This window comes from Carcharodon carcharias, chromosome 6 (genome assembly GCF_017639515.1).
Source record: "Carcharodon carcharias isolate sCarCar2 chromosome 6, sCarCar2.pri, whole genome shotgun sequence".
Classification (NCBI taxonomy): Eukaryota; Metazoa; Chordata; class Chondrichthyes; order Lamniformes; family Lamnidae; genus Carcharodon; species Carcharodon carcharias.
The window spans coordinates 108,792,954-108,937,132 of record NC_054472.1 but is presented as its reverse complement, the minus strand read 5'-3'; the positions used below and the strand labels follow the sequence as shown (position 1 = coordinate 108,937,132).

The following is a 144,179-nucleotide window of genomic DNA, read 5'->3' as shown; positions in this document are numbered from 1 at the left end:
ACCACCAAACATATCTTCCTCCATTCTTCCCTTTCAGCATTTCAAAGGAATTGTCCTCTCTGTGATACCCTGCCCACTCCTCAGGAACCCCAACAACTCCTCTTTTTCCCCACAGCAACTTTCCACGCAAGCAGCAGGAGATGTAACACCTGCACTTTTATCTCCTCCATTCTCACCGTCTGAGACCCCGAACACTCCTTTCAGGTGAAACAGTGATTTATTTGTTTTTCTTTCAATTTAGTATACAGTATTTCATGCTTATAACGTAGTCTCCTCGACAGCAGCGAGACCAAATACAGACTGGGACACTTTGTGGGACACCGCTCAGTCCAAAAGCATGAAACCATTCATTTGTATTTAATCTCTCCTGCTCTCCACCCCATCACAGACCTCCTCTTTTGTTCTTCTTCTTACCCTCTCCCCTTTCACTTACTGAAAACCTATTACATTTCTAACATGTCTCAGTTCTGATGAATGGTTACAGTTCTCTCTCCACAGTTACTGCCAGTCCTGATGAATATTTCCATTGTTTTCTGTTTCCATTACAGAAGCAAGGGGTTGAAAGCAGTCGCTGCAGCTTGATTCTCACAGCTTCAGGCAGATACTAACAGTGCCACTGAATCAGGGATGGAACGATGAAGCTGGAAGGACCTGGGTCACATGGGAATGATGGACTAATTAGAGATAAGTAAGAGGATTAGATTTAATCAGTACAGTTGGGATAAAAATAATTACAACAGGAGAAGTATTACAGAATCACAGAATTTTTACAGGGCAGAAGGAGACCATTCAGCCCAACTATCCTCCTCACAGTTCACAATGCTTCCAAGTTCCTTATCATATGCAAGTTTTGAATTTGTGCGCTATACACCAAGGTCTAGGTCATTAATATACATCAGGAAGAGCAAGGGTCACAATGCTGACCTCTATGGAACTCCACCATAAACCTTCCTCCAGCCTGAAAAACATTCATTTTTGCTCACCAATTTTGTATCCATGTTGCTACTTTCTCTTTTATTCTGTGAGCTACAACTATGGCCTGAATTTTGCCTTTGGAGAGTACCCGTGATCAGCGGGCCTGAGAATTGTCGGGAAATGGACCCCCAACCGCTTTCGGCTCCCGACCATGGTATCACACTGGCTGCCTCAGGGAGCTGCAGACCTGAAAAAGCTAAAATAAAGGTTTAAAAAGCTGCAAAAAATTGTCTTTGCATCACAATCAATCACCTGAAAATATAGCCAATGAGAATGCCGTCCACAGATATTTATTTTAATTTTATTTCATAACGGAAATTTCATTTGATGAGGTTTGATGAAAAATGGAAAGGCCGCCTGGCCGACTCGCATGTCTGCCAACTGTAAGGTTGGACCGGCCACAAAAAATTGGTGACAGTTGGGCCGTTAATGGGGTTAGTTGCCCTCTTAATTGTCAGCGGGCACACTTTTGACTTTTGTGCATGCCACCAAGCGAAATATCGCATGAGTGTACGATGACATCGGGGTGCTTGCCCGGTGTCCTCTCGAGCAATTTTATGCCCGATCAGGTCGGGTGCTCGCCTGCCTGCAGGATGTAAAATTCTTCCCCGTGTTACGTGAAGTACTCTGCAATGGGCTTACTCACTTCTGTGAGTCACCTCAGCTACAAAGGCATTAAATAAAGCTTTGATTTCAAGAACAATTAACTTTTAACAAGATAAGAACTATATATATTAGAAAGGTATGGCACATTGATTCATTATCTTTACGCGCCTGCAGGCTAACCAGTTGACCTTGTAAGATATTCATTTTTCTGAAAGCAAGACTGCAGAATTCTGAGAATCCATAATAAGACTGCCTAATGGAAAAAGAACTCTAAATGTAACATGAGAAACAACCAAAGCATTGTTTGGAATGAGAGCATGGGATAGAAGAAAATAAGTGGCCGCATGGGAGACTAGCTCACTGACAGTCCTTCCCCCTCACTTGTAGTAAAAATGAGTGTGAATTGTTAATTTTTGGTTACTTAAATTGATTTATGCACATTTTTATGATCTATTAACTTTTGTTGCTGTTTAGGCCTTATTTACGCATGATATTTCTTACAAACATTTTCTTTCTAGAACTGTAATTTTGTTTGCCTTAATTAAAATCAGAAGTATTGGAATTCCTATGGTGATTCCAACATCATTTTTAAATTTGGAGGAACTGAACTTCTTGAAAGGACAAAAAAGCCGGTGTGATTGTAGCTTCCTCATTGCATACACACTCATTCTTACCCAATAACATGCATTTAGTAAGCCAAACAGTCCTTCCCGCATATATTATGTGCCACAAAGAGCTCTGTTATACAGCTATGCATTTTCCTGAATACCAAGTGAAGAAATTGCTCCCTCTGGAGAACAATGCATCCATGATTTTCTTGGTGAATCTGTACACAACTCCTTTGTTAAAATTACAGATGTCACCAGTAGTCAGCTGGAATGATCACAAAGCATAATGGTTGGTATCTGTGACTTTACTTGCCACGGACATTTGGCACAGGCATGGCATCATTGGGCATAAGTTGCTGACAGCCTCCTTTGGAAAGGAAAACCTCACCAGACTCTGTCCCTCAATTGAATATAGATAAGAACTTCCCTGCTTCTTTACACCGATTTCCGAGTACTGGCAGGCGGTGTAATGTCCCTGTGCTGTAACCTCATCAACCTAGTCTTCCTTCATTGCTACTGTTTTTTCTGTGCCCTGTCTAAATTAAATGAAGAGGAGATGAATGGAAATTCCTCATCAAATGTTATAATGGCAGATGGTAAAATAGATGAAAACGGAAACAAAAAGGAAACACAATAATAAAGTTTTAACATCACCTTGAAAGGTATTGCTTTAGACATATTTCCAATTCTAGATAATGCCCAGCAAACATTTGATGTATTTTATATTTATGTTCATATAATTCAGCAAAATAACAGAAGATGGGATGTATATCAAAATTAATCATACATTAATCATAACTTTTATTTATGTAGTGCTTTCACTGTAGTAAGAAAAGCAAGGCACTTCACATGAATGTTGTTGACAAAATTTGACACCAAACCACATAATAAGATGTTAGGTATCAACCTAGGCTCCAGAAACGACAACAGCAAACCCAGCCCTGTCAACCCTGCAAAGTCCTCCTTACTAACATCTGGGGGCCTGTGCCAAAATTGGGAGAGCAGTCTCACAGACTAGTTAAGCAACAGTCTGACATAGCCATCCTCATGGAATCACACCTTACAGATAATGCCCCAGACACCACCATCACCATCCCTGGGTATGTCCTGTCCCACTGGCAGGACAGACCCAACAGAGGTGGTGGCACAGTGGTATACAGTCAGGAGGGAGTTGCCCTGGGAGTCCACATCATTGACTCTGGAAACCCAGGAAGTCTCATGGCATCAGGTCAAACATGGGCAAGGAAACCTCCTGCTGATTCCACATGCCACCCCACTCAGCTGATGAATAAGTGCTCTTCCATGTTGAATGCTACTTGGAGGAAGCGCTGAGGGTGGCAAGGGTGCAGATTGTACTTTGAGTGGGGGACTTCAATGTCCACCACCAAGAGTGGCTCAGTAGCACCACCACAGGCTGAGCTGCCGAGTCCTAAAGGACATAGCTGCTAGACTGAGTCTGCGGCAGGTGGTGAGGGAAGCAATAAGAGGGAAAAACATACTTGACTTTATCCTCACCAACCTGTCTGCCACAGATACATCTATTCATGGCAGAATTGGTAGGAGTAACCACCACACAGTCCTTCTGGAGACGAAGTCCCACCTTCACATTGAACATACCCTCCATTGTGTTGTGCGGCACTACCACTGTGCTAAATGGGATAGATTTCAAACAGGTCGAGCAACTCGAGACTGGGCATTCATGAGGTGCTGTGGGCCATCAGCAGCAGCAGAATTGTACTCAACCACAATCTGTAACCTCATGGCCTGGCATATCCCCCACTCTACCATTACCGCCTAGCCAGGGTATCAACTCTGGTTTATTGAAGAGTGCAGAAGGACATACCTGGAGCAGTGACAGGCCCACTGAAAAATGATGTGTCAATCTGGTGAAGCTATAACACAGGGCTACTTGCTTGCCAAACATCTTAAGCAATAAGCAATAGACAGAGGTAAGCATTTCCACAACCGTCAGATCAGATCATAGCTCTGTAGTCCTGCCACATCTGGTCATGAATGGTGGTGGACACTTAAACAACTTACTGGAGGAGGAGGCTCCACAAATATCCCCAACCTCAATGATGGAGGAGCTCAGTACATCAGTGCAAAACATAAGACTTAAGCATTCGCAAAAGTCTTCAGCCAGAAGTGCCAAGTGGATGACCCACCTCAGCCTCCTCTGGAGGTCCCCAGCATCAAAGATGCCAGTTTTCAGCCAATCCGATTCACTCCATGTAATATCAATAAAAGACTGAAGGCACTGAATACTGCAAAAGCTATGAGCTCTGACAATTTTCCAGCAATAGTACTGAAGATTGGTTCTCCAGAACTGCCGTGCGAATAGCCAAGCTGCTCCAGTACAGCTACAATACTGGAATCTTCTTTCCAATGTGGAAAATTGCCGAAGTATGTCCTGTACACAAAAAGCAGGACAAATCCAAGCTGGCCAATTACCGGCCCATCAGTCTACTCTCCATCATCAGTAAAGTGATGGAAGATCATCAACAGTGCTATCAAGCAGCACTTGCTTAGCAATAACCTGCTCACTGGCGCTCAGTTTGGGTTCCACCAGGTTCACTCAGCTCCTGACCTCATTACAGACAAAAGAGCAAAATTCCAGAAATGAGGTGAGAGTGACTGCCCTTGACATCAAGGCAGCGTTAGACCGAGTGTGGCACCAAGGAGCCCTAGCAAAACTGGAGTCAATGGGAATCAGGGGGAAAACTCTCCACTGGTTGCAGTCATACCTAGCACAAAGGAAAATAGTTGTGGTTGTTGGAAGTCAATCAATCTCAGTTGCAGGACTTCACTGCAGGAGTTCCTCAGGGTAGTGTCCTAGGCCAAACTGTCTTCAACTGCTTCATCAATGACCTTCCTTCCATCATAAGGTCAGAAGTGGGGATGTTCACTGATGATTGCAGAATGTTAAATACCATTATCAACTCCTCAGATACTGAAGCAGTCCATGTTCAAATGCAGCAAGATCTGGACAATATCAAGGCTTGAGCTGACAAGCGGCAAGTCACATTTGCGCCACATGAAGGCCAGGCAATGACTATCTCCAACAAGAGAGAATCTAACTCTCACCCCTTGACGTTCAGTGGCATTACCATCGCTGAATCCCCCACTATCAACATCCTGGGGGTGACCATTGACCAGAAACTGAACGGGACTAGCCATATAAATACTGTGGCTACAAGTAACATTCACGCCACACAAGTGTCAGGCAATGACCATCTCCAACAAGAGAGAATCCATCCATCGCCCCTTGATGTTCAATGACATTACCATCACTTAACGCCCCACTTTCAACATCCTGCGGATTACCATTGACCAGAAACTGAACTGGACTAGCCATATAAATACTGTGGCTACAAGGGCAGGTCAGAGGCTAGGAATTGTGCAATGAGTTACTCATCTCCTGACTCCCCAAAGCCTTTCCATAAGTCAGGTGTGTGATGGAATACTCCCCACGTGCCTGGATGAGTGCAACTCCCACAATACTTAAGGAGCTTGACATTGTCCAGGACAAACAGCCTGCTTGATTCGCAGCACATCCACAAACATTCACTCCCTCCATCACTGATGCACAGTAGCAGCAGTGTGTACCATCTGCAAGATGCACTGCAAGAATTCACCAAGGCTCCTTCAACAGCACTTTCCAAACCCACGGCCACTACCATCTAGAAAGACAAGGGCAGCAGATTGGTGGGAACACCACCACTAGACGTTCCCCTCCAATTCACTCACCATCCTGACTTGGAAATACATTGCCGTTCCTTCACTGTCGCTGGGTCAAAATCCTGGAACTCCCTTCCTAACAGCACAGTGAGCGTACACACATGTACTGCAGTGGTTCAAGGAGGCAGCTCATCATCGCCTCCTCAAGGGCTACTAGGGATGGGCATAAATGCTGGCCCAGCCAGCAAAGCCCACATCCCATGAATGAATAAAAAAAGGAGGCCAGAGGCTAGGAATGCTGTGGCGAGTAATTCACCTCCTGACTCCTCAAAGCCTATATATCATCTACAAGGCACAAGTCAGGAGTGTGATGGAATGCTCTCCAGTTGGCTGGATGAGTGCATTTTCAACAATACTCAAGAAACTTGACACAATCCAGGTCAAAGCAGCCCAATTGATTGGCACCCCTTTCACCCCTCACCCACTCCCTCAACCACCAAGGCACAGTGGCAGTAATGTTTACCATCTACAAGATGCACTGCAGAAACTCACCAAGGCTCCTTAAACAGCACCTTCCAAACCCATGGATCACTACAACCTAGAAGGACAAGGGCAGCAGATAGATGGGAACACCATCACCTGGAAGTTCTTCTCCAAGCCACTCAATCTCCTGACTTGAAAATATATCACTGTTCCTTCACTGTCGCTGGGTCAAAATCCTGGAACTCCCTCCCAAACAATACTGTCAGTGTACCGACACCAAGTGGGCTGCAGCAGTTCAAGAAGGCAGCTCACCACCGCCTTCTCCATGGCAATTAGGAATGGGCAATAAATACTGGCCTAGCCAATGAGGCCCATATCCCGTAAGTGATTTAAAAAAGTGACCAAAAGCTTTGTCAATGATTAGTTTTTAAGGTGCACCTCCAAGGACGAAAGTGAGGTAGAAAGACACAAAGGATTTGGGAGCACATTCCAGAGCTTAATGCCTAGGCAGCTGTTGGCAGGCTGCAAATGGTGGAATGAGGATGCACAAGAGACCAGATTTGGAAGAGGGCAGAGATTTTGGAATGTGGGGCTGGGGGATGTTAGAGAAATAGGAGGGACAACACCATGGAGAGATTTGAATATGAGAGGGAGTACTTTAACATCAAGACATTGTGGACCCAGAACCACTGCCTTCTCAATGGCAATTGGGAATGGGCAATAAATACTGGCCTAGCCAATGAGGCCCATATCCCGTAAGTGATTTAAAAAAGTGACCAAAAGCTTTGTCGATGATTAGTTTTTAAGGTGGTGTGTCAGCGAGTTTCTAGATTACCTCATTGTTTTCATCAAACTAATCAATAATGAGAGGAAGGGCTGAGCATCTTTAGAGCAATGGAGTACTATATCCTTAGTCATCCAGTCATCCTCAATGCAGTGAGTGTCCATTTTCACTGTACACAGGTGACCCTTGAGTTTCTCTGAGAAAGATTCCTTCATAACTGCCAGTTTGAGCCTTAAGGCATTGAGATGCTTCTGGACCTTCATGCACTTGGGGCATCTAGGGGTGTAGATCTTAATGTTCCACCCTGAAATGATAAGATGATGGTCAATCCAGCGGTCAGAAGGCTTTTGTTACACACACATCCTGCCTGTCCCTCTGTCTGGTGATTACATATTCAATTAGATTCCAATGCATTGAACGAGAGTGCATCCAAGATATCTTGTTGCAACTGGAGAAACAGAAATATGTGTTGGTGATTAAGAACTCATGCTTAGCACACATCTTCAGCAAGAGGAGGCCATTGCTGTTACAACTGCCAACACCATTTTTTTCCAATGACCCCTTCCCATGCCTGATAATCAGTGCCACCTCTTGCATTGAAATCACCAAGAATGATTAGCTTATCTGGCTTGGTCACAGTAGCAATCAAGGCGTGGAGGTCACCATAGAATTTATTCTTGATTCATTAGGCTTGGTCATGACAGGGATGTACACACTAATGAGTGTTACTTGCTTGTTGCCATGCAGGGGGAGTTTATGCACCATCAGATAATCATTAACGCCCTGGGGGAGCAAGTCAACTTCCTTTGCTCATAACAGCAAAGCCTATGCCACCTTTCAGCTGTTTTTTTTCCTATGGCCACTCCAAAAGAATTTGTAACCTGCATTAACTTCCTTCAGCTGACCCTCCTCAGCTGGATGGGTCTTGCTGAGGCAGTGATCTGGATGTTGTACCAAGCCAGCTCCATATTGACAGGAACAGTTTTTCTCTCAAGTCTCTTGGCTATGGCGTTGTCCATGTGAGTGCACACCTTCAATGCACAAATGGTTTTGGCTTTGCTTTCATTTTTGAGATTGACTTATGCCTGAATTGATGTGATCCGTGCCAGCTGCGACCTGCTGGCCACAGCGGTGAAACACAATGTTTAGGGCACCTTTTCTAGCCCTTTCCTCACACTAGAGAGGTGAGTAGTGCAGCCCTGAAAAAGGGCTGTTCAGTCACTCAGGGAACTGCTGAGTGCCACTCCTGCTTCCTTCCAGTGAAAAATGATCCTATGTCCTGAGCTGCCCATGTGCAGGTTCACAGTGACAGCTCCCAGTGAATCTATACCTGCTGCTATGCCTCCCATCGCCATAGGACTTGTGATAGATAGATGATGGATGACAGATGATAGTTGATGAACATGATTTGCATGTGAATTGAATTTTAGTAAGAAAATACTGCAGGAGAAAGATCGCCTCTATAGGGTTTACCTCAATGACAAGTCATCACTATCCAAGCACGATGTCTTCCAAAGTATCTGCAGAATTGTCCAATGCAAGCTCAGAGAGATGCAAGACACTTCACTGAATCAGAAAGCAGACAAACTTCAGTCTTATGCAGACCACAAAGACTAAAAGAGATTCTATGATGCTCTGAAATCTATCTACGTCAAAAATCCTTGGTGCTCACAGGTCAACACTGCTCACAGAAAAAGTCCAAATTCTAGAAAGATGGGCAGAGCACTTTAACCATATCCTCAATTGGCCTTCATCCCTCAGTAAAGAAGCAATCAACATGCTTCCACAGTTTGCCACCAACTGCTGTCTTGATGACCTTCCCACACTGTTAGAAACAATGACCTCAATCAAACTCCAGTCTAACAGCAAAACTATGGGGGCTGATGCTATCTCAGCTGAGGTCTACAAGACTGGAGGTCAATGCCTGGTCAGGAAGCTCAGTGAACACTTTCAATCTATGTGGGAGCAAATAGTCATCTCACAGGAATACAAAAATGCATCCATTGTCCACCTGTAGAAGTGGAAAGGAACTTGCCAATCTTGTGACAATCATAGAGGAATCTCACTCCTTTCCCTTGCTGGCAAAATCTTTGCCAAAATCCTTCTGAACTGATAAGTGCAAGGTTTTGACCAGTATCTGCTGCTAGAGAGTCAGTGTGGTTTCAGAAAAGGTTGAGGAACCACCAATATGATGTTTGCAGTTAGACAGCTCCAGGAGAAATGCCAAGAACAGGACATAGACCTCTACACCACATTTTTTGACCTGACACAAGGACTTTTACTCCAAGAACTCCAAGAAGGCATTTGGAAGGTTTTGGAGAAATTTGGATAGCTTGAGAAATTCATCACAATGGTGTGTTTGACAGTTCCATGACAGCATGCTTGCAAATGTCCTGGTAATGGTGAGTCTTCAGACCCATTTGCTGTCACTAATGGAGTCAAACAGTGTTGTCTGCTGGCACCAACTCTTTTCAGCATGTTTTTCTTCTTCATGCTCTTAGATGCCGTCCATGCTGGTGCTCCTGGCATCAAAATTGCATGAATGGGAAGCTGTTCAATCTGAGCTGACTGCAGGCAAAGACCAAGGTCTTCAAGGACATACTTTGTGATTTTTTGTTTGTTAAAGATTGTACACAAGCTGCTAGTTCAGAGCTGGAGACGCAATGCAATATGGACTTGTTCTTCAATGCATGTAACAACTTTGGTCTTATGATCATAGGAACATGGAAACATAAAAGCAGGATTAGGCCATTCAACCCATCAAGCCTTCTCTGCCATTCAGTTAGATCATGGCTGATCATCTACCTCAATATTACTTTCCTGTATTATCCCCTTATCCCTTGATGTCATTAGTATCCAGAAATCTATCGATCTCTGTCTTGAACATGCTCTGCGGTGGAGAATTCCAAAGATTCACCACCTTATGAGTGAATAAATCTCTCCTAACTTGTTCTATGACTTTGTCCCCTGGTTCTAGACTCACTAACCAGGGGAAACATCCGATTCACATTTACCCTGTCACGTCCTGTAATAATTTTGTAAGTTTCAGTGAGGTCACATCCAAGAGCATGAAGAAGAAAAACATGCTGAAAAGAGTTGGTGCCAGCAGACAACACTGTTTGAAAGTCTAAAGAATACAGGCCCGGCTTCCTCAATGTCTCCTCATAAGACAATCCCACCATCCCAGGGATTAGTCTGGTAAACCTCTGTTGCACTCCCTCAATGGTAAGTATATCCTTCCTTAGATAAGGAGACCAAAACTGTACACAATACTCCAGATGAGGTCTCACCAAGGCTGTATACAATTGCAACAAGACATCTTCACTCCTGTACTAGTGATGAAGGTCAACATACCATTTGCCTTCCTAATTGCTTGCTACACCTTCATTCTAATGTTTAGTGACTCATGAACAAGGACACCCAAGACCCTTTGGACATTAACATTTTCCAACACCCTATAATTTAAGAAATACTCTGCCTTTCTGTTTTTTCTACTGAAGCGGATAACTTCACACTTATTCAAATTGTATTCCATCAGCCATGTTCTTGCCCATTCATTTAGTCTGTCCAAATACCCCTGAAGCCTTGTCACATTCTCCTCACAACTTACATTCCTATCTGGTTTTGTGTCATCAGCAAATTTGAAAAAAATTACTTTGGTCCCCACATCTAAATCATTAATATAGATTGTGAATAGTCGTGGTCCCAGCACTGATCCTTGCAGTATCCCATTTTCAACAGCCTGCCATCCTAAGAATGACGTGTTTATTCCTACTCTCTCTTTCCTGTCTGTTAATCAATTCTCAATCCATAGCAGTATATTATCCCCAATCCCATATGATCTAATTTTGTTTACTAACCTCCTGTGTGGGACATTTTCAAAAGCCTTCTGAAAATCTGAATACACCACATCCACTGGTTCTCCTTTATCTATGCTACAAGTGACAACCTCAAAAAACTCCAATTTGTTTGTTAAACATTATTTCCCTTTCATAAATCCATATTGACTCTGCCCAATCATATCATTATTTTCCAAGTATCTAGTTATCACATATTTTATAATTGATTCTAACATTCTTCCTACTGCTGACATAACTAACAGGTCTGCAGTTCTCCATTTTCACTCTCTCTCTTCTAAAATAGTGGGGTTACATTTGTTATGTTCCTGTCTGCAGGAACCTTTCCAAAATCCACAGAATTTTGGAAGATAACCAACAATGCATCCATTATCTCTATAGCCACCTCTTTCAATGTTCAAGGATGTACCTTTTCAGGTCCAGGGGATGCAATGCAATTAATTGTTTGAATGTTATCTCTTTGTTAATATTAGTTTATTTCAGTTCCTCATTTTTACAGACCCCTTGGTTCGCTAGTATTTCTAGAGATTTCTGTATCTTCCACCATGAAGACAGACACAAAGTAATTGTTTAGTTTCTATGACATTTCCCTTTATTCCATTATGTATTCTCCTGTCTCTACTTGTAATGGACCCACATTTGTTATTGCCAATCTTTTCCTTTTCACATACAGCTTTTATATTTCTTGCTAGCTTGCATTCATATTCTCTTTCCCTTTCTTTATCAGTTTCTTGGTCCTCCTCTGCTGGGTTTTAAATTGCTCCCAATCCTCAGGCAAAACACTTTTTCTGGCAACCTTATAAGCCATTTACTTCGATCTAATGCAACCTTTAACTTATTTCATTAGCCACAGTTGATTCACCTTTCCTGTTTGGTTTTGTGTCTTAGAGGAATGTATATTTGTTGTAGACCATGTCATACTTCTTTAAATGCTAACCAATGTCTGTCTACTGTCAATTTTTTTAGTGTATTTTCCCAATCCATCATAGCCAACTTTCCCCACATACCTTCATAATTTCCTTTGTTTAGATTTAAGATCCTAGTTTTATGATAACTATATCACTTTCAAATCATATCAATTCATCAGCAAGAGGCAAACTGAAGTAATGTACCAGCCTGCACCAGCAAAGCACCATCTTTCGCTCAAGGTTTCAGTCCATGACCAAAGCCTGCCAACAATGAATAAGTTTATCTCAGCACCACAATCTCACAAGTTGTCTACATTGACGATGAGATGCATGCAATTATTGCCAAAGCAAGTGTAGCCTTTGGCAGATTTGAACATCAGTCTGGGAATGAGCAGGAGGGGAAATCTGCCCACCAAACTGAAAGTCTAGAGAATAATAGTCCTGCCCACTCTGCCCCACACATGTGAGACTTGGACTGTGTACCAGCATCATGCCAAGAAACTTAACCAATTTCACTTGAGCTGCCTTTGGACGATTAGATGGGGAGACAAAGTACCAGACATTGAGGTGCTCACCTGAGCTGGCATGCCAAACATCCACACCATATTGAGACAGTCATAGCTGTGTTGCGGTGGTTGTGTAGCCAGAATTCCTGATGCTTGCCAAAGTGAATCTTCTATGGAGAGCTTGAGTCTCGATTGCAGAGTCATACGGACTCGAAACGTTAACTCTGTTTCTCTCTACACAGATGCTGCTAAAACTGTTGAGTTTTTCTAGCATTTTCTGTTTTTGTTTCAGATTTCCAGCATTCGCAGTATTTTGTTTTTATACAAGCAGAGGAAATCCGGATCCAGAATCTTGTCCAAAACTCAAACGCCTGCGATATTCTGTCCTATTTGCAGCAGAACTTTCTGGGCCTTAGTAGTCATTTACGTACCCAGTGGAACCCTATCAAACACCCCAGATGACGAACATGGTCATCTTCACGTCAAAAGAGGAACAAGAACACGTGTGAATAGGACTCAGTGTAAGTTAGCACACTAGACTGCAGAATTTTGGATGAGTTTAAGATGTGAGTTTTGAAGCCAGCCAAGAGAGCATTGTTGTAATAGTCCAGTTGTGAAAGGGCATGAGTGAGAATTACAGCAGCAGATGAACTGAGGTTGGGGAAGGGCCAAGTGATTTTATGGAGGTGGAAGCAGGGACTTGATACTTGAGAGGACATGGGTTGGAAAGCTCAGCTCAGGGCCAAACAGGATGCCGAGGCTGTGAATGATCTAGTTCAGCCTCAGACAGTGGTTGGGTCTGCTAGGTACACGAGGTTTACAGCTTTCCTCAAAATGCCGCTATTGGAAATGATAAGAAAATGGAGTGGTCACCCAGTATAAAATTAGTGAATGAAGAGTCATCAGGCTGAAGTGTTAACTCTGTCTCTCCCCACAGATGTTTCCTGACCTGCTGAGTGTTTCCAGCATTTTTTTCTTTTAGATTTCCAGTAAATTGCTTTTGTTACAGATTCCCAACTCATTTCCTCTTACTATAACTCCAACAAACTAGGTAGACACCTTTGCGCAAGCGTGAATAAATCGCCCATTTGCGAGTCATAATTGACATTAATTTAACAGCTTTGGGATCGATAATTTATGACACCTCATCTACATTATTGAAGCTTCACTTAAGACTGCAAAAAGTGCCCTTGTAAACATCAGCTGACCGGAGATTGCAGCGTGGCCAGTCACTTTGCATCAGATAAGCCTGATATGATCCGCACTCCACCCTCCTTGTTAGTCACACACTTTATTTGCGTATATTTTACATAGCAGAGCTGGTGTTTCCTCATAGGTTATTCTTATTGCGGGACTCTAGAGACATGGCCGGGAAACAGTGAAATCTAACAGTGAATTGAGTGGCGAAGCGAGGCAGCCTTTGACTAGACAAACTATTCAGGTTCCCAGCATTGATGTCGTTCCCTGGAGCTGAGACATTGATGAATCGGACTTCGCGTTCATTGGACTTTGTGGCTTGGCTGGAGTCCCGCATCCTGTTATTTCTGGTCTGAACTGGTTGCTTCTTCCGTGTGTTTCCAGCTGGCTGAAACTCAGCCCAGTTAACGTGCAACACTGCACAGTCCAATGCAGAGGCGGCTGAGCATCAGCTGCTATAAAAGCCAGCTGCACAATAAACGATTCAGTTTGTCTGTTGCTGGTGCAAAGGGAACTTTCTGCTCAAAGACGGCGCTGCAGTCACTGCTTCAGTGACTCCTTTTCTGTGTGTATCCCCCGACAAGTGTAAGCAGAAAACATTCTCATTTCAATCCTGAGCTTTGCTGCCATCTCTTTGTTTGAGCTGCCAGCAGTAGTTTTACGTTATGGTTTAGTGGTTGTTTGTAAACGGTTTTATGTTTTGATTGATGTTTTCAGGATCAGACCACTCGAATCGCTGGGTGAATCCTTCAGGCCCAGCTCTCATCCTTCTGTCGCCATGGCATCTGTTCCTTCAGCTGGCTGTTTGCTTGCAGCACGGAATCAGTATTATAGAAGTAAGTGTTTAGAACAGAAAGCAGCTCAACTCACTTTGCGAAATGGGCATATGGAATTACCAAATCTGGCCATTGATTTAATTAAAATCATTTTTTTCTGTAATTAATTTGCTTCTCATTGCCAGGTACTGTGCACCAAGTAGAGCTGAATGTTCGTTTTTCTTTTGGTATGAGAACTGTAACCAGGTTAGGTTTTAGATTTCTGAAAGAAAAAAGTCACCGAAAAGGAGTAAATACTTTTCTTTTTATACGTTTTCCTGATCGTTAAACGAAATTACTGTACTTACATTTTTAAAACGTATAAAACAGTGAAATTTCCTCTGTATTTTATTATCGCTGTTCAATTTTTTGAGAAAATCTAAATTGTAAATCGAACAAGTCATTTTTCCACTTCTGTGGAATTAATTACTTTGGATGTTTGTGAAGCTCTTCTCAGCTTCCTATGATGATCTAGACAGATTGCAACAAACTTGAAATAAAAACGAGACTTGCGTGTGAAGGAGGCACAACAGCCAATTTATGCACAGCAAGCTCCCACAAACATCAATGTGATAATCAGATAATCTGTTTTTTGTGATGTTGATTGAGGGATAAATATTGGACAGGACACGGGATAACTCTCTTGCTCTTCAAAATAGTACCATGGGATCATTTATATCCATCCGAGCAGGCAGATGGAGCTTTGGTTTAACGTCTCTTCAGAAAGGCATCTCATATTGTTTTGCTACAATTTTTCTTATTCTGTACCAGTAAAAGAGACTGCAGGCACAACCTCTGCCAAGAGCTGTTTTGGGTTTGGCAAAAGATGGCAACTCTTACCAGACCAGAATATTAAAATGGTATCCTTCAGTTCTGGGAGCTGAACAAGACTCTGAGCTTCCAAAACTGGAGGTATGATGCCAGTGTAATAAATAAGTACATATTTTCAGCTTCTATTTTCCTGATAATCAAATTAAAGTATTAAATGTGGTTCCCAGGTTTATCTTTATGCATCACAAAGTGGGGTCCTTGAAACCTGGGAGTTAATTATCCAGACTGATGGTGTTGATTTGATGTATTCCAGTGCTCTTCCTGCCACTGCATTTGCTCATCCTGTTACCAGTTAATTGATAGCTCTGGGGAGGCAGTGGCATAGCAGTATTGTCACTGGACTGGTAATCCAGAGACCCAGGGTAACACTGTGGAGACCCGCCACAGCAGATGAATTTAATAAATATCTGGAATTAAAAGTCTAAAGGTGACCATGAGCAGGATTTTTAGATCAGCGTGCCCTGGAGCAGCCGGGTAACGCACCGTTGACCCCCGGCCGCGATTTGGCCAGCCAGCATGAAGCATGCACTGCAATGCTCGGCATGAGCGGGAGGAGGGTGGGTGCAGGCGAGAGCTGAATGAAAGCCCCCTGAAGGCAAAGAGCTGCCTCAGGGAGCTGAAGACTTTAAAACCAATAAATAAAGTTTTTCAAATCAGGAAAAAAGTGTCCACGCATCAATCAGTCACCTGAACATATATATGATATAAATTCTGTCCATATCTTATTTTTTTTGATTTAATAATGGAAACCTCATCCTGCCCTTGGATGAGGTTTCATGAAAAATGCAAAGTCCGCCTGGCCGATTCACCTGTCCACCAAATAAATGTGAGGTTGGATGGAACATGGAAAATTGGAGACAGTTACAATTTTAATTGCATTAATTGGCCTCTTAATTTTTGGCGAGCCCGCTTCCAACTTTTGCGTGCACTTGCCGACTGAAATATCAGGTGAATGCGGGATGACATTGGGACACTCATCTGATATTATTTGGCATCCGATCAGCTCATGCGCGCGCCCGCAGGCTGACCTAAGAATCCTGCCCTATGAAACCATTGTCGATTGTCATAAAAACCACTTGGTTCACTAATGCCCTTTAGGGAAGGAAATCTGCTGTCCTCACCTGGTTTGGCCTACATGTGACTTCCGGATCTGCAGCAATGTGGTTGACTCTTAAATGCCCCTGAGGTGGCCTAGCAAGCCATTCAGTAATATCAAACCGCTATAAAGTCTCCCCTAGCCCAGCTGTTCCAGTACAATACAAGACCCGCATCTACCCGGCTATGTGGAAAATTGCCCAGGCATGTCTTCTACACAAAAAACAGGACAAATCCAACCCAGCCAATTACAGGCCCATCAGTCTAGTCTCGATCATCAGTAAAGTGATTGAAGGCATCATCAACAGTGCTATCAAATGGCACTTACTTAGCAATAACCTGATCACTAATGCATAGTTTGGGCTCCGCCAGGGTGACTCAGCTTCTGACGTCATGACAGCCTTGGTTCAAATAGGACAAAAGAGCTGAACTCCAGAAGTGAGGTGAGAGTGACTGCCCTTGACATCAAGGCCACATTCGACCAAGTGTGGCGTCAAGGGGCCCTAGCAAAACTGGAGTCAATTGGAATTGGGGGAAAACTTCGCTGGTTGGAGTCATACCTAGTACAAAGAAAGATGGCTGTGGTTGTTGGAGGTCATTCATCTCAGTGTCAGGACATCACTGCAGGAGTTCCCCAGGGTAGTATCCTAGCCCCAACCATCTTCAGCTGCTTCACTAATGACCTTCAATCATAAGGTTAGAAGTGGGATGTTTGCTAAAGTTCAGCACCATTCACGCCTCCTCAGATACTGAAACAGTCCATGTCCATAACCAGCAAGACTTCGACAATGAACTCTCATCAACACTCATGAACTCTCTCCTCCATCCCCACCCCTTTTTCCAATAATTTATATATATTTTTCTTTTCCCACCTATTTCCATTATTTTTAAATATATTTCCATGCATTGTTTTATCTCTACCTTTTAGCCTATTTCGATCCCATCCCCCCACCCCACCCCCACTAGGGCTATCTGAACCTTGCTCGTCATGCTTTCTACCCTTTAATGTCACCTATTAGCACATTCCTTAGCTAATATCACCGTCAACACCTCTTTGTCCTTTTGTCTATGACATCTTTTGGCAATCTCGACCTATCACTGGCCCTCTACCCAGCTTTACCTGTTCTCCCCCCCCCCCCCCCCCCCTTAAACCAGCTTATATTTCACCTCTTCTATTTTTCCTTAGTTCTGTTGATGAGTCATAAAGACTTCGACAATATCCAGGCTTGGGTTGAGAAGTGGCAATTAACATTTGTGCAGCACAAGTGCCAGGCAATGACCATCTCCAACAAGAGAAGATCTAACCATCGCCCCTTGAGAGTCAATGACAATACAATTGCTGAATCCTCTATTATCAACATCCTGGGGGTTACTGTTGACAAGAAACTGAACTAGACTAGCCATATAAATACTGTGGCTACCAGAGCAGGTCAGGGGCTAGGAATCCTGTGGTGAGTAACTCATCTCCCAACTCTCCAAAGCCTGTCCACCATGTACAAGACACAAAGTAGGAGTTTGATAGAATACTCCCCACTTGTCTGGATGAGTGCCGCTCCGACAACAATCACGAAGATCGACACCATCCAGGACAAAGCAGCCCACTTGATTGGCACCACATCCACAAACATTCACTCCCTCCAACACTGATGCACAGTAGCCGCAGTGTGTACCACCTACAAGATGAACTGTAGGAATTCACCAAGGCTCCTTAGCACCTTCCAAGCCCACAACCACTACCATCTAGAAGGACAAGGGCAGCAGATAGATGGGAGCACCACCACCTGGAAGTTCCCCTCCAAGTCACCCTCCATCCTGACTTGGAAATATATCACCGTTCCTTCACTGTCGCTGGGTCAATATTCTAGAACTCCCTCCCTAATAGCAGAGTGGATGTACCTCACAACAGGGTCTGTAGCATTTCAAGAAGGCAGCTCACCACCACCTTCTTAAAGACAATTAGGGATGGACAATAAAGGCTGGCCTAGGCAGCGATGCCCACATCCCATAAACGAGTAATTAAGAAAAGGTATATAATGCTGCTCTTAACTGGAGGCAATGAGAATTTTTTTCTCTCAGGGGTTGTTAGACTGGAATTCTCTTTCCCTGAGAGCAGTGGAGGCTGGGTCATTGCACATAGTTAGATAGATTTTTGATTTGCAAGGGAGTCAAGGGTTATGAGAGGCAGACAGGAAAGTAGAGTTCAGGCCACAATCAGATCAGCCATGATCTTATTGAATGGTAAAGCAGGTTCACGTGTCCAAATGGCCTATTTCTACTCATTATTGTGTTCATTGACCTAGTGGCCAGTGAATATTGGGATATATTGGCCCTCTGAAGAAGCAGTTTCAGAAACTGGGATAGCCCAAAGATGGCCAATAACATTCCTTCACCTAATATTTTAATCAGTGGTAGCATTGAAGTATATTTTAACATATGGGAGAAATTGAGAATGGGGGTTGTTTTGAGTAGGAGAGATCTGACAGATTTGGGTATAATGGATATAAGATTCTGTGAGTAAATATTGTTTCTAAAGTTGAAGTTTTATCATGTAATATTCTTGTTTCTTTTCAGCCCGTCATCCCCCGTCAGGTGTGGCCTCCAATGGTTCCTGCTGTTTGGAAAATGCCATGGAGCATGAAAAACCTCATCAAGGTAATAAAAAAAAGGCCTTTTAAAATGGAATTGTAAGCATTTCCTTCTGCTGTTTCCCAGCTTATCATTGTTTTCCTTTCTATGCTCAGGATTTCTTCTTACGCTGGAGAAATGTTTGTGGTTAAAGAACTTTCTGAACTGCGAGACTGCTCATCATCCTGTTAACACTGAGCTATCTGCAGGAAGGTAAGGAGTCCTCCATAGATTATGAAGAAACTCTTGAGGGTATTTTTGATTTTGGGTGATGGTGTAAAAGGTTACAGTTATACATCACTCCTGATTTATTTATATGAGCTGATGATATTGCCTGAAGTCATGCAGGTACAGATTTATCTCTTCAAAAGGTTTGTTTCAATACCTTTTCAAGAGAGCTAAGCCATCTGAGAATCTAAATAAATACAATATAACTAGATATAAACAAGGTATGAATTTTAATAGTGCAGGAACAGTTATAAGAACATTCACCCCCCTCTTAATTTCTTGCACCCTGAATATTTTCTCCTTGTTATTTTAGAATTATTCTATCACCGATTTAGTGATCATTCATAAGGGGTTGAGATTGTATTATTGACCACAACAAAATGAACACATTTTTGAAGTGAATTAACTGTTTCTTTTTTTTTTGACAGTGGTCATCGTTGAATAGGGATGTTTCTTGGACATTTGGTTTCATTGAATTAAATCTTAATCTACAATATTTGGTACTATGTTGCTATTGGCTCAGGGAATTGGCTGCAGTTTACAGGGAACAATCTTGAACTGCAATGAAATAACCTACGCCCATCTCGAGAAGCAAATGGTGTTTCCATCAACAGTGTTGCTACTTAATAATTCTTCAACTGACCAAGGTGATTTACCAATGAGCACATCAATAATCTCAAAAAATGTTTAGATTTGGAGAAGGGGAAGACTAATTTCAAAAACTGAAGGTGGTGTTTTGGATTAAATGAAATATGTTTTCAAAAATTGGCTCAATTCAGGATAATTCCTGTGTAATTGTAGAAACAAATGTTGATATGATTCAGGTATTGGGTGATGCCTCCACGTAGAAGTGTACTGGCAGTGTCTTTCACATTATTTGGATTTGATATTTATTCTTTTATTTTCTGTATACTATTCCTATATTAAGCATTAACTGTTCTTGAGTTGCCAAGTAATTGGCATGCTGCTGAATGAAGATGACCATGGCCCATCATGTTTTAGAAAACTCATATTTGTTTTACCATGCAGTGGAACCATAAAGCAGAGTGGAAATTGTTTGAAATAATGTAAAGTAATAATTATTGCAATATTTTTATGCCACAAGTCAGAGGGAGATACAATTCTGTTAATTTTAGTGAAAAAGTTGGCATGAATGCAAAGTGAGAAATTTTGTTTTGTACATTTTTTTTTTCAATGCGAATAATTTCAACCCTAAGATGTTTACTTTCTTGGATATTGGTAGACTAGATTTCAAAATTCAGAATGTAAAAGTCTGAGCAAAGTTCCTCTTTTTGTACATGCTTGAAGTTTAAATCTATGCACATCAGTTGTCCATTGGGGGTTACTTTAGTGGGGACAGAAAGCTAACGGTATTGGAATGGAAAATGGGGTGTATCATGGAGGGCTGATCTCGTACTGTTCGTGTTACACCCCCACTGAAATTGAATGTTACCCCATTGTCATTCTCAGAATACAAGAACGACAGTCTGTGTTGGGGATATATCTGTGGGGGGGAGAAAACTACAGCTTCGGGGCTCCCAATGAGGAGCATCACCCCAATTAATGGAAGGAAAATCTGTGGAAGTCAGTGCTGCTGAATTCTTGATACATACCCCAGTGCAGCAACCTCTTCTAAAGGAGCATTAAATCATGAAATTTACCTGCTTATGTGATTCTGTACTGAAATAATTGTGTAGCTATTTTTAATATCTTTTTAATAATAAATTAGAATTTTTTTTACCAACTTCTGTGACTCAAACATCTTATTGTTACTTAAGTGGGATCAATGATAGATTTAATTGAAGAGTCATAATTGGTACAGGTGCAGTGGACTGATTGGTCTCCTTTCCTGTAATTTCAGTGATTCTATTTCAAAGTCCTGGCATAGAATGCTATAACACAAACAGCCATTCAGCCCATCAAGTGGTATTTTCCTTAAGTCACTCCTCGTAACTTTCCAATATTTTTCCACTAACTTTCCAATTTTCACTTAAAAACATTGGACTCTGCTTCAGTTTATGTATTCACATGTATAGCTTTGGTTCAGTAGTTTTAGAATCAGCCATTTCTCCCTGTTTACTCTGTTACCTCTATCAAATCTCTCAACCTCCAAAGAAAACAGTCCCAACTTCTCTAATCTATCTATGTAACCGAAGTTTCTCATTCCTGGAACCATTCTCATGAATCTTTTCTGCACTCACTCATGCCTTCACATCTTTCTTAAAGTGTGATGCTCAGAACTTACGCAATATTCCAGTTATGACCAAACCAGTGTTTTATACAGGTTTAATATAACTTCCTTGCTTTTGTATTCTATGACGGTATTGATAAAGCTCAAGGTCTTGGCATATTTTATTAAGCGATCTCTCAACCTGTCCTGCCGCCTTCAATGATTTATGCATATTTACACCCATGTCCCTCTGCTTCTGCAGCCCCTTTAGAATTATAGTCTGCGTTATTTTGTCTCAAAACAAAATGAATCAATTCACACTTCTCTGCATTAGATTTCATCTGCCACTTGCCTGTCCATTCCACCAACCTCTTTTTAAAGTTTAACACTTTCCTGTTATGGCACAGAGGATGGTAAATGCTGAGCTGCTCAAATCCCAGAGGGAAATTTGAAACAGCTGCCACAGCTGTTTTGCAATATGTATTTTATTTCAAGATGTGTGCCTTGAATTTGGTAGTAAAAAGTCCACTGAATCTTAGAGGTTTTTTTACAAAACTAAATTAAACATTTATTAATAGAAGAAAATATTTTAAGTGCATATATAAGCCTACAAATTACTACTATAATAACTCCTAAATCCCTTGATTAATCTGACTCCCAATTACACCTCCATTAAGGCAACAGTAAAACAAATAGAATTAAACAGACCCAAGCAAAGCACACAATACTCTGGTCAGTGATATTCAAAGTGAGTTTTAGCTTTGGTTCCTATAGACAGAAACTTAATGCATAGAGACTGTGTAAGGGGAAAGCATTCTAAGATCTAACACACAACCTCATCTCCTTTATATATGTTTCTCCCTTTTTAATGTAAATTCCATTGTTCTAATATGTATTCCATTGTTCTAATATGTCTTTGCAACTTTTCTCAATATAAATCTTTCGTAGTACTCATTATTAGTAACCTTTGGGAAAAATAAACATGCTATTTGGCTCAGCTAGTGGAGGGTCTGGGTGAGTGCTGTGATGGGACTTCAGGGAGGGTGCCTCTAGATTCCTCTCCAGAAGGTTCTTCACGGCTTGATTGGAGGCCCTGGGTCATGGACTCCGTTGGCTGTTTCGCAAATATGCCTGTGAAGACAAGGGGAGATAATTAGTGCCTGGCAGTGGCCTGTGAAACAGCACACATCATTTCACGGCATGGTTGTCTGAAGGACGTTGCACTGCTGACCTCATCGTCATCACAGGACTGGTCCAGAGTGTCGCTGGCTAGCTAGGTGGCTCTGTGAGGACCTTGATTTCAGGCGTTCCTCCACCAGTCTGTGACCTCTCGTGTGCCAGCTTGCCCTGCATGGATAGAGATGGAGAGAGTGTAAGCAGGATGTGGGCCATGATAAGTATGCCTGGCCTGTGTGAGTGGTCCCATGGACAGGATGAGGACAATGAGGGTTTCTGTGAGAGTGAATGGTAATGAACTGGCAGTGAGTGAGGGCCTTGTGGATATGTGATGTGTTTGTGAGTGCATGAACTGAGAGTGATGAGAAGAGTGACTTACCCTGGTGGAACGGAGGAGGTTATTCATCCTTTTGTGGCACTGGGTGGCTGTCCTCTTTTGAAGGACGTTGGCACTGATCACTACTGCCACTGCCTCCCAAGCCTCTTTGGTCACACCACTGCCCACGCTGCGGCCAGAGTTGGGGTAGAGGACACCTGTGGGCCTCGACAGCATCCAACAGGCATTCCATTGACGCATCGCTAAACCTGGGGGCTGTAGTCTTTTTGCCTTTCATGGACATCTACCCTGCACTGAGATGTGTGTGTGTGGCTGGTAACCGGCGTGATGAAGTGGTGTGTTTCCTGGGAATGCATAAATATGTGGATAGGGCAATTTGGGATGAAATGGCATGAAAACCCGCCATCATGGCTGGCAGGTAAAATGTTGTTTTACCCGCTTGCTACCGCACTTAGTGCAAATCTTGGACGATTCCGCCCATAGTTCAAAGAGATAGGTTTTAAGGAGCGTCTTAAAGAAAGATGTTTGGTAAGGAACTTCCAAAGCTTACAGCCAAGGCAGCTCCACAAATTGTGAAGTTATTCAAGATCAGGAATATGTAAGAGACCTGAATTGGAGGAGCACAGATTTATCAGATTTGTAGGGCTCGAAGAGATTGTAGAGAGAGGGAGGGACAATTGACATAATAAATGAGAGTACAATAGTTTATTCAAAAGAGTTTAAGGAAGATGTTAGGTCAATGGCAAGTGTACCACCATTAAAAGAATAATGTTGGTCAGCAGGCCAGGTCCCACTTGTAATAAGCTGCAGTGCTTTCATCAGACAGTTCTGGTCACTGAGTTATAAGCAAGTCCTTGAAGTGCTGGTAGCAGCACAGAGGAAAGCCCTAAGGCTCATGGTTGGATAGGATTTTAGGTTGAACCAGGTGCATGTGTCATTAAAATAACCTGAGTGACTTACTGACGAAAAGCTGCCCAGATCCTATTATTTCTAGTTTTAATGGATATTCCTGTACAGGCAGTTTAGCCGCCTGATCAAATCCCAATTCAAATGTGTCAGCTTAGATTACACAAGATTATAAAACATAGTGAGCCACGTGGCTCCTCGAGCCTGCTCCACCATTCAATAAGATCATGGCTGAATTTCTACATCAACTCCATTTTTCTGCCCTATCCACAAATCCTTTGAGGATGATACACAACTTGGAAGCGTTGTGAATTGTGAGGAGGACAGTGTAGAACTTCAAAAGGACATAGACAAGTTGGTGGAGTGGACAGACAGGTGACAGGTGAGGGTCAATGCAGAGACATGTAAAGTGATACATTTTGGTTGGAATAACTCGAAGAGACAATATAAAATAAAGGGCACAACTCTAAAGAGGGTGCTGGAGCAGAGGGACCTCAGTGTATATGTGTGTAAATCATTGAAGGTGGCAGGACAGGCTGAAACAGCAGTTAATAAAGCATCATTCATTATTTTAGGCTTTATCAATAGAGGCACAGAGTACAAGAGCTAAGAAGTTATGTTGAACTTGTATAAGACACTAGTTCAGCCTCAGCTAAAATATTACGTCCTGTTCTGGGGTTCACACTTTGGGAACGATGGGAAGGCATTGGAAAAAGTTCAGCAAAGATTCATGAGAAGGAATGAAGAAGTACAGTTATGAAGATAAAATGGAGAAGTTGGATGTGTTTTCTTTGAAGAAGAGAAGGTTGAGAGGAGACTTGATGGAGACATTCAAAATCATGAGGCGTCTGGACAGAGTAGATAGGGGGAAACTGTTCCTACTCATGAAATGATCAAGAACGAGAAGGGATTCAAAATAATTGGCAAAAGAAGCAAAAGCGATATAAGAAAAATCTTTTTTACGTGGCGAGTGATGTGGGGGTGGCCCTCCTGTCGGACAATATGTGCACAATCAAGGACCTCACTGGCTACAACGGTCACCCCTGTAGGAAAATAACACAACCTTTAAACCAACACCCCTATCCCCCTGGCCAAGGCCTGCCTGAATAACCCCGACAAGGTCACCTACTAGCAATGTTCCGCATTGTTCCACCTCCCAGGTCTCCTGCAGTACCGGCAGTGGCCACCACTCTTAGTGGTGCTGCTGGTATTGGAGAGCTGCCAACTTTCAATTGGCTGGCAGCTCTTGATGGCAGGACATCATTCTGCAGGACCCAGGAACCCCAATGGCAACCAGCAGACTGCCTGATTGGGATTAAATCCCACTGAGGCTCCTGGGAATCACCATGATGTGATTGCCACCAGCTCTCCACCTGGTAAACAGTGCCAACGTCCTGGCTATTGAATCCAGCCGAACATTTCCAGCTGATGATCTTTCATCAGAACTTACTCTGGCACTCCAACCCCCGTGCAATAAAAGCTAAAATGCTATTTGCCTTCTTAATTGCTTGGTGCACCTGTATGTCAATGCTTTGTGATTTGTGCACAAGGACACACAAATCCTTCTGAATACCAATGTTCACTAGTATCTCACCTTTTAAAAATACTCTGCTTGTCCATTTTTCCTACCAGTGACAATTTCACGATTCCCCAAGACTCTGGAATCAAAATTGAACCTGCGACCTTTTGACTCCGAGGTAAAAGTTTGAAGTGGGGCTTTTGAGTCATATAGCAATTATGGGGTTAACATGATTCTCGAATGCTAAGCTTATTAAGTGGAAAAGCAACAAAGCAACTTAATTGCAGATGTGTGAGTCATACAGTTTGTTTCAACAATATCACAAACACATCCCCTGAGGACACCCTGCTGGATGATTGGTGTTTAGCACCCACTTTAATCCAGCAAATCTGTCCTGGAGCGAGCTGCTCAGAGTTGATGTTATGTCCACAACTGAAAACAATGGATCCTACCAAGATTGAGTTGTCCCTGGCTCCAAAGTTGATTTTATGTGAAAGATTTCTCTCCTTCCATGATAGGGGTGAATGGATGTTGTCTGGGGCCATTTGGTTGTGACAATGGCCTCCTCCATTTCTTAATTAGATTGCATAATGGTGGTTATCCTCTATCATTGTTGTGATGTCCTAAATCCCAGTCCTTCTTAATGGTATCAGTTCTGTTGTAGGCGACACTGTGATTGTATAGTATATAAACTGCTTGAAACTCTGTATTGTTGGAGAAGTCTCCTGGTTCACCAATAGAGATTGTCTGCTCACCGGTGTGTAAAAAATAAAGGCTGCTTGACATTTGAATGGAAGATATTGTGTTGAGTCAAAAACAGAAACAGAAATACCTGGAAAAACTCAGCAGGTCTGGCAGCATCGGCGAAGAAGAGCGCAGTTGACATTTCGAGTCCTCATGACCCTTCAACAGAACTGTGCTCTTCTCCGCCGATCCTGCCAGACCTGCTGATTTTTTCCAGGTATTTCTGTTTCTGTTTTTGTTTTGGATTTCCAGCTTCCGCAGTTCTTTGTTTTTATCTATATTGTGTTGAGTGTTGGTTTAAAATACTCCACAACAAATCGGCGACGAGAGTGGGATCCCACTAAGGACGGAGAAAACGGATGAGTGATGGCCAAGTCACCACATGGGCACCTTTTAAATTACTACGCATAGTTAGGGCAAAGCCAAAACCGCCCACGATCTGCTGCCCTGGGATCAAAAGAACTTAAAAGGGTCTGAGTCAAATCTCAACCAGTCGGTAAGGGTCTGGGTAAAATGTGTATAGTAAGATACTTGGTATTAGCTGCAAGTAACACGCTCACTTCCAGAGGAAGTAAAGAAGAGATGTACCGCTGACAACAAATAACCCAAACCAACAATGGCCATGGAAATGAAGTCAGAACTCAAGTGGTGTCCAGAGGGATCGTTAACTAGATATCTAGGAGAAAAGAATCAGGAACTCATAGCAAAAATGAGGAAGAAGGGGTGGAATCCAGATGACCCAATTGGGAAACAGCAGGCATGGTGGGGAAAAAAAGAAACAAAAGGAAGAAAAGGTCTTGTTAATAGCCAGGGCATACTGGGATCTGAACAAACGGTGCAGTAACACGTCTGTCATAGCTAACATTTACCCAGTATTACCAACAGCCCCACAATACGGGAACATAGGTCCAGATGATTGGGATATAAACAATGCAGTGTGTAATTATGAAAAAGACAAAGAAGGAAAGTATCTGCCTCCGTCATATGATGGTGCCGTTGGACTGGCACCAATTAAAGTAGAAGTTGTGCCCAGACCCCCAGATGCCCAAGGCCAACTGGGACTGGTCCGATTAAAAACAACATACGTCCCGTTTTCCCCGAGTGACAAAATCAAGTTGTTGCCAAAGCTGACCCCCAGTCAGAGCTCTTTTGGGACACATTGAGAGAAATGTGAATAACCCACCAATTACATAACTGGGACAGAGTTGGTCTAGGACGAGCTAAAATGCTTGAGACCAAATGGCAGGAACTAGGCGATGACTTTAGGGATGGCACCTGGTGTGCGCCGTCATACAGATCGCCCAAAAGTCTCAGACAGCATTTGATAATTTTAAAACAGCAGTGACTACCGCACTGGAAATGCTGCCAGTGAATTGGAGTCTGATAATGGGAGTAACACAGAATAAAGGGGAATCAGCACACAACTATGGGGAGTGAAAGTGGACATTCAGTATATAGTACATTCAGGCATAAGAGACCAAGCAAGGAATGATGCAGCATTCTTAAAAATGTTTAAAGATGGATTGAGCAAAGCACAACAAGATGTAATAAGGGCGGGACTAGACACGATGCAGGATTACGACTCCTTAGTTAGATGGACTACGGACATAGACAATAAACAGAAGGTTAAACTAGCCGCAGAAGAGCCAGTGGCAGCTGCAGCAAAAACAGGAGGAAAAGGTAAGGTTTGTTATAATTGCAATCATCCAGGACATAGGCGCAAAGAGTGCCATATGCCAAAAAAGGACAATAGGAGAAAGTGTAGGAACTGTAACAAGCCCAGCCATGAGGCCAAGGGCTGTTGGTTGGCTGGGGGAGGCAAAGCAGAACAGTGCCTCAAACAACAATCGGCCCCTCCAACTGTACAAACATCTAGTATGGAGGACATGAACAAAAATCAACTGATCGAGATAATCAAAACCGTGTGTCAGGAACAACAGGTGGCAGCATCCCCTGGAGAGGACCAAGACTCCCAAACATAGCGGCGTGATTAGGGGGCCAGCAGTATGAGGTGCTAATAGATATTGGGTGTTCTTGGTGTTCATAACAAATTTGAAACTTCCTCTCACCAAACATTCGATATTAATACAGGGAGTTGGGGGAAAATAGGTTAGGGCTTATAAAAGTGAGACACAATTATTGGAGATAGGGGGTATAATCCTCCCAGTACAATTGTGGATATGTGAGAACACTGAAGGGACAATCTTCAGATTAGATATACTGAGTGAACTAAACTTATTAATAGATGTTAAAGGCAAGAGAGTAATATGGAGGGACCTAGGGGAAAAGACCCAAAGTCCACACACCCACTACATGGCACAAATATCCAGCGCAAAACGCCTAAACTGGGATTGGAGCAAGGATGGTAAGTGGGGCCCACTGTGAGAGGTGATAGAAGGGGCTTGGACAGAATCTAAACAAGACTGCGGACTGGTAAGAACGGTACCGATTAAGATACTGGGGCTGGAACACCGAGCCCATAGATAGTACCCAATAAAACCAGAGGCAAGGGAACCTGTGCAGAATATAGTGGCAGATCTAGTAGAACAAGAGGTGTTGAGAGAAACCATATTGACCACTATATGGCCCGTAAAGAAACCGGACGGATCATATCGACTGACAGTCGACTATACTACCCTTAATAAAGTAACCCCACGAGAACACCCTATTGCGGTAAGTCCTTCCATGATATTTAATGGTTTAAAACCTGAACACAGAGAGTTCACAGTCTTGGACATTGCAAACAGGTTCTGGTCTATACTGTTGGATGGCGAGTCACAAGACAAATTCGCATGCACGGTGGAAGAGAAACAATGCGCTTGAAACCAGAGTCCAACAGGGATTCCATAATAGGCCTAATATATTCCATCGTGTCATGAGTCAAGCCCCGGAAAGACTGGGTTTGGCGAAGTACCAAAGTGCACGACTACAATATGTAGATGATATACTGACAGCCTCAGAGGATGAAAAGGGACACATGGGCGCTCGAATATGCACTTTGCAGGCCCTGAAGGAGGCAGGATTTAAAGTAAATCTGAAAAAGGCAAGAATGGGATGACCACAGGTTAAATACCTGGGACATGAAATTAACCAGGGTTGTAAGATACTCCCCCAAGAAAGAAAAACCACCATCAAAAACATGCCAAGAGCGATAACTGTCTGAGAAGTGAGGAAGGTGTTAGGACAATTTAATTACTGCAGAAACAATTTAATTACTGCAGAAACTTTATACTAGACTTCGCAGCAACTGCGGAGCCAATACAGCGATTAGTGAAGGGAGGAAGGCCAGCAACAGGAAAGGTAGAGTGGGGACCAGGACAGATTTTAGGCCCAAGCAGAGTTGAAGGCCGCCCTGAAATCAGTCCCATCCTTAGATTGCCCCATATATCCCGACCATTCCACACGCATTACAAAGTGGATAGAAACTTCTCCGATGCAGTAGTCTTACAGAGTATGGTGGAGACATGGGGTGAGTAGCTTATTATTCCACCCAATAGTCCCCGGTAGCCCAGGGTATGGCAAGATGCATAGCTGCATTAGACCATGCAGCATGGGCAGTGTGAGTCTGCAAGCTGATAGCCATGTCAGGACAGATAGTGTTACACATGAGACATACACTGGTAGACCTACTGAACACAGGGAAATTGAAAACTGTCTCGGACAGCAGAGGAGCTGCATGGTAAACATGGTAAACTAATATCTAAAGACAGACCAGCTCAGATAGTGAGGGATACTAGAGTAAACCTTACTGAAGACATATTAGCGGAATGGAAGACACATGAGTATCAGGCCACAATAGACGAAGAAACACAAGGGACAGTCTCAGACGAACCCCTGGAAAACCCCAACCACACCCTTTATGTGGACAAATCTTGACGATATATATACGGAGAGCCGCATACAGGTTGGGCAGTGGTAACAGGAGATGGTGAAGTAGTAGCCATAGGGAGGCTGGAGGGAAGTGCTTCAGCCCAGGTGGCCGAGCTGACTGACCTTACAGAAGCCTTGTAACTGGTGAAAAGATAAAGGGTTAACATCTATATAAATAGTCAATATGCTTTCGGGGCGGTACATGATTACATGATAGCTTGGAGTAGGTGAGGATACATCACCTCAGGAGGAGGACATATAAGTCACACAATGTGGTGAGAGGGTTAGTGGAGGCAGCACAAGAGGCGGCAGAGGCGGCCGTGATTAAAATAAGAGCCCACCGAAAAGTGGAAACTGAGGAACAGAGAAGAAGTATGCTAGCGAACGAGGCAGCCAGACAAGAGGCTGTGAAAGAAACATCAGTCCCAGTTGCCGCTGCAGCAATAGGACCATGTGAAATGAATATTACAAAGATAGAGGATGAAGCTAGTGTGGGGGAGCAAGAACGATGGGCTAAGAAAGGAGCAGTTGGAGGAGAAGATGGAGCATGGAGGAAAGATTCATCGGCAATAGCCCCAAATTGTATCCAAACAAACTTACTAGAAATCTATCATGGCCCTGACCACAGTGGGCAACAGGCAATGTATGATAGGCTAACAAATGATTGGTGGTGGAATGGAATGGGGAGAGTTGTGTCCAAACACAGTCAGCGATGCATAACATGCGGACGGTACAAACCCAGAAAGCCAATCAAATTTAAAATGGCCCACCAGCCAAGACCTAATGGCCCATGGGAAAATCTGCAAATAGGTTTTACCGGACCCCTCCCTGACAATAGGGGCAAGAAATACTGCTTAGTAATACTTGATCAATTTACCAGATGGGTAGAAGCATTTTCCACCTGAGACTGTAGCGCTAGGACGGTAGTCAAATACTGGTATGGGAAATAATTCCCCGCTGGAGAATTCCTTTACAAATAGACTCAGACTGAGGTACTCACTTTACAGGGAAGGTTATGAAGGAAGACTATAAATTGTTAGGAGCCCAATAGAGATTCCATGACCCATAAAACCCACAAAGCTCAGGTATGGTCGAGCGAATGAATAGAACTTTAAAAACTGCTCTGGCAAAAGCTATGCAGAAGCAGGACAAGGATGGATAGATGTCCTCCCCTGTATATTCATGTGCCTATGTGCAACACCCAAAAGGACAACTGGACTGACCCCATTTGAGCTAATGACGGGATGTGCCATGTGACTACCAGAAGGAATATCGACTGGTAGCAAGGAACTAGTACCAGTAAGGGACTGTATTAGGAACTATGTACAACAATTAGATAACCAACTACGTGAGTTGAGACAAGAGGTGAGAGCACAACAAGACACCCAAGATCAGGAAAGGAAGGATAAGGGCAGTAATGAACCAGTGCCCAAGGTAGGAGAAAGGGTATGCTTACGGGTGGCCCCCAACCGGGTAGGATTTGCCCCTAGGTGGATAGGCCCATACGAGGCAATGATGACCAGCAATACATGTGTTTGTGTAGATATGAAAGGGAAAAGGAGATGGAAACATTGGTCACAACTAAAACATTTTACTGATTCGCAGGACCAAGGAACCGTGGACCTGGAACGACCAAAGAAGAAGCCGTTTAGCCTATCATGTGCTCTTTACTTAAGGAACAGCGAAACTTGTTCGAGAACCAGTATCCAGGAGTATTATCAGATATAGGGTCCATTCCAAATCCCCCAAACTGTGTGCCTGATCACAGCAACCAAGTGTTGTGGGGCAGAGGACCCAGGACACCATAGGGTTAGATTGGTTTACTTGGTTAGGATAGCCAAGTACCAAAACCGAGGCCTGAAATGCGGCATTTGAGCCATACAGCAATTATGGGGTTAAAATGATTCTTGAACGCTAAGCTTATTAGGTGGAAAAGGAACAATGCAACTTAATTGCAGAGGTGTGAGTCACACAGTTTGTTTCAGTAAACAATATCACAAACACATCCCCTGAGGACATCCTGCTGGATGATTGGTGCTTAGCACCCACTTTAATCCAGCAAATCTGTCCTGGACTGGACAGACCTGTTCAGAGCTGATGTTATGTCCACAACTGAAAACAATGGATCCCACCAAGATGAGTTGTCCCTAACTCCAAAGTTGATCTTTATGTAAAAGATTTCTCTCCTTCCATGATAGAGGTGAATGGATGTTATCTGGGGCCATTTGGTTGTGACAATGGCCTCCTCCATTTCTTAATTAGATTGCATAATCGTGGTTATCCTCTATCATTGTTGTGATGTCCTGAATCCCAGTCCTTCTTAATGGTATCAGTTCTGTTGTAGGCAACACTGTGATTGTAACTCAATTAGAATAGTATATAAACTGCTAGAAACTCTGTATTGTTGGAGAAGTCTCCTGGTTTACCGGTACAGGTTCGCTCCCTACCGGCGTAAAAAAATAAATGCTGCTTGACATTTGAATGGAAGGCCTTGTGTTGAGCGTTGGTTTTTCATATTCCACAACAGGTTCTACCACTGAGCCAAAAATGGCACCTAAAAATCCTTCTTAAATAGGACCCTATGGTTGTCAGGGAAACCTTTTCCTGGCTTCATTTTGTTGCTGCATATTTCTGAAAATGAGCCAGATGCCTGAATAACTATCCAAGGAATAGGGAAAGGTGACCACCTTTTTGGAGAAAGCATCAGTGTTTTTCAGGGTTGTAAAGGTGGGTTGCTATTTTGTTACCATATTAAAGGTGTTATATAAATGTAAATTATTGCTGTTTTCACCCTGATGAATTGTAAACAGCAAACGCTCTGCTCCTCAGAAATATCCTTTTGTCTGTGGTGTGGATTTTGCCTACTTTGAACATGAAGATGCCCTCTCTACAACTTCTCTAAAATTAAAAAATGGTTCTTGCAGCCAGGCTGCCACTGCAGTGGGGTTGGGAGTGCTGGGGAGCCCCTGTACAGGGCCTCCATGGCTGTTTTCCAGGCAGGCAGGCAAAGGGGGCCTCTACAGGCCTGCCTGGACTGATGGCCACTCCCAGGGTGCTGTCAGGTGCCTGGGTCCTGGCATTGGATCTGCCCCCCGCTGGCAGAGTGACAAACTCTTACAAAATATAATAAAGGACACCAATGATGAGACTGGGGCGGGGTGGTGGGTGGGGTTCCTGGTGACCATGAGGGCGGGAGTGCATAACTAATGTGCCTGGTTTGCCAACAACCACAGAGCATATGCTCACAAAAAAAAACACAGGCAAAGGCAATAGGACCCCCAGGCTTGGGGCAGTTGGTCACCCTGCCCACTGCTAACTGCCAATAAGAGAGGTCATAATGAAACTAACTGGCCGCCCACCGCCTGGTGAGTAGCTCTGCAGGTCCCGATAATGATTCTTCCCGATGTTGGCATCGGGAAATGGCACACAGGCCATCACTGGCGTTTTTGGGTCTACAAACAAAATTGTGCGGTGTAATTAGTCCTAACCCACACATCGTTTTGTTCTGAATTCTGTCCACAGTATTCAGTTGGTACATTTCAGATGTCAATGTATTTGCTGATCTGCAGTCATATAAAATCATGTTCTGGACTGCAAGTATGTCACAGTTGTAAACATGTTCATACATATTATTTGCAAGTTAATTTTCAGGAGGGAAACTGGCCTATTTGAAAGAGAAATAAAAACAGAAAATGCTGGAAAAGCTCAGCAGGTCTGACAGCATCTATGGAGAGAGAAACAGAGGGTGGAATTGTTCCAGATTAGCACTAAGTGTGATAGCGGGTGGGAAAAATGAGGTTTTACCCGTCGGCTGCAATGGCGGCTTTTCACACCGTATCGTCCCAAACCCACCACAATCCCAGATACATTCCCAGATACACACTGTTTCGTTGGTGGGTGGGCTCTGATTCGCCTGCCACACCGTCACTCCACCGCTTCATCATGCTAGGCAACACATTTAAAGTACAGCGACGTTCAGTGCTTCCAGCCCAGGACTGCAGCAAACATGACCTGTTCTCGAAAGGCAAGAAGACTGCAGCCCTCGAGTGCCCTTTGGACACCATGGACGCCGACTGTGATGTCCTCTATTCCTGCTCTGGCTACAGGAGGGGCAGCAACATTACCACTCCGGCTTGATAGGTGATGGCAGTGGTGATAAGTGCCAATGCTGCACTGGAGAAGTTGGCCATCCAGTGCAGATAGAGGATGAATGATCTCATCTGTGTAGCCAGGGTATGGCAACCGTCTCATCACTCTAAACTCACATACTCAAGCCCATCACACATTCACTGGCATCTCATTCATTGCCAGCTCAAGGGATATCACTGCCCATTTTCACACACGCCTATTTTCATACTCGCCCTCACAGGTCCATCTGGCCTCAATTCTTCTGGAGACTGCCTCCTCAGCCCCCACCATCTTGGGGCCACTTGCACAGATATACATATGCCCCCACACACACCCTGGGATACCCTCCTACCCCGGTACAGCGATATATTTCCAAGTCAGGATGGTGAGTGACTTGGAGGGGAACTTTCAGGTGGTGGTGTTCCCGTCTAACTGCTGCCCTTATCCTTCCAGATGGCAGTGGTCGTGGGTTTGGAAGGTGCTGTCAAAGAAGCCTTGGTAAATTCCTGCAGTACATCTTGTAGATGGTACACACTGCTGCTACTGTGCGTCAGTGGTGGAGGGAGTGAATGTTTGTGGATGTGGTACCAATCAAGTGGGCTGCTTTGTCCTGGACAATGTCAAGCTTCTTGAGCATTGTGGGAGCTGCACTCATCCAGGCAAGTGGAAGGTATTCCATCACAGTCCTGGCTTGTATCTTGTATATGGTGGACAGGCTTTGGGGAGTTACTCATTGCAGGATTCCTAGCCTCTGACCTGTTCTTGTGGGCACAGTATTTATATGGCTAGTCCAGTTCAGTTTCTGGTCAATGGTAACCCCCAGGATGTTGATAGTAGGGGATTCAGTGATGGTAATGCCATTAACCATCAAGAGGAGATGGTTGGATTCTCTTTTGTTGGAGATGGTCATTGCCTGGCACTTGTGTAGTGCGAATGTTACTTACCACTTGTCAGCTCAAGCCTGTGTATTATCCAGGTCTTGCTGCATTTGGACATGGACTGCTTCACTATCTGATGAGTTGCGTATGGTGCTGAACATTGTGCAATCATCAGCGAACATCCCTACTTCTGACCTTATGATGGAAGGAAGGTCATTAATGAAGCAGCTGAAGATGGCTGGGCCGAGGACACTACCCTGAGGAACTCTTGCAGTGATGTCTGTGAAGCCTGTCGCTGATGACTGTGGGTACTGACTGAAGCAAGGTAGGCAAACAAACCTTGAAGTCCCAAGTGAAGTATAGCCCACCAAGTGCACGCCTTATATATGCTTTTGTGAAACAAGTCGGTGTGTTTTCCCGCCAACATGGTGGGGATGAGTCCAGTGGGCTGGCTTTATAATGATATGCTGATGTATTACAACGAGTTTCCTGACATCTGATGGTGGGGAATGTGGCCCACCATCGACGGGCTGGTCGGATGATCGGCAACTGGTTTCATGACATTGTGTAACCGACTTTTGGCCTTCTCGCCATATTGTCCGCTTACGCCACCAAACGCTTCCGGCACAGCAGGCACGGAAAATCCCGGCCAGAGTTAATGTTTGGAGTCCGTATGACTTTTCTTCTTAGTGTGTGTTCTCTTTGAAAGAGCAGACACTCTACGACACTGCAGCAAATTTCCAGCTCCCCACGTGAATCGCGCCTTCTAGTTGTACAATAAATTATATGAGCACCCACTTCAAGCATATTAATGCTTTTGACTCCAGAGTTTCCGCTGACAATCCACTGTCATTAGGGCATAGAGAAAATTCAAAGCCTTTCAGTCAAAGTAAAGTCTAACATTGACAGCAAAAACAAAAATACCTGGAAAAATTCAGCAGATCTGCCAGCATCTGCGGAGATGAACACAGTTAATGTTTCGAGCCTGTATGACTGTGTTCCTCTCCGCAGATGCTGTCAGACCTGCTGAGTTTTTCCAGGTATTTTTGTTTCTGTTTTGGATTTCCAGCATCCGCAGTTTTTTGCGTTTACCTAACATTGAGAGGTTAGTAGGTCTTAAATTATAAATACATTTGCTGGAAGAGTTTGTTGAAGGGATATATACATCCTAACAAATAATAATTTTGTGACCATTTGTTAAACTGCCATATAATTAAACTGAAACTTGTTTACAGTTAAATCAGAATCTATAGTCTTTCTACAAGATTTAGCACACTGAAAAAGAAAACCTACACAAGTTTACTCTGCAGACTATTTTTAACTCTATCTGCAGTAGATGGGCACTCTTGGATGTGAACTTTGCTCAAAATAAGATCTGTTAACAACAAGCTCTTGGCTTACAAAGAGGATTCATTATCTGATCTCAATTTAAACATAGCAAGATGCACAAAACAGGAGTACATTAGGATGAGTAAATAATCCAGAAATAGTAGCTTAGTTGATCTAATGCAAACTTAGGTAAGTCCACAAAGCCCAAACCTGAACTCATCTAAATCTTGTTGCTCTGTATTCAATGCCAGTTGGCAGTCAGCTTCTTGCTTAATTTGAAAGCAGTAACAACGTTTTACATTTTGATTTGCACCTAGCACCGAAAAGCTGGCAACAATTGGAATGTAAAGGAAAGTAGTCCAAAGGCTGCAGTACCAATGACCCAGGACAGCACATGGGGACAAAAAGGCCTTTGCTGCTCGCTCACACGGCGAGGGAAGCTTTTCAGTGGCGAAACCCACCATCAGTGAGTGGACAATGCAGCAGGTATGGGCAGGCTATAAAAGAGTTTCCTGGACAAACAGGGGGGCTTTTCACCACGGCCATAGCTTTCCTGCCAACTTTTGTCATTAACATAAGACTCACTGGGAGCACAAAGGTGTCGTGGGTGCATTTAAAATTTAAATTTCACTTGTAAATATTTCATGTTACATTGGTTTCCCTTTATTCATTTGTGCATCATTGTTATTTGTTGAGACAGCTTAATCAGAGAGCTAAATGTGCTGGCACGCCACATGGTTGTAATGCAATGATGGTTACAGGGAAGTTAGGGACATTTCCTTTATTGTGGAAGAAACAATGCTGGGTTTTTGTGTTTTCTCTTTATTGAATGTTCATGTTAGTGTCCAATGTTGTAATCACCACTATGTGGGATGTGACTGAGCTTGCAGGCTCAGCTGGCCCTCCTTTCTGTACATTGTAAAGGACATTGTCTGAGATGACTTTCAGCAGGGATAATTGAAATGTTGTAGGTGAAATCACAGCCCTGTAAGAACTCTGCCATCCAACCCCCTGAGATGGACCTACATTGGGATAGTACCCTTTAGGCCCCTCCAATTTTTCTTACCTTGACTGACTGACCCACCACCCCCACATTCAGAATGCAAGGCCCTCCCCTCATCTAGTCCTCCATGTCCCCATCTCCACCCTCTGCCTTTCCTTAGATTCCTCTCCTTTCTCCATGCCCCCGATCCTACTCCACATTTCCCTCAACCCTGACTCACCCATGCCGGCTCCAAGTCTCCATGCAAACTGCCATTCTCCAGCTCCCTTGCCTTGTGTCGTGGAGTTCAACAAGGAAAACCACTGACCTCAGGCACAATGGCAGAGCCAACTGCATACTACCTTTAAATGAATGTGATGCGGGTGCCATGAGATTTTTGAGCATCATCTTGAAGATAATTACAAAAAGTTTTAATATAATGAATATTCATCGTGTGCAAATGTATTACAAGTGGGAACCTGCCACGGGATGGTGTGAGGCCCATCTGCCACAAACCTGCTGCTGACTTAATCTCTAAATTTGAACCTACTGAAGGGAGACTTATAGGCCATTTTTAGAATTATGAAAGATTGTAATCAAATTAATAGATAAAATCTATATCCTGAATTTAGGAAGTCATTGATAAGGGGGTCATAAATTTAAAATATTATTATAAGAGTAATGAGAGATGGTAGGATAAATTTCTTTATGCATATAGTTCTTCAATGCCTTGTGAAAATGAATAGGTAGGGCAAAGACCATTGCCTCTTTGAAGGAAAAATGGATTAATATTTGGCATAGAGAAAGATGCAGGAATTTAGAGAGAAAGTAGAACAGAGGGATTTGTTTTGGGTTATTCTCGCAATGAGTAATTACTGGCATAAACAGCTAAACGGTCTCCTGTGCTTGAAACCTCAATGCTTCTAAGTGTTGTGCTTACAAACTAAGACTGTGCACAGCTACAGAGAAAAGATAGGGAGGGAACTGGCCACATTTGAGAAGTTAACACCAGAAGAGTAAATGCCAAAACAAAAACAGAATTACCTGGAAAAACTCAGCAGGTCTGGCAGCATCGGCGGAGAAGAAAAGAGTTGACGTTTCGAGTCCTCATGACCCTTCAACAGAACTAGGTGAATCCAAGGAAGGGGTGAAATATAAACTGGTTTAAGGTGTGTGTGTGTTGGGGGGGGGAAGAGGTTTGGGTGGGGGGGAGAGAAGTGGAGGGGGTGGTGTGGTTGTAGGGACAAACAAGCAGTGATACAAGCAGATCATCAAAAGTTGTCACAGACAACAGAACAAAAGAACACATAGGTGTTAAAGTTGGTGATATTATCTAAACTAATGTGCTAATTAAGAATGAATGGTGGGGCACTCAAGGTATAGCTCTAGTGGGGGTGGGGGAGCATAAAAGATTTAAAACTATTTAAAAATAATGGAAATAGGTGGGAAAAGAAAAATCTATATAATTTATTGGAAAAAACAAAAGGAAGGGGGAAGAAACAGAAAGGGGTGGGGATGGAGGAGGGAATTCAAGATCTAAAGTTGTTGAATTCAATATTCAGTCCGGAAGGCTGTTAAGTGCCTAGTCGGAAGATGAGGTGCTGTTCCTCCAGTTTGCGTTGGGCTTCACTGGAACAATGCAGCAAGCCAAGGACAGACATGTGGGCAAGAGAGCAGGGTGGAGTGTTAAAATGGCAAGCGACAGGGAGGTTTGGGTCATTCTTGCGGACAGACCGCAGGTGTTCTGCAAAGCGGTTGCCCAGTTTACGGTTGGTCTATCCAATGTAGAGGAGACCACATTGGGAGCAACGATTGCAGTAGACTAAGTTGGGGGAAATGCAAGTGAAATGCCTCTGGACCTTCTAAATAGCAATGATAGAGGATACTGCTGGAGGCTTGTGCAACCACCCACTAAGTATCCCCATCACAATTTGCACTGGACTGGACTTTCTTTAGATAAAAACAAAAAAACTGCGGATGCTGGAAATCCAAAACAAAAACTTTCTTTGTTGCTCTTCACTGGTTTAGTTTCCAAGTAGCTACAAAAATTACCATACAATCTCACCTTTCTTTGAAGGCATTGTAGGGGAGATTGCATTGCAAATGTTTCTTTTCACTGGCTACATGTTCTTCCAAAGATAAGGTGCAGCAAATGGCTTAATGGATTCTGGCATTTTGTAGTATGTTAAGTACTTCGTATAAAGATATGCAAGATGGTCTCTACATTAAAATAGAAAATGCAGCTTTTATTTCAGATTTCCAGCACCTGGAATATTTTACTTTTAGTGTTCTATACATTTTTTGAGCCTGCAATTAGCAGGCTGCAGTAGCTGGTGGATAATGTGGAGCAAGGCATTTGATCTAACTGCAGTCCTGCAGGAAGAAATTACTGTACTGAAGAATAGCATGGGGTGAGGGGCACCTTCAACTACAGGGGAGTTCTAGAGCACAATGGGAACAGGAAGAACAGCATTAACCTCTGTTCTGAGAAAACCTGCTCTGGAATTTCTACCCTTTGCCCCTTTTTTGCATTAAACTTAACCTATATAAATGCACAAGAAAATGCATCGTTGAACCTGCACTTAACAGTCAATTAAAGAATTACAAACTGAAAATTTTAGAAAAATACAACAGTCACATCCAGCATCTGTAAAGAGAGAAAAAAAACAGCTTTCAGGTCTTGATCCTTTGCCAGAAGTGGGATTTCAGTGATTTCCTATATATTGAGTTTCATTTGAAAGAAGAAAATAAAGCTCCAAGACCAACAATTATTTGCTCTGAAGAAGAGTCGTATGGACTCAAAATGTTAACTCTGTTTCTCTCTCCACAGATGCTGTCAGACCTGCTGAGTTTTTCCAGCATTTTCTGTTTTTATTTCAGATTTCCAGCATCCACAGTATTTTGCTTTTACCAATAAGTTTTCAGGTGTATTTTTGAATCATTCAACCAGTTTGATGGCTGTCGTTAATTGCAGTTTTACTAACAAATCAAACAGGCTAAAAACAGGTTTCATTGAGCTTTTGAGGTAAGTTAATTCTAAAACTTCAAAATGAGTATTTTGGATATTACATTTTTATTTCTTGAATGTGACAACAGTGATCATTTCCTGTTTTTTTCTGCATGGTATTCTGGATAATTCACTGAATTTTGGATGATGAGAACATCCTGTCAAAATTGTGGAAAATCATGAGTACTTTTGGAGCTTTATGTACTTTTCATATGCTTGATATTGAAAAAAGCCGCAAGTTGCTACAAAGCTAGTAATTGATGGTTGTATTTTATGTTTGTGGCACCTGCAGCTAGAGTTCAGTGTCAGGCCATTTACCTTTTTTGTAGATAATCTATAGTGACAAGCAAGTGGTAGGAAGCAGCATACAGTCATATTTTTTTCAAATGTTATCAAAAACAAGCACAATCAAATTTGTAGTCCAGTCCCATTTATCCATGCACCTTTTAAAGTTTGAGACCACAGAACATGTGTACAATAGATCATGGAGAAAATCTCTTCAAATACTCCCTGAAGGCTGAAGGTGTACATTTTTTATTTTATGTTGGGTCCTCATTGAGTGTTCTCCCGTCCATTAGAGTTGGGTGGTGCTGCTCCAATTTTTCTGCTGAAGGGTGGCCATCAGGATGGCCCTTGCTAATGCCATGTGACTGCTGCCCATACACAAATGCCCATTGTCCCTGTAATTTGGTCTTGAGTCTGGACTTTTCACGAAGGGATACTCAGGTTCTATCACTCTTCCTCCAGCAGTGCAGTCCAACCAGAATTTCAGGGCAATAACTTATTCCTTTCTTGTATTGTTTACCAGCAGAATCTAGTTAATTCATCCTGTCTTTTGTAAAAGATTGCAACCCATTCATCTGATCACCATGAAAAGGGCTCTCCTTTGCTTTTTTTAACATTCCTCAAATGATTGTTGAAGTTTAGTAGATCTCTATAACTGGAAGTGGGAACAACAAACTTTGCAATGTGTGTCTGATATAGCTTCAGATAATGCAGCTGGTTTTATCTTTGATCTCACATACCTGTCCTTGCCTTTTAGATGAGGTATCTTAAAAAAGGTATAGCTCTATGGGCAAGTGTTAGATGCAAGACTACATTCTATAGATGGTGCGGTATCAACTTATACCGTTAGCCTATTGCCCCATAGCCCATGAATACTGACCCCGGTGATGGAGAAGTAAATAGTGTTTGTAGTTTTTCAAACTTTGAACAGCAAGCAATATAAATGGAGCAGATTGTACTGAAATACAAGCTGCACTGAAGCTGTAGAACTGTTCCCTGATAACAGAGTGTATTGAGGTGGGAGAGCAGTAAAATACATGTAGATTTGTGAAAATGCAAAAAAAGGAATCCCTTTAGCAGATGGTGGTAATCTGATGTATAATATACCTTTAAGAAGAATGTTATCATGGAAGGTCACATGATCTTAGCATCCAATAGAAGAGTAACACAGGATACCTCAGTAGTCAGAGTCCATAGTTGGAGCCTGTAGTGTAGAGACAGGGTTTGAGTTGAAAACACGCAAGTATAGCTGTTGAATACCTTTGTAAATAAACAGAATGTGTTCCACCTAATAAGTGTCTACTGACCTACTCTGTCTATTCTACCAACTCAACCATCCCAAAACAAGCCTGCAACCTGGATCCATAAATCCCAGCAAACTGGTGACCAGGATCCAAAACAGATGGAAGAGCAAACCTGAAGAAGGAACCTAGAAAAAAGTTGTTTTTCGGATTTGTTTTTTGTTTTGCTCAAGTCAAAGGATAACACTGGAAAACAGCAATCCCTGACAGCACTGTGAAACCATTCATGGGAGCACTCAAAATTTGCTTGCCATTTTAACACTCCACCCTGCTCTCTTGCCCACATGTCTGTCCTTGGCTTGCTGCATTGTTCCAGTGAAGCCCAACGCAAACTGGAGGAACAGCACCTCATCTTCCGACTAGGCACTTTACAGCCTTCCGGACTGAATATTGAATTCAACAACTTTAGATCTTGAACTCCCTCCTCCATCCTCGCCCCCTTTCCATTTCTTGCCCCTCCCTTTTGTTTTTTCCAATAATTTATATAGATTTTTCTTTTCCCACCTATTTCCATTATTTTAAATCTATACCTTTTATGCCCGGTTAGTCTTATTCTATGCCACCCCCACTAGAGCTGTACATTGTGTGTCCTGCCATCCATTCTTAATTAGCACATTTGTTTAGGTAATATCACCACCTTCAACACCTCTGTTCTTTTGTCTGTGACATCTTTTGATTATCTGCTTCTATCACTGCTTGCTTGTCCCTACAACCACACCCCCCCACTTCTCCACCACCCCCCCCCCCACCCCACCCCACCTTAAACCAGCTTATATTTCACTCCTCTCCTAATTTCACTCAGTTCTGTTGAAGGGTCATGAGGACTCGAAACATCAATTTTGTTCTTCTCCGCCGATGCTGCCAGACCTGCTGAGTTTTTCTGTTTTTGTTTTGGATTTCCAGCATCTGCAGTTTTTTGTTTTTATCTCATTATGGCCAGTCTGCTCCTGCTGGGGTAGAATTTACCATCAGCACACAAAAGGAGAAGCAGTGATAGAGCCATGTTCCCCATTCTTTCTGCCTCGAGTTACTTTTGGCTTAAACCTTACACACACAGCAATTTCTAGGTTCAGATGCTGTTGTGAAATATTTGCAATTCATTCATGTAAGCAAATAAACAATTGTGTAGATAAAAAACAAGGACAACATTTCAGAACTTTGACCCAACTTAGTCAGAATTTGTAAGAAAGGCATTTTTGATCACTGATTCCAAAGTCTGTGAGCTGACGATATGGTTGAACTTTTCCTGAGTATATCCATTTGTAAAAACTAAGGACTCAAAAGTCTACGGTCCACTTGTGCTGCAAGGGCAGCACTTCCATCTGCTGATCCACTCTGGTATTGACCCCACCATAAAATTATGAGTCACATCCTTTGCAACTGGTGTTGGCTGACCCTAACTCCTGTATAACAGGGGAGGTATTGTGCTGGGTGGGAAAGCTAGGAATTTTAGGCATAGCTTCTAAATAACCAGGGATGGCTCAAGATTTCAAAAGCAGAACGGGGGAGGAACAGATAAGTAACCAACTTTTTGCAAGGCTCAAGTTGATTGGTATGTAGTTGTAATCGATGGATCATAGAATCATAGCGGGAATTGTCTCAGGCCAGTGGAAGTGGGTTTGGAAATGGAAGTGGTGGGGAAATTGGAAAAAAAGCAGTCAGGCGAGTATCCTGATGTGTTCTTGTCTCTTTCCATCTTTCTCTGGGGTGGGTGGTGGAGAAGCTGGGAACTTCCATGGCTGAAGTTATTAAGAAAATAATTATGAGGGATTTTCTACATGGATTTCCTCCTTCCCAATGAGGGAACAGTCCCACGCTGGTGAGAGCACAGTAGGAGGGACTGACTCGGTCAAACTGGCAAACTGAAAACTTTGATCAGTTAGTTATATTGAAGAGCACCAGCCATGGCCTGGTGAGACGCTGCTGTGCAAAGCATTCACTTCTGCCAAAAAGTGCTATCACTGCTTGACAGGTGATTGTCAACTGCTTAGAAGGTACTTCATCTGACCAGAAAGTCACACACACCTTCAGTTGCACTTCCCAGCTGCCAGCCTTCAGAACAGTGTGGGATAAGCTTATGCAGCTACACTGACCCTGTCTCCTGAGGGTTTAGAGCTGGAAATTTTCCAAATGTTCATGTATTGCCAGTGGCTGAAAAAGTCTCTATCACTGGATGTCCACCCCCTGCTCCTGACACCAACCACCCCCGCGCCCCCCCATCTCCCCCACAACCGCCGATCCCCACAATCTTGCATCTCTGATCCTCACCACATCTTGTGCTCTTTTTTGCAAGATGAGAAAGCAGGGAGCTGAGAATTCTGATTGGCTGGTGTTCAGAGGAGTTAAGGGTAACATTTGTGTACAGCGACTGTGAGGCATGGGGGCGAGAGTGTAAACGTTGGCTGTTCAGATGGTGCTGGGAGTGCCTCCAGAGAGAGGAATGAGTATAACTGCAAGATGTGTTATCCTGTGCAGAAGAGTGCTGTGTAAGTCAGGGTGTGGAACTTGAAGTTGCTGTGCCACTCACCTGTTAAGCCCTCTGACATCCTGGATCCCCCGGCACGTTTTCCAGGTTGGAGGGGATACATTTCTGCTGCTCACTTCTTCGGCCATTTCCATCCATGCCTGATTGGTTGGAGAGGCTATCCTCTTCCTTAGGAGAACTCACCTCGTTGCAGCCCTGAATGCCATCTGGGTAAGAGTGGGAGACCATGGGGCTAGTCTTACCAGGTCTCCTCATCATTCCTGTAGATGTTGCAGCCTAAAAGAAATCCCAGTCCTGGTGAGCTGCTCTGAAAAGTTCTGTAATTCCTTTAAGTAGAAATCCTTCCTCTGACAAACTGTGTCATCCCGCAACCCTCCCTAATTGGTTGGCATCCCAGAAGAGGGATTTTAATTAGTTTGCTCTGGTAAAGAGAAACTAGAAGCCCTGCTACTCCAGCAGTTGGGTTCATGAGCTGAAAACGGTCTGAACTTCACAAGAAAAGCTAAAGCGTTAAGATTCCACCCTACATAGAATCTTACAGCACAGAAGGAGACCATTTGGCCCATTGTATCGGTGCCAGCTTGCACCCCAGTTTTTCCCCATAACCCTGCAACATTCAACAATCTACACCTCAAAGACAAGCAAATGGCTTAAGTGTATATCCTTTTAACTTTTATTGAACTCTTAACTTGTGCTCCAGAACTTGCCAATCTGTTCCAGTACAGCTACAACACTGGCATCTATCTGGCTATGTGGAAAATTGCCCAGGTATGTCCTGTACACAAAAAGCAGGGCAACTCCAACCCAGCCAATTACTACCCAAAGGTCTATTCCCCATCATCAGTAAAGTAATGGAAGGGGTCATCAACAGTGCTGTCAAGTGGCATTAGCATAGCAGTGATCTGCTCACTGATGCCCAGTTTGGGTTCTGTCAGGGTCGCTCAGCTCTTGACCTCATTACAGTCTTGGTTCAAACATGAACAAAAGGTCTGAACTCCCGAGGTGAGGTGTGAGTGACTGCCCTTGACATCAAGGCAGAATTTGACTGAGTGTGGCATCAAGGAGCCCTAGCAAGACTGGAGTCAATGAGAATCAGGGGGAAAACTCTCCGCTGGTTGGAGTCATACCTAGCACAAAGGAAGATAGTTGTGGTTGTTGGAGGTCAGTGGCCTGAGGTCCAAGACATCACTACAGGATTTTCTCAGGATAGAATCCTTGGCCCAACCATCTTCAGCTGCTTCATCAAAGACCTTTCTTCCATCTTAAGGTCAGAAGTGCAGATGTTCGCTGATGATAGCACAATGTTCAGCACCATCCTCGACTCCTCAGATAGTGAAGCAGTCCATGTCCAAATGCAGCAAGAACTGGACAATATCCAGGCTTGGGCTGACAAATGGCAAGTAACATTCACTCCACACAAGTGTTAGGCAATGACTATCTCTAAGAAGAGAGGATTGAATCATCGCCCCTTGACATTCAATGGCATTACCATCACTGAATCCCCCATCAACATCCTGAAGTTTACCATTGACCAGAAACTGAACTGGACCAGCCATATAAATACTGTGACTACAGCACTGTGGGTGTACCTACACCATATGGACTGCAGCAGTTCAGATGGCAGCTCACCACTACCTTCTCAAGGGTAACTAGGGATGGGCAATAAATGAATGAATAAAAAAAACGTTCTTACTCCTGAGATCTTTGTGTGTGTCATAACTGCTTTATTATTTTTTCTGGGGTTTAGTAACTAATAAAGTTACTTTTCCTTTCCCACAAGGAAACCTGATTTGATTGGTTCCTTATTAACAAATAAATACATTTGGATTTGAAAAGGCATTTATAGGGAAAATAAATTTTTAAAACCTTTGTTGAGACCAACCAAGAGGCTGAATAGAGGGGAGCCAACTCAGTCCTCCTCACCCGGTTATAACATGGTACACACTGCAGCCACTGTCATTTGGTCGTGGAGGGAATGAACGCTTAAGGTGGTGGATAGGGTAATGATCAAGTGGGCTGCTTTGGTCAGGATGGTGTCTAGCTATGTATGTTGTTGGAACTGCAATCACCAGGGCAAATGGAGAGTATTCCATCACACTCCTGACTTGTGCCTTGTAGATGGTGGATTGGAGATGTCAGGAGGGGAGTTACTTGCAACAGAACTCCCAACCGCTGAGCTGCTCTTGTGACTACAAGAGGATATTATCAGGGCCCTTAACCTTTGCTTATCCAGTGCATTCAGCTGTTTCTTGATATCATGTGGAGTGAAGTGATTTGGCTGAAGACCGGGATCTACATTGTTGGGGGCCTCAGAAGGAGGCCGAGGTGGCTCTGATGGTGAAGACGGTTGCAAATTTTTCATGTTTGCCTTTTTCACTGACAAGCTGGGCTTCCTCATTATTTGAGGATAGGGCTGTTTGTGGCTTGTCCCCTCCAGTTATTTATTGTTTACTACCATTCATGACTGGATGTGGCAGGTTTACAGAGCTTTGACCTGATCCATAAGAAAATAAGCAATCGGAGCAGGAGGAAACCATATGGCTCCTCAAACTTGCTCCACCATCAGTACGATCACGGCTGATCTTCTGCCTCAACTCCTCCTTCCTGTCCACTCCCCATATCCCTTGATTCACTGAGAGAACAGAAACCTGTCTATCTCAGCCATGAATATGTTCAATAAGATAAAAGGAAAAAACTGAGGATGCTGGAAATCCAAAACAAAAACAAAAATACCTGGAAAAACTCAGCAGGTCTGGCAGCATCTGTGGAGAGGAACACATTTAACATTTCGAGTCCGAATGACCCTTCAACAGAACTTATGTTCAATGTGGAGCTTCCAAAACCCTCCAGGTTCAGAATTGCAAAGAATCACAACCTGTTGTGTGAAGAAATTTCTCCTCATCTCAGTTCTAAATGATTGACCTCTCAGCTTGAGACCATGCAGCAGTGTTTTCCCAGCCAATGGAAACAACCACTCAGTGTTTACCCTGTCAAGGCCCATCAGAAGCTTGTATGTTTTATTCTTCTAAATTCCTGAGAGTACAGGCCCAATTTACTCAGCCTTTCACCGAAGGAAAACCCCTCATCCTAGGAACCAATCTAGTGAACTTAGTTCTAGTGCCTTCTAGGCAAGTATATACTTCTGTAGATATGGAGACCAGAACTCTTGGGTGTCCTGGCAAAGCCCTATACAACTGTAGCAAAACTTCCTTATTTTTGTACTCCAATCACCTTGCAATAAAGATCAATATGCCATTTACCTTCCCAATTACCTCTGCCACTAAAGGTACCTGTTTGTTAGCCTGTTTGTCTGTAAAACAATAAATCTCAAGAACTAATGGAAGGATTTCAATGAAAAGTGGTACACAGATAGGTTATGGCTCAGGGAAGAACTGATTAGTTTTGGCAAAGATATGGGCCAGGATTTTACGGCGTCTCCCACCCAGAGAGATATTATGGTCCTGCCAAACTGAATGGAGATTTAAATGGCTTGCTGCATCCACCAGGGGGAGACACGCCGCAGTGAGGCTGTAAAATCCTGGTCATGGATACGGATCTTGGAATTTTTTATAGGATCCATTAACATTGGGAAATAGGGAAAGTTGACTTTTTTTAAGAATGTATTGGGTTGTTTTATTTAGAATGTTTATTGTTTTAGAATGGTGTGGATTGTCTCAGCTACTGTGGTGAAATTTGTTATAGCTGTCAACATATGAGCAGATTTTTCAGAGCAGGTTGTTGAATGTGGATTGGCTTGAATCATCCTCAATGAGATGGCAGCTCTTAATAAAAAATATTTCCTTTTCAGTTTTGAATTTATAAAGCATCAACCAGGTAGGGAAAAGCCTCAAGGAATAGCTACGTAATTGTAATATTAAGTTGTCACAGCGTGACGGAGTTACGTATTCCACTGAGTGTCCTCTTCACTTCTTGCTTGCTGTACCTGCATGCTAATGTTCTGTGCACCTTGTGCAACTATAAACAAGTTCCTCTGAACACCAACATTTCAAAGTTTCACACCTTTTAAAAATATTCTGGTTTTCTATTTTCACTATCAAAGTGAATGGCCTCACACTTCCCCACATTATACTCCATCAGCTTCCTTATTGCCCACTCACCGAACTTGCCTATATCTCTTTGCAGCCACTTTGTGTCCTCCTCACAGTTTACATTCACACCTAGCTTTGAATCTATCGGTTGTGAGATCACTTAGCTCTTATCTATAGCACGCTGCTTTCAATGTTTAGCATGTATGTAGTCTTGTGCTATAACTTCACCAGGTTGGCACCTCATTTTTGGTATGCCTGGCGCCACTCTTGCTATGCTGAGATACACACCTCCACCTTATTTAACCAGGGTTGATCTCTTGGATTGATGAATGGTAGAGTGAGGGATATGCCGAGCCATAAGGTACAGATGTGATTGAATACAAGTCTGCCGCTGCTTATGGTCCACGGTGCCTCATGGAATGCGTAGGTATAAACTGCTAGATCTGTTCTGAATCTATAGCTTTTCATATGGTGTTAGCACCATATAACATGGTAGAGCGTGTCCTCGGTGTTAAGATGGAACTTCATGTAAACAAGGACACTGCGGTAGTCACCCCTACCAATACAGTTATGGCTGCATCTGCGACAGGTAGGTTGGTGAGGATGAGGTCAAGTTGTTTTTCTTTCTTATTGGTTCTTTTAGCACATGTTGCCAACCCAGTCTAGCAGATATGTAGATATATCCTTCAGGACACAGGCAATTTGATCAATAATGGTACTAAGCCACTCTTGATGATGGAAATTGAAGTCTTCCATTCAGCGAACGTTCTGCACCTTCCTACCCTCAGCACTTCTTCCAGGTGGTGTTCAACATGGAGCAGTACTGATTCAGCAGTTCAGGAAGGATGGTAGGTAGTAATCAGCAAGATTTCCATGCCCATGTTTGACCTGATGCCATGGGACTTCACTGAGTCAGTGTCAATGCGACAGGTCATACACAGAGATGGTAATGGAGGTGTCTGGGACTTTGGATGTAAGGAATGATTTTTTGTGCAAGTCTATGTCAAGTTGTTGCTTGAATAGCCTGTGGGACAAGCCCCCAGGTGTTAGTGAGGAAGATTTTGCAGGGTCAACTGGGCAGGGTGTGCCTTTGTCACATCCTGTGCTGAGATCGACACCAGGTGGCTTTGATAGCTGCTAGCATAAATACTAAGATAATTGGACAGGTGGGACTGAGGCCAATCGGAGATCTGGTTGGAAAGTAGGACATGAACAATCAGACTTGAGGCAGAATAAATTAAAATGAATTGATGTTCAATTCCAGTTATGGATAAATATATGATAAAAGCAAAATACTGCAGATGCTGGAAATCTAGAACAAAAACAAAAATACCTGGAAAAACTCAGCAGGTCTGACAGCATCTGTGGAGAGGGATACAGTTGACATTTAAATATATGTATTGTTTATCTCCACAACAAGATATTGAAAAAAATAAGTGCCTAAAAAGATATAATTTTTCTGAAAAAGTACTATCTGGAATATGGCTGGCTGTTGCCTTATGTATTTACTTTTTTCAATGAGCTAAGGAGAATATTCTCTAAAAATGTTCAATGTATTAATTCTTGTTATTGTGGAATCAATGACATTTGAATTTGAACTAGCTTAAAACTTTATGGCCGGGATATTCCATTCCGGGCCCAAGCCTGTGGTGGGAGCAGGAACTGGGAATATTTCCTGCCGTGGAGCCCGGTGGGAATTTGTGCCAAATCACGTGAAGCTGGGCTAATTAATTATGCAGTTGGGGGTTTCCCAAAGTATTGCGGGGCAGGTCAAGCTGGCTGATGCACCCTCCGCCGTTCTATCTGGATGCCATATTTAAAACACGCCCAGATATCAACTTCTTTGTCACAAACCCACTTTGGAAGGAGGAGATAGCTCGGCGATCCGAGGGAGCTCCAATCCCCAGATTTAGCAACACTTCCCTTGATGCAGTGGAAGCCAGGATGGGCGCCCTGTACGCCGACGATAGAAGGAGGAGGCCGAGTTGACTGACCAACTCTGCTTTGGAGGAAGTCGCCAGGGTGGTCAGTGCTCATCGCCTCCACTGGAGGACAGTCCTGCAGTACAGGAAATGGATGAATAATCTTATCCACGCTGCCAGGGTAAGTGAACTCTCGGCTGTTCACTCACCTCACTGAATGGTAGTGGGGACATGGGCCCCAGTTGCAAGAGCACTATCTCTGCAGCCGATGCATTAAAGAGCTACTCAGTGTGATATGGTGATGCCTCACAGTCCATCTACTTTGCAGTTGGAGTGACCACTATGGGCCCCTGGCCCTTCCACATGGAGCTCAGATGCTGTCTGGGGAGAAGAAGAGGGGGAAGGAGGTTAGGCATTCAGGGCACCAGCAAGCACCGCAAGTGACATTACTCTATGAGCCTTAACTTACAATCTGCATGGGCTCACCACTCTGGAGGGTGCTGCCCAAGGACCCTTGTGGACAACCTGCAGTGCATCAATCACATGGCACACAATCCAGTGGGTTATTTGTAAGACTGGAAGTATGAGAAATATGCATGAAACCCAATTGCTCTCAACCCCACCTCCTCTCTTTTCACAGGAAAAGTTATGGCACAACAGAAGAGAGAGAAAGCGGGAGGTAACCGGCCTGACCTGAGGAATCTCATAGATTTCGAGGAGTGGGCAGCCCAGCTGGCGAGGATGGAACCCAACCAAGCCTGTGCAGATGGAGAGGTTGGCAGGCAGCCTCCATCCAGTACAGATCCCTGTATAATGTAACTCTTTTGAATACAAACCCATTTCCATCTGTTTCAGATAAAATTACATTGTTTCATAGTTTGCCATTGTAAGATTTGATCTCTTGATCTTGGGATTACAAACCCTGCACCATAACCACTTGTCTATTTAGGCCAAGCTTCCATGTATAATGTAGTCGCATAGAAACCTAAGGGTCATGTGTTACTGCTTGTTGGAGGCAGCTGATGCAATCAATCGCTCTCTCTTCTCTCACAGGTGCCAGCAGGAAGAAGGGAAGGACAGAAGACGAAGCCCTGTCCAGCAGTTCCTCCAGTCCACAGAGACTGAGGACATTGGGGAAGAGGAAAAAAAAAAAACCTGCTGCGGTGTCACAGTAGTCACCTATGCCTCCCACTCATCCAGAGACACACACCTCAGTGGGTGCTAGATGTAGTTCAGTAAGGGTCTCACATTCTGGTGGTCGCCGCATGGACATGTGTCTGCAGCAGGAGGAGACAGTGTTAGCCAAGCTCACCGGCACTCGGATGACTGCTAGGGAGGAGGCATCTGCAATGCCTGAGTCCGATGACAAGCCTCTGGGATTGGTGCTGCATGAGATGCTGGAGATGCTGCAAGAGGCAGGGGAATATCAGGCAGAGGACCTTAACAGAGTGGCATGTGAGATGGAGGAGTCTGTCCACCTGCTGCCTGATGAAATGGTTCCGACCTGAGCACCCATGATGGTCTCCTTGGGGAGAATGGCGAATGCCATGGGGAACTTGGTCCAGCAGAACAACAAGTTTCTGTCTGAGATACGCACAGACCTGCAATCCTTTGCTACAGCCACGGGTGAGATCTTGCTGTGGCTATGTGTGAGGGGAATGGAGCACATTGACCTCTGTCCAGGTGCTTCTTCTCCTCAAGAAGTCAGGCAGAGGCCCTTGGGCACCCAAAAGGAGGAGGAGTGGCTGTTAGACACACTGGGATCTCCATGGAGGACTCTCTAAGAGTGTCTGGCCCTTCTGAACCCCCGTTGTCTGTGTCCCCTTCAGCCTTATCCTCTGTGACCACAGAGGGAGCAGTGCCCCACAGTAGGGCAGTCAAAGTAAGCTGGGGCCCTCTAGGCCTCGAGTCATCCAAGACAAGAGGGTAAACTGGTCAGCAGGCTGCCTCCACCCCTGCTGCGGGTGGCGCGGGAGTGCTTAGAGGAAGTGGTCGGGGACAAAAGATTAAGAAGTTTTGATTTCACATGTGGTTGCAAGGGTGCACTATAATTGTTAATGTTCTTACACTTTTGTAAATAGACCACACTTGCACTTTAAAAATGGTCTGGTGTGGTTTAATTTCAAATCATAGTCATTAAGCCTGTGCACACTTCCCAACATCTTTAGGGGGATGCCCAGGCTGGGTCTATGTCCCCTGGAATCATGCATGTGCAGGGAGGCAAGGATCTTTGCCAGGGCCCTTGTGAGCCATGTGCAAGAGGTATCTTTCACACACTGAGCCTTTGCCCATCATGTGTTCATCTGTTGAAACACCTCAGCATTGTCAATACTGCGTGCTGGGTTTCCCCTTCAATTGTCCAGGTGAGCTGACCTGCCACTCCGCCCACCCCTGTTGACCCAACTCTCATGCAGCATCTCGAGATCTCTGCCTCGAGGCTCTAGATAGTTGCAAGTGGCCAGCTTTGTGTGTTTTCTCAGGTTAAGTCCAATACCTTTGAACTTCCCCCCATGACCCAGACCTTCTCCCCCAAAACCATTGGCCTCCTGGCATGACCTTTGACCTTCCCACAGTCACCCTACAACATTCCCCCATCACCCTACATGCCATGCATGTGAATGTCCTTATCTCCTACCTTCCTGAGAGGCCAATCCCTGTGACAATGGACATGGCTCCCCCTTATCCTTCCACCCCCCAGAATCTGGATTTACTTCGGAGTGTCCTCCAACAACCCTCAGTCTCCCTTTACCCATCATTGTAGGACCCCCAAACCCCCACCTATTGGCTGACACTGCCCCCTTAACACTCACTTTCAATTCCTTTACCCTCAGTATGCTCTCCAGGACTCATCAGTTGATATCACAGAACGCTCCCTCAGAACAGCTTTCCCCTCTTACTCAAATGCCCCTTCCCACTGGCACATATCAAACTGCCTCCTTCCCACATTCCTGTTCCATAAACCAACTCACCCATTCCACATTGCCTGCAGCTTCTCTTTCCCCGCACACCCCCAACCTCCATTACCCAGCTCTAGGCATCCACACACACTCCATCTCTTCATTCCTCTCGTCTCTGTCTAATCCCCACACCAGCACAGACCATTGACGACCAACAGCACCTCATCCAGCTAACTACCTGCAACATGAAGACCCATGTCCTAGGAGATGTTGCAGAGTGAAGATCCACATCCTAGAAGATCCTGCAGAGTTAAGATTCACATTCTGGAAGCCCCTGCAGTGCGAAGATCCATATCCTGCATTGTGAAGACCCATGTTCTAGAAGCTCCTGCAGTGTGAAGATCCACATCCTGGAAGCTCCTGATTGATGCTCCACCAACTCACTGTTGCATGTGGTGTTCCAGGGTCCATGGTCGCTTGAGCCCTCAATCTTCCACCCTCCACAGGCTGCCCCAGGCCTTCTCCCAGGTGAGTTTCAACATGTCCACACCATGTTGGCGTAGATATATTCTGGACCAGCATGATATCTCACTGGCTGCGCGGATAATTGGACAGGGGGGACAATTCTGGCTGGGGCTCGATCTGCATCTCATTGAGAGGACGCAAAACGGCTTCATGCCAGCCTCAGGAATGGTGACCCGCCATGACAGGCAGGAATGCAAGTTCCTGATGTCATTTCATGTCGGTGGCAACCTATTTTTCAGTTTCCGTCACATTGTTCCCTGCCCCCTCCCAACTTCCCGTCATTATACCCATTGCTGTTGGGGCTGGAAAATCCCAGCCTATGCTGTGACAAACACAGAATTACAATAATTTCCAACGTGCTAATAGATGTACCAAATCAGATGTCAAATATCAAAGCACACTCGGGGGTTCTTCATCACTCATACCTCTCTTCACTAATTTCTAAATCAAACAGCTGTTGACTGTATTTTGCAGAACTGCAATAAGAGTGATAGAATGTAGGATATACCTGAGGCATGGGTTGTGCCATCCCATGTAATGGTGCATTTTTGGTCCAACTACTTGTCTTCATATGTCATATGTTTATAATTAGGATGGCTATTCAATCAACAGCTTTTTGGGGTTGGTGTCAGCTTTTTTGAATCTTATGTCATCTCTCTGTTTTTTCGATTGGCATGTATTAATACTACAGGGCCCCAGGGCTGGAGTGCTGCTGCACTGCAAGTGCATTTGAACAATTCTGTTTATTTCCTCATTTGAAAGCTGACTCAAATCTAATAATGAGAAATAAAGAAATAAGTACTCAAAACGAGAAATTATAAAGCCGCATCAAAGGAGAAGAATTGATAATGGACCGAATTAAGCTGTATATTTGCTATTCATTGTAAGAATGAAGGCGTTGAAAAGTTTGCATTGAAAATACCATAATTTTACAAATACATCAAAAAGACAATTTTATTATTTTTCCGGACATTGTACAGCAACTCACTATCGGGCTTACTTGCAAACATTTTGACTCTTTTAACCGTAGTATTAGCAACGCAGCCAGCACTAAAACGATTAGTTTAATCCAAATATGCTGCACAGCTATATTAACCTTGTTGCATTTATTTACTTATTTGTGGCATTTGGCAGAATTTTGGTTGTCACATCAAAGCAGCACCTTAGTTTTGTCGAATATTTCTACAAAGGCTACGTGATCATAGAGGACTTTCTCTGGGCTTGTTCGTACACTGCGGCTGGAATTTTACGCTCACCCCACCCATCTCCAGCCTGCTCAAGGCAGCGGGAAGCATGAAATTGCATGGACGGTATTCCCTCTGGGTTCCAGCCCGCCCCAGCCTCGGAGCAACTTCAACCTGGAGAGGGCAGGGCCTTGTACAAAGGAGCCTGCCCTCACCCCAATTAAGGTCCTTAACTGCCCACTTAAAGGCCGTTTCCCACCCAGCCTCAATTTTTAAGCTGGCAGGCAGATGACAGCTCGGGGGCTGGGGAGGGGGAGGGGGGGGTAAGGCCGGAAATGAAGGCAGTTAGAAGTTAGATCTCGGGTGGGATGGGGGGGGAGGCTCCTCCATCAGTAGCCCCATTCTGACTGGGGGCATCCTCCTCTTAAGGTCCAGTGACCTGCAGACCATCCTTCCAACCACTGGCCTATCCCCCAACACCCCGATTGCCCCCTCGTGACCGCCCAGGCCTCTCCTCCCCGTCCGGACCCTTGACACCTTTTCCTTTGGGACCCTGGACTTGGGCTCAGGAAGCTTCTTGCAGACCCTCCTCCGACCACTGCTGCGCTTTTCCTGGAGGGACAGTAGAGCTGCCGGCCAATCTGATTAGGCGGCAGCTCTCCGAGGTGGGACTTCCTCCCAAGTAAGGGGTGGAAGTCCCACCTACTGCCAATGATGCTTGTTAGAGAGTAAAATGGCAGCAAGACTCTTGGAGTTGGCGAGGATGTGGTCCCTGCCAACTGTTTCAATGACAGAGGCCGAGACCCTGCCATCCACTCCTGCCATCCTAAAAATCCTGGCTTGGAAATTCCTGTCAGCCAATTATCAAAACACAGTGCACTCTGCAGGGAACCTGGAACCTATGTGTATCTCATCAGCCAATCATACTGAAGAATCATTAGTGAGCAAGAATCTGAACTGGGGTGTCCAAATATTAAATTCACGGCAAAATCAGTTACAGAAAGAGAAGTAAAGAAAGGAAAAGAAGGATGGGATTAAGAGAGAGATAAAAGAGATAGACATCATTTTAAAAATACTTAAATAATTAAAACCTGAAGGAATGAGACTCTACACTTCTAAAAGTTTATTTTCGTTTTGGAATTTATTAAGACTTATCACACTACTAGACAGGTATTTAGCCGAAATGGACAAAGTCATAACATTTTCTAGTGAGTTTAGTTTATAGAAAGCAGGTAAGTACAGCAACTTCTCACTATTCAAACTATTTGAATGACGATTATCTCGGTGAGATACTGTGCAGCTTTTGAAGCAATAGCGCACCTCAGACAACAACTATAAAAACAAAAAACTGCGGATGCTGGAAATCCAAAACAAAAACAGAAACAGAAATACCTGGAAAAACTCAGCAGGTCTGGCAGCATTGGCGGAGAAGAGCACAGTTGACGTTTTGAGTCCTCATGACCTTCATCTATAATTATCAGTGCCATTAGCCTCACTGTCAGTTCCACTGCAAAATTCAGTCTGATATTCATTTTGAAGCCTTTTTTGTTTTGTTGATAATTTTAAATAGAAGATTCAGTAATTTTAAAGACGGTTAATACAGAGCACTGAAATTGGTAATGATGAAGTTTTCCAGTTGTAGTTTCAATTTGCTGAATAATGGTCTTTGGGATGGAATTTCATTCCAGCATTCTCTCATAATGGCATAAATGGGCTGTGGACAGCCTATAGGACATGGCATCCTGTAGCCCTGGAGCAGTTCGAATAAGACCATTCTATTTGGCATTCCTGCAATTTCAGAAAATTTCAATTTCAATGAAGTAAAAAATGTCAGCCAATAAAATGATGTGTATATATATATATATATATAATAAATAAGTAAATAAATAAAATACACTTACCAGGATATGGAATCATCCCATATGTCGTGATCTCAAACAGAACAACACCAAAGGACCACACATCTGATTTCATCGAAATGTGATTCATAATTGCTACTTCTGGAGCAGTCCACTTAATGGGAAGCAGACAATTGGGTATCTTGGCAGCAGTGGCATCCTGTTGTGAGAAGGATGCAACTATAATACATTTCTGTTAATTACAATCAAACATTCATACTTTTTTAACCTAAGGTCATAAGATTAACTGAAAATGACTTTTGATCATATCAGTGAGGAGATGTTTACCACATCTGTGAGACATCCATTATATTAAATGTAGCTTCAATGCATTAATTTCAAATAATTAGAAAGCTATATGCCTCGTGCACTCAAAGTTCTAATATGCTTTGGCAAAATGTGAGGGCTGAAATGGAAGTGTGAAATTGGGTTTTCATCTTAGAAACTATCCTTTGTTTGACACCATTATAATTCAATTGCAGGTGTCATTCAGAGAGCACATAAAAATAAAAAGATAGCAGCAGGAATAGGCCTTATGGCCTCTTGAGCTTGCTTTGTCATTCGATAAGGTTATGGCTAAATTTCTACCCCCAATTAATTTCCCAGCCTTAAACAAATGACCCTTGATTTCCTTAAAGACTAAAAATCGATTGATTTCAGTCTTGAATATCTCAATGATAGAACATTTCACAGCCCTCTTGGGCAGAGAGTTTCAAACCCTTGAGTCATAAAGTTATACAGCACAGAAACAGGCTCTTTGGCCCCTCGGGTCCGTGCCAGCCATCAAGCACTTCTGAAAGTAGGGATTTCTTCTCACCTGAGTCCTAAGTGGCCAACCCCTTTTCCTGAGACTATGAATCCTAGTTCTAGGCTCTCCAGCTAAGGGGATCAGCCTCTCAACATAGAGATCATAATGGTAGCTGGTGTGTGAAGGGAACAAAATCACACAGGCACTTTTCAGAGTGCACTCCTGAGGGTGGGAGATAAGGAACATTTTCACAACAACGTACAGCAGGTTTTACTTTGTCAATCATTGGCTATGTTGTAATCAAACTGGAGGCACTTTAGGGGTGTGGTGTTGGTAGGGGGCAAAGAAGTGAAAAATTTTCCATTCTCTAACTTATGAGCACAAATATAAATTAAGGAAAGATAAACTTTAAATCAGATATTGAAGCAAAAAAACCCTAATCTATAAATCCACCCACCACCAATTGAAACAAATTGTAGTACTGAGTTATAATGTTCAAATGCAGTTTTAAATATGAGTTAAGTCATTCACACGACAATATTAATGGAAGCTGATAGTGAGTAAATGAGCTTAAAGCAGCATCGAGTTCTTCCTCACTCTTTTAGAAACAAATACGTTCTATGCCTACCTTTAACAATTTAGTAAGTCCAAAGTCTGAAATTTTGCAAATCATATTGTCCCCAATAAGAATATTTCTTGCTGCTAAATCCAGATGAACGTAATGTTTGGATTCAAGGTATGACATTCCAGCAGCAATCTGAACTGCCATGTCTATTAATTGTGCAATTGTAAAACAGCCTTCTGATCCTGAAAAAAGATACATAAAACTGTTAACCCTACCACACCAAGGCTGGGATTTCCATGCCTGCCAGCATTGGGCGTGTTCGATGGCGTGAGTAGACAATACTGTGAGAAGGCCAAAAGTCAGTTTCATAATGTTGCAAAATCGGTTTACGATCGTCTGCTCAACTCACCGTTGGCATACCATGTTCCCCACCATTGGACAGCGGGAACCTTATTGTAATACAGCAGCATATCATTATAAGGTTAGCTGCCGGACTCATCCAGCCCACTGGATTGTCCGCCCATGTTGATGGGAAAACATGCCAATGTGTTTCACAACAGCACATAAGCAACATGCACCTGGTAGACTGCGATTTGCTCGGGACTTCGAGGTTTGTTTGCCTACTTTGCTTCGGTCAGCACTTGCAATCATCAGCGCCAGGTTTCACAGACAGCACCACATCACTTTTAGGGGGGCTTACGGGCAGGTCTCTACCTACCAGGTTAGCCATATGTGGGTGGCTTTTCAACTGCTGCAGGGCTAGGGCTTGCTTGGGGAAGGGGGAGAAGTGGCCTCAGGCAAGGGAAGAGGCTGCAGGATGAGTGCTGTACTGGGGAAGGTAGGTATCCCAGGGTGTGTATGGGGCACATGTTGATCTGTGCAAATGGCCTCAAGATGGTGAGGGCTGAGGAGGCAGTCTCCAGAGCAGATGAGGCCAGATGGAGATGTGAGGGCATGTATGGAGAATGGGTGGTGATGTCCTTTGAGCTGGCAGTCAATAAGGTGCCAGTGAATGTGTGATGGGCTTGAGTGTGAGAGTTTAGAGTTTAGAGATGAGATAGTTGCAATACCCGGGCTGCACGGCTGAGATCCTTCATCGTCTAACTGCATTGGATGGCCAACCTCTTCTGTGCAGCATTGGCACTGATCGCCACTGCCATTGCCTACCAAGCTGGAGTGGTAATGTAGCTGCCCCTCCTGCAGCCAAAGCAGGGTTAGAGGACATCACACTGTGTCCAAAAGGCACCTGAGGGCTGGAGTCTTCTTGCCTTTCGGGGTCATGTCTTCCATGCTGCAGTCCTGGGCTGGAAACACTGAGCGCGGCTGTACTTTAAATGTGGTGTCTGGTGTGATGAAGAGGCGTGGTGATGGCATGGCAGGTGAATTAGTTCTTGCCCACCATCGAAACAGCGTGTATCCCAGGGATCTGTAATTAATGTGGCGGGTTTTGGATGGGCTTGAAAAGCCGCCATTGCTGCCAACAGGTAAAACATTGTTTTACCTGCCTGCTACCACACTTACTGCAAATCTGGGACAATTCCACCCCAAATTTTTGAATATATTCTCAGAACACGATAGTTCCTGGTCAGAATGATCTAAAAATCTGTTTATCTTTAAAGTATTCCAGGTACTCACTCCTTAAATATTTCAAGAGATCTCCATGTTTCATCAATTCGGTGACAATGAAGAAAGGATTTTTTTTGGTGCATACAGCGTACAGTGGAATCAGATTCTGGTGGTGGAAGTTCTTCATAATTTGTGCTTCTTTCAGAAAATTGCTGGAATCTGTAGTATCTGTAAATACATAAATTACAGTTTGATTCAGCAACAACATTTGCAAATACAGGTGAAACACTGCTGCTCAAAGTGAGGACCCATTGACCCAATTGAGTAGTCTTCCTTAGAAAACTACAGGAGCACCCAGTTAGCATGGAAGAAAAACTGCTGATAACAGTGGGAGGGCCATCTCATGGCCCAGCCAAAAATGGATGGGTATTGGGATTGGCAGCAGAATCCCAACAGATATAAGAACATAAAATAAAAACATAAGAAATAAGAACAGGAGCACACCATTTGGCCCGTCGAGCCTGCTGTTCCATACAATAAGATCACGGCTGATCCTCTTGTGTTTCCATTTCCACATTCCCATGCAACCCCAATAACCTTTGATTCCCTTGCCTAATCTATCTATCTCTAGCTTAAAAATATTCAATGACCCCCACCTCCACCACCTTCGGAGGCAGAGAGTTCCAAGGTCGCACAACTCTCCGAGAGAAAATATTTCTCCTCATCTCTGTCCTAAAAGGGCGACCCCTAATTTTAAAACAGTGTCCCCTAGTTCTGGACTCACCCACAAGAGGAAACATCCTTTTGATGTGGTACAAAGTCCCCTTTGAGAAGCAGTAATGTGCCTCTATTCTTGCCTCTCTCAATGAGACAACTCATGGAAAGAGCACCAAATTAGGGCAAAAATGACTGACTAACTACACTTTCATCAATATGAAGCAATGAGGAATGGCACAGAACTCAAGTAGGGAAATAAAGTAGTTCCTTTTCATTGATATGTATATTTATTGTCAGACAGGACTTATGAACACTGGGGGTGATGGGATACAAACTGTAGTGATAACACATCAGGGTAGGCTGGGAGTTCGAAATGCAGTGCCCCAGGGTTTAGTATTGACATTGCGATTGTTTCTAATTGACACCAATGATGTGGAATCAGTAACCCAAAGGAAAGTGGTCAGATTTATAGATGGTACCAAACCGGCAGGGGCAATGAAATTGACAGAGGCGGTTTACAAATTATAAGTTGTAAAGTTTGGCTCCATAGCATTGGAATCTTCAGTACTACAATTGTGTTTTACCTCCAAAATGGAGTTCACGGTGGTGTGCACACTTTTAGCATGCCAACACTATTTTGGTGATGGCATTAGCATGTGCACAGTGGATGTCTGCTAGAATTATGCAGCGTAGGCAGATTATGAAGTCAGTCAGTGTATAACACTGATTTGACACCAGCAGAGCCAGTTTAAAACTCTACGGTCCAGCCAACTCCCTTTCACAGAATCACAGTGCAGAAGAGGCCCTTCGGCCCATCGAGTCTGCACCGACACGTGAGAAACACCTGACCTACCTACCTAATCCCATTTACCAGCACTTGGCCCATAGCCTTGAATGTTATGATGTGCCAAGTGCTCATCCAGGTACTTTTTAAAGGATGTGAGGCAACCCACCTCCACCACCCTCCCCAGGCAGCGCATTCCAGACTGTCACCGTCCTCTGGGTAAAGAAGTTTTTTCTCACATCCCCCCTAAACCTCCTGCCCCTCACCTTGAACTAATGACCCCTTGTGACTGACCCTTCAATTAAGGGGAACAGCTGCTCCATATACACCCTGTCCATGCCCTTCATAATCTTGTACACTTCGATCAGGTCGCCCCTTCAGTCTTTGCTCCAACGAAAACAACCCAAGTCTATCCAACCTCTCTTCATAACTTAAATGTTTCATCCCAGGCAACATCCTGGTGAATCTCCTCTGCACCCCCTCCAGCGTAATCACATCCTTCCTATAATGTGGTGACCAGAACTGCACACAGTACTCCAGCTGTGGCCTCACCAAGGTTCTATACAACTCCAACATGACCTCCCTACTTATGTAATCTAGGCCTCGATTGATAAAGGCAAGTGTCCCATATGCCTTTTTCACCATCCCACTAACATGCCCCTCTGCCTTCAGAGACCTATGGACACACATGCCAGGGTCCCTTTGTTCCTCAGAACTTCCTAATGCCATGCCATTCATTGAATACTTCCTTGCCAAATTACTCCTTCCGAAGTGTATCACCTCACACTTTGCAGGATTAAATTCCATCTGCCACTTATCTATACATTTAACCACCCCATCTATATCTTTCTGTAGCCCAAGACACTCAACCTCACTGTTAACCACCCGGCCAATCTTTGTGTCATCCACAAATTTACAAATCCTACCTCCCACAGTCATGTATGTCGTTTATATAAATGACAAATAAGGGACCGAGCACAGATCCCTGTGGTATGCCACAACTGGCTTCCAGTTACTAAAGCTTCCTTCTGTCATCACCCTCTGCCTCCTACAACAAAGCCAATTTTGAATCCACCTTATCAAATTACCCTGTATCCCATGTGCCTTTGCCTGCTTTGTAAGTCTCCCATGTGGGACCATGTCAAAGGCTTTGCTGAAATCCATATAAACTACATCAACCGTACTACCCTCATCTACACACCTGGTCACCTCCTCAAAAAATTCAATCAAATTTGTTAGGCATGACCTCCCTTTGATTCCTTCAGAAATTTCTCCAACTCACTGGCCTGTAGTTCCCTGGCTTATCTCTACAACCCTTCTTAAATAGTGGAACCACATTAGCTGTTCTTCAGTCCTCTGGCACCTCCCTCGTGGCCAGAGGGGAATAAAAAATTTGGGTCAGAGCCCCTGGGACCTCCTCCCTTGCCTCCCTCAGCAGTTTGGGGCACAAACCATCCAGACCTGGAGATTTGTCCACTTTTAAGCCTGCCAACACCTCCAATACCTTATCACTCTCTATATCAATTTGCTTAAGAACCTCGCAGTCTCTCTCCCCGAGTTCGATACCTTCATCCTCTTTCTCTTGGGTGAAGACGGACGTGAAGTATTCATTCAACACTCTCGTGATGTCCTCTGGCTCCACTCATAGATTGCCCCCTTGGTCCCTTTATGGGCCCTACTCTTTTCCTGGTTATCCTCTTCTCATTGATATACTTATAGAATATCTTGGGATTTTCCCTACTTTTACTAGCCAGAGCTTTCTCATATTCTGCCTTTGCTCTCCTAATTGCTTTCTTAAGCTCCACCCTGCCCTGTCTGTATTCCATTAATACCTCTGCTGATTGGCTTCCCTTGTATCTGCTAAAAGCCTCTCTTTTCCTTCTCATCGTAACCTGAATATCTCTGGTCATCCATGGTTCTCTGGGCTTGTTACCCCTTTCAATCATCCTAGAGGAAATATGTTGAACCTGTACCCTCCCCATTTCCCTTTTGAACACCCCCCCACTGTTCCTCTGTAGATTTCCCCACAATTAACTGTTCCCAGTCTCCCTTAGCCAGACCCTGCCTTATTTTACTAAAATCCACTATCCCCCAATCCAAAACATTTTTTTGCAACTTGTCGATTTCTTTGTCCATAACAAACTTAAACTGTACCATGTTGTGGTCGCTATCACTAAAATGCTCCCCCACCACCACGTCAGCCACCTGTCCAGCTTCATTCCCCAGAATTAGGTCCAGCACTACACTGTCCCTTGTTGGACCCTCTACAAATTGACCTAAAAGGTTCTCCTGTACCGATTTCATCCAAGCCCTTAACACTTTGTCTATCTCAATTAATGTTGGGAAAGTTGAAATCACCTAATATAATTACCCTATTGTTATTGTTTTTACACACCTCCACAAATTGTGCACATATTTGCCCCTCAATTTCCCGCTGACTATCTGGGGATCTATAATAAATACCTAATAATGTGGTTGCCCCTTTTTATTCCTAAGCTCTACCCACAAAGCTTCATTTGATGCCCTTTCTTAACCTTGAGCAGCTTAACATGCAGGAAGCACTCCCCACCAGTGCTGTTTAATCAACTACTTTCAGGTTAGTTACTGATTGGTTTTTACAGCTCTTGCTGCAATTATAGAAGCTTTTGGTGGTTTCTAGAATGTTTGAAGTTGCTTAAGTTTGCATGGAGTGATGTGCCACATGCTGTGGGACTTTATTCCGACTTTAAGATTTCTCTGCATATTTTCTCCTAAATATGGATGTGGTAGGGTGCATTAATCTTAACCTTCAGCATGACAGGGAGAATGAACAGAGGTGGCACAGAGCGGGACAAACTGCTTAAAGAGGGGAGAGGAAGGGAAGATTGAGTCTCAGCAGGAGGCCATATCTGTCCAGGGTGTTCAAAAAGCAATTCTCTGACCTCAACCCAATTGAGAAAAAATTGTGTCAGATGTATCTGCTGCATTTACTATGTCCTCATTGAAATCTGCCACCTTCTGCAGCCACAACTTCAGCCTCAGAGTAGGGCAAGGACAATGTTGTCATTGGTAGTGAAGACAATCATAGCGATAAACTTTTATTAGTCTGGCTTCTTCCAGGCTGGAGCTGGCAATATTTCCAACATCTCCTTGCTTGCCATCCACTGTTGCATAAGGCAGCAGTTCTCAACTATTTATGATCTACCTCAATGACTTGGATGAAATGGCCGAGTGTATTGTAGACAAATTTGCTGATGATACAAAGATAGATAGGAAAGCGAGTTGTGAGGAGGATACAAAAAGTCTGCAAAGGCATATTGATATGTTAAGTGAGTAGGCAACAATTTGGAAGATGGAGTATAATATGGGAAAATGCGAGTTTCTCCACTTTGGCAGGAAGAAAAAAAAAAGCAAAGTATTATTTAAATGGAGAGAGACTGAAGAATGCTGTGGTACAGAGGGACCTGTGTGTCCTTGTACATGAATCACTAAAAGTTAGCATGCAGATACAGCAAGTGATTAAGATGGCAAACAGAATATTGGCCTTTATTGTAAGGGGAATGGAGCATAAAAGTAGGGAAGTCTTGCTACGACGGTACAAGGCATTCTTGAGCACCTGGAGTACTGTGTACAGTGTTGGCCACTTTATTTAAGGAAGGACATAGTTGCATTGGAGGCAGTTCAGAGAAGATTCGCTAGGCAGATTCTTGGGATGAAGGGGGACTTAAGAGGAAAAGTTGAGCAGATTGGGCCAATACTCAGTGGATTTTAGAAGAATGAGAGGCAATCTTATTGAAATGTATAAGATTCTGAGGGGCCTTGACAGGTTAGATGATGCGAGGATGTATCCCCTCATGGGGGAATCTAGAACTAGGAGAGGCACAGTTTCAAAATAAGGGGTCTCCTGTTTAAGACAGAGATGAGGAGAGATTTTTTTTCTCTCAGAGGGTCATTAACGTTTGGAATTCTCCCTCCCAGAGAGCAGTGGAGGCTTGGTCATTGAATATACTCAAGGCTGAGTTAGACAGATTTTGGATTGGCAAGGGAGTCAAGGGTGATGGGGACAGGCAGGAAAGTGGAGTTAAAGCCACACCAGAGCAGCCATGATCTTATTGAATGGTGGAGCAAGCTTGAGGGGCCAATTATCCTACTCCTGCTCTTATTTCTTATGTTTCTCCTCATGGGAGGGAAGGGCAAGAGTTTAATAACCACAACCCCCCCTACCATCCTCCACACTTCCTAACTCCTGCAGACATTGTTTTCCTCTAGTATTGTGGATGCTTTTCCTAAGGGATTAAGATGAATATTGTGACAAAATTCACTGACATCCTTTATGCACTTATAGCTTGTCAGCCATTCCACTGAGACCAAGAACACACATGTCCCCATGTGAAAGGCAGGCGCCACAGTATGGGTGAAATTTAATGGTCAAGGCAGTGGGCTCGTCCACAGGTTGGATAGCCAGCTGCCACACTGCCATGGCCATTCCTGGGAGCACATTAAGTCATGGGGGCGACCCACCCCTGCCCAGTTCAGTGCCTGAATGGCGCTTAATGTGGCAGGCCTTCTCGAAATGAGCCGGCGGAGGGCTCTTGTCTGCTCTCCAGCAGGCATGTGAGACCCCTGTGACCTACATTAAATTCCACCCAACGTGTGGGAATGGTCTCTCTCTTACAAGTTCATACTGCTCTGTACTAACATGCCAGTGATAGTGGGAGCAGGAACAGCTGTTGATTCTTACCTTGTCAATTTATCAAATCATTCAATTTCTTACAGGATTGATGTGACAATGAGGAAGTCGAAAAGGTGGCACTAACAGCCCTCTACATTCCTATTGTTACTATTTTAATTGCTCTGTCATCCTCTCTCCACACATGCTTTCCTTTCTAGTCCTGTCCCCTGTCAATGACATTGCCAGCTTAGTCTCAGAGAATCTGGCAGACCATCTTTCCCCTTTATTTACTAGCTGAAAATTTTTGATTTCCACCACTAGATTACCTCTCTGTACCAATCCAAACTTTCATTCGGAGCTGTGAATAATTATGGTAGTGATTTAGCTCTGGAAATTTGTATGTTGGTTGCACACTATCAATTTGGCAAGATTTGCACAAGTTCTTAAACACATTGAACTCAAAATCGACCACTTTAAGTTAATCATAAATTAAATCAAATAGAATAAATGTTCTTTTTTAAAATATGGTTACCTTCTTTTAACATTTTAATAGCAACAGGTACATTCTCATTCCAGATGGCTTTCCACACTTCTCCATAATTACCAGAACCTATGCACTTTACTAAAGTGAATTCTTCTTTTGGTCTTTCCCATTTGTCCACAGTGTTATATGATAAGTGACGAAGTGATGGCCTTTTCTGTGATAAACAATGACTGATTTAGGAACAACATACAACATATAGGTAAATACTAGTCAGAATGGGATGTATGGACACACAAGCAGTGATGGATAGATAAAGACCCTCTGGTCTATCCAGCTTGTTCCACACAATTCCACACCTTGCATATCACAATGTATATACTCTGCACCCATCCAAATCCAGTTGATCTCTTGAGGTGGGCAAAAAAACAGATGAAAATCCAAGTCAATTTGGGGAAACAGATCAAGGAAAATCCTCTCCTATCCACTTAGGCGATCAAAACTAATCTTCAAAACATAAAAAACAGGAAAAGGTAATTCAGCCCCTCAAGCCTGTACCTTTCATTAAATAAGATCATGGCTGATCTATGAACTACATAAAGCTGCCTTCACTCCATATTCCTTAACAACTTTGATTCACAAAAATCTATCAATCTCAGTTTTATAATTAACAATTGATCTAACTTTCATTGCCATTTGTGGAAGAGAGTTCCAAACTTCTTCCATTTTTTGTACGAAGAAGTGTTTTCTAATTTCACTTCTGCAAGGTTTGGCCCTAAGTTTTAGACTCCCCAGCCAGCAGAAATAGTTTCTCCTAATCTACCCTATCTGTTGAATATCTTTAAAACTTTGCTCAAATCACCTCTTATCTTCTAAATGCCAGCTAACATAACCTTAGTTCATTTAATCTCTTCTTGCAGCTTAATCCTTGTACTCCAGGTATCATTCTAGTAAATGTATGGCATTCTCTCCAAGGTCAATATATCCTTCCAGAGGTTCAATGCCCAGAACTGCGCACAGTAATCCAGGCACTGTATATCTGAAGCCTGACTTCTACCTCCTTCTATTCCATTCTTTGATATTTAAAGGCCAGTGTTCTATCAGCCTTCTTCATTATTTTCCGCACCTGTTCATGACGTTTTAATAATCTGTGTGCCTGGACCCCAAAGTCTTTTTCGACCTCCACAATTTCTAGATTGTCACCACTTAGAGATTTCCGTTCTATCCATTTTAGGTCCAAAATGATGACTTCATATTTGCCTATATTGAAATCCATTTTCCACAGTTTTGCCGATTCACTTAATATATCCATTTTGCTTCCATCTACACTGCTTACAATACCAATTATATTTATTCTATTAGCAAATTTGGGCGTGTGACTATCTATCTCATCATCTAAGTTGTTAATGAATGCAATGAATAGTTGAAGGCCCAAAACAGATCCTTGCAGGATACTGCTAGTCACATCCTGCCAATTAGAATGCCTATGATCTTGGCGATCACACTGGCTCCAAATTCCATGAAGTGCCTATTTTTAGTAACTGGTGATATCCTCCCTAATCAGAAATAGTTCTAGCTATCGCCAGAAGGAATTCAACAAATCAGAGTCAGCCACACGCGACAGGAGCCCATTCCAGATATCCATTATTCTCTGCAAAGATCACCACCTCCTAACATCAAACCAAGATCTCACCTTCTATAACTTAAAATTGTGACCCCAGGATCTCCCTGCACTTCAACTAGAATATTATATATTCTTTTTATGATCTTATAAATTTCAGTCAGATCAACCCCAAGTCATTGCATCTCTGAAGTGTAGAGTCCCAACTCTTTTAGCTCACCTTGATAACTAAGATGCTTCACATTGGGAATTAGTCTAATGACCTTCCTCAAAGCCTCAAAATCGACCACCATGTAAGGAGACTAAAGCTGGACACTGTATTCCAAGTGAGGCCTGACCAAGGTCTTGTACAAGGACAAAAATGGTGTGCCTTGTTTAATAATCAATTGTCCTATGAATGCAGCCCAACACCCTATTTGCTTTAGCTATGGTTTCATGGCATTGCTCATGCACCTTTAGAGATGCATATAATAGAAAGAACACTCTTTCCATCTCCCCCTTCTTTAATGTTTTTACTTGAAGGCTGTCTGGAGGTGCATGTTCATCCTACTTACATGCATAACACTAGATTTATCCTAGTTATACATCAAATGCAAGCCATGAGCACTATCTCACAACACATTAAGATCTACCTGAAGGAGATGAGCATGGTCTACGTTGCTAATATTCATAGAATCACTGAATAATTACAGCACAGAAGGAGGCAATTTGATCATAAGATCATAAAAATTAGGAGCAGGAGTAGGCCATTCAGCTCCTCAGACCTGCTCTGCCATTCAATAAGATCAGGTAACTAATCGCACAGAACTTGAATATTGATAAAAAAAGAGAAATGTTGCCGAAGCTTTCCACCTTGCTCTCATCAGGGAAAAATACAAGAATGTCAAATTTCAAACGACCAGAACAATTTAAACTGCTGGAGAAAAGGGTGCTGATTGGTTGGCAAGTTGACTCTGATTGATCAAGGTGTTGCCATGGAGTAAGCAATGCATAACTATAGATTCCCCAAGCCACCGGGTAATAGGAAAAAGGCACAAGGCTTGAACATATTCCTTTTATTTTCAGACAATGGTCCCTGCGTCTGAAAGTATGCCTCTTCCAGCAAGTGTAAATGAGCCATGATATGAGTTCAACTGATTATGTTAAATTGGTCGTTATTGTCACTATTAACATACTCAGGATCATTCAGCTAGTGTTGCTCAATCACGGAATCACATCTAATAGTAGACATTTTGCTTTTGGTTTTCCAATTGTGGGCTGGTTGAATACGATCTGCACTCTGCCTATTACGAACAACTGTAGGAGCATGCTGTTTGATTTGATCAGCCAATCATTGGGACATATGGCCTACATACCTGGCATTGCACCAGGATTAAAATTCATGCATGACATTGATCAATTGTCTGGCAGGCAGAACGTCTTTTTGCACTGGTGGTGGGGGGGGTGGGGGGGGGCATGCTATTGCACAGTAGCAGTGTGAAACAGCTTGTTTAACTTGTTGTTCAAATTTTTGAGATATCTTGCCTTTCCAGGATAATTTGAGGTAGACTGGACACTTTTCAGGTCTGAAAGTGGCAGCCTTTGGCCATTTACGAGTTGGCGCGATACACCATGAAAAATGACCTGATCAGTATAGTCATTGTCTGGCAGGATAGCTTTGATGTGCTCTATTTCTACATCCAGTTTGCAAGGTGAGCAAATAGCTAGGGCCCTATTTACAAGATTACTAATAAAGCCAATCTTATAGCACATAGAGCCATATGAAACCCAATGTGTATATTGACTGGTGAATGTAGGCTTGTGGTTGACAGTAGTGGAAAACCCATTAGCGGATTTCTTAACTAACATGTTGAGGAAAAGGATCGTATTAGACTGAGTGAATTTGAGTGCAGGATGGAGCATTTTAAGCTATGTAGGGAAATCCTTAAATGCAGCTGCTGCTTCAAAGATCGCAAACAAATCAGCTGTAAATCAGAAATATGCAAAATTCAAAACAAAACATCTACTGTTAGATGTGATTCAGCACTTTCTGAACAATCCTGGGTGTGCTAATAGCTACACTAACAACCAATTTAAGATGATCAATTGAACTCATAACATGACTCGTTTACACTTGCTAGAAGTAATATGTATTCATACAGAGGGACCCATTCTCTGCAAACAAAGGAATATTTCAAGTTGTGCACCTTTTTTTGAATTACCCAGGAGCTTTGGATGTTGAGTTTTTCTTTTTGTTGTGCTTAATTTATAGGTAACCATCAAGGCACCAATTATGCATAAGGAATTGGTTAGCATAAAACATGTGGGCTCATTTATTAAGAATTTAAGAAGTTGGTAGCAGTATTACATAGTTGGAGAACTTGTGTATATGCCTGAGTTCGTAGCTTCCTCAGGACAAACTGAGACTAAGACTCACCGCTGTGGCAAAAATCCCAGAAATGGCCGAAACTTCGAAGTCCTGCCACCGAACCCAGCGTTTCCCATCTTCACAGGGGTGGGACTGGAGTCAGGCCGGGGTTCACGCAAGCGTGATTTGTGGAGGCAGTTAACCATTTAAATCACCAGCTGCCTCCACTGAAGTGGGGTTTTGGACGAACTGGAGTGTGGAACATGAAGTGCGCAGAATAGGGCAGGTAAGAGGTCTGAACTTGGTAGATATGTTTGGATAACCAGTGTACCCCTTTGGAGAGGTAGGGTAACCTCCCAGGACACATTTGGGAGAGGTACTGCACCCTTTGGGATTGTTAAAAGCGAACATGATTATGCATTTTTTGTGCTCGTTATCATTGGAACTGTCAAGCTATCAAAGTGTTGTCCAGCTGTCAATGAAACATTAAAGAGATGTGTAGCTGTCAAGAATTTGTCTAGCTATCAAGGCACTGCCAGGGAACTGTCCAGAAGTCAAGGAACTATCTAGCTGTCAAGGAGCTATTAAAGAGCTGTCCAGCTGTCAAAGCTATCTAGGTAGTGTCAAAGCTGTCAAATCTGCCAAAGCTATCCAGAAAGTGTCAAAGCTATTTAGGAACTGTCAAAGTTATCAAAGCTGTCAAGGAACTGTCCAAGGATGCCAGTTGAATTGGCATTGAGGGGTTAAGGGCAAAGGATGTTGGGTGAGGGGCATGGGTTGGCATGAGTTAGCACTAAGTTGCATAGGGGAATGGGGGCTATGGGGTGTAGGTATAGGTTGGCAGAGGTTGGCATGGATGGGGCATAAGGGGTGTGTGGGGGGTTGGGGGGATGAGGAGTGATGGCTGGAGGATTATTTTTTGTTTTATTATTATTTTCTATTCATTTAAACCTAGTGCTTGGGCATTAAGGCAAGCTGTCTGCCTAGCCTGCCTCCACACCTGACAACCGGTGGATTTGTTCTGGGGTCCTGTTTCAGCACCCCCGCTGTCCCCACAACAAACTGAAAATGCGACCTGTGGGCAGACATTTTTAAAGATTGGGTTCACTGAGCTGGGAAATCTACTGATTTGGTGAACTCAACTTGGGGGTGAAAATCTGGGCCTATGTTTGAATCACATGATACATTGCATCATTTCCTCTCTAGTAATTTATACAGAAAAAATAATCACACCCACTTTAAGATCTACCATGACATGCCTCTAGTTCCATGTTATTTTCTCTATGGCAACACCTCAGCCAATTAGAGTCAACTTGCTAACCAATCAGCACCCTTTTCTCCTGTGGTATAAATTGTTGTGATCATTGGAAATTTGGTATTCTTGCACTTGTCCTGTTGAGTGAGAGATGAAAGGTTTCAGTAACAAGTCTTTCTTTTTCAGAAATATTTATATCAGAAATATCTTGGCTGATCTGATTGTGGCCATACCCCCACTTCCCTGCCTGCACCGCCATAACCCTTGACTCCCTTGTAGATCAAAAATCTGTCTAACTAAACCTTGAATATATTCACTGCTCTCTGGGGAAGAGAAGTCTAAAGATTACCGACCCTCTGAGAAAAGACATTCCTCCTCATCTGTTTTAAATGAGAAACCCCTTATGTTTAAACAGTGCTCCCTAGTTCTAGGTTCCCCTCGCATCCTGTCAAGCCCCCTCAGAATATTACATGTTTCAATAAAATGACTTCTCATTCCTCTAAACTTCAATGAATATATATCCAACTTGCTCATCACTTCCTCATAAGACAACCCCTTCATACCAGGAATCAGCCCAATGGAATTTCTCTGAACTGGTTCAATGAAAGTATACCCTTCCTTAAGTAAAGAGGCCAAAAGGATACACCTTTTTCTAGGTGTGATCTGACCAATGCCCTATAATAGCAAGACTTCCTTACTTCTATACTCCACCCCATTGCAATAATATTCCATTTGCCTTTCGAATTACTTGCTGTACCTGCTCATTAACTTTTTGCTCAAGGACACCCAGACCTCTCTGTATTGCAGCTTTCTGCAGTCACTTTCCATTTAAATGATGGACAACTTCACATTTTCCCACATTATACGCCATCTGCCAAATTTTCACCTATTAACCTATCTATGTCGCTTTGCTGTCTCTTTGCCCTGGATTTTCACTGAGTCGAGTTGATTTTGGAGCCCTTTAAAACTGGCAGGCAGATGCCGATTCTGGGATTCCCAACCCTATTCCCAGGCTGTGGGAATTTTTGGGAGCATCTTTAAAGGTTGCAGGCTGGTTCCTGTCAAAAGCCTGCATTCAACATTCCTGACCTGGCCGGCTCCATTGTGGAGATGGGCATCTCCTACTCTCCACAATGTTCGTGGAGTTGGGCCAGGTTTTTAAAAAATTGCGGTTTGTGGCCCTTCAAAGGAGTCATGAACCTGAATGTTCATGAGGGGACCTTTTAAATGTCAAGTTCCCCCATTGGCCCCTATGCCAAGTTATGCTCCCCCACCCAACTCTATTTCCCTTTATGCCCCCAAGCCAAGCTCTGCCCTTCCACCCACCCCCCAGGCCCCTCAGCCCCTAGTCTGTCTACGCATCCTTTATGGCCAGCCCCTCATGCTCTCTATGCCAAGCCAAGGCACTTCAGTAACCACTGTACAGGAAAAGAGTACATTTTTCCCATTACTCCTGTGCTAGTGCTGGCTCTTCAAGTATAAATATCTATCCTAATCTTATTTCCCTATACCTTTTCTGTGTTTTCCTTTTGCAAATATTCATGTAATTTCCTTTTAAGTGATGACTCGTTTTAACTCTTACTTCTGCATACCCAGCCTAACATATATTAGATTGGATATTTGTGATACTATCTAACCAATGCTTGTAAACCATTTATTTCCTAGGTGTAAAAAATAAAAGATCCCATTATATTAGATCTCTGCACTCCTCAGTTATCTTACACTGCCACTATATTTGCAGATTTATTTTCATGCATAAATCCATATGATTTGACACTGACTTCATTCCCTAGCATTGCTAAATTGGTATCACTTAAATGGGCCTGTATTTTTTGTTCATTCATGGGATGTGGGTGTCACTGGTTAGGCCAGCATTCATTGCCTATCTCTAATTGCCCTTGCTCAGAGGGCAATTTTTTTAAGAGTCAACCACATTGCTGTGGGTCTGGAATCACATGTACACCAGAACAGGTAAAGATGACAGATTTCCTTCCCTAAAGGACATTAGTGAACGAAATGGGTTTTTATAACAATCAGCAATGGTCTCATGGTCATTATTAGACTTTTAATTCCAGGTTTTTATTGAATTCAAATTTCACCCTCTGCTGTGGTAGTATTCAAACCTGGGCCCCCAGAGCATTACCCTGGGTCTCTGGAATACTAGTCCAATACCACTATGTCACTGCCTCTCCTCTGTGGCCTGGATACTCATGACCATGTCCAGCAGGGCATAAACTGTATACTCCAGTGGGATCATTATTGGAAGGTATGATCTTACTGGGATTATGGTCTGAGAATTTCTGGGGTCAAGCTATTTAACATCCTATTACTTTCTTATTACTTCATAATCCTGAGAGAAGTAAAGAATAGCATTTTAAGATTCTATACAAATTATTTGAATATATTTTATTCTTGAACTTACCTTTTTGCTTGGCCTATTTAATTTAATACCACAGTGGATTGCATTATGCTTATAATGTTCAACCAGTTCTTGAATAGTGTCAAAATCTGGATGTTCCGTTGTGTGAAATCGACCATTTTCTTTTTGTAAAATCACAACATGAATGATCGAATCGCCAACTCTAGCTGAAAAAAACCTATTAATAATCAATCACCGCACTTCATATTTATATCGGTTACTGTGAATTTTACATTTATTATGAAGAATAATAAATTTATTCCAGTGCCAATTTTCACTTCTATTGCCTGGCAATAATGACGCAGTAATAGCATCAAAATAGCAGACTTACCACCCAACTAACACCAACAAAGAGGCCTGCACCATTTTGAAAATGTGTGGTTGAACATTCGAAAGTTAAAATCACCTCTAGTTTCATACATTTACCACTAAATGCCAACATAAATTCCTCCAATGGTTGAAATGCAAAGTAAAGCTCCTTTCCCAATATTGACCAGAAATTTTCTTGAAGCTGCTCCTTCCAAACCATTGTAACATCATTGGAAGTGTGGTGAAAATCCCAACAATCTATTGGCCTAGATATTGGATCATGCTTTGTCCACTTTACAGGCATAAAAACAGGCACCTAAGGGTCCACATGGCAGCCAGTATGTTTGCCACCTGCCATTTTGGTAAAGACTCCTCTGTAGGTGTTCAGGGCACACACCTGAAATAGGCATTTGTCCCTTTGCTGATTCACTAATGTTTTTATGAGACCCCTTTACAAAACCACTGATGACAACAATTTAGGTTGGAACAAAAATAAAAATAGCTGGAAAAACTCAGCAGATCGGACAGCATCTGCAGAGAGGAATACAGTTAACGGGTCTGTATGACTCTTCTTCAGAACTAAGGAAAATTAGAAATGAGGTGAAATATAAGCTGGTTGAGTGGGGTGGGACAGGTAGAGCTGGATAGAGGGCCAGTGATAGGTGGAGGTAAAGAAGAGATTGCCAAAGGTGTCATAGACAAAAGGACAAAGAGGTGTTGATGGTGGTGATATTAGCTAAGGAATGTGCTAATGGTTACATTAAGGGTAGAAAGCAGGATAAGCAAGTGACAGATAGCCCTAGTGGGCATAGGGTGGGGGGAAGGGATCAAAATAGACTATGAGGTAGAGATGAAACAATGGATGGAAATACATTTAAAAATAATGGAAATAGGTTGAAAAAGAAAAATCTATTTTAAAAAATTATAAATTATTGGAAAAGGGGGATCAGAAAGGGGGTGAGGATAGAGGAGAGAGTTCATGATCTGACGTTGTTGAACTCAATGTTAAGTCCAGAAGGCTGTAAAGTTCCTAATCGGAAGATGAGGTGCTGTTCCTCCAGTTTGCGTTGAGCTTCACTGGAACATTGCAGCAGGCCAAGGACGGACATGTAGGCATGAGAGCAGGATGGAGTGTTGAAATGGCAAGCGACAGGGAGGTCTGGGTCATGCTTGCGGACAGACTGAAGGTGTAGGGGGTGATGGAGGAGTGGACCAGGGCGTCCCAGAAGGAATGATCCCTGCGGAATGCCGCTGGGGGGGGCGATGAATGGAAGATGTGTTTGGTGGTGGCATCATACTGGAGTTGGTGGAAATGGCGGGGGATGATCCTTTGAATGCGGAGGCTAGTGGGGTGATAAGTGAGATAAAGGGGGACCCTATCATGGTTCTGGGAGGTCCATCACTGACACTTCCCTTCCGTTCCTTGGTCTCTCTGTCTCAATTTCTGGTGATAGACTGTCCACCAATATGCATTACAAGCCTACTGACTCCCACAGCTACCTCAACTATAGCTCCTCACACCCCGCTTCCTGTAAGGACTCCATCCCATTCTCTCAGTTCCTTCACCTCTGTCGCATCTGTTCTGATGATGCCACTTTCAAAAACAGTTCCTCTGACATGGTCTGGGAGGGAGAGGAAGGTGTGAGGGTGGATGCACGGGAGATGGGCTGGACATGGTTGAGGGCCCTGTCAACCACCGTGGGTGGAAAACCTTGGTTAAGGAAGAAGAAAGACATGTCAGAGGAACTGATTTTGAAAGTGGCATCATCAGAACAGATGCGACGGAGGTGAACGAACTGAGAGAATGGGATGGAGTCCTTACAGGAAGCAGGGTGTGAGGAGCTATAGTCGAGTAGCTGTGGGAGTCGATAGGCTTGTAATGAATATTAGTGGACAGTCTATCACCAGAAATTGAGACAGAGAGACCAAGGAATGGAAGGGAAGTGTCAGTGATGGACCAGTGAAAATGATGGAGGGGTGGAAATTGGAAGCAAAATTAATAAATTTTTCCAGGTCCAGACGAGAGCATGAAGGGGCATCGATGTACCGGAGAAAGTTGTGGGAGGGGGCCAGAGTAGGACTGGAACAGGGAATGTTCCACATACCCATAAAGAGACAGGCATGCGGGTACCCATAGCCACACCTTTTATTTGGAGGAAGTGAGACGAGTTTAAGATGAAATTGTTCAGTGAAAGAACACTACTTTCTACCCTTAATGTCACAATTAGCACATTCCTTAGCTAATATCACCACTGTCAACACCCCTTTGTCCTTTTGTCTATGACATCTTTGGCAATCTCTTCTTTGCCTACACCTATCATTGGCCCTCTATCCAGCTCTACCTGTCCCACCACCCTCAACCAGCTTATACTTCACCTCATTTCTATATTTCCTTAGTTCTGATGGAGAGTCATATGGACTCGAAACGTTAACTGTACTCCTTTCTGTCAGACCTGCTGAGTTTTTCCAGCTATTTTTATTTTTATTTTTGTTTCAGATTTCCAGCATCCACAGTATTTTGCTTTTAATTTAGGTTGGAGACTAGTTGGCCAGATGGCAAGGATGTGGTTCAGAATGATGCCAACAGTGTGGGTTTGATCCTTGTTCAGGCTGAGGCAGAGTTTGGACCTACCTCCTACCTCTGCCCCTGAGAGCAGAAGCTAATAGCTAACCACCATTATCAAAAACTGCGAAGGAAGACAGCTCAGGATAAAACATCAGCAGATAATGAACCAAAGGCCTGCCTTCAGGCAGAGCACACATACCATACCATACATTTTATAAATTTTGAAATATACAAATTGTAAGTATATTTCAAAATTAGGAATAAATAATCAGAGATAAATAAACTTCAAATATGGACCATTAAAAATAGATGTGATATATAAAAGCTACTATACACACAGAAGAAAAAATTATCACAAACAATACCATCTTGGTATTTTACACCTTATGATGCTATATTAAACTCACTGATTAGATTACTGTCTTTTAATTCACTGATATAAGTCCAGTGTCTCTATCTGGTGGATCCTGTTTTAATGATAGATAGCTTATTTTTACTCCATTTTATACTTTGTTGTAAATTTCTTACCTGATAATACATATGAATCCTGTAATGTTTCACTTTTTCGGACAAGAAACAAGCCAACATTTTGACTGGAAGAAAGGAGATGGTTTTCTGTCTCAAATCGGGTCATTTTTCCACAATACCAGCTATAATTGAAATGAGTGCGACATTAGATAAGCTGCACAAGAGATGACTTGTTATTTTGCAATGCAATGGTTTACCATGTACAAATGGATTATTCATTGATATTTTTGCCCTTTGCATAATTTGCAAATTTTCAGTGCACTGATGAAAGCTACAATAAATTACACCTTGCAAAGTTACATGAGAGATGTCCAGAAGATGTGATGCTTTTTCAATTTTATTGATAAAGATATTTAAATTCATAGGCGGGCAGAATAATATTCTTAATCTCATTATGCGAACACAGAATTTTTACAGTCTGCTGAGGTCAGGAAAATGTTAACATTGTTAAAAAGAAAGATCTTACTGTGGCTTCCTAGCCGTGAGGTCTACAAGGAAGAGCAAGATCATGAGGTATTACCTCAGTTCCTGTGATGATGTAAACCTGAGTCTTATTGGCAGGTCACACAGTTAGAATTAACGCCTGAAACTACATCTTCACCAAGGCCAGAATTTTCATGTTGGTGCGCGTAAAATGACGTGTGGTGACGTCGGGCGAGCGTCCCAATGTCAACATGCGCCATCGTGATATTTCGTTGAGCAGGCGTGCGCTGATCTCCGACGTGCACCCGCCATTAATTAACGGGCCACTTAAGGCCCTTGACCCAGTAACTGACGCCGATTTTTCGGGACCCGTGCAATCTTCAGGCTGTCACATGGGTGCAATGGGCAGGTGGGTAGGCCGCATTTTTATAAACCTCATCCACGGGCGGGATAAGAGGGGTGAGTAGGGTCGCGTTTGTCAGTTTGTCAGTCATTTAATGCTTAAAGTTACTGCTACTTGCCTGTGTGAGCAGGAATGCTTCAAAGCTCTTCACAGCTGCTTGGACAGGAGTAACAGGTTTCAGGTCAGGACTCTGTGGTAAACATCATTTCTGGGGCCTTGCTGGTTTGAGGAAGCCTTCCCTTAGCCTGGGAATGGGAGTTGTGCTCTCCACTGGAGGCATCTCTTCTGAAGAGGAAGGGAGGGCCAGAAGGGGGAGGAGGCCAGGAATTTACATTCAGCCTCCAGGGGAGCCACCTTTTGGAGGAGAGGCACAGGCACAAGAGGCGCAGGGCCAACAGGAAGTCCAAGGCAGAAAGGGCCGCAGAAGACGCCACTATTCTGCTGCCAGGTTATACTGGCGGCGAAGCAGTTACCTCAATATGTCTGAGGTGCAGTGCTGAAGGAGGCTCCATCTCTCAAGGGAGACAGTGGCCTCCATTTGTCAGATGATTGGCCCTGAAATCTGTGCCAACTATGTGGGTGGGCACCCCATGCTAGTGTCTCTGAAGGTCATGGCTGCCCACAACTTCTATGCCTCCGGCTCTTTCCAGGGGTCGGTGGGTGACCTTTGTGGAGTCTCCCAATCAGCTGTCCACACTTGTTAACAAGCAGGTGACAGACGCTCTGGTTAGGCATGTGTTGACTTTCACCCACTACCGCTGGGAAGAGGCCAGCTCGACAGAGTGAGCCAGAGGCTTCGCGGCCATTGCTGGCTTCCACCGCGTTCAGGGTGCTATAGACTGTACACATGTGGCCATCAAGGCGCCAGCAGGTGAGCCTGGTGTCTTCGTCAACAGGAAGGGCTTCCACTCCATGAATGGGCAGATAGTGTGTGATCACAGGATGCTGATTCTGCAAGTCTGTGCAAGGCACCCAGGCAGCTCCCACGACACCTACATCCTCAGACACTCACAGATGCTGAGGCTCTTCAGTGCTCCAGCCCGACTGGATGGATGGCTGCTGGGTGACAAGGGCTATCCCCTCAAAAGCTCAAACATGATGCCTCTCTGCCATCCAAGAACAGAGGGTGAGCAGCGGTACAACAGGTGCCATGGCTCCACAAGGGCTGTGGTAGACATCACCATCGGTCTTCTCAAGATGCACTTCCAATGCCTGGGCTGTTCAGGGGGTGAAATCCAATAACCCCAGATCGTGTGTCGCTGATAGTGGTAGCATGCTGCGCTCTCCACATCTTGTGCTGGAAAGGGGGGATGCAGTGGAGGAAGAAGATATAGGTGCAGTTGCTCCGGCTGTGCACGATAAGTCCAGTAGTGAGTCCGCAGAAGTAAGGAATCACCCTGAGCCATGCTCACATATCAAGATTTAATGAATTAACAAAATGAAGCACAAAATAAAATGAATGCAAAGATGTTATGCATCACATCAACTTGTCATCAACTCATACCGGGCAACATAAAACCACTAGTGAGAAACCCGTGGTGTGCCTGAGGTGCCTTAAGTTTACGTTTCTGGGTGCTATGTCTAGGTGCTCCCCCCTCACTGGCACTGGCATCTGAGACAGCCTGCTCACTCTGCTGTCCTGTTGGCCTGGAAGCCTTGGCTGTCCTCTGACCCATGGAGCCTTTGACGGCCCACCTGGCAGGGAGCAGCCAGTTCCACAGGTGGCACCTCCCCAGTTGCTGCAGCCTCGTTGGATCCCACAGTCACGGGCAGAGGGGCAGAGGAGCTGCTCCCCTCATCTGGAGCACCCTGAAAGGAGCCCGCAGAGATGACAGGCAGTCTAGCGCCAATGTGAGGTCACTTCGGACCTCCCTGCTCACCATTGATGGATGGGCACCAAGCTGGGATACCTGGTTCCCAATCCATCTCCCACACTGACACTGACCAGGTGAGGTCAATGCCGCTGTGTGGGCTTACAGGTCCGGGCGCAATCCCAAGCAGCCCTGATTGTTCCCCTGGAGGAGCCTCTCCATGAGAGTCACCACTCTCTCCATGGAGGAAGCATGGCATTTGGCCACAAGGCTCACTGCATCGGTGATGCTCCGCGTGGACTCCTCCAGCACGGGCACTATGCCATGCATTGTCTCATGTATCTCTGCCAGATCCTCCCGCATACCCTGCTGCCATTCCAACATCTGCTAACTCACAGATGACTCCAGAGGCACATCATCACCGACCAACCATATACCTAGTTCCCAGCAATCCTCCGATTGCCGACACCAACGGCATTCTCTGTCTCCGCCCGCACCTCAAGTGAGTGTGAAGTTCCCTCACCACTGTGCCCCAGGACATTAGCCAATGATCTATTTCCTACCGAGGTGCTAGTATCTGCACTGGTGTCTGCCTGGAAGAGATGGTGTGACGCTGGTGCTTTCATTTGTTCTGGGCCCTCAGGTGTGAGAGGTGGCCCCGCTGCCTCTTCCTCCCGGCCCTGCTCCAGTGATGCTGAAAGGAAGAACAAGGGCATTTGATTAGTTACAGTGCAGACAATGTCAATGTCCATGCCTGACCCCCGGATCAGTATGTGCTTGTCCTTCCATAATCAATGGTCAACCCATGTTGGAAGCTTCAATCACTGAACATTCTACAGTGGGATGGCTGCTGGGACACACATGGTGACCTCAGAGCACGGCAATCTTATCTCCCCATGGCACCCCAGCCTCACTGCCACCTTTGGACCTGGGTGCATGTCACCTCTTCAGCTCCATCGCCTCCTGCTCGTATCTGGTTATAATCGCCAACTGTGCCTGGCCTCCACCCTTTCGCATCCGCTCGGCGGTGTCGATTGCTGTCTTCTCCTGAAAAGGAGAGAGGAGCATTGATTAGTCCACCCTGTGCCTGGATTCCCATTGCATCCCTGCCACCCCCACCTGAGTGGGACATTGCAGGGCTCCAGTGAATCATAACCCCGCAGCTGTCGCACACTCACACCAAGAAGCCAGGGCTGAACCCCCCCTTGCTCACATGCTGCCTCCATCATATTTGTCACCACATGGTCTAACCTTGCAAAGCAAGGAAGCACAAGCAAGTGGAACGCCAAGGGCAGCAGGTGGATGGGTGCCTGCCACCTGGAAGCTCCCCTCCCAGCATGTTAGCACCCTGACTTTGACATGTTTTGCAGTTCCAGCACTGCACCTAGGTGCAGATCGTTGAGATTGCTCCCAAAACAGTTCTCTGGTTGTCAGTCTAATGGGTGCAGAACCCATCTCAGCATTACCGTCTCAGGGTGAACTAGGCATGGGCAATATCTGCTGGCCCACCCAGCGAGGAACACATGTCGTGAATCATTCAATGCAGTAACTGCACTTAGAGTTAGGGGAGTGGTGGTGGGGGCGGCTGAGGGAAAGCCTACCAGCTGTGTTAAGTGACCTATGCCAACACAGTACTCACCCTTCCCGAGGGCAACAGGTCGTTGAAGCACTTGCGGCACTGGACCCACGTGCATCGCACCACGTCATGGGAGCTGACTATGTCTGCCACCCCCTCCCAGACATGTTTGGATATGTGGAGGGGCCTCCTCCTCCCGTCCCTCGAAACGAGGACCTCCTGCTGTGCTGCCACCTCCTCCAGGAGGACAGCTAGGCCCTCGTCAGAAAAGTGAGGGGCACAATGCCCTGCTGCCCTACCCTCCTGCCTGGCCTGCTCCCCAGCAGCGCTCTGGGGAGCCCATCTGTTTGCCATGATGCATAGCCTTTGCAAGGCTGCCTGCGTGCTATGTGAACAGGCTGCTGGGTCACCTTTGGACCCGTCAGTCATTGCACTTCCGCCACTGCCCGCCCACTCCTGCTATCCTCGGGAGCCGTGCTTCATGCTGGGTGGGCCTTAATTGGCCCGCCCACGTAAAATGGTGGTGCGGAGCCGATTGCGGGCGGTGATTGGCTCCGTGCCCGCTCCCAAATGTCCCGTCCGGTGGGGAAAAAATTCTCCCCCAAGTCTCTGATTCTCCCCATTATACTACATCCCCCTAAGTCTCTGACTTCCATTTCTTTTTATTGGAATAACCTCTGCGGTGGTCTACCCAAATGGATGCTCAGTTCCTTTGGAGGAAATTGGGAATTTGAGTTCTGAGAACTCTCAGGCTCTGCTGGCGGAAGGAGAATTTGTAGATGGCTCAGGTTCACCAATATGGTTGTCAACTGGATGTCTCAATGAATGCAGCATCTCTGGTCTGTTTGATTGAGTAGATGACTGCTGCGCCTGTGTAGAGGGTTGCTTCTGTGTGGCAAATAGTGCATCTCTGCTCTGTCTCACCATACCGTTATCTGTTTGGAAAAGGTAGGATCGTGGCTTTGGTGTATGTTCAACCACTTGTCCAGAGAGACCTTGGGCTTGGATCCAAACTGGCTCTCCTGGTTGGAGGTCTGGCAGCTTGCATGCTTTGTGATGTTTGTCAAAGTTCCACATCTGGCTGGAATAATACTCATTTTCTTTATCTCTCTCCTTGTTAAAGTCATCAGCTTGTATATGCGGCGAGAATGTGAAGGAGAGCAGGGAGTTGGGTTCTTATTTTTCTTCCCATGAGGAGTTTGCATGGTCCTAAACCACTTTGAAGTGGAGTTCAATGAAAGCTCAGAAGTACAAGTTGGTATATCATTGTTCTTCTTCAGAAATGCTTTCACTGTACTCATTTGGTGGAAATAACAATCTGGCAAACACATTTTTAAAATCCAGCTACATCTTCCAATCATAGCAGTGTCTTGTCTCATCTTCCCGAACACAGACACAACTCACACCACAGCATTTAATGATGAACTGTAAAGGAGGAAAAACCATTTTACTTATCTTTTAAACACTTGCCAACTCCACTCCATGGTTCATGCCTCCATGCAACTGGGATAAAACTTGACAGCTGCTAAAGTCTGGCTGCCTCCACAAAAATTACGTTCCAGCTTCCTCCCGTTCTTGTGAAAATGGCCAAAGACAGGAATAGAGGCGGGTCCTCCGGCCATTCTGCTTGTCAGCCAGTTTTTTTCTATGCCAGCGTCTGTTTAATCCCGATTGCGTTCATGAAAATCGGGCCCAATATATCCATTGAGCTCAATAAATACCTCCACAATTTATCCTTAGTGCTAACTCATGGGCCTGAAATTTTTTGGATGATGGGGTCTCGCTTCCCACCCTCCGAAGAGTCTGCGGGAAACACATCCCGCTGACTCCGGGTGCCCCGTGTGCATTTTACGCTCGAATGAACGGTTAAGTGGCTACAGGCGGGAATTCTGCCCCTCACTCAGGAGGAAGTCCCGCTTTAGAGAGTTGCCAGCCGGATTGGCTGGCAGCTCTCCAGTCCCTGCAGGGACAGCTTTGTGATGGACAGAGCAGGAAGTTCAGGAGGACGTTGGAGCCTAGATCTGGGGAGTGGAGACCCAGGTAAGTTCATGGGATCCTAGGGTGGGGAGGGTAAGGAAGGGTTGCGGGGGGGGAGATGCAAAGGGGTTGAATGGGGTCTCCAGGGAGAGGCTGGGAGTGGGGGGAGGATGTCCGGATGCCACTAGATCTTAGTTGGGGGGGAGCACCACCAGTCCGAAGGGGGCTTCTGATGGAAGTGCCCCACACGCCCCCTTCCTGCTCACTATTGACTTTTGGGCTTTCCTCATGCCAGCTCAATCTTCCCACCAGCTTAAAAATTGAGGCTGGTGGGAAACAGCCCTTAAGTGGGCTTCCTGTCTGAGGCTTTGTCCACCCCAGCCGTAAAATTGTTGTGTGGTCAGGGTAGGAAGGAACCAGGATGGAATCCCATCCCTTCAATTTCATGCTTCCCCTGCGCCCCCCCTCCCCCCCATAAAAACCCGCTAGTGGGGGCCAGTAAAATTCTGGCCATGAAGTCATATGAAGACTACAGATTAGAAAGACCATTCCATTGATATTTAACTCACTCATTCAGAACAACCTTACAATCTCTGCTTTATCTGAGCATTTTGGGAATGTGTGAAAGCAAGTGACAGTCCGTTGCACATCATCCTTAATTTTGATTTCCATTGAGGGCAATGGCTCTGCACCTGCTTCAGTTGATCTGCTGCTGAAACCATTATTCATGCCTTAGTTACCTCAAGGCTTGACTATTCCAATGCACTCCGAGCCGGCCTCACAATTTCTACTAAAACTTTACTGCTTGTGATTTTAGTCTCGCCAAGTCTTGTTTACCTATAAGCCCTGTCTCGACTGAACAACATTGACTCCCTGTTAAGCAACGCCGTGATTTGAAAATTCTCATCCTTGTTTTCAAATTCCTCAATGAGCTCCCTCCTCCCTACCCATGTAATCTCTTCCTGTCCCACACCGTGTAAGATATCTGCACTCCTCTAATTCTGGCCTCTGAGCATTATCGATTTAAATTGTTCTATCGTCAGTGGCAGTAATTCATTTGCCAAAGCTCTAGAATTCCTTCACTAAACTTCTCCACCTCTATACTCCTCTTTCCTCCTTTAAGGCATTCCTTAAACACTACCTCTTTGACCAATCTATCAACCATCTTCCCTAATGTTAGTTTACGTGTCTTCGAGCTGAATTCTATGGCCTCCTGGGGGTGGGATCACATGTGGGTGTTTGTAAAATCGGGTGCCATGTCAGCAGCAAAATCCTGCTGCCAACCCGCCTGCCCCCCACTGCAATTTTCCCAGTTGCAGGGGAGGCATCCTGCTGCTTACCCACCTGCCCCCACTGCAATTTTCCTAGCTGCAATAGAGACCAATTTAATGGCTTCTGAAGTGTCTCCTCCTGGTGCCACTGGGATTTTACCCAGTGCCACGATCAGATGGAGAGAGAGAGGGGGAAAAGATAGAGATGGCTAAATCTCTATAGCTCACCAAGCAGGAATACAGGTGGGAGCTGGTGCTCAGTTAAAAAGATCACTTTCATGAGGTTTTAAAATGAGGCTGGAAGGATCACCAAACTTGAACTAGAGGGAGAGACTCCAGGAAAACTCTCATCATGACAGACAGCTCTGGGGTTCAAAGTTACCAGTTTGGGAAAAGAAAAGAATGGAATTAAACCCTAAGGAGCTAAGAATCACTGGCTCCACTTGTCCCACCATCCCCCCTTAAACCAGTTTATATTTCACCTCTCTTCTATTTTTACTTAGTTTTGTTGAAGGGTCATTTGGACTCGAAACATTAATTGTGTTCCTCTCCGCAGATGCTGCCAGACTTGCTGAGTTTTCCAGGTATTTTTGTTTTTGTTAAGAATCACTTTGGACTGGTTCCAGGAGAATTGAAACCTACTTAAGGGACATTGTAAAGTATAACCAGGGATTATTGGTCATTTTAAATGTTAAAAGGGGAATGTTCTGTCCTGTAGTTTAAAGTATAAGTTGCCCATGAAAATGGTGTTTAGTCATTGCCTTTAGTTTATTTGTTGCTGCAAAAGTTGCAAAATATGAAATCTTGTCATTTGAACCTTGAAGTTGATGACTGGGAATTCAAATTTATTTTTAAAAGTTATCGGTCTCTATGGAGCTTGTAACAAATTGGGGGCTTTTGTGGGATTTTAAACCCACAGACTGTGATGAGTAAATTGGGATTTGCTAACGTTTAAATGAATAAGATTTCACAGTGACCTTTGCTGCATTCATTGAAATGTTAAAATGGCTGTCTACTGCTGAACTATTCCTTGAAAGGGAGGACAAAGAAAAAGAAAGGGAAATGTGAAGACTTGAATTAGAATTTCAAAGAGAGATGGAAGCCAGAAAATTTGAATTGGATAGAGAAAAGCTTTGATTATGTGAACAGGGAGCAGCAGGCGAACTTGACAATGGGACTGATTTAACTACTAGTTTTGATTTGGAAAGGAATATTTGCCTAGTGCCAATATACAGCGATGAAAGAGTTGAAATGTATTTTGTAGTGTTTGAGAAATTTTCCACCAAATTGGAATGGCAGAGAAAAAAATTGACAATTTTATTACCAAGTGTTTTGATAGAGGAAGCGTTGGAGGTTTATTCAACGCTTTCAGCTGAATAGTCTGCAGTTTATGATACAGATAAGACTTGTGTGCTTCATAAGTACAAGTTAGTTCTGAAAGCTTACAGGCAGAAGTTTATTGAGGTAGGGACAGAATCAGATTTTTGTGGAATTTGCTAGAGAAAAAGAAATGGCGCTTTATAGATGGTAAAGGGTGATGGAACTTGATCAAGATTTTGAAAACTTTGGAGAGGTGTTGCTAATTAAAGAATTTAGAAACAACATTCCTTTAGGAACCATGTACTAACCATAAAACTGTAACATTTCTAAAATAAGCGAGGTGGCTTAAATGGTAATTAGTGTCATGTACAGTATCACACCTCTTATCTCTCCAAATTCTCTGTGAGTTTGCAAATAAAGATTTGCTGCCACCTTTAAATTTGTGGGATAGTTTGTAACAATAAGCCTTATTGGGATGCTGAAGGTGAGGTTCTGGTGCCTGGACCGGTCTGGTGGGCCCTGCAATACAGTCCGCAGAGGGTGTCATGCACTGTCGTCGTCTGCTGCGCCCTTTACAACCTGGCATTCCAATGGGGAGACCAGCTGGCTGAGGATGAGATGGAGGAGCTGGAAGTCTCCTGTGATGAGGAGGATGCTGACGGGGATGAGGGTGAGGAGGGCCTCGAAGGTGACAATGATGGGGATGAGGCCCTCGTAACTGGCCAGATGAGGCAGCCATGCTTGGGATGATAGATTTATGGAGGATAATGAGGACGTGCAATAAGGACACTCTATAGATCTTCACATAGCCTCTGAGAACGTCTGACTCCTGTCTGGCCGAGGGCAGCTCGCTTGAACTCTGTGATCTGGGTCATATCATAGAGTTGCAGCCATGAAACTTTAGAAGCATCTGATCCTTTGTCCGCCTTCAGCACCTGAGCCATTCAGGAGCACAGTGTCACTGGTCACAGATGCTGAAGAGATGGGGGGTCAGCCCCACCTTAAAGGTGCTGAGTGCACACAGAGAGAATGATGGTACTCTGTGGTGCCTGCCTACGGCCTTCTGGTAGCAATGACAAGCACCACCAAGGTGCAGGCATCAGTAATGTTTCCAGGGAGTGTGAGGCTGGACCATCACTTTGGTCTGAAGGCTGCACAGAGCACAGGGAAGAGGCCCTGGACTGAGGCATCTAAACCTTATCACGTGCAGAAAGGTTTCACACCTGAGTGACAAGAACACTGCTCATCAGAACAAGGAGCCATAGGCAGGGAGACATTCTTGGGAGTTTATTGAAAATAGTGAACCGTACTTATAAGAGATTAACCCCCATGCCCAGGTTCTGCAACTAATTTTTCTTAACTTTCCTAACCCTACTGCTACATCTTGTTGCCCCCCCAGAAACATTCATAGCAGAGCTGGAGGCAGCCTAGTGACTGCAACCTTGTGATGACCTTGGCGAGTATCCTCTGACGGACTGAGCCTTGGAGGGCCCCGGCTGGCCTTTGGGGTCCTGCTGTCTGGTAGTAGCACTCTCCTCAGCCTGTGGAACTGGAGCTGCTGAGGTCACAGGTTATGGGGAATCGGATGGGCCAGACACTCCTGGAGTCACCTGGATTGATGGCCCTGGGGTTTTCACCTGCTGATCCTCCTCCCTATGGGTGCCTGGGGGACCAAGGCCAACACCTTGAGGAGAAGGGGTAGCTGGAGTATGATTGGACTACCCTGTACCCCTCTCGCGCACACACTGTTGGAAGCCAACCATGACATCAGCGATGGAGCGGAGCTTGCACAGCCATGCAGCACCAATGTCCTGGACTAAGGTCTCCATGGCGGCCGCCATCCTACCAGTGTTGACCTTGGTGCGTAGGCTTGCTGCCGCTATCACCTCAGAGTGAAGGTGGACAGACTCCTCAATCATGCCTTGCAACCTGAGGAGTGTAACTGACATCCATTCCTGATGTTCCCGAACTTGCCTTTGCAGCTCCAGCACCTGTGACATGACCGAGTCCAGAGGTTCATCCTATTTTTTTTAATTCATTCACAGGACGTGGGGCTTCGCTGGCTGGGTCAGCATTTATTGCCCATCCCTAATTGCCCTCGAGAAGGAGGTGGTGAGCAGCCTTTTTGAACCGCTGCAGTTCATGTGTAGGTACACAGCACTTAGGAAGGGAGTTCCAGGATTTTGACCCAGCCACACCGAAGGAACATTGATGTATTTCCAAGTCAAGGTGGTGAGTGATTTGGAGGGGAACTTCCAGGTGATGATGTTCCCATCTATCTGCTGCCCTTGTCCTTCTAGGTGGTAGTGGCGGTGGGTTTGGAAGGTGCTGTTGAAGGAGCATCGGTGAATTGCTGCAGTGCATCTTGTAGATGGTACACACTGCTGCTACTGTGTGATGGTGGTAGAGGGAGTGAATGTTTGTGGAAGGGGTGCCAATCAAGTGGGCTGCTTTGTCCTGGATGGTGTTAAGCTTCTTGAGTATTGTGGGAGCTGTACTCATCCAGGCAAGTGGAGAGTTTTCCATCACACTCCTGACTTGTAGCTGGTGGACAGGCACTGGGGAGTCAGGAGGTGAGTTACTCATCACATGATTCTTAGCCTCTGACCTGGTCTTGTAGCCACAGTGTTTATATGGCTAGCCCAGTTCAGTTTCTGGTCAATGGTAACCCCCAGGATGTTGATAGTGGGGGATTCAGTGATGGTAATGCCATTGAACATCAAGGAGTGATGGTTGGATTCTCTCTTGTTGGAGATGGTCATTGCCTGGCACTTGTGTGGCGTGAATGTTATTTGCCATTTGTCAGCCCAAGCCTGGATATTGTCCAGATTTTGCTGCATTCGGACATGGATTGCTTCAGTATCTGAGGAGTCGTGAATGGTGCTGAACATTATGCAATCATCAGCGAACATCCCTGCTTCTGATCTTATGATGGAAGGAAGGTCATTGATGAAGCAGCTGAAGCTGTTTGGGCCTAGGACATTACCCTGAGGAACTCCTGCAGTGATGCCACGGAGCTGAGATGTCTGACCTCCAACAACCACATCCATCTTCCTTGGTTCTAGGTATTACTCCAGCCAGTGGAGGTTTTTCCCCCTGATTTCCATTGACTCCAGTTTTGCTAAGGCTCCTTGATGCCACACTCAGTCAAATGCAGCCTTGATGTCAAGGGCAGTCACTCTTTTGTCCATGTTTGAATCAAAGATGTAATGAGATCAGGAGCAGAGTGGCCCTGGCAGAACCCAAACTGGGCTTCAGTGAGCAGGTTATTGCTAAGCAAGTGCTGCTTAATAGCACTGTTGATGACCTTTTCCATTACTTTACTGATGATGGAGAATAGACTGATGGGGCGGTAATTGGCTGGGTTGGACTTGTCCTGCTTTTTGTGTACAGGACATACCTGGGCAATTTTCCCCATAGCTGGGTAGATGCCAGTGCTGTAGCTGTATTGTAGCTGGGCTAGGACTGTGGCAAGTTCTGGAGCACAAGTCTGCAGTACTATTGCCGGAATATTGTCAGAACCCATAGCCTTTGCAGTATTCAGTGCCTTCAGCCATTTCTTGATATCATGTGGAGTGCATTGAATTGGGTGAGGACTGGCATCTGTGATACTGGGGACCTCTGGAGGAGGCTGATCATCCACTTGGCACTTTTGGATAAAGATTGTAGCAAATGTTTCAGCCTTATCTTTTGCACTGATGTGCTGGGCTCCTCCATCATTGAGGATGGGGATATTTGTGGAGCCTCCTCCTCCAGTGAGTTGTTTAATTATCCACCACCATTTTCATGACAGGATGTGGCAGGACTGCAGAGCTTATATCTGATCCATTGGTTGTGGGATTGCTTAGCTCTGTCTATCACTTGCTGCTTATGCTGTTTGGCATGCAAGTAGGCCTGTGTTGTAGCTTCCCCAGGTTGACACCTCATTTTTAGGTATGCTTGGTGCTGCTCCTGGCATGCCCTCCTGCACTTCATTGAACCAGGGTTAATTTCCCCTTGCTTAATGGTAATGGTAGTGTGGGGGATATGCTGGGCCATGAGGTTACAGATTGTGCTCGAGTAAAATTCTGCTGCTGCTGATGGCCCACAGCACCTCATGGATGCTCAGTCTTGAGTTGCTATATCTGCCACACAGCACGATGGAGGGTATTCTCAATGTGAAGCCGGGACTTTGTCTCCACAATGACTGTGCGGTGTTCACTTTTACCAATACTGTCATGGGTAGATGCATCTGTAGCAGGCACGTTGGCGAGGATAAGGTGAGTATGTTTTTCCCTCTTGTTGCTTCCCTCACCACCTGCTGCAGACCCAGTCTAGCAGCAATGTCTTTTACGACTTAGCCATCTCGGTCAGTAGTGGTGCTACCGAGCCACTCTTGCTGGTGGACATCGAAGTCCCCCAGAGTACATTCTGTGCCCTTGCCACCATCAATGCTTCCTCCAAGTGGTGTTCAACATGGAGGAGCACTGATTTATCAGCTGAGGGAGGGCGGTACATGATAGTTAGCAGGAGACTTCCTTGCCCATGTTTGACCTGATGCCTTTAGACTTCATGGGTCTGGAGTCAATGTTGAGGACTCCAGGGCAACTCCCTCCCGACTGTATGCCACTGTGCCGCCACTTCTGCTGGGTTTGTCGGCTGGTGGGACAGGACATACCCAGGGATGGTGATGGTGGAGTTTGGGACATTATCTGTAAGTATGACCATGTCAGGCTGTTGCTTGACTAGTCTGTGAGACAGCTCTCCCAATTTTGGCACTAGCCCCCATTTGTTAGTAAGGAGGACTTTGCAGGGTTGACAGGGATGAGCTTGCCGTTTCGCTTCTGGTTCCTAGGATGATCCCAGGTGGTTTCCCCTATTTCATCCTTTTTTTGTGACCTTGTAGTGGTTTGATACAATCGAGTGGCTTCCTAGGCTACTTCAGAGTGCATTTTAAGAGTCAACCACATTGCTGTGGGTCTGGAGTCATGTGTAAGCTAGACCAGGTAAGGACGACAGATTTATTTCCCTAAAGGACATTCGTGAACCAAGTGGGTCTTTACAATTGACAATGGTTTCATGGTCATCATTAGGCTTTTAACTACAGATTTTTATTGAATTCAAATTGCACCATCTGCCATGGTGGGATTCAAATTCGGGTCCCCAGAGCATTACCCTTGGTCCCTGGTTTACTAGTCCAGCGACAATACCACTACAATTCCACAACACCACTATGCCATCGCCTCCCCATACCGACTCGGACTCAGCAAATTTCTAGCCTCCGAGTGCCAGACACCAGGGAAATCCCTCCTGCCGCCTGCTGTGGATCAGACAGTGCGATGTACTCACCAGATTGTGATTCCGAGGCTGTTCTAAAGCTGGGTCCCACCGAGCTGTGTGTCTCTCTGCTGGTGGAGGGTGTGGGTGAGCGCTGTGACAGGGCTTCAAAGAGGGTGCCTCCAGATTCCTCTTCAGAGGTTTCTTCGGGTCTTGATTGGAGGCCCTGGGCAATGGACTCTCTTGGCTGTTTCCCAGATGTGCCTGCAGAAGCAAGGGGAGTTACTCAAAGAATGGTTGTCTGATGGCTGCTGCACTGCTGGATCCTCAGATGGTAGAGCACCGCTGATCACACCGTCAGCACAGGACTGGCCCAGATCCTCGCCGGCCAGCTGAATGGCTCTGTTTTCAAAGTCTGTGAGGGCCTCGATTTCAGATATTCTTCCACCAGTCTGTGACCTCTCCCTCTTGTTGTGTGCCAACTTGTACTGCATGAATAGAGATGGAGAGAGTGTAAGCAGGACGCTGGTAGGCCAGATGATAAGTATGCTTGTCATGTGTGGGTGGTGAGTGGTCCCACGAATGGGATGAGGACAATGACGGTGAGTGTGAGAGAGTGAATGGTGATGTCCCTTGAAGTGGCAACGAGTGAGTGCCCTGTGGATGTGTGATGGGTTTGTCATTGTGTGATTTGAGAGTGATGAGAGGAGTGACTTACCCTGGCGGAACGGAAGAGATCATTCATCCTCTTGCGGGTCTGGGTGGCTGTCCTCTTTTGAAGCTTTTTGGCGCTGACCACTGCTGCCACTGCCTCCCAAGATTGATCATGCTGCTTCCCATCCTGCGGCCAGAGCAGGGGTAGAAGACACCCCGACGAGACTTTGCGGCATCCAAAAGCATTCCAGTGACACGTTGCTGAACTTGGGGGCTGCAGTCTTTTTGCTTTTCATGGACGTCTTCCCTGCAGCAGTCATGGGCTGGAAGCACTGAGATGTGTGCGTGCAGCTGGACTTTAAATATGACAACCAGCGTGATGAAGCGGCGAGGTGATGGTGGGCAGGTGAATGAGAGCCCACTCACCATGGAAACAGCGTGTTTCCTGGGAATGCATAAATAATGTGGCGGGTTTAGGACGAAAAGGCGTGAAAACCCTCCATTGCAGCCGATGGATAAACCGTTATTTTACCCACCCGCTACCACAATTAGTGCAAAGCTGGGAAGTTTCTGACCCATGTTGAAGATAAGTATGATTCGAGGGGACCAATATGTTACTCTTGTTATAAGACGGGGCATGTAAAAGCAGATTGATGGAAAGTTAAAAGCTAAGATTGTGACGTTTGTAGGCTTGACTGGTGCAGGTTTGTCCAATGCAGGCCGGATGTGGCCTGCGAAGCCTCCCAATGTGGACCCCGGAGGTAGTTTTCAAAATGGCGGTAAGTGGATTCGAAGATTCTTAAAAAAACTGCTCCTCCTCTCACAGGCCACTCCTCTCCTGTGTTTGCTGCTGATGGGCTCACCTATGAGGAGGAGTATGTGGAAAAGAAGCTGTCTGTGTTTGGGGGAGTAAAAACACTGGTGTCAGTGAGTGTGCTCCTGGCGAGAGAGAGAGACGGGAGAGAGGGGCTGCCACACCGGGCCAGGCCGGATGGGGATGGAGACTGGCTGCCAGGCAGGAAGACGGTAGATGCAATGGTATGGGCGGGGAGGAGGGTCCGTGGTGAGGGTGAAGGGACTTGCCAACCTGAGCTTTGGGAGAGAGAGAGAGAGAGAGAGAGAGTGAGGGAGAGACAGAGAGTGTGTGTGTTGGAGAGAGAGAGAGTGTAAGTGTGGGAGAGGGAGAGGAGAGAGACTGGGAGAGGGAGAGAGTGTGGAGAGAGAGGCTGGGATGGGGAGATAGTGTGAAGGGAGAGACTGGGACCAGGAGAGGGAGAGGGTGTTGAGAGAGAGGCTGGGATGGGGAGAGGGAGAGGGTGTGGAGAGAGAGTGATTGAGTGGGTGAATGTGGCAGTGTGTGTCTGTGTCTGTGTGTGTGTGGGTGTGTTTCTGGCTCACTTGCAGTCTCAGGATTCCCACTCACACTCATCCCCACACCAACACACAATCGCACCCACTCACACAGTGGATGAGGGTGAATGAGTAAGCATCAAGAGATTGGGAGTGAGCTCGACAAATGGACTCTGTCCTTCTCACACTCTAATGGTTATCTTTATTAATTCCACTTTTTAATTGTCAATTTATTGCTTTGACATTGCTTTATTTTTGCTCAGCAAGTTGTCTTTTCTTCACTCCTCAACTTTATTTTGAAATTCATGTGTAATGTTGTGCCAAGCCTTAAGTTTCCAACATTTGCTCATCAGCCCCTTGAGGGAGAAAAAAAATGGAAACGTGGCCCCCAAGCGTAAAGGTTGGATAAGCCTGGCGTAGTGTTTCTCCAGAAAATGCTGCACTAGTTACTGAAGCTTGTGAGAAAACTGATACTATCTAAGATAATTACAGTGGGATAAAAACAAAAAACTGCGGATGCTGGAAACACTCGAAACGTCAACTATTTCTTCTCCGCCAATGCTGCCAGACCTGCTGAGTTTTTCCAGGTAATTCTGTTTTTGTTTTATAATTACAGTGGGTATAAATTGGAACATAAAAAAGATCATGGGAACCTTATGTTGAGGGTGAAGTAACTCCAATGTTGTCAGATAAAGGGATCAAGAGATTGTTATTCGTAAAGATACGGGATCAGCTCAAACCCTAATGTTAGCAAAAGACGTGAATTTCTCTTGAGAAAATTAGTTAATAAAAGTATATTACTGAAGTCAGAGCATTGCTGGAAATTGTTTAGCTGTTCCATTGTGTAGTGAATTTTAACTGTGCTTTAGTAACAGGTTGTGTTGTTGTGGGAGTGGTTTCCACATTGCCTAATAATAATATTGACCTTATCTTGGGAAAAGATCTAGTGGGAGACCATCTGCTACCTGCAAACATTTCCACAAAATCATATGAAATTATTAAAGATAAGGATGTATCAGCAAGATCAATGGATTTGGGAAAACATATGCCTGTCTCTGAATCTGTTGTTAACAATAGTTTGACTCAAGGGATGTCAAAGAGTTAAAAGCTCAGACTTCTGAGATTAATAAGACATTGAAGCTTCACTCTGACAATGTAGAGTCAAAGACAGTGGAACATGGATTGCAGCTGTCTGAATTAAACCTACTTGCAGAACTTCAGCCACAGGTGGTAAACCAAAATACAGCAACATTCCAGGATAATGGAAAAACAAAGAGAGGCAGTGCTTTCAAACAAAATGGCTTTGCTGGAACTAATGTTGATACTGTAGAATTACAAGGAGACATTGGCCTGTAACTTCAGGTGGACTGGCCATTGAGTCGGATTGCCACTCCACTCGTGGTTACTTACCTTGAAATCCAGCTGCTTCTTTCTCACCCAACTTTCTGACTCAGGCCAGATGAGATCTGTATAGTGCAGCAGATTCCTGCGGCCTACAGTCAAGGGCATCTCAGTCAAAGGTAAGTAAGCCACGTCCTCTTTTTTGCGGCACTAGCTGCTGTGAAGCAGGTAGGTTTAAAGGTCCAGCCACTTTGATAAACCAGGGAGGAGGTAAGTGTATAAGGTGAATGGGGGAATGGGAGGCCGGGTCAAGCCTGTTGTGTGGGAGGGGTGTGGTGTCATGTCAGGCCTGGAGTGGGGGAGTCAGGTGAGTTGAGTTGGGTCAGGTCAGGCCTGAGGGGGCATTGGTGAGGTGGAGTCGAGTCATATCAAGCCTGGTGAGGTGCTCAGGGGTTGGTTCAGGTTGGGCTTGGGGAGTATCTTGTTGGTGGGTAGGGGTTGGGGAGTTCTGACTGGTGGGTTGGGGTTGGATCTGGCCTGGTTGGGGGTGTTGGGTCAGGCCTGGGCAGGAGGGTAGTCGGGGGTCGGGTGTGGGTGTCCCATGGGTGTTCGGAAGGAGTAGTGGAGTAGGGGGGGGATGTCCCATGGCGGGGGGTTGGGGGGGGGAGGTGCGGGGGTTGGGGGGGCGCGGTCAGGGGAGGTCAGTACAATAGGTACCCAAAAACTAGAAGTGGTTTTAAATCTTATAACTTTTTCTGGGTAACTATTGCTGTAAGACAGTTGGAACCATCCAAAGTTTGTGATTTAAATTGCGTTTTTGGATGGTTCCCAGTGCAGGGCAATTGCCCAAATGAAGTTTAAAATTCCTGGGCAATTGTCGTGCAATCCTTACTTGGAACTTCTGAGGTGGGGGTTGTTCCACAGTGTATCATTGGGTTACCCCTCCCCCCACTCGTCCCTCCCCCCACTCTCCTCCCAATACACTGCCTCAGAGCTCAGAAGTTACGGCCCATTAAAGTTTTGGAGCATGAATTAAAAGTTTGGGAAAATGACTCCATTGCGCTTATGAGAGAACAGTTGAGCAAAATTGGTGCTAATTGAGGAAAAGAATTTAAAGATATCCAGGAACTGGCTACAAAACAGTATCAGGATTTTTTGCCTGATCATCGATGTGACCTTAACAAAACTCTTAAAGCAGCGAAAGCGAACTGTAATCTGTCATTTAAACAGGAGAAAGACAAATCCATTATTTGGCTGGCTGAGATTTTTTTTGACCTGGACAATAAAAACAACCTACAGTTGGAATGGAGATATGGAATTAAAGTTTGCACCACATGGTTCACATTACTTCTAAAGAAAAGCAAAAGGACATGTTGAAGCCACATTAAACAAAGAGTTGTGAGGGAGGATTTTGTCTCAATTTACACCTAATGGAATTTGAAAGTCACAGAGATTGTCTGCAAGTAACACTCTAGACAAAGTTACTCAGGTGGAATTGGTTGTGCCATCTTTTAACCTAGGGCATGAAAATGTTGTGAAATTTACTCATGACAGAGGAGATTTATGACAATTTATAATGAGTAATGAACTAGCAGCGAAATAAATTCTACTTTTTATGAGGGAAAGAACTTTAAAAATCTATGTAAAGTGGACTTGGGCTCAACTGTCACATGCATTTGGTTAATACAGGTTAAACAATGTGATGCTGTCAAGATGGACCGTTTAATAGCAAAATGTCACAGCACGGGGGAGAATATTACTTGCATTGTATCACATAAGTTAGTTGTTAAAATGTGTAGAATATTATAAGTTGTTATATTTTGTATAATAGTTTTGAAAACTCTTTTCATTTTTCAGGGGGAGGTGTTACAAATGTGAAGCTTTATAAAATTGTTATGCCTTTGGACTGTGTTTTAATTTAGGGTAAAATTGAGGAATGAAGGTGTCATGTGCCCTGTTCTAAATTCTGCTGATAGCATACCTGGGAGTTATGATTTTTAAAAATTAAAGGAGGGCTCAGGTTATTTTACTGGGAAGCAGGTTCAACACCTGGCAACAATAGCAGAATCACCTGTGCTGACAGTGGGTAGACTGTTAGTCTCCAAAGTCCACGAAGATGTTAAGAATGTCAGGTTTTGAAACCAATTAAACTTTTAAATGTCCATTTAATTTAAGGTAGAATAGAGTTGGTGCTGAAAGGATAGCTAAACAGTATTTCTACCTGGATACAAGTTCCATGTGATCCACATTGCCATGGAGACAGGTTTTGAGAGGGTAAGGGTGGATGGGAAGCCAAGAGAGGATTGAATTACAAGATTCTCTGAACAGATATCCTTGAATTTCACTGACAGTCAGTCAATATGGCAAGAAGGCAAAAAGTTGGTTTCATGCCATCGTCAAACCAGTTTGTGATCATCTGCTTTATTCCGCCCATCAATAGTGGGCTGCATTTCCAGCTGTCAAACATTATCCCTATGAGTCAAATTTACCACCCATGTCTGCGTGACTTCAGAACGGTGTTATTCATGACTGTCTTTAAAAAGCATGTACCCAGCGAGTTGAACGTCAAGGGAAACTCGGAGTTGAGTGCAGACAACCTTGCGCAGCCCTTGTGAGCATCATCAATGAGGGGCCACAGGCAAGTCATTTTTACCTGGCTGGCTTTCAGTGCGATGCCAGGGCTAGGGCTGCAGTGCTAGTGAGGTTGGAAGGGGGTGGGGAGGTGGTGGTGGGGAGGCAAAGAAGCACAAGCTGAAGGGGGTACACAAGAACATATCCTGGTGGGTGGGGGAAGGGGTGGGGGTGTGAGGGAAGTGGCCATGCACTTGGAAAAGATTGTCAAAAGTGAGCATTCTTCCTCAACTGAGACTGTTCAGCAGCAGCTCCATTGATATGCTTGGAGTCGGGCCTCTGAACTTTTGTGCCCACTCAAGCAACACAATAGCATGAAAGTGCCACCAAATGCTCCAGAACTTTTCATGCCTTGAGTGCAGACTGCCAATTAATATGCGCTTTAGGGGGCAACAGAACGATTGGCCAACTGGGCAACTTGGAGAATCCCCTTGCGCAAGATGATCATGGCGCAGTCACTGATGGAGGTGCTCAGAATCTATTGCAATGTCATTATTAAGGTTTGGACCTGTATCCCCCATGAATCAAGCTAACAGTGCAACGTTGCAGTGCAGGTTAGGGAAACGCCTGTGCCTGAGCTTAGAGCACAGCATACAGTCCAATGGCCGAAGCTGCCTCTATTGGTCAGATGCAGTGGGGTGGAAGTGGGTGGGGTTTCAGGCAGCCAATGAGTGCCAGTCCAAGTGGTGGTGGCCAACACTGTTCAGAATGCGTGAAGGGGCCTTCAGACTTAACCAAGAGAAGTTCTTACGACACAAATGCTAACCCATGTTTCCCTCTCTTTGATCCTACAGGAGGAGAATGTCATATCATGGAGCCTGGTGATTTAACGGTATGCCTCATGGCTTACAGGGAGCAGAGGACAAGAAGAAGAGTGCAGTGGAGGTGCCTGGCTTGGCAAAGGGAGGAGAACCTCCCTCAAGATGAAGGTGCGGCAGGGCCTGCTGCACATGCAGCTGAAGATCCACAAAGAGCCATCATTCGTAGGCACCTCACTAGACCCAGGATCTATAAATGGCACCTGTCATCTGCAGGAATGACTGAGAACCAGTGTTGTCAAAGACTGTGCATTTCAAGGGACAGACTCCTCCATCATCCTTTGCAACCTGAGGAGTGCACCAACACCCCTTCTTGATGTTCCAGTGATTGTCTTTGCATCTCCAGCAACCGACTGAGTCCAGAGTTTCATCATCTGATTCAGACTCAGCAGATTCCTTGCCTCCAGCAGTCCTCTGAATGCCGGAGACCAAGGATGTCCTTGCCTCCACCTGCTGTGGAACAGATTGTGTGCTGTGCTCACCAGATTGTGATTCTGAGGCTGCTCTACATCAAGGCTCCACTGAGGTGTGTGTCGCTGCACTGGTGGAGGGTGTGGGTGAGCGCTGTGACACACTGTTATAATCTCCATAGAGAAAGGTCATTTTTAAAAAGAAATTTGAATTCCCAGTGTCCAGCCGAAAGTATCACATGAATAGATTTCTCCTTTTACAACTTTTACCGCAACAAATAAACTAAAGGCAACATTGACTGAACACCATTTTCATAGCCAACTTATACTTTCAACTACAGAACGTTCCCCTTTTAACATTTAAAATGACCGAAAATCTCCCACTCCATGGTTAGGCTTTACACTGTCTGTTAAGTAGATATTCAATTCTTCCAAAACCAGTCCAAAGTGATTCTTAGCTCCTTAGGGTTTAATTCCATTCTTTTCCTTTCCCACTCTGGAAACTTTTGAACCTAGAACTGTCTTTTCTGGTGATGGTTTTCCTGGAGATTCTCCCTTTAGTTCAAGCGAGGTGAATCTTCCAGTCTCATTTTAAATCCTCACGAACTTTGGGTGGAATCATCCCAGATCTGCACTAAGTGCAGTAAGGGGCATGAAAAATTACATTTTACCTGCTGGCCACAATGGCAGATTTACAAGCCTTATCATCCCCCTCCCGCCTCAAATTATGCAGTCACAGGAAACATGCCATATTGCTGGCAGCTGGGGCCTGATTTGTCCAACACACCATCACCTTGCTGCTTCTTCATGCCGGGAGCCAAATTTAAACTGCAGCCGTGTACACAGTTCTCAATGTTTGCAGCCCAAGGCTGCTGCAGTGAAAACATGGCCCCAAAAGCCAAGAAAAGTGTCCCCCCAGCAATGAATGGAGCCTATGGGCAATGACTGGGGCATTGTCAGAATAATCCTAATCTCAAGAGCAAACTTTTATAAATTCAGCAAACTGCAAGGCCCACAATGACCATGAGATGAAAGAACACTTTGTAATAGATTTTCCACAGGGATTTTCCTGATCTCCTACCATAACTTTGGCAGAAATCCTAGGAAAAGGTGTAAAGGGCTAACAATGCTAGATCAAACCTTTTATTCTTGTACCTAATTGCTCCCAATTCATAGTTGAAATCCAGCAGATGAGATATCAGTTGGGATTTAATGTGGGCAATGGGGGTCTTCAATTAAGTCCCCTGTTGATTGGAAATCCTGCCTCTGAGAGTTGCTGACCAATCAGAAGCTAGTATCTCTGTAGTACCAGCAGTGCCTCCATGAGTGGGGGTCACTGCTGGTACTACAGTGGGGCCTGCAGGGGGATTGGCAATGGATTCCTAGATATGGGTGAGTGTAAGTGGGCCTGGGGGTCATGCAGAAGGAGTCACCAGCAAGGGGGTGGGAAGCAAGGGTGGGGGACAGGTGGCTTCCTGTGGGACCCTCTTCCCATGCCAGGCCCCTTGATCAAGCACAAAGTGCCCATAAATGAAGGATAGTAGGCCACTGGCAAACCTGGCAGGGCCTGCTAAGTGGATGTAAGTCCTTCGCCTGCTATTGGTTGAATACCAGTGGTGCTAGGCTAAGGGCCTTATATGGCCTTTAAGAGTTGCAATTGGCATCTGGGAGGGAAGGCCACCCAAATGTCTTCCTACCCCGGATGTAATTGGAAGGAGGTGGGAAGAAAGCGAGATCTCCATCTGCATCCTTCCTCCTGATCACACGACCACCCACCACCCCACCACCCCCCCCAACTCTAAACTCTGGCCATCTTTTTTCATGCAGCTAATACTCACGGTTCTCCCTCCAAGCTCTTCTCTTTTGCTAGTATTTCGACAGGCACAAAGCCAGAGCAGCATTTTTCATGTTTGTATGATCCTTCCCAAAATTTCTGAGCAAGCCACCAATCCCCTTCTTTGCTGAGGATTTCCAGATGCTCTCCTTTTCTCACGCTCAGCTCCTCATGGGTCCTGGCCATGTAATCAAACTCTACTATATAGATCTCTGAGGAACGTGGAACTTCACTCTCGCACATTCCTTTTTCTCCCCTGTCGATGTCTGGCTTTGCAGAAATGCAATGTGTGTTTTGTGCACTCTGTTCAACAGTGTCCCTTGCTGGGACATGTAGTGGCCTAGCTTCATGAGTGGACACTGCAATTCCAGAGCATTTCTTTGTGGCCTGGCTTGTCAACCCTTCCGTTTTTACGCTTCTCTCATCCTCTATGATGGAATTAGAATTTTCAGGATAGCTGAAACAGCAACAGCATAGGACTGCCATAGTGTAGATGTGAATGAGTCAATACAATTGCCGACTTTGCAGAACTGTTCGTACACCAATATAAATAGTTGCATTTTAACCAATGAAAGTTAAAGTTGGGCTAAGGAAGTGATTTTTACTTGAATGGGGAACTCCTTTGTGGGTTTACAAATTTTTAGGATGTTGTAATTTTCTACGAAAAAGATTTTGTGGGCACATGGAGTAAAAAAAGTTAAAAATAAAGTAGGATCCTTGGCATGCATTTGACATTGCAGCCTATAAAGTAGATAAAACTGTAATAAAGGATATATGGAAGTAATTTTCATCTGCATCCTGCTCTGTTCATGTTTAAAAACTGGACCAATAGGCAAAGGAGATTTTAATAAACAATACTAATGGCCATTACCTAATTGACTCAATTTTCATGCTGGCCTTGAAATTGGCAGCCAGTGTTCCCACCTGAACAGACAGGAGACTGATTTTTCTATTTAAGTTTTAGTTGAATGATGGCTGTCAGATCCTGAAGCAAATTTCAGGTGCCAATGGGTGAAAGGTGTGTTGAATAAGTTTACACCAATGGTATTGGATATAGAATGACATAACTAGCAGTTCTTAAAGGGACAACTGCAGGTTTCCCACAAATTCTTCCAAAAGACGTGAGGCTCTAATTTTTGTGGAGCTAAGAGCAAGAATACTCTTCATTACCCCACAAAAAGTTTACTGCCTGTTGGCAGCTCTCAGTGGTTCCTGTCGTGGCAGTTGCCTACATGCCTGGCATTCGTATGCAGGATTTCTGGTTTGCTTCACAGGGTTTTTGTAAGTTAGTGGCTTTTCTGCTGGTACCTTCAAGGCTTCATGTGTACACATGTGTTACTCTGCATCTGGGAATCCAGGAATGTGCTCTGGTTCCCTCCCTCCGTAACCTGAGTGTGATGCCAATGTTAATGAAGTCTGGATGCTCTGTTGAAGACCATGTCTGCAACCTACCAAAGGAAGCTCTTACTGCTCTCAGGCTGATGTTGCACAGGTCGCCTGTAGCTGCTTGAGAAGATCCAGTGCTAGAACCATTCAGGAAAGTGATCACAGGCAGAGCAATTCTGTGAGAATGCAGAACTTTTGTGAAGATGGTCACAAAGATGTATAGTGGCAGCCTTGGACAATCAAACCATCTGAGTTCCTCTGAGAGGTCCTCAAAGGACCTGTGCTGCCTATAAATGTGCTGTGGAGGGCAGTGCCTGCTGAACCAGTATATCCTGCCACACTGTCTTATTCAATTCCTTTCCATGCTCAGCTATTGCTGATCTTCTTCCATGATGACATTGAGAAATAAACCTATAGTAATGCCATACTGTCCCCAAAGTTGATCTGAGCATGCAAAAGGTCAGGGGCTTGAGTGGCAAGATCAGGGTGAGACTGTGCCCAGGATTTTCCAGCCCCATCATGATGGGACCTGCCGCTGGAGACTCGGCGGCTCAGCCAAAAGTCAAAATTGACTATCAGCAGGACTGGACATTTCCGGCCGTGGGCGGGGCTGGAAAATCCCGTCCTGTTCTACTGTTGTGGGCAATGGCTAACTCCAAGTCTCAGAAAGAAAATCTGTAAAGAAAGAATGGGTAAAATAGACCTGTCAGTAAATCCAAAAAGCAGCAAATCTAAGTTTGTGTATTCTTCAATAGACAAAGGGGCATGGGGAGTGAGGGTGGTATTTTGAACAACAGGTGATAACAGGCAGTAAGTGAGTAATCTGCTGATAAGACAGCCTGCTTGAAAGTTTCGATTTAGCTCGCAATTTTGGCCCTAAATGCTGATTATCATAATTTCAACTTGCCTGGAGGTGATAACCGAAAACTTGATATAGCACTCCTGTGCAATTTCATGAAGCAGCATATGTGGACTCCTAGCACCCACTTCCACTGAAGTCATGAATTGCTCTGTATGGAACATTGTGGCAAGTTTCAGGATGGCTCAGGGACTGAAAGAGATGGTGTACAGTTTCTTGGATGTGACACTGTATGTTTTTGGTGGAGGTGGTCCAGAGAAGGAGAAATGCTCTATATCTGCAGGGTATATGGATATAACTCACACTTCTCTCCCACCTGGCCCTCTCTCGTGCAGCAGCTTGTGCTCTCTGCCTGGCCTCATTTCGTGTTCCTATTCCTTGTCCAAACCAAGTGGGACCCAAAGCAAGTTGTTCATGATCAAGCAATCCTTTTCTCCTGTTGATTCCGACAAGATAGAGTAACACAGCACTCATGCTATTATGGTAAGAACCCAGAGAATTTGTGGAATAAATATTGCTTAATTGTCAGTGAAGTCTTGACAAAGTGTTTGAGAAAATTTCCCAATATATTTCAGGAGAGCTGTTCACCACACTAGCAGCAATGACCATGAAATGGTGGTTATCCCTTAAAATATGTAACTCATTAGCTGCAACTTGAAATCAACACCAGCGCTTTATTTACTACAAAATAGCTGCAAGGAAAGGGGATAGTTGAAGCAGTAGTCCACAAAATGCCAAATCATTGATGAGCACCAGCAGGCATTTTATGTAGGAATCAGCTATTTAGCAAGACTCTGGGTGGCTATTTCTGGTGTTAGCTTTATCTTATTCACCAAGGTGCTGCTTGCACAAAGCATGGACTAAACCGAAGTTTCAACTGAAGACTCCATCTTGGCCACCTCTTTACTTATTTAGCACTCAACATTCAGCAAAAATTGCCTCTAAGTTTTTGTATATTTAAGATGGTGATAGATAAGAGAGGTTTCAGAAACACAGCCCTCAGTAACACTAAATAGCCAAACATTGCAATTAGGACATTAAAGCCAACTACATCCAGAATTTCCATCCTGAATGTTCGCAGAAACAGTTCTAATATTAAATTTTGATAAAAAAGCAAAACTGTAACTTTTGATATCAGGATTATTTCCAATAATGGCATGGAATTTTCTTGAGCAGACCTCCTTGTGGTGTGCCCGCTTGTCAGGTTTATTCCTTTACCTTTCTGTACAGAATCCTTTTGCACCCACAAATTGCTGGAATTCCGATAATGCGATGGAGAGGTCAACACAGCATCTGGGATTTTGGTGGAAGATATTACTAATAGTCAATCTCCTTAACCAATTGCACTTAAAGACAGAGAAAGAAGAAGAGGAACAGGAAAACTACATAATTTATCTTTTCTTAGAGTGTGTGCTATTATGATCTGTTGTAATTAATTAGTGTTATTTGAATTAAATTGGGAGTATTAAGGTTAACTAACTTGTTAACATGTGAAGACTAGAATTTCATTGGTGGCCACACTGACATTCTAGTTATGTAAAGATATGGAGGAAACTTTAATTTCAGATATAGGATTCATTCATATAATATGGGCAGTTTTGAATGTTAAATGGTGTGAATTGGAATATGGTTACTTGAGTTGATTCTGGTTGTTTATTTACTCTCACTCAGTTTTCCAAAACAGCTTCACCTAATTCAGGGTACCAGGGAGTTGGAGCCTATCCCAACAAGAAATGGGCATTAGGCAAGGCACACCAGGATGGGATGCCAGTCCATCACCAGGCACACACTAGGGGATGATTTACCGTAGCCAATCCATCTAGCCAGCACACGTTTGGATGGTGGGACGAAACCTGAGTACCCAGTAACAAACCCACACAGACACAGGGAGAACGTGTAAACTCCACACAGAGAGACACCCAAGGTCAGGATCAAACACAGGTTCCTGCAGCTGGGCTAACCACTGCACCACCATGCCATACCTAAATTATCTTGTTTGTGCCAAAAGAATAACCTTGAAATATCTTAAAAAAAGCTGTTTTTCTAATACATTCATGGGGTGTGGGTGTTGATGGCTAGACTATTATTTATTGCCCATCCCTAAATGCCCTTGAGAAGGTGGTGGTGAGCTGATTTCTTGAACTGCTGCAATCCATGTGGTGTAGGTACACCCCCAGTGCTGTTAAGGAGGGTGTTCCAGGATTTTGACCTAGCAACAGTGAAGGAATGGCAATATCTTTCCAAGTCAGGATGGTGAGTGGCTTGGAGGGTTCTTTCCAGGTGGTGGTTTTCCCATATGTCTGCTGCCCTTCTCCTTCTACATGGTACTGGTCATGGGTTTGGAACCTTGGTGAATTCCTGCAGTGCATCTTAGATGGTACACGTTGCTGCCACTGTGCTTTGGTGGTGGATGGAGTGAATGTTTGTGAATGTGGTGCCAATCAAGCAGGCTGATTTGTCCTGGATGGTGTCAAGCTTCTTGAGTGTCAATGGAGCTGCACTCATCCAGGCGAGTGGAGAGTATTTCATCACACTTCTGACTGGTGCCTTGTACATGGTGGACAGGCTTTGGGGAGTCAGAAGATGAGTTATTCACTGCAGGATTCCGGCTCTTGTAGCCACAGTATTTATATGGCTAGTCCAGTTAAGTTCCTGGTCAATGGCAACCCCCAGGATGTTGATAGTGGGGGATTTGCTGACGGTAATGCCATTGAATGTCAAGGGGTGACAGTCAAATCCTCTCTTGTTGGAGATGCTCATTGCCTGGCACTTGTGTGGCGTGAATATTACTTGCTACTTGTCAGCCAAAGCCTGGATATGGACTGCTTCAGTAACTGAGGGGTCGCGAATGGTGCTAAACATTGTGCAATCATCAGCGAACATCCCCACTTCTGACCTTATGATGGAAGGAAGCTCAAAGATGAAGCAGCCAAAGATGGTTGGGCTGAGGACACTACCCCGTGGAACTCCTGAACGATGCCCTAGAGCTGAGGTGACTAACCTCCAACAACTACAACCATCTTCCTTTGTGCTAGGTATGACTCCAACCAGTGGAGAGTTTTCCCATGATTCCCATTGACTGCAGTTTTACTAGGGCTCCTTGATGCCACATGCAGTCAAATGTGGCCTTGTTGCGGGGGAGGGGGAAGCATTTATCTCAGCCAGCAGGTGGTCCAGAATAACACCAACATTGCAGGGTTCAATCACATTTCTGGCTGAGATAGACTTGGGGCCTGCCTCCTCACCCTGCCCCACAGTAAAATCACAGTATAAGCAATGGTTTGGCGACCCTGAAATTGTCAAGGATTCTACCTGGAGAAGAATAATCTAAAATGCTGTCTTACCTGATAAGAATATTTTTCTGTGAAATGAGAATATTATTAATGATATTTGTTGTTTCCAACCCAAAGGATTAAATTTAAAAAGGTCTCCAATACTTGTGAAAACTTAAAAATTGTGTTTGATTCATTTTTGATCCCAAAAAGTTATGTAAAGTGACACAGTAATGTGCATCTGAGAATGTTTTGATCCACCCCCTTGAGAATAAGCAGAGAAGTTCACCCTTTCTGCTGATGGTTTTTTTCATGTAATTCACCAGACAACTTTTGTATTGCTGATTGTAAATTTATGTAATGGGTATTATAAATTTTAAGCTTAAATTAACAGATATGGAGATGAAGAAGCCAATATCCCTGAGGATGCACTGTCATTTGCCTCATCATCAACTTCTGCTAGTGCAGTTTTACACCCATACGGTCTGTGGAGGGTTCCTGTGGAGATTCAGGAGTGCAATTTGGCGAGCACACCACAGGCATGTCTCAACAGCTGAGAAAGGAGATGACAGCCAGTCCCCAGACTGTCTGATGACTGCAGGGATCAGGTCCCTGCTGAGCCCCACACTGATGACGGGCCTCTGGTCATGGCCACAAGAAGCATGCTGGACATGCAGCAGAGGCTAGGTGAAAATATGAGAGATGCCAGGGATTATGTGCAACTTTGTGTAGGAAATGGAGGAGTCCATGCTAGCCATGAGTACTGCCGCTTCTCAGGCAATTGAACACATGGCTTCACCCATGGAAAGGATGACAACTGCCAAGGAGAGCCAGACTGAGCATTCAATCCATATGCGCTCTGACCTGCATTCCATCACTCCAGCCATGAGCTCAGTGTAGGAGTGGCTAGGCAAGAGGGGGGCGGGGAGAAGACAGCAAGGTAGATTGTACACCTAACTTGAGAGGGAGCTTGTGCCAACTGTTTTCGGACCTTCGTCTCAGGACAGTCACAGAGTTATCCCTCCACCATTGACCCCAATATCTCCAGCACTTGGGGCCGAAGGTGACATCTCTGTAGTAAGTGTGGGAAACCCCCATTAGGTTGGAACCCTCAAGGCCTCATGCCTCCGGAGGACACCTGACGCAACCATCCAAGGCAATGGAGCTTCACATGGAGCGGACTGTCTCCCCTGCAGCTGCTGATGTTGGGGGTTGCACCATGATGCAGTGGTAGGGAAATAAAAGTTAAAAAATTATGAGCACAAAGGTGGGACATTTGATTTACCCATGGCCAGAAATTTACTTGTGTCGGGTGGGCTGGGCGGGAACAGGTGGGGCGGGCACAGAGCCAATCGCCGCCTGCTGCATGCCACCATTTAATGTGGGTGGGACAATTAAGTAGCTCTGCTACTTGTGTGGGTTGGGGGAGGAGGGAGAGTCGGGGCCTGTGCTCTTTCGTGTGCATGCGTGTGAAAGAGAGCAAGAATCTCCCTGAGGCACGGGGCTGCCTCAGGGAAATTAAGTTGCTTAAAAATTTTAGTTATAAATAAAGTACAAAATTATTTAAACATGTCCCCTCAAGTGACAGTGCCACATGAGCTGGGACATATTTTTATATTTAGGAAAATTTTATCACTTAATTAATAAAATCCCACTCGTGGATGAGGTTTCCTAAAAATTGCAAAGGCCGCTTGGGCTCTTCAAATATCCACCAACCTTAAGGTTGGATAGGCAGTATTGCAAACAACTTTAATTAGATTTTTAATGGCCTTAATAGGCCGTTGACAGTTTGGCGGGTGCGCAGCCGCCTCTGGCGCACGTCCACCAAACAGAAGATCTAAATGACGCACGATGACATTGGGACACATGCCTGACATCATCTCGTGTCATTTTGCGTGTCAGCGTGTCGGGCCCACTCCCACACACCGAAGGCAATATTCAGGCCCATGTGTTTATAACTTGTAAATATGCACACAATACACACAATATCATGTCATTTATATAATTGTTCATAGTTATAGAAAAGTGTTGGGACCTGCCCTTGTTTCAGCTTGTAATGATTATGGCAAACCTCATGCTTGTTGCAATTTGATGGCTAGAGAGGAGATAAGCACACAGGCATTATTCCTGAATGAGATATGTTGGGTTTTCATGCATTCTTTATTGAATGTTCATGTGAATTGTTACTCCCGTGATTTCCATTCTCTGTGGCATGGCTTGAAATGCAGCCACAGCTAACCACCCCCCGACCCCACACTTCTCTGTGCTCTTGAAGACATTGGCCCACTTTATTCTCAGCAGTTATTAATGAGACAGTCACAGTTGAAATTAAAGCACTTTAATGGTGATGCTGGATCAGAATAATTGTCAAGGCAGACTGTACATTTATGTCCAAGTATCCCTAAGATGTCCTTGGTACCAGCGCCCACTAATAAATGTGTGTGGAAAATGCTCTGCACTGCATTCTATTCTAGGTGGTAGAGGATGCAGGTTTAGTGTTACCTCGGCAAGGAAGGATGGGAGGGTGAATCCACCCCAGGAAGGCAATGGAGGTCTGCTAATGGAGTGATGGTCCTGCAGATGTGTTATTGTTGTGCGAAATTTGCATAGATCAGGTTATTACTGGCATCCCTTGCATATCTCTCCAAGGCCCTGGCACCTGTGAAATGCTGATTTGGGTTCATGGCCTCCTTGTGCTCTGACAAATATTCATCATCTGAGGAGGGCTGATATTCCTCATGCTCTTCCCCTTGCAATATTTGTCCATGTTGCAGCACCAGGTTGTGCAGTGCACAGCAGATCACTGCTATTCATTACACCCTCTAGGGGGTGTATTACAGAGCCCCTCTAGACCGGTCAAGGTAGTGGAAGCGTATTTTAAGAAGCCCAATATGCTTGATGATGGCCCTGGTGGGCATATGAGCTTGATTGTAGCACTCCTCTGCATCACCCTGGGGATGCCTCACTGGTGGCATCAGACATGTACACAGAGGATAGCCCTGGTCACTGCGGGTCCATCCAGTAACCTGGACTGAAGTTTCATAAAGCTCTGGATGCCTTGATTTGTGCAAGATGTATGTGTTATGGCAGCTCTCTGGGAAATGAGCTCAGATCTACATTATTCTTCTCCTGTGATTGCACTAGTTGTATGTTCATGGAGTGAAACCCTTTATGACTTATAAATGCAGCTGACTGTTTCCAGGGAACTTTTATGGCCACATGAGTGCTATTGATGACACCGAAAGTGGTTGAGCTTGTTGCCTGGCTGTCTTCATCAGTAGTAAAGTGGATAAAATCATTGGCATGACAGAATAAGGCATCGGCCACTTCCTTTATGCACAGACGTGTGCCATCCTGTAAGATGCCACATATGTCACCTGTCACATCCTTGAAGCCAGCGCCAGTGTATAAATTGAGCACTGCTGAACCTGAGGACCACTGGCATGGGTTTCCCACTGGACCCACGTGATTGCACGTCTTGATGAACAATCCAACATATCTCAGTGACCATTTACAGGGACATTCTCAGATGTCTTTGGCATCACCTCTCTGACATCTGGTGGTAGTTTGTTCTTGTCCTTTGAATGCATTGATGCACCAGTGCTTGTCTTCGCCGATGCCTTCCCTGGATGTCTGTGTCCACACCAGCCTCCCCCTGTAGTTTTGCCTGCTGTTGGCCTTGAGACCTTTATTGTTGGACACCACAAGCTCTCCTTCTTTGCATCCTCTCCTCCTGTCCTTGAGGTTGTAGCAATATCGGATGAATGAGATTCATGGTTATTGCAGTAATTGTACTTTGTGAAGAGGGCAGACATACGTGTGAAAGCATGATTGTCCATGGTTGTCATCCATACAACTAATTATTTGAGAGGCCTTTTAATCAGCAAATTGTGTGCAACATGAACTCCACCCATCCAAAACAATTCTCCTGCCACTTCAATCGAGATAATCTTCAGAGAAGTTGCGATTTACACAAGACACTAACAATGATGCGTGTGACCTTTGAAACTTGATTTTGTCCCTCCACCCTCCTCCTGTCAGCCTCATCCTTTCCCCCATTACCCTTATCCCACCAAGCATAACCTTTCATCTCCCCTCTGTGACCCTTGAACCTCCCTCGTTACCTTGGGCTCTATTATTGTTTCCCTGGACAGCCCATCTCTAACCCTGTGCATATAACCATAATCATCCTAATGCCCTCTCTGACTCAGAACCTTCCTGTTATCCTCCTCAATCAGTTTGTCTGCTCTTGTGACCCACCCCAGGGCACCTTGCCAAACCCTGTCACTGGACCTGCCCCCACACATAATCCAAATCCCCCCTCTGACTGTGACTGTTCCTTCCTCTATCCAGCACCCTCAATTTGACCCACAGGACCCCAATATTGGCAGCAACAACCCTGCCCTTTTGGACCATCATCCATCTTGCCATCCCTGCCTAGAACACCAACCCCGCCCCCTTACAGGACTACTGCCCCCAGGACACTAGACCCTTCCCTCCTCCACACCTCCCAGCAGCTGAACACATTTTACCACACCTACCCCATTTGTGTCACCTTCACCTTGTGCCACCTCTTCACCTTAGAAACAACTGCACAAAGCCGATTGGTGCATGCCATCTTTGGTGGACTGTGAACCTGGTGCCATAAGATTCTTGTGTGTCCCTAACTTTATCCCCAGGGTAAGACTTTATCAAAACCTAGTTCACATTAATGAGTATTCATGGCATACAAATATATTGAAAATAGAAACCCACCACAGGCCGCAGCTGCTGGGGAATTGAAATTTCGGATCCCACCCAATTAAGTCATGTTTAAGGAACGCCATGTTTCCTTCTCTTGCAGGCTCCGTGAAATTCCCCCCATAGTGTGCAACAGACACAGAGGAGGCCTCAGCAGAACTACAGATTTTATGTATCGTATTAATGACCCATAAGGTATATCAGTTTATGATGAGTAGTTTTATCAGAGTATTTGGAAATTATCTGCATTTCCAGTAGGTTTATAATCAAACTAATTCCTTTCTCTGCTGCAAATCTATGCCTTTATTGTGAACTTTGCCATGCTGTGCTTTGGTGTGAGGACAGAATATTGAATCAGTCAGTTAAACTCAACAATTCACTATTACAACAGTTCAGGCTATTATTACAATGCCAAATAGTTCCACAAAAAATATCCTATCATTTTTAACCAGATTAACACTAGTGCAAGTTTGTTTTCTCCTTTGTATCTATTGTGCCTTTATTAGTAATGCTTAATTACTTTGATAAAATCCCATTTCTCTTTCTGTAATACTACGAAGAGGTTGGAGAATACCACTTATTTTAACGAGAATCTTTCAGTTCTCATTTCACCAATTTCACTTTTTCTGCGCATTTTCAGCTCAAAGGACAAATTGAAAGTAAAATCAGGAAGTTCCGCAGAACTGTTCCGTTTCACCGTATTACTTTGCCAGAAGTATCACGACATCACTTTTGAGGATATTACCCTGTTCCGTGATACAGATTAAAAGTAGGGTTGTTCAAACAGGATTTCCTGAGGTACCAAGGCATTAATGTTGTTACAAGATAACAAAAACTTCTGTACTGTGACCAAATGAAGTCAATTTTGTCTTTATTATATCTGATAACAAGCACCGATTAAACTTAATGGAGTAATAAAATAGGTGCAAAATTAATCCTGCTTGATTTCAGCAAATTTTCAAGCCCATTGAGGTTCCCTTCAGACCTGGAATGGCTGATAGAAACTCTCGTCAGAGGCAGGAGGGAGATTCATCAGATTATGTAAAAAGGGAACATGTTGCCTTTACAACTTCTTAGGCCAAGCCCAACACAGGTAACTTGGCATTTAGGGCTTCTGAGGTAGATTTTTAAGCAGGAGTTTATTTAAAATGCCCAGCAAAGCAAAATAAAGTGTTCTTATGCCATTTTGAGGTTATGCTTGTTAGCTGATTTGCTTTATTTCCTGTCAAGTCTCCTTCTTTGAACAGTCACAATCAGCAGGAACTCACCATGTTCATTCTTTCAACCTGGGGAACTGGCCAATTTTATGGGTGGAGTTTTAGCACAATGTTTGTTAAACATGTGTATAAGTTGTGGAAATTCGATTTATGCTTGGCATAGCTTGCGCTTAAAATTCTGTGCAAGTCAGAGAACATGCAAAAGATCTTGGGCAAATTTGCCCTTGTTGGGTGGGCATGGTGGGTGGGCTCATGAGCGGTCGTGAAGCCGACCACTGCCTGTGTTCGGGCACCAACATCGATTTCATGCTGGCTAACTGATTAATGGTCAGCCAGCCTGAAATGCATGCTGCAGCTCTCAGCGCTGCCAGGGCGGGCGTGGCAGGAGCATGATGATCCAACGTGACTAAATGTATAATTACATCAGTCACAACTCCAATTGCTGATTTCAATTAAGTTTACCAAAATGGAAATCTATAATCTCACCAGGAACTATTAAGGTAGCTGTCAATTGCAGTCAGAACAAACTAAAGAAGGTGCCTGTCAACGCAGCCAGAGCTGGTACCAACTTTAAACTCAGAGTGTGAAAGAGTAAATGAAAATCTTTTCATGTTGGAAGTCTGAAATAAAAAATGAAAAATGCTGGAAACTTTACGGCAGAACAAAGCAGAAGGGTGGATAAATATTTCTTCTGCTTAGGTGTTCCTTAGTATTACTTCCTGCTATAGTTAGCTACAATGTTTAAAATTAGTTTTCACATTAATTTTCTTAAATTGGCTCAGTTGCTTCCTCCTGCAACCTCCTGTTAGGAAGGCAAGAAAATGTGGGCCAAGGACTTTCTCAAGGCTGCTGCCATCCCATTAAATTATTAGTAAGAGGAAGTTACTATATTTATTTTTGCATACATGAATGTTTCTACTATTTTTCTCTCTGAGATACCTTCAATTTCTGTCTAGAACTTGTAATGACCAATGTTTGTCCTGTTAAATCAAATCCACATGATTGATGGTCAAAGCTGGAATGACAGCTATTGTATCTTTGCGATTTCAAACGCACTGACTTTGGAGTTACATAACGCAAATCAATCTTTTAGAAGCTGTTACCTTCATGTAGTATTGTACAAAACAGCAATTAAAGCTGAAAAAAGTAAAGGTGGAATTTTTGTCTATTTTATTGTTTGACTTCAAGGTGACTGGGCTTGGATAAAGGGTGGAGACATGGTAAAAAATAGAACATAAAATTGGGTGGAATGTAAATCAGACATCTGACCGACAAGGCGGCTAGGCTAAAAGCTCAGCTAGTACATTTGTTCCAAAAATACTGAAAACAATTTTCCATGTGAGGTAATGGCATCTAGCTAAATACTGCTGGCCATTTAGAAATCAAATTTAAATGCTGTCCTCCCACCAAGGGTTAGATTACCCTCTCGCTGGCAGTGCCCACCTAACACTGTTGAAAATCAACATAATTTTCCTGGCGGGAACCTCATCCAATATGCAGGGCAGGGTTTCAGCTCCTGACTACTTCTTCATCACTGGAATGGACAGACATTCAACTTAGCTTCAGTATTTGTGGTTGGAACTGATTAATGGGCTAGAAGTACTTCAGGAAGCTGAAATACAATGTCAGAAGGACTAGAAGAGCAGGGGTCTCCGCAGTGATAAGATCCCCAGATCTTCAGACAATATTTTTGGATGTGTAAATGGCAGCGAAAAGGGCAAGGGGAGATCAACTCTCTGGCACTCCTTATTGGGAACTTCATAAGTATAAGCAATATGGGGGGGAAATAGTGCAGCCAGCCAATTATGCTACCTCACCCATCCTATAAATGCAATGCCAGACTCACAAATTTGAACTAAGTAAGTAATTATAAACCCATAAAGATTGACTAAAAAACCAAACAGCCATGCGACAAACTGCATTGCAAAAGCCAACAGCAGAATGGACTGTAAATCTAATTATGGTGCCAATCATCAACAGTTAATGATGATCATCAGCTTTATTTTTTATTCATTCACAGGATGTGGGCATCACTAGCTAGTCCAGCATTTATTGCATTGCCCATCTATAATTGCCCTTGAGAAGGTGGCGGTGAGCCACCTTCTTGAACCACTGCGGTCCATGTGATGTAGGTACACCCAGAGTGCTGTTAGGAAGGGGGTCCCAGGGTTTACATCCAGAGACAGTGAAGGGATGGTGATACATTTCCAAGTCAGGATGATGAGTGGTTTGGAGGGGAACTTCCAGGTGGTGGTGTTCTCAAGTGTCTACTGCCCTTGTCCCTCTAGATGGTAGTAGTCGTGGGTTTGGAAGGTGCTGCCTAAGGAGCCTTGGTGAGTTCCTGCAGTGCATTTTGTAGATGGTACACACTACTGCTCCTGTGCATTGGTGGTGGAGGGAGTGAATGTTTGTGGATGTGGTTTCAATAAAGTGGGCTGCTTTGTCCTGGATGGTGTCAAGCTTCTTGAGTGTTGTTGGAGCTGCACTCATCCAGGCAAGTGGGGAGTATTCCATCACACTTAACTTATGTCTTGTAGATGGTGGACAGGCTTTGGGGAGTTAGGATGTGAGTTACACCGCACAGGATTCCTAGCCTCTCACATGCTCTTGTAGCCATAGTGCTTTTATGGCTAGTCCAGTTCAGTTTCTGGTTAAAGGTAACCCCCAGGATGTTGATAGCGGAGGATTCAGTGATGGTAATGCCACTGAATATCAAGGGGTGATGGTTAGATTCTCTCTTGTTGGAGATGGTCATTGCCTGGCACTTGAATGGTGCAAATGTTACTTGCCACTTGTCTGTTCAAGCCTGGATATTGTTCAGGTCTTGTTGCATTTGGACATGGGCTGCTTCAGTATCTGAGGAGTTACAAATGGTGCTGAACATTGTGCAATCATCAACGAACATCTCCACTTCTGACCTTATGATGGAAGGAAGGTCATTGATGAAGCAGCCGAAGATGGTTGGGCCGAGGGCAATACCTAGAGGGACTCCTACAGTGATGTCCTGGAACTGAGATGATTGACCTCCAACCACCACAACTATCTTCCTTTGTGTTAGGCATGGCTCCAAACAGAGGAGAGTTTCCCCCTGATTCCCATTGACTCCAGTTTTGCTCGGGCTCCTTGATATCACACTTGGTCAAATGCTGCTTCGGTGTCAAGGGCAGTCACTCTTACCTCTGTTGATGAAAATCTAGTCAACCCAGAATGTTCGGAGCATTATTTTGAGAGTACCACAGAGTTTCACTGGCATGAAGATCTGAGTACTGGTGCGTGAGGGCTATCGGTTTTGTACGCATGCAAGAGTGCCAATCACTTGTGCACAATGGATGTGAGTCCCATACTGATTTGACCCTGAATTTCGCAAGAGGTAGGAGTAACTTCCATGTTTAGGTTGTGCTTTGATGGGCTAAATGGGAAAATATAAATAACCTGCAGCAAAGCTCTCATTCGCCCACCCGCCATCACCTCACCGCTTCATCATGCTGGGTGCCATGTTTAAAATCCAGCCGCGCGCACACATCTCAGTGCTTCTAGCCCACGACTGTTGCAGGGAAGATGTCCACAAAAGGCAAAAGGATTCCAGCCCTCTGGTTCAGCGACACATCACTGGAATGCTTTTTGGATGCTGTGGAATTCCACCAGGATGTTCTCTACCCCCGCTCTGGCTGCAGGATGGGCAGCGACGTGACTAACCAGGCTTGGGAGGCAATGACAGCGGTCATCAGCGCCAATGCCCTTCAAAAGCGGAAAGCCACCCAGTGCCTCAAGAGGATTAATGATCTCTGTTCTACCAGGGTAAGTCATTCTTCTCATCACTCTCACCTCACACTCACGAACCCATCACACATCTGCAGGACCCTCACTCACTGCCGCTTAAAGGGACATCACCATTCACTCTCTTACACATACTTTCATTGTCCTCATGCCATCCATGGAACCACTCCACCCAATCATGCCAGTCATACTTATCATCTGGCCTGGCAGGTGTCTTGCTTATACCTTCTTCATCTCTATTCATGCAGGACAAGCTGGCACACAACAAGAGGGAGAGGTCACAGACTGGTGGAGGAATGCTTGAAATCAAGTTCGTCATGGACTTTGAAAACAGAGCCATCCAGCTGGGATGATCTGGACCAGTCCTGTGCTGACGGTGAGGTCGCCAGTGCTCTACCAAGTGAGGGTCCAGCAGTGCAACATTATCAGACAACAATGCTGTGAGTGATGTGTCCTGTTTCACAGGTCACTGCCATGCGCTACTTATCTCCCCTTGCTTTCGCAGGCACATTTGGGAAACAGTCGATGGCGTCCACAATCCAGGGCCTCCAATCAAGTCGCAAAGAAACCTCTGGAGAGGAATCTGAAGGCACCCTCCCTGATGTCCCGTCACAGCCTCACCCACACCCTCCACCAGCGCAGAGACACACCTTGGTGGGACCTAGCTTTAGAATAGCCTTGGGATCACAATCTGGTGAGTGCATCGCACTGTCTGATCCACAGCAGGCAGCGACAAGGACTTCCCTGGTGTCTGGCACTTGGAGGGCCAGAAATTTGCTGGGTCTGAGTCAGATGATGAGCCCCTGAACTGGGTTGTACTTCAGCTGCTGGAGCTGCAAAGGCAAGCTCAGGAACGTCAGGAAGGGATGTCCGCTGCATTCCTCAGATTGCAAGGCACGATAGAGGAGTCCATTCGCCTTCACTTTGAGGTGATAGTGTCGACATGCCAATGCACCAAGGTCAACACTGGGAGGAGAGTGGCTGCCATGAAGACCTTGGTCCAGAGCATTGGTCCTGCACTGCTGCGCGGGCTCAACTCCATCGTTGATACCATTGTTGGCCTGCAACAATGTGTAAACAAGTGGGGTTCCAGGCAGCTCAATCTCACTGCAACTAACCCTTCTCTTCAAGGAGTCAGCCTGGAAGGAGGAATCAGCAGATGCACACTCCAGGGTCATCCACCCAGGTGACTCCAGGAGTGTCCAGCCTATCTGTTTCCCCTCTTCCTGTGACCTCAGCAGCTCCAGCTCACGGAGGGTGCCACTGCCACACAGCAGGACTCTGAAAGCAGGCCGGGCCCTCCAACTCTCAGCCCTCCAGAGGACACACACCAAGGTCATCGCAGACAGGGTACAGCAGTCAGTAGGCTGCCTCCACCTCCGCTGTGGATGGCTGGGGAACACCAAGACGTAGAGGTTAGGAAAGTTAAGAAGAATTAGTTGCACAGCCTGGGCACAGGTGTTAATCACTTGTACATAATGTTGACTATTGCCAATAAACTTCCAAGAATATCTTCCTGCCTATGGCTCCTTGTCCTGCTGAGTAGTGTTCTTGTCTCTCAGATGTGAAACCTTTCTGCACAAGATAAAGGCAGGTGTCTCAGCCCAGGGCCTCTTCCCTGAGCTCTGTGCAGCTGTCAGGCCAAAGTGATGGTCCAGTCTCACATTCCCTGGACATATTACTGATGTCTGCACCTCGACAGTGCTTGTCATTGCTGCCAGAATATCGTGGGCAGGTATCACAGAGTTCCATCATTCTCTCTGTGTGCGCTCAGTACCTTTAAAGTGGGGCTGGCCCCCATCCCTTCAGCATCTGTGACCAGTGACGCTGTGCTCCTGAAGGGCTTAGGCGCTGAAGGTGGACAGAGGATCAGATGCTTCTAAAGTTTCATGACTCAATGATATGATCCGGATCACAGACGCTATGTGAAGATCTATAGAGTGTCCTCACTGCATGTCATCATCATCTTTCTGCAATTGAGTGACAATTAGGGCCTCCACTGCATCTTCATGACAGGAGCATTCTCACAGAGGGTATGTGCGCTGCCATAAGCCAGACTGGAGTCAAACTTCACAGATGTAATGTGAGGATCTATGGGATCATCTCACTGCACGTCATCATCATCCTCCACAAGTCTAGCAGCTATGATGGCCTTCCGAGCGTGCTTGCCCTGACTATCTAGTGCGAGGGCCTCATCCCCATCATCGTCGCTTTCGAGGACCTCCTCATCTGAGGAGACCTCCAGCTCCTCCACATCAGCTAACGTGTCTCCCCATTGCAGCACCAGGTTGTAAAGAGCGCAGCAGACGACAATGATGTGTGACACCCTCTGCGGACTGTATTGCAGGGCTCCACCAGCCCAGATCAGACACTGGAACCTCGCCTTCAGCATCCCGACAGTCTGCTCCACCAAGTTGCGAGCTGCAGCATGAGCCGTGTTATACCGTTGCTCTGCTGCAGCCTGAGGCCAACGCACGGTTGTCATCAGCCAACCGTCTGCGGGCAGCCCTTGTCCCCAAGGAGCCATTGCTTCAGCTTCTGTGGACCCTGGAAAACTTCGGGGATCTATGATGACTGAGGTTTTAGGAATCGTGCACTCTCCCTGGAAAATGTGTGCACACTTGCAGGATGCACTTCTGGTGGTCGTACACCAGCTGCACATTCAGTGAGTGGAATCTCTTGCAATTGATGTAGGCCACCGTGTGTTGCGATGGCGATCTGACTGCCACGAGAGTACAGTTGATCACACCTGTGGGAAACCTGAGATCTAGGCGAATCCAATCGCTCTTGCATCCTGGCTGTCCTGGACCAGGGCGAAATGCATAAAGTTGTGTGCGCTCGCAATGATGGCATCCGTGACCTCATGTATGGATTTCTGGGTGGAGGCTTGTGAAATTCCACAGGTCACCTGTGGAGACCTGAAAGGAGCCATTGGCATAGAAATTAAGCACCGCTGTCACTTTCAGCACCACTGGCAGTGGATGCCCTCCATGTTCCTGTGGCATCAAATGCTGCAGTAACTGGCAGATGTGACTGAACAGTTCCCTAGGCATGCGCAGTTTTCAGCGACACTGGTCGTCAGTCATCTGCAGGAATGAAAGGTGGCATCTACAGACTCTGGGTGTCGTTAGGCGCTGACCAGCAACAGCTCGCTGTGGCTCTTGGGTGGTGTGTGTGGGAACCCCTGCTGCCCCTTCTTCCTGAGATTGCTGCTCCTGCCTCAGCATAGCCAGGAGCCTCAGTTGCTCTCCCCCATCTTCTTCGCACTCTCTAGGCCATCAGGCATACAACTAGTTCACCAGGCTCCATGATCCAGGTGTACTCCCCCTACAGGATGAAAGAGAGAGACACGTGGTTAGCATGGGTGTTCTAAGAATCTGCCTTGCTTAAGTCTGAAGGCCTCTTAATGCATCCTGGAGTGTGCTGGCCAGGGACCTTGGATGGTCAGAGATTAGTGCACTGCCTGGCTGCCCAAAACTCCTCCCACCTCTGCCCCACACTATCCAACCAATTGGCAGCAGCTTTGACCATTGGACTGCATGCTGTGCTCTCAGCTCAGGCGCAGGCATTCTCCTAAACCACACTGCAAGGCTGCACTGTTAGCTTAAACAATGGGGAAGACTGATCCAAACTGTAATGAAGACATTGCCTCCACCAGTGACTGCTCCACACCAGCTTTAGCAAGGAGATTGTACAACGTGCCCAGTTATTCAACTGCTCTGCAGTCTACTAAAATGTTCTTGACTTTGCAGTCTGTGCTCGAGGGGTGTAAAGCTCTGGAGCACTTGGTGGCACTTTGATGCATCTTCATTGCTTGAGTGGGCAGATAAGCTGGAAGCCCAACTCCAATCATTTCAATGTGGCTGTGCTTGAGCTGTCTCAGCTGCAGAGGAATGGTCACTTTATATAGGTTTTCCTAATGCATGGCCACTTCTCTCGCCCACCCTAGCCCCCACCCTGAATGCTTGTGTGCTATATTCAATGGCAGGGCTGCCCATGACTCTCCCCCAACAGAAGCCACCTCAACGACAGGACTGCTCTTACCCCTGCCCCCCCCGCTGCCCACAATCGCCTCAACCGCAAGGCAGCCCTTGCCCCCACCAACGCTCCTCAAGCTTGAGTTTCAACAGGCGACCCTGATGAGCACTGCACAAAGTTACTATGTACTCACCTCTGAGTTCCCCTCAAAGTGCAGCCCACCAAATGCATGCCATTTATTTGCTGTTGTGAAACATGTCACCGTGTTAGCCTGCCGACGTGGATGGATGATCGGGGGCGGGGGGAGGGGGCGTGCATGGGGAACGATTCCAGCGGGCTGGCCTTACAATGATATGCAGATGTATTACAATTAGGTCCCTGATGTCCAATGATGGGAAACGTGGCCCGCCGTTGGCAGGCTGAGCAGACGATGGCAAACTGGTTTCCCGCCGTCGTAAAACTGATCGCGCCATATTGCCTGCTCATACCACCGATCACGCATGACACCGGCGAACATGGTAAGTCCTAGCCTAGCTGTGTTGCTCTCACAAAAAGGACGCAATGTTGTAACCATTCTATGATTCTATGACTCCATGTAAAACAAACAAACCCAGGTCAGGGTTTCCTCAAGTTCTAAATTTTATTTATCTGAATTTTTTTATCTTTTTAAAGCATCAGGGGCACATTTGGTTTCTTTGCACACCCATGGAAGCACCATTTAGTTTAGAACTCTGACTAAATTCTGATTTTTTCATTTATTGTGTGATGATAATCTGTCAGGGCTACCATGCTGTCAAGGCTGTCACTGAGCAGCTGCAGGGCACTCTGAGGGGAAGGAATGAACAGCCAACAGTCAGTACTGGTGCCAGTACTGACAGCAATGACATTGGCAAAAAGTGGGATGAGGTTCTGTAGGCTGCTTTTAGGGAGCAAGGTTCGAACTAGCAAGTAGAACCTCTAAGGTAATAATGTCCAGATTACTTCCTGTGCCACACTTCAATGAGTATGGAAATAGGAGGATAGAGGAGATTAAGGTTTGACTGGGAACATGGTATGGTGCAAGAGGGAGTGCTTTAGATTCCTGGGGCATTGCAACCAGTTTTTCAGGAGATTGGACCTGTACAGAACAGACGGGTTGCACCTGAACAGAGCCAGGGACAAGGTCCTTGTGGGTCATGTTGCCAGTACTACTGGGGAGAGTTTAAATGAATTTAGAAGGGGATGGAAACCTGGAGGGAACATGAAAGGGGAACTGCAGACACTTCTTAAGTGGAAACATTAAGTTTATTTACAATATGTTCAGCAGCAACTACATGTGTGCTTTCATCTCTGACTCTGTGTCTCCTGAGGTAGCCCGCACTACTCTCCTATTGGTTACTACAGTTCATGTGATCTTTCCAAACAAGTATTATTCTTTAATGTACATTACATACAAAATAAAACCATAATTACTACATTTCTCCACCTTTAACTCAGCTATATATATTATATTTACAAGTACATATTTTTTCAAGACAACATATTTACACCGGCTAAGGAATTTACAAGTTCAGTCTTTCAGGTGGTTTCCTGGTACATGTGGAATGTCACAGTTCCACAACTTCAGATTCTTTGCCAGGAACCTCCTTTTCCGGAGTTGCCTGAACATCAGGTGTTTCGGTAGGCAGTTGCAGTTCTGTATCCTCAACTCTTACAGGAACATCAGACATTTCAGTCCTGGGTTGAGTATCCTCAACAGGAAATGCAGACCCAGTTGTGGTCACTGGTGGAACCAAATCTTGATGATTTGACTCTCTCTTCCTTAAATGGTCCACATGTTGACAGATGATCCAGCCTTCCACCTCCACGTGGTAAGATAGAGGTTCAATCACCCCACTTATTTTACCCAGTAACTATTTAGTCCTTCCCTGAAGTTTTTCACGTATACTGGCTCTTCCACGGTAAATTTCCTCTCAGGCTATGCCGGTCGTGTCTAGTTTTCTGGCTTCCCTGACTCCTTTCTATCTTCCCCTTTAAATTCAGCATTATTAAGCTCAATCTCAGCCTGAGACAGTGTTTCAACAATAACTCTGCAGATGTGACACCTGTTGTTGTGCCCCAGCCACAGCTACATCATGAGGAATGGCTCGATGCGGGTGACTGTAGCATAAAGGGTTAATAGTTATGGTAATGAGTTAATGATGTTTATCATGATGTAACAGTGACATTAGCAGTCATATATTAGAGCTTCAGTTGAGCAGCTCAAACAGTCTGTACTCAAAAGAGATGTACCGACCTTCACCTATCTGGTATATAATGTTTATAATAAAGAAGTTTTGAAGTAACCTATAGTTACTCAGTTGTCGAAAGAAACCTTCCCAATATAGATTAGGCCATGAGACCAACCCACAAAACTTGATAGCGGCAGTGGTGACATCACTCTAACAATGATTTGGTGCCAGCGACAGAACACCCATGGCGAGAAAATGGAAGAAGACCTGTTAGTAGCAAGAATCAGCAGACTCACCTTACTGAGAAGTACGCTGAGAATCGTAGCAATGTCAGCATCAATCAAGCAGTCACTGCCTCTTCTGTGGCCATTTGCAAACCTCAAAGGTCCACAGAGAATCCAGCATTGGGAGTTGTGGAAGAAACAGTTCCTAAAGTATCTAGCAGCATTGGGTTTGCATCCCAAGCAGCAGAAGCACCAGGTTAGTTCATTCCTCTATGCCGTAGGCCCTGTCACTGACAATGTCCTCTTGAGACAGGGGGTAGAGGGTCTCCACATACTTCAAAACTGTCCTAAAAGTATTTGACATATATTTTTAGTCTGGAACAAAATTTCATAATTGAGCGAGCATGATTTAGTCAGAGATCCCAAAGACCAGAGGAATGCATCGAATTGTTCCTTACCGACCTATATCGCCACACCAATCCTTGCAGTTATGGTACATTGAATGATGATTTTATTCGCAACTGCATTGTCAGAGCCTGTGATGCAAATTTATTAGATTTCTTACAGAGGAAAGATAACTTAACGCTTGATCAAATGGTTCAATATGCTAAGCAAGCCAAACTCAGAGAGCTAAATCGGGCTATAGTCCATCAAGCTACCCAGGCTTTGGATGACTCCATTAGGGTAGGCCCAAGAGCGGCACACCCACTCAAAAGCTTGCTAAAATGGGAGAAAGGACAGGAAACTCTACAGCAGCCATCTTGAGGTGCCTAAGCTGCACCGCAAAGAAGCAGCACAGACGGCAAGATTGCCCAGCAGAGTGTTTCCAATATGGGAAGCCTTTTGTGGTAGAATTTCCAAAGTCATGTGCAGAACTGATGAGGCTTCTTCATTGAGTGGAGGTTCACTCTCCATCACAGAGACACCATATACGAGACCCCGGGCAGAGATTGAGAAGGTGAGGCTCTCAGTTCTTTTTGAAGCTAGGCTGGAGGATGCAGACACAGAAGGCATAGCAGTAAACAATGACCATGCACAAGAGGACCTTCTGGACCTAGGTTGGCTCTTTCCTGAAGAAGGTTGTGGTAATCCGAGGTTCAATAAAACTTAAGAGAATCTGAGCAGATTGACCACGTGATTGTATTAACCAATTGTTGTGTAGCGCGGGCTACACTGCTAATTAATAGTTAAGAATAGGGCCTGGTTTGAGACACACACATGTTAGTGCTTGGTGACTTGTGTTAATAAACAGCATGTGTTTCACCTTATATTGATCTCTGTGTCTGCAGTATATTGTTTACTGACTCTCTCACTGGTAGATAGGCATGTAATCGTGTTCATGAGCAAAGCGACCCAACAGAAGAAATATAACAACTGACGACGAGGCAAAACATGACCAGTTGATGACACCAAAGAAAGCTGCAGAAATTAAACATAAGTAAATCAGCCGTACCTTGCATGGTGCTTGTGACAACAGCCTTCATCATAGCCATTGAAGTTATCTCCATCCAGTATGCCACAGTTTGGCTGTATCGAACCATTTGATCAGACCACCAATAACTGGTCACATTACTTTGAACGCCTCACGTTCTTTTTGGCCAATTACATATCGAGGGAGGAGAAGAGGCGAGTGATCCTCTTATTGACATGTGGCAATAAAACAAAAGGCCTAATTCCTGGTCTAACAACACTCAACACCCAGATTCCAAGACCTTTGATGCGTTGGTAAATCTTGTGATAAACCACTTTCAGCCAAAACTCTTGTTAACAACGCAGCATTTTAAATTCAATTTGAGGTGTGACACCTCTGGAGAGACAGTTGCTTGCTATGTAGCAGCCTTAAAACAACTAACAGAGCACTGTGAGTTCAGGACATTGATTAATGACATGTTAAGAGGGCGATTAGTGTGTGGGATTAACGAAGACTCCATTCAAGAAAGATTGTTGTGAGAAACAAATTTAGCCTTCAGCAAGGCTCTGGAGTTGGTGTTCGCAATAGAGAGCGCTGTCAGGGATTAAGAAGCAATCAAGAGAGCACAAAATGGCACCGTTCTTCTTATCGGAGGGAATCAATGCGTAGAAATGGTGAAAGTTTAGGGCTCGATGGAAAGGCAGGAAGTACCCGCCATTAACAGACCAGAAAAAAGCAATGGTTTAACAGAGAAAACCCACATTAATAATAGTAGAAATGGAACCAGGCAGCCTGCAAGTGAACAACAATTTAAAAGAATCATGTATTCCTAGGGCCATCATAATGGGCATATTATGCCATATTGTAAAGACGGATTGAGGCAAAACTTTAAACAGAAAAGTAGAAACTGTGAAATCCACATAATAGAGGAACAAGAAGAAACACAGTCAGACATTTACTCACTACACAACTTAAGAATGGGTAAAACAGAGCCAATCTACTTGATAGTGAAAGTCAATGAGAAACACATCCGAATGGAGGTGGATACAGGGGCATCCACAACAGCTATAGGGGAACATGCGTTCAAATATCTGACTGGAGGAGACCACTCATTAAATCTGGAAAATTCAGATATTAAATTAAGGATGTATACTGGTGAAGACATAGGGGTAAAAGGTATATGTAAGTTTCCAGTACAGTATGGAAATCAGTCTGTTAATCTACCCCTAATAGTGGTAGCAGGCAGAGGACCGAGTCTCCTCGGAAGGAACTGGTTAAGGGAGAGTAATCTTGAGATAGTATTGAGATCTCAATTAGAAGCAGGAAATGTTACTGTTTGGGAAAAGGAGTTTGTAAAGATTCAACAAAAGGAACTCATAGAAGTGATGCTTCAGGACAGAGTTCAAGTTGGAGTCAGTAACCTCCAAAAAGAAAAAGGAAACCTGCTGAAGGACTTTTGCATATTGCAAGATTCCCTCAGATCCCAATTTATACCGATAATAAGGTTTGAGGAAGAACAGAAAGAATTCAGTATATTTTTGGCCATGATGAAGAATAAATTAGCCGAGAAAACACAACAATGCTTAATTCTCCAGGAAACAACTAACAAATATAAAAAAGAAATGGAAGAGCTGAAGAATCAGCTAAGTGGAAACCAAAAAGCTTTAAAAATAGAGACCCCTGAGTTTTCAAAGGAGCTGGCAGATGAGGAAATGCTGGAAGACTCAACCATTGAGTTCACTCAAGTTGAGCTTGTACTTGAGCCTAGTCTGGCCAATAGGGAAATTGAAAAGATGGCCAAGATTAAAGTTAGAGCTGCCAAGAAGAAAACCCATCAAAAGAAGACATGTAGGAAGAAGAAGCAGAATTACTAACAAGGCCGCAAAATTTTGTTTTTCACAACAGGAAGCTGATCATACCGTGTGGAATTTCACCTTGCTCAACATCCTGATTTTGAGAACTTTCCTGACAGTTGTCCTTCATGTTGTTGAATTTGGAGAGAGGGGCAGCATACGATTGGGCCCAAAAGAAGGTGAAAGCATTCCCATTTGAGTCTGCACCACATGTGGAATGATCTCCACTTGGTTTGGAAGTATCTGTAGGATCAGTTGAGCCTGAAAGAGTCAAAGAAACAAACTTACAGGCTCCTACTGGAGAGCCTAGTGAACAACTAACTCCTGAGAGGAAGGCTTTGGATACACCATCCAAGGTCATAGAACTACAATGGTTGACACATTTGAAGAAGCCTCCAGAGAGACTGAATTTGTAAATAGTTTATGTAAATAGTTGATATATTGTAGAGGTTGTAAATTATACCTTGGAGTAAACGGGGAGGAATGTGATAATCTGAGGTGCAATGCATCTTTAAGAGAACGTGAGCAGATTGACCACGTGACTGTATTATCCAGTTGGTGTTTAGTGCAGGCTACAATGCTAATCTGTGGTTTAGAAAAGGTCGGTTTGAGAAGCACACATATGTTAATGCTCTGTTACTTGTGTTAATGAACAGCATGTGCTTCAACTTATATAGGTCTCTGCATTTGCAGTATATTGTTTTCCAACTCACTCACAGGTGGATAGGTGTGCAACTGTGTTCGCTGAGCAAAGCCACCCGACAGAAGAAACATGACAAACATTATGAGAAAGAAGCTGTTGTAGCAAGGAGTGATCCATTAGAAGATGAGATCCTAGCATTTGGTACACTATTTGAATGTACTGCTGAAGCACACAAAGTCTCTGTGCCTGTTTTGAGGAGTCAGCTGTGTTTGCTGTGGAAGAGCAGAATTTGTATCTTTGTCCCACTGAACCCAATTGCGTATCACTGCCTGGCCATAGGGAATTGTCCAGGGTGAACAAAATATTTGATTTTATAGTGGATCACACTGCCAGAACATGGGTAGAGCCTATTAGCTTGGGTGCAAGTGGGGTGATGCCCACACTTCAATCTCAGCAAAAAATCTCTTTTCCACTGAAGTTGCCCTTTTGCCCTTCAACCTAGAAGCAGAGGCCAAATCTAGAGATCTACAGAGCTTCTACAGCTGAAGAGTCTTATACATAAAGTTTAGTCATCCAACAGAGAGCGCTGGTGAGAAGTGACTGAAGCATTCAGGGAGAAGTCATCACAGCCACTGCGACTCAGGAGGGAATCGAGGAGGACCCACTGTCAAAGAACGGAATAGCCCCAAACATTACATTGCTGTAGTGTTTCTATCCATCCCACCTCCTCAAACCTAAAAAAAAAGAGAGGAAGAAGCAGTGCCTTCAGGAGTGCACCAGACCTGCGAGGAATACTCTTTGGAAAGTGTATTTTAATGAAAAAGCAGCTGATTGGTGAATAAATCCTGGGAGCAGACTTGGAGGGAGGAGCACCGGAGTGGTGAGTATAAATCTAGCTTACCTCGGGAATTCCCAGCCTTGTCTCCAGGGAGCAGACTCAGAAGGAGGAGCACCGGAGAGGCGTCCTCAGGGCACAGAGTAACTGAAGCCAAAACTGAAAAAGTAACATCACAGGAAAGCTGTGACCTGATTGGTTGGTAGGAAATCTGCACCAAATTTGAAAAAAAAAACACTGCAAAGCTAATTAATAATTTAATTATTTAAGTAGAGATGGCTGGGCAGCTGAATGATGTGGGAGCCGGCAGATCCCATTGCGAGCTGCAGTGACCACATCTGCAGCAAGTGTTGGTTGCTGGAGGAACTCCGGCTCAGAATTGATGAGCTGGAGTCTGAGCTCCAGACGCTGTGGCACATCCGGGAGTGGGAGAGTTACCTGGACGCTTTGTATCAGGAGGCGGTCACATCTGGTAGATTAAGTACCTCAAGTCCGGTCAGTAGTCAGGGTCAGCAGAGTGTTACTGCAAGTGAGGCAGGTAGATGGATCCTGTGTTCAGGAACAGAGGAGCCTCAGCTTTTGACCTTGTCCAACAGGTACGAGGTACTTGCTCCCTGTGTGGGTGAGGAACAGGGCTGTAGGGAGGATGAGCCAGCTGACCACGGCACCATAGCACAGGAGGCCATTCAAGAGGGGGGAGCAAAAAGATAAGTGTTAGTTGTAGGGGATTCTATAATTAGGGGAATTGATAGCTTCCTTTGTAAGCAGGATCAAGAGACCCACATGGTATGTTGCCTGCCCGGTGCCAGGGTGAGGGACATCTCTGACTGGCTTGAAGGGATATTGGAGAGGGAGGGGGAGGATCCAGTTATTGTGGTCCACGTCGGGACAAATAACATAGATAAGACTAGGAAAGAGGAACTGTTTGGGGATTATCAGGAACTAGGAACTAAATTAAAGAACAGGTCCTCAAGGGTTATAATCTCCGGATTACTACCCGAGCTACATGCAAATTGGCATAGGGATGCGAGAATAAGGGAAGTAAACACGTGGCTAAAGGAATGATGCGGGAAAGAGGGGTTCCATTTCGTGGGGCACTGGCATCAGTATTGGAACAGGAGGGATCTGTACTGTTGGGACGGTCTCCACCTGAACCGATCTGGGACCAATGTTCTAGCGAAATGGGTAAATAGGGTGGTCAACAGGACTTTAAACTAGAAAGTTGGGGGGGGGGGATGGGTGGGGAGGGAAGGGTAAAACTCCAAAAAGTATGACCAATGGGAAACAAAGCAGCAGGTTAGCGTGTTGGGGGTGGGTGGGGAGTGGCGGGGGCGGGGGGGTGGGAGGGGGGGGGGGGCGGTGTTGTAGGGGTGGATTCAACTTCATGGAAAATGATGAAAAAACTGAAAAGAAAGGAGAGGCTATTAAAGTCTCCAGAAGACAAAATAGGACAGAGTGTTTGGAAAAGGCTAGGAATCTAACTTCAAGCACATCAGATAAAGGGTCGACAATGAGAAAGGGGACGGGAAATACAGGACTGAAGGTGTTGTATCTGAATGCATGCAGTATACGAAATAAGGTAAATGAGCTTGTGGCGCAGATTGAAATTGGCAGGTATGATGTGGTGGACATTACGGAGACATGGCTGCAAGGGGATCAGGACTGGGAGCTAGATATACAAGGATATACATCCTATCGAAAAGATAGGCAGGTTAGCAGAGGGGGTGGGGTTGCTTTGTTAATAAGAAATTAAATTAAATCGATAGCAAGAAATGATGTTGGGTCAGATGATGTAGAATCTGTGTGGGTAGAGTTGAGGAACCGCAAAGATAAAAAAACCATAATGGGAGTTATGTACAAGCCTCCGAACAGTAGTCAGGATGTGGGGCACAAGATACACCAGGAGATAGAAAAGATGTGTAAGAAAGGCAAGGTTACAGTGATCATGGGGGATTTCAATATGCAGGTAGAATGGGAAAATCAGGTTGGTAGTGGATCCCAAGTAAAGGAATTTGTGGAATGTCTACAAGGTGGCTTTTTGGAGCAGCTTGTGGTGGAGCCCACTAGGGAACAGGCAATTCCAGATTTAGTGATGTGTAATGAGGCAGATTTGATAAGGGAGCTTAAGGTGAAGGAACCCTTAGGAGGAAGTGACCAAAATATGATAGAATTTACCCTGCGATTTGAGAGGAAAAAGCTAGAATCAGATGTAACGGTATTACAGTTGAATAAAGGCAACTACAGAGGCATGAGGGAAGAGCTGGCCAGAATTGACTGGGAGATGACCCTAGCAGGAAAGACAGCAGGAATTTCTGGGAGTAATTTGGGAGACACAGCAAAAATTAATCCCTAGGAAGAAGAAGCATACTAAAGGGAGGACGAGGCAACCATGGCTGACAAGGGAAGTTAGGGACAGCATAAAAGCTAAAGAGAAAGCATACAATGCAGGGAACAGCAGTGGGAAACCAGGGGATTGGGAAGCCTACAAAGACCAGCAGAGGACAACTAAAAAAGAAATGAGGGTGAAGATTAAATATGAGGGCAAACTAGCCAGTAATATAAAAGAAGATTGCAAGAGTCTTTTTAGATATATAAAGGGTAAGAGAGAGGCAAAAATGGACATTGGGCTGTTGGAAAATGACGCTGGAGATGTAGTAGTGGGGAATAAAGAAATGGCGGAGGAACTGAATAGGTACTTTGCATCAGTGGACGACACGAGTGACATCCCCAAAGTTCAGGAGAGTCGGCGGGGGCAGAGGTGAGTATGGTGGCTGTTACTAAGAAGAAGGTGCTAGGAAAACTGAAAGGCCTGAAGATGGATAAATCACCTGGACCAGATGGATTACACCCCAGAGTTCTGAAGGAGATAGCTGAAGAGAAAGTGGAGGCGTTAATGGTGATCTTTCAGGAATCACTGGAGTCAGGGAGGGTCCCAGAGGACTGGAAAATCGCTAATGTAATCCCCCCGTTTAAAAAGGGAGTGAGGCAAAGGACGGGAAATTACAGGCCGATTAGCCTGACCTCAGACATTGGTAAGATTTTAGAGTCCATTATTAAGGATGAGATTTCAGAATACTTGGAAGTGCATAGTAAAATCGGGCAAAGTCAGCATGGTTTCATCAAGGGGAGGTCATGCCTGACAAATCTGTTAGAATTCTTTGAGGAGGTAATGAGTAGATTAGACAGCCAATGGATGTTATCTACTTGGACTTCCAGAAGGCCTTTGACAAGGTGCTGCACAGGAGGCTGCTCAGTAAGATAAGAGCCCATGGTGTTAGAGGAAAGGTACTAGCATGGATAGAAGATTGGCTGTCTGGCAGGAGGCAGAGAGTGGGGATAAGGGGGTCCTTCTCAGGATGGCGGCCGGTGACTAGTGGAGTTCTGCAGGGGTCAGTGTTGGGGCCACAACTTTTCACTTTATACATTAATGATCTAGATGAAGGAACTGAGGACATCCTGGCTAAGTTTGCAGATGATACAAAGATAGATGGACGGACAGGTGGTATTGAGGAGGCAGGGAGCCTGCAGAAGGATTTGGACAGGTTAGGAGAATGGGCAAAGAAGTGGCAGATGGAATACAACGTGAGCAAGTGTGAGGTCATGCACTTTGGTAGGAAGAATAGAGGCATTGACTATTTTCTAAATGGGGAGAGAATTCAGAAATCTGGAGTGCAAAGGAACTTGGGAGTCCTAGTCCAGGATTCTCTTAAGGTTAACTTGCAGGTTGAGTCAGTAGTTAGGAAGGCAAATGCTATGTTGGCATTTATTTCGAGAGGACTAGAATCTCAAAGCAGGGATGTGCTGCTGAGGCTTTATAAGGCTCTGGTCAGACCACATTTAGAATATTGTGAGCAATTTTGGGCCCCGTATCTCAGGAAGGACGTGCTGGCCCTGGAGAGGGTCCAGAGGAGGTTCACGAGAATGATCCCAGGAATGAAAGGCTTAACATATGAGGAATGTTTGAGGACTCTGAGTCTATACTCGATGGAGTTTAGAAGGATGAGGGGGGATCTGATTGAAACTTACAGAATACTGAAAGGCCTGGATAGAGTGGATGTGGGGAAGATGTTTCCATTAGCAGGAGAGACTAGGACCCAAGGGCACGGTCTCAGAGTAAAGCGAAGGCCTTTTAGAACAGAGATGAGGAGAAACTTCTTTAGCCAGAGAGTGGTGAATCTATGGAATTCATTGCCACAGAAGGCTGTGGAGGCCAGGTCATTGAGTGTATTTGACCGAGATAGATAGGTTCTTGATTGGTAAGGGGATCAAAGGTTACGGGGAGAAGGCGGGAGAATGGGGTTGAGAAACTTATCAGCCATGATTGAATGGCGGAGCAGACCTGATGGGCTGAATGGCCTAATTTCTGCTCCTATGTCTTATGGTCTTATCGTCCTAGTCTTAGTGTTGTTAAGGGGGTTCATTCCATTGCTGAAGATAGTGTTGGCTTTTCTTCTTACGCTGACACAGTCATCCTGTTGCCCACAGCAGAGCTGCCTCGCACTCAGGCAGTGTTACCACGGCCTACATAAAGTGAAAGTACTCTCCGAAATGTTGTTGGGAAACTATATTTTCTTCATTTCTTGCATTGTCTGGAGAAATTTTGTCATTCTTCTCATCAACCAAATCCTTTGGAATCTCAGGTATTGCATACCTTTTTCATTTTTGATGCAGCAGTGGATGATATAGCCGTGCAATTCTATGTCAGATTTGAAGATATTTCATCTCCTCGGATCTTTCCCCATTGTGCCAAGAGGGAGCAGAAGATCCCTGAGTGAATGCTATTCTATCTTCTTCCTGTTGGAGAGAGCGCAATGTTGATGTCTTTCAGTCTTCTCTCTTGGATCAGCCTTTCTTTGAAAAGGTTCCACAGTCTTTACAGTTCACCTGTGGTGGAGACCACACTCAGGTTACCAGCAGTCCTGGAAAGCTGCTGTCCCACTTCACCAATGTTGTTGCTTTTCAAGGAAAAGACAAACACCCACCTGTATCCATGACATTCTCCGAGAGAGGCGAGAGCACTGTGGGAGATTGAATCCTTTATAACAGTGACTAATGTAAATAGTTTAGGAAATGGCTTCAAATTATTATTAAAGAAGTTGACATTGCACTTGGTGGGGAGGTGTAATTTAATGGGTTAATAGTTGTGGTAATAAGTATGTGCTAGGGCCTCAGTAGAGCAGATCAAACAGCCTGTAGTCACGAGAAATGTACCTACCTTGCTGCCTATCTTGTATATAGTGTTAATAAAGTAATTTTGAAGTGACCTGCCTGAGTCAGACCAGAGTTACTCATGTGTAGAGGGAAACCTTCCCAGTATAGGTTAGGCCACGGGACCAACCCACAAAACAGTGACAGGCAACAATAACAACAAAAACCTCAGTGCCTGTGTCCTCCAAGCCCATTGAGAGTGGACGTGTGAGAGAAACTTCTGGGAGGACGCATTGTGGGCTGGAGGGATGCCAGGTGAGGAGGGGGCCAATCGATCAGCATCTGGAGACTCAATCTTCCCTTCTACTTGCAGTTTAACAGGGCCCGCCAGGCCCGGAAAGGGCAAAGATGGGTGGAGGTGTGCCAAGTCTGAGAATCCTGACAGCAGCTGAGATGGAAGTGTTCAAACCGGCAAGAGAGCAGGGCGGACAAGCCATTGCTGATGGTGAGAATGGAGTGATGGGTGATGAGAATGAGGAGGACTAGAACTTGGTGTTCACCGCTGGACAGAAAGGAAGAATGTGCCAGGTGTTGCTAGCCGGAAGGAATGGGAAATATGAGAAGCTAATTGCTTGTGTGCTCCTATGCACATTTCCACACTCAGGAGGGACAGCTTGGTGCCTTGACAAAGACCCTGCAGTCCACCTCTGGGGAAGAGGGTCTCCAAGCCTCAGAGGATGCAGCGACATATCCTTCTTCCACATCCTCCACCAGCACAGATACATTCACCTCGGTGGCTATTTGCAAATTGCCTCAGGGTCACATGCTGGTGAGTGCCTCACAGAAACACAGGAGCAGCTGATGGAGGCTGTAGCCAAGGTTCCTAACAGTGGGAGGACTGTGGGAGGCCAGACCCATGCTGAGCCCTAGGCTGATGACGTGCCTCTGGTGGCAGTCAAACTGAATCTGCTGGAGTTGCAACAATAGACTGGAGATCATCTGGTGGAGCTTCAAGAGGCTATGTACAGCCAAGCATGGATGATGAAGGAGTCCATCCCGGCCAGGAGTTCTGCCAGGTTTCAGGTGTGTGAATGCATAGCTTCCTCCATAGAAAGATTGGTGACCATCAAGAAGAGCTAGATCCAGCAGATGACTCAGTGGCTGCTGTGGATGAGCTTAGACATGCATAACATCACTTTGGCCATGAGCACTTGATCGCAGTGGCCAGGTGAGAAGGGTAGAGGACCTTGGAGTCTCCTGCAAGTGCCTCTCCATTTCTAGTATACAGGGAGGTGCCAATACATGCTGAGAGAGAGGAGGTTGGGGCTACTCTCAAAGTTCTCTGAGGGTGGACAGGCACTCCTCAGACCCTTTGCTGGTGAACAGCCCACTCCAACAGAATTGGCCACAGAGGAGGCTTCTGCACTGGTGCAAGAGTCTCTCAGCATGCCAGGACCCCCCCAGGTCTGGGCACCCACAGGACTGCCATTTAGGTTGTAGGAACTGCAAGTTAAACCTTTTATACAGTTATGGGGATCATGTGACTGTACAGCTGAATCAGCCCTAAGCATGGGCAATCTTAGAGGCGGAGCTAGCCTTGGCCTTGGAACAAGCATGTAGCTTCATCAGGAGCTCTATAAATAAAGTTTACAATTTCTTACAAGAAACCTGCCCGGTACTCCAAGTCTATTACAACTGGAGATGAGAATAAATAGTGTTAATGCAGCACCTCACCTCGTGACAGAGTATTTTGATTTTTAAGGGAAGAAACAAAAGTATACTCACTAGCAATGCCATTCTTTGGCAGAATTGACCCGTATGACTCATCCATCGAGGACTGGAATCAGTACATAAACCGCCTAGGTTTCTACTTTGTGGCAAATGAAATAACGGTGGAGGAGAAAGAAAGCAAGTCTTCTAGGTGTCTGCAGGAGCAAAACATATAACCTAATCCATAGTTTGATGATTCTGAAAGTGCCAAATTTCAGATCCTTCACTGAGCTAGTCGACCTGATGAAGGGACATTTCCAGTCTAAACCTTCGTTGATCATGCAAAGATTTAAGTTTAACTCTAGAATAAGGGCCCCGGTGAGTCAAACAGTTAATGGAGCACCATGACTTCGGTGATAGTCTAAACGATATATTGCGAGGTTGTTCGGTTTGCGGCATAAAAGATTATGCCATTCAGCGCCGATTACTTGTAGAAGTTAATATTAATCTGAAGTGCACCATGGAAATAGATTTAGCAATGGAGAGTGCTGAGAGGGACTCGCAGGCTTTGCAGAGTGTGCAACATGGTGCCATCCTACAGTTAGGGTAGGATCCTGCCACTGGGTGTGGCATGAAGACCAGGGAGGCAACTGTGAGGCGGGACATGCTCCCTACCGCTAGAAAAACAAAAAAATACTGGAAGCTGCTCACCAGTAATTCCAAAACTAAAGTGTTACCAACATTGGGGTAATCATGTACCAGATTTAAAGAGGCAGAATGCTACTAATGTCACAAAAAAGGGCATGTTGTAAAACAGTGCAGGGCGAGATCAAGACAGCCAATCAGACAGCAGGTCAAGTTGAATAAAGTGCACAATATAGATGAACCAGAAGCTGCTGACCCTGATATCTCTTCCCTACACAATCTGAAGGCCAGGAAAACTGAATCAATCACTGTCACACTTCAATTAAATGGAAGGCACCTAGCCATGGAGGGTGACACAGAAGCATCAACCACAGTAGTGGGAGAACACATCTTTAAATACCTCAGTGAAAGCGATCAGCCATTGAATTTGAAGCAAAACATGGCTCAGCTAAAACCGTGTATTGTAGAGGCAATACAGGTGAAAGGCATCACCTCTACCTACATCATACAGGCAACAGACAGCTTAGCTACCAGTAATTGTTGTAACAGGTGAAGGACCTAGCCTTCTGGGTCCTGATTGATTGAAAGGAATTAAACTAAATTGGTCAGAAATTTTTCAAGTCAGAGCAGGAGGAATTACTGAGTTGTTAAAAAAATGACAACTATTCCAAGACCAGTCGGGAAAAATATAAGGCCTACAAGCAAATATATACGTGGATTCTGAAGCAACACCCTGGTTTTTTAAGGAAAGACCTGTGCCTTACACCCTAAAGGAGAAGGTGGATGGGAATTTGCTGTTTGAAGAAGTTAGGATTAATTCAGCCAGTCCAATTTTCAGAATGGGCAGCACCCGGAGTCCCTGTAATGAAACCAGGTCAAGCCATTCGCATCTGTGGAGATTATAAATTAACTGTGAACAAGGCTGTGAAATTAGACAAATATCCAATCCCAAGAATTGAAGATCTGTGCGCTAAACTTGCAGGAGGAAGATCCTACACTAATCTGGAAATAAGCGATGCATACCAACAGCTAGAGCTAGACATCACTTCAAAGGGTATGTCACCATCAACACACACAAGGGCCTGTACCAATATTCACACCCTTTGGTGTGTCATCTACCTGTGTGATTTTCCAAAGAACTGTGGAAAGCCTACCTCAACGACTTCCCCGAGTTATAGTGCCCTGGATGATGTCCTGTGTTAGGGGGAAGAAAGTAAGTAAGAATTTATGGTAAGGGAGAATTTATTGAAAAGGAATGAATTACTTAAAATCTCCAGGCGACCAGGGCTACCAAGCACATTGCAGTTAAAGGTTACCGGATGAACCTTGCACAGCCTTAGGGCCTGCAAACAATAGAAAAGCCTTGGGAGCTGGACTGCAGTCAGAGCATTGGCAATAACTATTAAGATTAAGTGTGCTCTTCAACAGATAGGGGAAGAACAGATGGTCCTTGTTTAGGTAGGAGGGAAGGTCTCTGCCTGGGTGAAAAATAGGGACGTACGATGCATTTACCTGTTACCAGAGATGTCTGTTTAATGTAAACCTATATGTTAACGAGATTGGAATCTAGAAACTGTTCTTGTATGTGACCTATAATGTATAAATATGCTGAACACTTGTAATTTAGCAGAGTGCTATCTCAAGCTGTATTGAGATGCTGTTCTCCTTGTAGTTGCTCGAATAAACGATCGTGGCTTGTACCTGAGACTCCTGTGGTCCATTTGTCAAAGTGACCACAACTTCCTGATCACAGAATCAACGGAAACAGAACATTTGGCCAGCCTAGAAGAGGTTCTGAAGAGATTTTTGGAGACTGGCGTACATTTGAAAAAAAGGAAGTGCACTTTCCAAGCAACTTAAGTTACGTATTTGGGTCATCAAGTGGATGCCCAAGGGTTGCGTCCACCAGAGGAGAAAGGCAGGGCAATTAAGGAAGTGCCCTCTCCTACCAACGTCACTGAGCTCAAGCCTTTTTTGGGCATGGTAAACTATTATGGTCAATTCCTGCCTAATCTATCTACGGCGTTAGCCCCCTTACACTTATCATTGAAGACGAACCACAGATGGTCCTGGAAAGCACAGCAAGAGGGAGCCTTCGTTAAAATCAAGAAGCTTTTACATATGTTGTTTCTGCTACTGCACTATGACCCATCTAAGGAATTGATATTCACTTGTGATGCATCTCCCTATGGAGTGGGAGCAGTATTGTCACACAAAATGGAGGATGGATCTGAAAGGCCAATAAGATATGTTTCCAGAACCCCCTCTGTAACCGAGAAAGGTTACTCACAAATTGAAAAAGGCGGCTTATCTGTCATATTTGGAATAAAGCAGTTCTATCATTATTTATATGGTTGACACTTCACCATAGTGTCAGACCACAAGCCATTGTTGGGTTTGTTTAGTGAACATAAAGCAATCCCACAAACAGCTTCTGCTAGAATTCAAAGATGTGCTTTAATTTTGTCGGCAAATGAGTACACTTTTATGCAACATCCGGGTTTGTATATAACAAATGCAGATACCCTCAGTCACCTTCCTTTGCCCAACAGCATTACCCATGCTCCAGTACCTCAAGAGATTGTACTTGTGTTGAATTTCCTGGACTCCTCACCAATCTGTGTGAAACAGATAAAGAACTGGACAAACCGGGATCCAATTTTATCAAGTGTCTGAGTACAAGAATTGCAAGGATGGTCAAATGCACAAGTCTCTGCAGAATTAAAGCCATTCTATACTCGTAAATCTGAACTGAGTTGTCAAGATGGTATCTTGTTATGGGAAGCAAGAGCTATCATCCAAGTGCAAGGAAGACAACCACTATTGACAGAGTTTCATTGTGCGCATCCAGGTATTTTCAAAAATGAAGATTTTCACATAATGTTATATCTGGTGGCCAGGTACAATCAGCAATATAGAAAAAATGATTAAACATTGCCTCCAGTGTTAGCAACAGCAGACATTACCCATTTCAGCTCCACTGCATCCCTGGGAGTGGCCTGGTCAACCCTGGGTTAGACTGCATATAGACCATGTCGGTCCATTTTTAGGTACCATGTTTTTAATAATCATTGATGCACGTTCAAAGTGGTTAGATGTGTATGAAGTGAGATCACTTACATTGTGTGCAACTATTGAAAAGCTGTGCCTATGTTTCAGTGTACATGGCCCATCAGAAGTTATTCAGTCAGATAATGGTATTGCTTTCACTAGTTTGGAATTCCAGAGATTTATGATCCTAAATGGGATTAAACACGTCAGAACAGCACCGTATCATCCCTTGGGTCCAATGGGTTAGCAGAAAGGGCAGTGCAAACCTTTAGAACAGACATGAAGAAATTATCCGAGGGAATGTTAGAAACATGCATTTCAAGATTTCTGTTCAACTATCGCATAATTGCTCACACAACCACAGGTTCAACACCTTCTGAATTGCTAATGAAATGCCAGCTTCATACAAGATTGAGCCTAGTATTCCCTAATTTAGAGGGGAAGGTGGAAAAGAACCAGAGTCGTTAGAAATTTAATCATGATGTTCACAATAAAAGTCGAGAATTTACTGAGGGAGAGACAGTTTTTGGGCAAAACTTTGCAACTGGACCGAGATGGATCCCTGGTACAATCGTCTCTGAAACAGGATCTTTGTCGTATCAAGTGGAAGTGGAAAACTGGATTGTTAGGAAACACATGGATCATCACAGAAGTTGAGACACACTCCAACAACCAGTTAATCTACCAGAAATTGAAGTCGAATCTTTGATCCCTGAGGTACCTGATTGACAAAGAATAGACATACCCAATGTTTCTGTCTGAACTGCCATTGCCTAAGGATGTCCCTGATGCTGCAGCCCCTGATCAATTCAATGCAATGGAAGAATCTCAAGTTGTGGTGTTGCATAGCTCTACCCAAATTGGAAAACCACCTCAAAGTCTGTCTATAATTGCATGAACTGTCAAGATAATTTTGTAAATAAGAGAGGTAAAACAAAATTAAAGGGGGAGGAATGTAGCAATTGTAAGTTAAACATATCAGACTGTTATGGGGATCATGTGACTGTTCAGACTAACCAGCCCTAAGCACAGGTATTCTTAGGGGCGGAGCTTCCTACCCTTGGTCTCGGAACAAGTATGTTGCTTCATCAGGAGCTCTGTAAATTTCTTACAAGAAACCTGCCCTGCATTCCAAGTTTATTACAACGGTTGTGTCAGGCCACATGGCATTGTGTCCAGCAGCCTGCCTCCACCTCAACTGCAGATGACAGGACCACACCTCCTCGGAGCACTCCAAAGCACATTAGAAAGAGTGCTTACATGCACTAAGGTGACGAGGGTGTTTAAACCTTTGATGTTGAATATTTGTCTTTGATTAAAGTTTGATTATAAGTTGGTACTTTTATTCATGGGTCCTTCATTCTGTGAGTGATGCCTTATGAATAGCTAAGGGGTGAGGGCAAAATCTGGCTCTCTTCATAGATTGGGAATATGTCAGATGGCATTTAGGAGGGACAAGGTAAGTTGGAAATACAGCTGCCTACTCTTATGAGTGAAGCCTACTGGAATTGGCTTGGAATGAGGCTCCCTCGCACATCCCTAGCACGTATTTCCATGCCTCTCTGTTGCAGTTGGCTGATATAGCACTCCTGCCTCCTCTAGCACCTTTTCCACATCTTCCTTGTCCAAAGAGGGTTGTATCTCCTCCACATCCTCAAAGTGCTGAGTCTCACTCCTCTGCTGTGCTAGGTTGTGCATGGCCCAGCAGACAATGATAATTCATGAAATCCTCACTGGGTCATAGTGCAGAGCCCGACCGGAAAGGTCCAGGCAACAGAATGTCATCTTGAGCAGTCCTATTGGCTGTGTTGATCCGTGGCTGGCGTTGTACCTTCCTTGGCCTCACAGTGAGGGTTTCTGACTGGTGTTTCATTCTTCCACTTATTGAAAATGGATCGATCATACAACAAGGGTTGGTAAAACAATAATGTGGGTTCATTATTTGAAGATAAGACTATATACAGATATTGGTATCTGGGAAGCTATGTCGACATGTCTGACCTCTGTGAATGCTGCTGTATTCTGTGTGCAGAGTCATGGAACTAACATATCACATCATGTCTTGAGGTGGGTAGTGATTGACAGCATTCTAAGACACACCCCCTTAAATCTACATGTACATCACATCACAACATTCCCCTTTTTCTAAATTAAAGGTTTTATCCTTGACAAATTAAAAAACTACTTATTTGAGAGCAAAAGAAAATCACAGAATCTTTCACAGAATCACAGATTCTATACAGTGCAGAAGGAGGCCATTTGGCCCATCGAGTCTGCACTGGCTAACTGAAAGAGCAATCCACCTAATCCCACTCACCTGCCTTATCCCTGTAACCTTACACATTATTTCTTTTCAGATAGCAATCCAATTCCCTTTTGAATACTTCAATCGAATCTGCCTCTACCACCCTTTCAGGAAGTTCGTTCCAGACTCCAACCACCCTCTGGGTGAAAAAAATTTTCCTCACATCACTTCTACTCCTTTTGCGCATTATTTTGAATCTGTGCCCTCTAGTTCTTGATGTACTCTTGAGAGGGGACAGTTTGTCACAATTTACCCTGCCCATACCCCTCAGGATCTTGAACACCTCTATCAAGTCTCCTTTCAGCCTTCTTTTCTCCAGGAAAACAGTCCCAACCTCTCCAATCTATCCTCATAGCTACAGTTCTTTATCCCTGGAATCATTCTTGTGAATCTTCTCTGTACTCTCACCACTTGTATTTGATTATACCATTACATAAAGCATTACTGCACCATCAGTCCAATCTTCAGCTCTCCCCCGTCAGGAGTAGCGGCTATCGTCAGAGAGCCGCTGCTCAGGAATCCGCCCCTCCGTCCTTTTCAGTGGTTGGCGGAGAGGAGGGCTGTGGCCGCAGGGGTGACCAGGATCGGGGACGTGCTGGGTGGCGGAGGACTGGGCTGGATGCTCCCGCAGGAGTTGGCGCGACGCACGTCTGTGAGTGTCCAGGTCGCAGCCGATGCCATCCAAGACCTGAGAACGGTCGTGCTCGGACCCGACGTTATTTTGGGTCTTGAGGTGGCCCAGGTGCGCGGTGGTCTTCCGTCTGAACATTCCCCTGTTCGGACAGAATTCCACATTGGCCCCAAACCCCGAACCCTCCCTCGGGTGCTGGTGCCCTGCAATATGAGCTGCCTCGGGGACATGCCCTCTGTGCCTTTTGGCACGGCAAAGAGGGGCTTTTTGTACGGACTGCTGCTGCACACCTTCCATTTTCTCGCCCTTGTCCGTCGACCGGACACGCCCTGGCATGCCTTGTTGCCGTCCGGTGGCGGAGGCCCCCGATGGGAGGCCCTCTACGGAGGTGTCCTCCCCCTTTCTATCGGGGACCTGGGTTGGAGGGTGTTGCATGCAGCAGTCCCTTATAATAAGAGGATGCATAGGTTCACGGACTCTCAGGACACGTGCCCTTTTTGCGGTCTTGTGGAGTCCGTGGACCATGTATACATAGGATGTTGTAGGCTGCACTCCCTTTTTAGTTATTTGAAAAACCTTTTATTGATGTTTTGTTTGCACTTCAGCCCCACGCTCCTGATCTATGGGCACCCGGTGCGGAAGGGGGTCGGGAAGGAGGAGGACCTCCTCGTGAACCTGCTCCTGGGCCTGGCCAAGTTGGCCATTAACAGGTCCAGGCAGCGGGTGATCGACGGGGGAGTCCCGCCCGATTGTTTGTCCCTCTTCCGTGGCTACGTTCGCTGCCGGATGTCCCTGGAGAAGGAGCACGCGGTGTCTGCTGGCACTCTCGAGGCCTTCCGTGCTCAGTGGGCACCGCGGGGACTGGGGTGTTTTGTTGACCCCTTTAATCACATTTTGATTTAAAGTTTGTAAGTTTCCTTTAAACTTTGTTCTTGGTTTTACTGCTGACCTGAATTAGGGACTGTGCCTGATTTATCCCAATTTTGTTGATTTGGTTTTCATTTAAAAGATTATCAGTCCAATCTTGATCATCAGCAAAGTGATGGAAGGTGTCATCAACAGTGCTATCAATTGGCATTTACACAGCAATAACTTGTTCACTGACGCTCAGGTTGGATTACAACAGGGCACTCAGCTCTTGACCACATTACAACATTGGTCCAAACATGGACAAAAGAACTGAACTCAAGAGGTGAGGTGATGTCTGCCCGAGTGTGGCATCAAGAAGTCCTTGAGAAACCGTACTCAATGGGAATCGGAGGAAACTCTCATTGGTTGGAGTCATACCTAGCACAAACGAAGGTGTTTGTGACTGTTGGAGGTCAATCATCTCAGCCCTGGGACATCGCTGTAGGAGTTCCTCAATGTAGTGTCCTAGACTCAACCATCTTCAGCTCTTTCATCAATGACCTTCCCTTCATCATAAGATTAGAAGTGGGGATGTTTCACAATGTGCAGCACCATTCATCACTCCTCAGATACTGAAGCAGTCCTTGTCCATATCCAGTTAGTCCTGGATAACATTCAGGCTTGGGTTGACAAATGGCAAGTAACATTCATGCCAAACAAGTGCCAGGCAATGACCATCTCCAACAAGAATGAATCTAACCATCTCCCCTTGACGTTTGATACATTACCATCACTGACTCCCCCATTATCAACATCCTGGACATTATCATTGACCAGAAACTGAATGGGGCTAGCCATATGTGGCTACAAAAGTAGGTCAGAGACTGGGAATACTGTGGTGAGCAACTCAGCTCCTGACTCCTCAAAACCCGTCCACCATCTACAATACACAAAACAGGAGTGTGATGGAATGGTCTCCACTTGCCTGGATAAGTGCAGCTCCAACAACACTCAAGAAGCTCAACACCATCCAGAACAAAACAGCCCACTTAATTGCTATTTCATCCACCACCTTTAACATTTATTCCCTCCACCACTGACACACAGTGGAAGCAGTGTGCGCCATAAACAAGATGCACTGCAGCAACTCACCAAGACTCCTTCATACACCAAATCTACCACCCAGAAGGGCAAGGGGAATAGATCCATGGGAACACCAACACCTGCAAGTTCCCCTCCAAGACATTCACCCTCCTGACTTGGAAATATATCGCTGTTCCTTCGTTGTTACTGGGTCAAAATCCTGGAACATCCTTCCTAACAGCACTGTGGGTGTTTCTACACCACATGCACTGCAGCGTTCAAGAATGTGGCTCACCACCACCTTCTCAAGGGTAATTAGGGGTGGGCAATAAATCCTGACATAGCCAGCAACACCCATATCCCATGAATGAATAAATAAAAAAGAAATCTGGACTTAGTTATGGTAATCTTGGTTGGAAACTGCTGTATGCTCTCAGCATGCTGGTTGCTGATAAGGGTGCTGTATTTTGGCTGCATTTTAGAGCATATTCTACTCTCAATAGGATTACTCAGTGTTTCTGGTTGTGGCATTGGTCTAATTTGGCATCTGTTTCACCACACTGCCATGCCATTTGATATGACCTTGGCTCTGGGCATTTGCTGACCATTTTCATTGGATTCCATGTGTTACCGGTTGGGTATTGCACTTGAACTTTTTGTCCGATGTTCATGTTGAGTAATTTGTTGCCCACACGCTGATCGTGGGCATCATTCCCCTCCCCCTGTTTTTCGATCAAGGCAACATGTACCCCTGGGAGTATTGATGAGTGATGACTGCGAAGGGTAGTCTGCAATTGTTTGCCAAATAGAGACTCTGCATTGCTTCTACAGCCCATGGAATGTAAATTCATCGAGTTCATCAACAGATTGGAGACCCGCCCTATTAGATCACTACCCAAGTGCTGAAGATAAAAATGCACTTCAATATCTCTCAAAAGAGGATTGAGAGAATAAAAGCAAAACATTAAGGATGCTGGAAATCTGAAATAAAAACAGAAAATGCTGGAAAATCTCATCAGGTCTGGCAGCATTTGTGGAGAAAGAAACAGAGTTTACATTTTGAGTCCAATATGACTTTTCTTCAGAAGTGAACGAAGGTGATGGGTTTTATGCTGTTTTAAGGGGAAAAGGGGTTAGAACAAAAGGGATGGTCTGGGCTAGGTTAGAAGGCGGGAGAGATTAAATAACAAAGGTGTCATGGAACAAAGGGCGAACGGAGTGGTAATGACCGTAGCAAAGAAACAAAGCATTGGCCCAGGATAAATGTTAATGGCAGAATAATGAACAGCTCTGTCTGAGAGCAAAAACATGAAAACAAGATACAGACTGGCACTTGGCAAAAAGGAATGAAGCAAACCGGAGGAGAGTTAACGGCCTGAAGTTGGTGAACTGAATGTCGAATCCAGAGGTTGTAAAGCTCCTAATTGGAAGATGTGGTGCTGTTCCTCCAGCTTGTGTTGAGCTTCACTGGAACACTGCAGCAGGCCAAGGACAGGAATGTGAACATGAGAGCAAGGCGGTTAATTAAAATGGCAAGCAACTGGAAGATTGGGGTAAAAACAAAAAACTGCGGATGCTGGAAATCCAAAACAAAAGCAGAATTACCTGGAAAAACTCAGCAGGTCTGGCAGCATTGGCGGAGAAGAAAAAAGTTGACATTTCGAGTCCCCATGACCCTTCAACAGAACTGAATAACATTAGGAGGGATGAAATATAAGCTGGCTTAAGGTGGGGGAGGTGGGGGGAGAGAAGTGGGGGGGGGGGGGATGTGGTTGTAGGGACAAGCAAGCAGTGATAGGAGCAGATATTCAGAAGTCTATACCTTTTATGCCCTGTTAGTCTTTCCACCCCACTCCCACTAGAGCTGTACCTTGTGTATCCTGCCATCCATTCTTAATTAGCACATTCGTTTCGATTATATCACCACCTTCA

At 44.7% G+C, this 144,179-nt stretch overlaps 2 protein-coding genes across 2 annotated transcripts; one reads left to right on the top strand and one right to left on the bottom strand.

Moving 5' to 3' along the window:
* The first annotated feature begins 13,733 nt into the window (after positions 1–13,733).
* Positions 13,734–20,940, top strand: LOC121278708 (pancreatic progenitor cell differentiation and proliferation factor-like protein). Its single transcript, XM_041189067.1, has 5 exons — positions 13,734–14,187; positions 14,320–14,438; positions 18,915–18,995; positions 19,085–19,181; positions 19,625–20,940. The coding sequence occupies exons 2-5, from the start codon at positions 14,381–14,383 to the stop codon at positions 19,635–19,637; spliced, it is 249 nt and encodes an 82-aa protein (XP_041045001.1). The 5' UTR covers positions 13,734–14,187; positions 14,320–14,380; the 3' UTR covers positions 19,638–20,940.
* A 35,306-nt stretch (positions 20,941–56,246) lies between these two features.
* Positions 56,247–109,776, bottom strand: LOC121278819 (tyrosine-protein kinase Src42A-like). Its single transcript, XM_041189273.1, has 11 exons — positions 109,453–109,776; positions 103,884–104,011; positions 101,873–101,982; positions 100,425–100,848; positions 77,346–77,467; positions 73,946–74,109; positions 66,352–66,517; positions 59,737–59,895; positions 58,165–58,343; positions 56,792–56,948; positions 56,247–56,678 (listed from the first exon to the last, which is right to left on the bottom strand). The coding sequence occupies exons 1-11, from the start codon at positions 109,774–109,776 to the stop codon at positions 56,485–56,487; spliced, it is 2,127 nt and encodes a 708-aa protein (XP_041045207.1). The 3' UTR covers positions 56,247–56,484.
* Between the last annotated feature and the right edge of the window lie 34,403 nt (positions 109,777–144,179).

Excerpts from the sequence above, each read along its gene's own strand:
- LOC121278708 (XM_041189067.1), top strand. The coding sequence starts at position 14,381 with ATGGCATCTGTTCCTTCAGCTGGCTGTTTGCTTGCAGCACGGAATCAG. Across the intron at positions 14,439-18,914 it reads ACGGAATCAGTATTATAGAA|CCCGTCATCCCCCGTCAGGT; the intron begins GTAAGTGTTTAG and ends GTTTCTTTTCAG. Across the intron at positions 18,996-19,084 it reads GCATGAAAAACCTCATCAAG|GATTTCTTCTTACGCTGGAG; the intron begins GTAATAAAAAAA and ends TTCTATGCTCAG.
- LOC121278819 (XM_041189273.1), bottom strand. The coding sequence starts at position 109,776 with ATGGACAATCATGCTTTCACACGTATGTCTGCCCTCTTCACAAAGTAC. Across the intron at positions 100,849-101,872 it reads AGCAGTAAGAGCTTCCTTTG|AGGATGAGAGAAGCGTAAAA; the intron begins GTAGGTTGCAGA and ends ATTCCATCATAG. Across the intron at positions 77,468-100,424 it reads AAGAGCTTGGAGGGAGAACC|CTGGTATTGTGGAAAAATGA; the intron begins GTGAGTATTAGC and ends TTTCAATTATAG.